The 132,463-nt window shown below is 42.1% G+C and overlaps 1 protein-coding gene and 1 non-coding gene across 3 annotated transcripts; both read left to right on the forward strand.

The window, feature by feature from the left end:
• Window positions 1–24,864: 24,864 nt before the first annotated feature.
• On the forward strand, window positions 24,865–119,651 carry IARS1 (isoleucyl-tRNA synthetase 1). 2 transcript variants are annotated; one of them, XM_059480044.1, is made up of 35 exons: window positions 24,865–24,934; window positions 26,632–26,721; window positions 29,379–29,498; window positions 29,937–30,093; window positions 30,539–30,658; window positions 33,380–33,462; window positions 41,293–41,410; window positions 43,912–44,059; window positions 45,216–45,303; window positions 49,220–49,280; window positions 50,958–51,053; window positions 55,653–55,775; window positions 57,199–57,290; window positions 61,517–61,615; window positions 71,678–71,804; window positions 76,529–76,602; window positions 77,594–77,788; window positions 82,205–82,291; window positions 82,979–83,062; window positions 86,434–86,581; window positions 89,308–89,428; window positions 93,113–93,204; window positions 93,936–94,013; window positions 94,391–94,512; window positions 97,115–97,217; window positions 97,344–97,427; window positions 101,319–101,493; window positions 102,985–103,088; window positions 103,371–103,466; window positions 103,955–104,131; window positions 107,605–107,716; window positions 108,642–108,767; window positions 114,025–114,168; window positions 115,033–115,185; window positions 119,059–119,651. In XM_059480044.1, the coding sequence occupies exons 3-35, from the start codon at window positions 29,380–29,382 to the stop codon at window positions 119,139–119,141; spliced, it is 3,789 nt and encodes a 1,262-aa protein (XP_059336027.1). In that variant the 5' UTR covers window positions 24,865–24,934; window positions 26,632–26,721; window position 29,379; the 3' UTR covers window positions 119,142–119,651. The 2 variants fall into 2 exon arrangements, with proteins under 2 accessions (XP_059336027.1, XP_059336028.1); XM_059480045.1 differs by lacking the exons at window positions 114,025–114,168; window positions 115,033–115,185; window positions 119,059–119,651 and adding an exon at window positions 109,006–109,153.
• LOC132078384 (small nucleolar RNA SNORA84) lies at window positions 27,259–27,390 on the forward strand. The gene has a single exon (XR_009419261.1). It is a non-coding gene; the product is annotated as a small nucleolar RNA SNORA84 (small nucleolar RNA).
• Window positions 119,652–132,463: the final 12,812 nt, after the last annotated feature.

Here is a 132,463-nt window from a genome sequence, read left to right on the forward strand (position 1 = left end):
GGTGCAAGTCTGATTTTAGAACACTGGATACAAAATAGAGAATCTGCCCCACTCCAGGAGGTAGGGGGAGGACAACATAAAGGGATTATATAATTACAAATAAACACTAGGCATGCTAATAAAACCTAGAGAGAACACACTACAACAGAGAGCTGTTTATCTCAATAGCATTTCCTATTGCTTAATCTAGAAAATAATTAGTAGGATTATCTGACCCATCCTCTGCAATCTGAAGTCCCTGATTTCTATCTTATTCTTCTGCTGGTTAGTTAAAAAAAAATATTATCAGAAAGTGAAAATTGTCCTGTAGGAAAAGCAGAGGTGCCAGCCTTGACCCCTTAGAAGATAGCGTCAGTTTTGTAATTTTGTTCATTTATCACAAGTACTGTAACTATTTCATATCAGGCCTCCCCCCATTTAAGTTTTGGTAAGAGTTTATTTTATAAACAGGAGCCTGAATCAATTTACTGCTCATCCTGCCATCCCAGACCAGGGTGACAAGCCACAAATAACAGCTCCAGTGACTGCCCCAAAAATGTGCCAATACTGGAAATGAGCAGATCTTTTGCATGAGCAGGTTGCCAGCCTTCTTATTGGAGAAGCAATCAGAATCAAGGGGTTGTTCCAGCTGCTTATTTCACAAATAAATGGACAAGATGTTGATCCACTGAACCTTATGACTGCTGGCATTGAAATTAAGAGGCATTGACACTCAGAATACACACAGAATATTTACAATATCACCTCTTACAGTGACAGCCACAAACACAGTCCTAGTCTATTTCACAGTCCAACTTCTCTCCTGCAGCATGCGAAAAAGCTTTAAAACGTCCCAGACAGCCTTCAGGGATGTGCTCATTACCCACTTACTCCAGAGCTTCCAAGGATTCTATACCAGTTGTTCTGGAGCCCAGCAAACAGCCATCATTGCCCTGCAATCCTTTCTGGAGCCAGGTTTCAGACAGAAAATACAGCAGCTGTTGAAATGCTGACTTTTGTGCTGCTGATAAAAGGGAAGATTGCAAAACTAAACACCTAACAGTTGCTAGTGGCATCTCATTTCAGCTGCATTATCAGCTAATTATGGAATCTTCATTTTTATCTCTTTTTTGCATTGCCCTCTCTGACTTTTTCCTTTGGCTGCATATAAATGGCAGAAAGTCAGCTGAAGACTTATTGATGCTGTGATGGTTTGATTCCCTGCCTTCATCTGATTGTCTGGGAGTGGAATCTGATCTGTAGAGTTTGCTTTGCTCTCATATCATCTGTAGTTCTAGGAATATAAAGTTTGGTAATACTTGGATTGCCAGAAATTTTATGGCCTTGAAGTGTTTTAAAATTTAATGTGTAAATCACCTGTTTTAATGGTGGTTACTGAAGTATGGGACAATGGAAGTTTGATTAATATGTTGTTATTAGTATGTATTTTAATTAGCAAATAGCTGGACAAAATACAAACCAGTCAGTTCTCTCCTTTAGCTCTAGAGAAGATGGTTGGAAGGGACCTCTGGAAGGCATCAAGTCCAACCCCCAATATTTTTAAACTCTGTGGAGCACATTCATTCCTGATGGATAATTACAACAAACCTTGAAAAATGAGGGAGAATATATGCTTGCAAACTCTATCAGGCTAATTCATTGTTACTTTTCAATTATTCTTACAGTTTTTAGTTAAAATTCAACTTTTAAAAATTTTTGAGTGCAGAGGTATTTGAACAGATCACATCCCCACGAGTGAACGAATGTAGAGCCCCAAAGAAATGCACAAATACAAACACTTTAATCTACTGTAGTTCTTAATTTATGGCCCAGCACTTTCCAGCAACAGGCTGAGTATTTCCCTTTTGTAACAGCCTCAAATTAACATTTTATGCTTCTTTTCTTTAATAAATACAAATCCAACCCTGCAAATTGGGCTGATGGAGTCAGTGGTTGCTATGGAAATGTTCATTTGGTACATAAAGCTGGAATTGGATGTTTGTTTCCCCCTGACTTGCAGCTTCCCCTAATCCTGTCCCCATTGGGAACAGCTGCCTTTTGCATCCAGAGGGATGATGTGAGTGTCCTGCTGTGGGCACAGTGAGCCAGAGCAGCTTTGTGACTTAAATTGGGGATCTGAGCTAACTTGGTGAGTCTGAGGGATGAGACAGGGCTCTTCTGCTGCCTCTGAGGTGCAGCTGGCAGGGCCTGGGCCAGAGGCAGGTGGCAAGTTCAAGTGGTTAATGTTGTTTTCTAATTCAGCTTCACTCTATACAAGATTTAGATCCACTTGTTCAGTGGTTTTAGGACAAGGGCTATTCTTACATCTTGTATTACAGCAGATTTATCAGCAGACTATGCTAAAGCTTGTTTTATAGCAGTGCTACTACATTTTACCCATGCTTGTTTTAACCACTGATTGTCCTCTGTTCTTCAGAGGAGATGGGGTAAGACAGGACATATTTTGGGGTTGGAGAAGAACTGCACTTTTGGGAGCATGCATGTTTTCATTTTGATGATTGGGACAGCAGGAGCTCCAATTCAGGATATATCTGAGTGTTTCCTATGGTTTTATCCCAGCACAAATTGCTGGTCTCTTTCCTGGTCATCAGATGAATGAGTTTTCTTCTTTTTCCTTTAAGGAAGAAGAACTGTATTGAATTGCAGTTTTCAGGTTGAAGTTTTACAGCACAAGGGAAGATCCTTGCCTCTTCTGCCTCAGTAGTGAATGAGGCAAGCCCAGGTACTTATTTATTCACTGACTACATGTCCAGTGCATGTACGGGGGAGACAACATTTTCTAAAATTAGAGATATGTCTTTGGAAAAAGAAAATCAGCTGATATAATTAGAAAAACACACCAATGTCTTCTTATATCCACCTCCCTCAGCCCTTCCACTCTTAAACAAAATCAGTATACTTTAGCCTGGAGAAGAGAAGCCTCAGGGTGATTGAACTGTGACCTTTCAGTACCTGAAGGGAGCCTACAAGAAAGGAGAGACTTTTTACAAGAGCCTAGAGGTACAGAATAGGGGGAAGTGGCTTCAAACTGAGAGAGAGGAGGTTTAGATTAGATATTAGAAAAAAATTCTTCCTTGTGAGGGTGGTAAGGCCCTGACACAGGGTGCCCAGAGAAGCTGGGAGTGGGAGCACTCCATCCCTGGGAGTGTTCAAAGCCAGGCTGGACAGGGCTTGGAGCAACCTGGGATAGTGGAAGGGGTCCCTGCCCATGGCAGGGGGTGGCACTGGATGGTATTTAAGGTCCTTCCCAACCCAGCCCCTTCTGTGGTTCTGTATTACTTAAAAGTTAAGTAATAGGTGAGATCAAATCCAATTTGAGCTCATTTTATTTAGATGTACTCCAGTCAGACTGGTGTACAGTATTTATTTAGATGTACACCAGTCAGAGTATCTCAGGCACATAGATGAGGCTGCCAGGAAAGGTGCAGGTTTTAATACAGTATACAGGTGTTTGCCATAAGCCTTCTAATTTAAAATTTCCAGCTGAGTTTGAATTTTGTCATTCCTGCTGAAATGTGTTGGGAGGATTGTGTGCTGATGTGGGTGGAGGGAAGAGGTTCAAGAGGGGGTTTGTGTTCTGGGGGAAGGCTGAAGTTGGCATGTAGGGCACCAGCCTGTGCTCTGCACTGCACTGGAAACCTGCTGTGTTCCAAACATGAGGAATGGGAAGGAAAAATGTGGTTGCAGAAGTTAAAAGGTGTGCAAAGGAACTCTGCAGAGAAGCTCTCTTGGTGTCCTGAACACCAGGGATCAGATTAGGTGTGGGGGAAGGAAGTGTCTACACCCGGATTTAGGAACTAAGGTTGCATCTTTGTGAAGACAGACCAAAGGACATTCTGAACCATCTGACCCACCACCATATTTTCACTGCCATCTGGTTGTAAGGATCCTGATCCTTCTCCTATCACAGTTTTCTCCTGCTTCAGAACTAGTGAGATAAAAACCCAAGGCTTTCTTTTTGTGATTGTGAGTACAATCTGCTGCATCTCTATTCAATATTTAACATATATTGTTTACTAATGTCAAATCCATGCCAAACCTACTGTGGAGTGGTTATCTTTGTACAACTCCAAATAAGCAGGAATGCCAAGTCATGGGAGGCACTTCATTGCTGAACAATTAAACAGGAGTTTTATATTAACTGGGATGTGTCTTTTGGAAAGAAGTCAGAGTCATCTTTATCTTGTGAGGCTCTTTGGTTAATTGGCATGATTTTGTATTAATTGCTGTCTTAATTAACACAGCTGGAAGTTCTTGCATTGAATAGAATTGATAACATTGATAATGTTTGAAAAACCTAGAGCTAATCCACACTGAAATAATTTTACAGTCCTAGAGAATGAAAAGTCTAATTCTGTTTTGTAACACTCAATAATCCTGTTTATAGTCTGAAAAAGTAATGTGTGTCATGTAGCCTTGAAGGCTGGTGCTTACCAGCTGTTGCTCCTTCTGAGTATTAGAATTGGGTTCCAAGTCAGCAGCTCATTAAAATACCCCCAAACCAGCTCTCTCCAAGCTGATGACTTCCAACTGGAAACTTAAATAAGTCTGTGATAAGGGAGAGCCAATGCAGACATTGTGAGCAGAGCCTGTCATGTGCCCTGAGGTGTTTGTTTTAGAAGTGCATAATCACGAGAACTGTCAAAATCCACTGGAGTTAAAACACTTGTTCTACTTTTACCTTGCTGAAATGGCAGACCTCCCTGATAAGAACATTTAGATACCAAATCCATGGTTATAACTGAATTGCAGCCACCACCTGGCCCCCTGACACACTCTGTGCAACTCTGGCTGTCCTAAACACATCCCTAAATTTGAGATTGTCATTTCCTAAAAGCTAATTCTGCCTCCTGAAACACTCTGTGTAACTCTGGCTGTCCTAAACACATCCCTAAATATGAGATTGCCATCTCCTAAAAGCTAATTCTGCCTGTAGTGCTGAGTGCTTACCTGCTGGCATGTCCTTCATGCCCTGAAAAGCAATTTTCAGTGTAAATCACTGGCCATAAACCAAAGCAATCAGGCTGCTGTGCACACACTGCAAAGCACAGAAACACTGACGTGCAATTACTGAGGATGTCCTTCTACGTTATTTGTGATTGTTTAAAAAGGTGCCAGTCTGAAGTAGCTTGAAGTTGGAGGTGGGAAGGGTCTGGGTAGGAAAACTTGGCATGGGAAGTGTCCTGTCAGCACAGGAATGGAGCAGTCAGGGAACAGTGACATGGGCCACGTGGGCACTTGCAGAGAGTTTGTCCTTTTGCACAATTAAATTATTTTTCCTGCTGGAAAAATTCCATTTTTCTGTGGGTCTCCTTTAGTGGATTTTGGCCCCATTTGCTGAGACAGGACTGACAGTGGCTCCTCCAAAGAATTGGGTGAATGAGTCCCCAGTTGGGGACAGAGTCCACTCTCCATCCCCACTGGAATGGAAGCCAGGAAAACAAAATGCACCAGGACCTTTTGTTGTCATCCCCAGCTCTGTGTGTGGGTGATGGATAATGTAGCAGAGTGCTGAACTCTTACTCCTTAAGCCTTTTAAGATTTAAGTAGTATCATTTGTATAGTAAAGTTGTAGTAAAGCTCTTTGCCATGTCGCTCTCCAAAGAAATACAATTTTTTATTCACTGGTAGTCTAATATCTTTTACCAGCTCTGAAGAATAGAAAAAAATATTTGGAATATACTTCTAAAAATCATGGGAAACTACAGGGGAAAAAATTAAGAGGTCTAAGGAGCTTTGAGAGGCTTTTCCTTCAGAGAACTCCAGGATTTTCTGTATTGGGGGGAGGTTATGAGGCTGTTTTATCCTAATGTTAACATATTAGGTTACAGGAATCTTTCCACTTAATTGAACAAACACAGGAGAGTATTTACGTAACTGAAGATCTGCAACTGCCAGCAGAATTAATTAGGAGAGGAATAATTAAGCAAATAGTAGTGTCCAAATGGTCCCAATAGAAAAATGTATTGCAATCCCAATAGAAATCTCATTAATGCCGTTGTTTCTGATGAGCTGTGCCTTTTGCAGTACCACAAAGGGAGGCAAATGTGGAAGGATCTCAGTGGGGTGCCAGCTTGGGTACGAGGCAGAAACAATATCAAGGTTTTAAACTGTCTGGTCTCGTTATTGTCACTTAGTCATGGCTGCAGCTCCACTGTCTGCTCAAAAGCCCCCTGTGAGTGAATGAGCCGCTTCAGGGTGAAACAGGTACAGAAAAGAACATTTCAGGTTATTGTTGCTTCATGCATGAGAAACAAGCTGTCTCTTATGCTGAGCAGATAATCCAGGAAAAAATGAGACAAGTGGAGCTTGTTTCAAGTACTTCTGCTTGAGTGTTTCAGTTTACTGCTTCAAAGAATGGAAAAGTTAATGAGCACATTATCTTAGACTTTCCACTGTAATGTCACTCATGCAGAGGAATTAAAGAAAGGTTAATTACTGTGATGTCATATTTATAGTGGCTGTTCTAGGAGGCAGGTTCCTGCTCTGCAATAGCAAGGTCTGTGCCATGATCACCGAGGGAAAATATCTTAGAAATAGTTATCCAGCAGGGAACTTGTGTTTTCCCTATTTCCCCCTTCTTTTGTCACCTGAGAATCTTTTTTAGCTCTGTCACAAATTACTGCATTGTAATTCTGAGTGCATTTTTCAGACTTGTTTCATAGGTGCGTTGGAATGGACTAAAAAGTGAGAATAGCTTTAATCCAAACCTATTAAAAAAAAAGCCTTTCACAAATAATCATTCAGAGATCCCAGCTTGGAACAAGTGTTACTTCCTCAGAAATAACCTCTTCCATTCCTTACAGCTGGGGCTGGGGAGGCTAAGGGAGATGTTTAAGGGTCACAAATACCATCTGAGGCAACACTGGCAATGTAAATTGTCACAAAACTCCAGTTTCTAACCTAAGCTGGAATTCTGGCTTTTGTTACTGTGCCAGGGAGCTATAGGTCCCTCCTGAATTGATCTATTAACAGGGTTTTGTTAACATTTTGATCAAACTACTAACAGCTGAGCAAATTAATTTGATTTTTAGTGATGGGTAAATTAATCCACATCAAAATGTTTTAGGCTGGAAAAGTAGTGCTTCTCTTTGTCCCAGTGAAAGTTTGCAGTAACAGTTGTGTACATTTTGTATTTATCTGTTCCCCTTCTCCTGTTAGCTGTAGTTGCTGATGGTTTTCATTAATTTGGTTTCTTATTATGGCAGCAGCTCTGAATAAATATCAGTTAGGCCAGCCTCTTATTTATGTGTGTGTCCTTAGAATGTGACTATAAAATATTCATTAATTCTGGATTCCTGGGGCTGTGTTCAGACATGCACATCTCCTCCTTAGTGAAGAGAGAGAGACACTCAGGGGATATTTTTATGACTTTTACTGTAGACCCAATGTTTGAACACAGGGTGCAGAGATGGAAACAACTGACTCTCAGTCTCTGAGTACTCCATACTTTGCTGTCCAGTCCAGAACACCTGGAAACATGGGATTCTGATTTTTTACAATACACTGAATTTGATGCCACTTGTTACCTAATCACTTGTAGCATTAATGACAAAATCTTTCTTATGCTGCTTTCTGAGCACAACCCTTTTGTCCTGCAGCCCTGAATTTCCAATATTTTTAAACTCTCTGGAGCACATTCATTCCTGATGGATAATTACAACAAACCTTGAAAAATGAGGGAGAATATACGCTTGCAAACTTGATCAGGTTAATTCATTGTTACTTTTGAATTATTCTTACAGGTTTGAGTTAAAATTCAACTTTCTAAAATTGTTGAGTGCAGAGGTATTGGAACAGATCACGTGCACAGAAGTGAATTTGCAGGAGGGTGAGCAGAGGAGCTGTGTGGGGCAGGAGCAGCAGGCTGGTGCCTCTGGCAGGAGCTGGCAGTGCCCACCCTGGAGCAGGAGTGCCACACGTGCAGCCCTTCCCTGCAGGAACACCCTCACCTGCGTCAGGGACAGGTGTGCAGCAGCTCTGGTGCCTGTAAAAATGCCATACAAATACCAGCTGCTGTGCAAACACTGCAGCCTGAGAAGGGCTGCTGCTCTCTGTAAGTGTTCCTGAACAAAACCCTTCTGGGGGGGAAGTGGCAGAGGCCAGGACTTCAGAACTGGAGAGATTCCCTGGCATGAGGCATCTCTTCACAGCCAGCACAGAACTGGACAATCCTAGAATGGCCTGGGTTGGAGGGGACCTTAAAGCTCATCTCATTCCCACCCTCCTGCCATGGCAGCGACCCCTTCCACCATCCCAGGTGCTCCCAGCCCTGTCCAGCCTGGCCTTGGGCACTGCCAGGGATCCAGGGCAGCCACAGCAGCTCTGAGCAACCTATGCCAGGGCCTTACTCCCAAACTGGGAGAATTTTTTCCCAATATCTTAACTAAACTTACCTTCTGTCAGTCTGAAAACATTCCCCCTTGCTCTGTCTCTCCAGGCCCCTGTAAAAAGTTTATTTCCATCTTTCTTGTGGGCTTCTTGTAGGTACTGGAAGGTCAAAATAGACTTTCTGTGCACCTAAGGCAGATCTGGATTACTGAACCCTCTAGAGCTATTGGAATCCTGGAAAACTGGAGAAATAGAAAATAAACCTTAAGTCAGAGAAACAAGCAGAAAACTCTTCTTTTTTTGTGCTTTTTTTTTCTTTCACTAGAAAGGAAATGGTTCCTGAAGCTTTTAAACATTTGCTCTGCCTAAATTTTAACCCTTTTTTTCCATGCCATTTTTTTCTGATACACAAAAGTATTTTTTCAAAGTAGAATCCAGGCTAATGCAAGGAGAGGAACTGTAGATTATTGAATAATGGGGCAGTCAAAATAATGGCCACAATGTGAGAAATAAACAGGCAATAGAAAGTTAGTGCTGGGGAGCATTTCTCAGTACCTCAGGAAGGTTAAAGAGCTCAGGTCTCAGTAAGTGTGACTTTCCTCTGTTGTGTCTCAGCTGATGAGCATCCTCCTTCTGGCCCTACTGAGTCTATGTCCCGCCTTCCCTTTTTCACCACTAAATCAGAGGCAAAACATCAGGTTCAGGTTGTTTAGCCATTTGTATTGTAAACCTCTCATGCATTGGCTTTCATGTCCTCACAAAATAACAGAAGGGAAAAAAAAGAAAAAGAAACCAAAACCAAAAGAACAACCCAGTGCAGAGGCTAATGACTGAAAAATCAAAAAGAGTAAAAGGAATGAAGATGTGAGAGTGAAAAACACAGAGTTACTGAGGGAGGAGAGGGTGAGGGCAGGAGTTCAAAGGGTAACGCTGCTCAGCAGGAACAGGAGTTATTTCTAGAAAAAACACCCTCAAACATTAACAGATCTGGTCACACCGGTGTGAGGGCACAGGCAGCGAGGCAGGAGGTGAAATGGGGTATGGCACTGAGCTCTGCTGCATTCTGTGTGTGAGACAGGAATCCCTATGGATTTCAGTTCCCCTGGAGCAGCCAGAGCAGCCTTTGCTACCCCTGGAGCTGCCCTGACCCATATCAAGGCTCCTGACCCCACATCTGCAGCTGAGCTTCACTGGGGTCACATCTGCAGGGGTTAAGTGGCTGCACTTGACCTCAGAGGTGTTTTCCAACCTCGGTGGTTCCACAAATCCGCAATGGCCCCTCTGCAAAGGCCCTTTGGCACCTGTTGGACTCTTCCAAAACTTGTGCTCCCTCTGTGTCCCACAGAATGCCATCCTGGGAGCTTTGGCAAGGTGGGGGACTCTGTGCAGGCTCCCCAGCCCCTCTTACAGCACAGACAATCCCCTCACAATTTACACAACTCAAATAAATTAGTGATCGAAGCCTTAATGGCTTGAAAATGTTCCTCTGCCTGGGGCAGTGAGGATTGCTGGGGGGCTCACTGTGTCCCCTGGCCATGGAAATGAAGGGTGCTGGATACTAAAGAGGGGTGCTGGCAGCTAAAGAGGGGTGCTGGCTCCTAAAGAGGGGTGCTGGACCCACCCTGGGGCTGCTGAGGGCACCCTGAGGCAGCCAGGCTCGGGCAGGAAGCTTCACCATAGCCTGGATTTACTGCTCATTCAAAGTCACTGAAAGCCAAGCTCCTCCTTCTGATCAGAAGCCAACTTTTTTTTTTTTTTTTTTTTTTTTTTTTTTTTTTTTTTTTTTTTTTTTTTTCTCTGTGAGCTTAACTGTTTCTTGCTCGTGCTTAGCTAGATTTTAAAGCTGTATTTTAATGGAAGTTAAAGCACTGTGGATATTTTTCCCCTTTTCCCAGCAGGTCTGGAGGATGTGCTCAGCATGGAGGGCACAGAGCTGCAGCTCCTGGGGGAGCAGATCCCCCTTCCCATCCTCAGCTCGGTCTGTGCCATCTCAGTTCAGTGTCTAAAAACTTTCCAAAACAACATCCAGGGCTCAGGGAACACCAGCCCAGCACACAGAAAGCAGGTCAGCTCTCAGGAGCGTGGGCAGGCCCCATGCAAGCCGCCTTCTAAAATGAGAGGTTGTGTTTGTGAAAAACACCAATCAATTGATTTTAAAATTTTAAAAGTTTAATAGTAATAAAATGGTTATAAAATAGTAATACAATTAGAGTAATAATAATTTGGACAATTTGGATTAGGACAATATGAGACAATAGAGAGAAAGAGTTACAGACAGCCTGGGTACATTTTTCTGAGCGAAAAAGGACACACACGTTTACAGAGGATTAACCCTTAAAAGCAGTAACCTGTTGCATATTCATACACCTCATACATGATGCATAAATTCCATTCAAACACAGGATTCTGTCTGGTCATTGTCAACTTCTTCCTCTGAATCCTAACAGCGCCTTCGAGGCGGGAAGAAGTTCATTTCTTCTGATAATGGGGCAATAAATTCTTTTTCTCTGAAAGATTCAGGTGCCCTGTGGCTGCTATCTCGCTTCGAGTCCTTTCTTTAAAAAAAAATATCCTACATAGCATCGTTTCTATTTTAACATTTTTTTTATAACCCAAAACTATATTTAACACACTACCTAAGAAAATTAATACATTAATTTTAAAGCATTACTTTCTAACACAACACATATAATATTCAGAGGAATCATAATCAAGCAAGAAACTCATTTGTACAAGGATTTTGGTTTAAAAAAGTTTCTCAGAAAAGCTGAAAGTGCTTAAATGTAAACCTCTAACTTTTTTCCTTTCCTGCTATACTACTGCACAATTCAGCTCTTATTTTTGTTAGTTCTTGTATTTCCTGAATGTGAGAGCAATACAAAATATGTTGAAGTAGAACATGAGGGCTTGGGAATGTAATGAAAGTATGGATTTATTTCTAAAAATAGAAAAAGACTGTCTAGCAGAAGTTTTTTTCTAACTTTTTCCCTTTCTTGCTATACTATTGCACAAGTAAACTTTTTGTTAGTTTTTATATTTCTTGAATGCAGGACAATCCAAAATATGTTGAAGTAGAACCTGAGGGGTTGGGAATGTAATGAAAGTATGGATATATTTCTAAAAAGAGGAAAAAAGTCTAGCAGAAGTTAGTTGTATATTCTTTGACCAAGTAGAGCTCTGCAGTGGAGTTTGTTCCACCCCAGAGGATTTCAGATGGCTCTGCAGAGCTGCAGGAGCACAGGGCTCTGTCCTGACAAGTGCAGACACAGCTCCTGCTGCTCTGCCTGGCTCTGGCAGAGCTGAACCAGCTCCAGAGTGCTGCTGTGAGGCTGCCCTGGCACCAGTGCAGACCTGCCTTGCATGAGGTTGTGCTGCAGGACTGCTGAAGCTTTCCTGGCCCAAGGAACTGAGGGAAAATGGGTGATACTGAAGCAGCTTTAGAATAGTTCCATATTTTTGGTACTTGTTAAATGTTTCTTGTGTTTCCTCTATGAAATATCAGGTGGCTTAAATCCTAAAACAGCAGAACAGAGTGAAGGCTTAAATTTAGACTAATTCAGAGAAAGCAGTGTACACACAGAGCCCAGGAAGAGAGGTGGGACAGATTGCATCAGGGATGAGCCCCATTTGTGATGACAGATCCATAAACGAATGGGAACATTTAGCATAACAATGTGCATGTTGGGGGGATGTGAGGGGACAAATGGTAGGAAGCAGATGTGTGCAGACAGCAGCTGGAAGGAGCCCTGCTCTCACCAGTGATGTTTCCAGCTTAAACTTGGCTGCCTTGTGATTGTTTTTGGTCCTCACATCCAAGCAGTGGGAAGGGGAAGCTGTTTCTTGTTCTGATGATCAGTCTCTCTTACAGTCCCACTGAGAGAAGGGTTTAGTGTGTAGGAACTGTAAGGAGGGCAAGACAAGGAGAGATCTGAAGGAAAGGGGAGAAATGGGGACTTTAAGAAGAGAAGGGAAAGGAGAAGGCTGGAGCAGGAGGATGCTCAAGCAAATGGAGTAATGTGAACACAAGAAGTAATTTCCAGAAATCAGAGACGTGAGGAATTCCTTCTGATCACTATGAGAAGGCTTGCTTCAGCTTTCTAAGGCTGGATTTGTACCCCTGCAATGGCACACATTTGGGCAGCTATCCCTCAAGAGAGCCCTGAAAATGGGGTAATTTACTTCTAAGCTTCCTCTTCAAGTGTACCCCAAAATAATCAATAATCAAGTGTACCCCCCAATAATCAATGAGTAAAATCAGTACTAAAAGGAAATCTTCTAATTTTGTTAGTGTCCAACTCAGGGTTTTTTTGTAATTAATAGGATTTTGATTGATATGCTGAATTCTGGCCTATAAGGGGATCAGAACACAACAACACTTGCATTGTGTGAATGGCAAAGGTAGAATAAATATCTGGCTTTACTGTTCCAAGCCTTTTAGGACCAACTTTCCTCATGCAAGTGTTAGCAAAGAAATAATCCATGCATGCTTATGGATTCTTTCATGCTTGCATGACTTTAATGATAATTAAATAGTATGTCTGAGATCCAAAGGCAAACCAGAGTCAAGTGTGCCTGACTCATTTCTCCTCTCTGAACAAAAATGGGAAATATCAAACCTCTGTGTGAGGCTGTCTGATGTTCTGGTAGCTTTACCCTGCTCTCTCATGTAAATGTTCTTAGGTGGATATCTGATACTTGCTGGATTTTGTAGTAATTGGTTACAGAAGGGAGAAAAGTGTGTTCTCTTGTGCCCAGAGAGAATTTCTTGATGGTGTGAAATGTGCAACTGGGCTTTTCTTATCTGCAAAATGGATTGAAGCAGTTCTGGAAGTATGATTTGTCTTTTCTCATAACGTGTCAATGAAATAGTGATGCAGGAAAACTGATGTCAGCAGCATAAAATAATCTCTTTTAATCCAACATTTCCTTGGTATTTGTGAGACCCACTCTGAATGTTTCTTTACTCCTGTGTGTGGTGTCCCTGTGCTCATGCAACTGCTCTGGTACTCAGTGATGGTGTAGATGGATCAGGACTAAGTAATGGAATAATCCATGGAAAAAGCAGGTTTCAGTAGCGATGGCACCTTCCTGTGTGTGCTCTAAAGCTGAACACTGGAAGTACTTTACCACAAGCTACAGGATAATAACACTTGTGCAGATGTTTTGAAATGTGTATTATTATTTTTCTTTCCTAGCTTTGTCTCTTAGGGATCATGCTGCTGTCTTTTCATGTAGGGGCCTGAATATATGTATTAGGTATGGAATCCCCCGGACAGCCGAGAGCTGTGGCAGCCGGAGAGCTGGGACAGTGGAAGATAGGACAGCCGAGAGCTGTGGCAGCCGGAGAGCTGGGACAGTGGAAGATAGGACAGCTGAGAGCTGTGGCAGCCTGGGAGCTGGGACAGATATGGATATTGTAACTGTGTAATTGAGAAATTGTTAAAAGAAAAGGGGGGAAATGTAGGGGCCTGAATATATGTATTGTTATAAAGGAGTCCTTGTGAATATATATATGTAGTGAGAGTCCTATGTATTAGATAGGTGGGTCCTGTTGCTCTGGATGAGCTACAGCTGTGGGATCCTTGGTTGGGTAGCAGCTGTAGCTCATGAAGGGCTCTGGGATAAAAGGGGGTTGGGTCGAGAGCCCAGGAGGAGCCCCTATGGAAGCCATGAGGAACTGTGCTGCAGAGAGGAGCCCCTATGGAAGCCATGAGGAACTGTGCTGCAGAGAGGAGCTGCATAATAGGACCAGCAAGAAGGTATGGACTTTAAGATGGGACTCCAAAAATATGAAATACAATAAGATAACAACAACATTTTCATCCGTCCCTTATAATAATTTATGGAGCCAAGTGTAGAGATCTCAAAGGTAGGACACATCAGTCATTTTTCTGTACAGGGAAATACACAGCCTGGTGCTGCATTAAAGAATGCAGCATGAGCCCAACCTGTGCATCAAAGGACCCACAAAAGAAAGCCCCAGATTTTCCTCCCAGTTAAAGCTTCTCCTCTCTGTCAGTTTTCAGACGGTCATCAGAGAGGGATGAACTGGTGATGCAGAAACATTTGTGATAAAAACATTGAAAATAATTCAGCCAACAACCAGGCACGAGCCTGCTGGAAAGCTGCCCCAATCCAAGGGGTGGATTTTAGCTGCAACTCTGCTCAGCATTTCTTCCAGCAGCTGAGCTTGGGGTGATGTGACTCCAGGACTGCAGTGTGACAAGGAATTGTTGCCCTCCCTTCCCCATTCCCCCTCTGGCTTCTCAAATCATAAATGGGTTTTCTCTCTGTACTGGGTATTGATAAGGAGTACCTGAGAGCTGTAATCTGATTTTCCTTCCTGTTTTGTTTTTTTTTCAATTTGGAAGCAAGTACTTTTTGCTTGTTTACAAACTGCTGGGTCCAGTTTTATGCTGTTAAGTAGAAGATGGTAAATCCAACTGAGCACCTACATTCAGTTAACCACAAGAAGTTTTCCACCTGGCAAGCATGCAACATTTGAAATATTCCTTCCTTCCCAATACTGAACAAAAATTCTCTCTATTTAGAATTGCATTTAATTGTATTTTCTTGGATACAATTTTAAAAAACGGAAACATTTATTTATTGTAATTGATCCATAGATCAATTAAAACTAGGTAGGTAAAACTAATTTAACAACCAAGTAACTTTTGGTTGGAATGAGGTGATCTCAGTTATAAAATATGACCTTCCTAGGAGCAAGACATTTTCAGGTACAAGTCACCTCTACTTTTACAAGCCAAAACACAAAGATTGCATTTGTAGATAATGAATGTTTAGATAGCATCAGTGACTCAGAGAGAAACTGATTAGAGAGGCTGCAAGAGGAGATGCAACAATTCTGTGTGGATCCCAGTGTGAGGAAGAGATGATTATTGCAGAAACCTTCAGGTCAGAGAAGAGACAACCTGGAATGCAGGAGAGGTTATAAAACCCTCAGTGAGATGAGATAAAGACTGGCTGTTCAGCAGATCTAATACAAGAGCTCTGGAGGCATTGCACAAGCCTGATGGAGTCAGTGTGTGGGGGAATCCAGGGTGAACTTGGTGTGAAAAACACCAATCACTTGTTTGTTGTTTTTTTTTTTTTAATTTCAAAAGTTTAATAGTAATAAAATGGTTATAAAAATAGTAATACAAATAGATTAATGATAATTTGGACAATTTGGATTAGGACAATATGAGACAATAGAGAGAAAGAGGTACAGACATCTGGGTACCTTTTTCTGGGCAAAATAAGCCTGGAAAAGGACACCTTTTAACAAAGGATTAACCCTTAAAAACAACAGGCTGTTGCATATTCATACACCTCATACATGACGTATAAATTCCATTCAAACACAGGATTTTGTCTGGTCATTGTCAGCTTCTTCCTCTGAATCTTAACAGTGCCTTCAAGGCAGGAAGAAGTTAATTTCTTCTGATAATGGAGCAATAAATTCTTTTTCTCTGAAAGATTTAGGTGTCCTGCGGCTGCTGTCTTGCTGCGAGTCCTTTCGTTAAAAAAATATCCTACATAGCATCGTTTCTATTTTAACATTTTTTTATAACCCAAAACTATATTTACCACACTACTTAAGAGAATTAATACAGCATCACTTTCTAACACAACACATATAATACTCACTCTAATATTTGCAAAAATCCAATCATAAAATATGCATTTTTTCACATTGGGGAGCTTGTTCCCAAAGGACCTCAAAGTCTCCTTGCTTTGAGGGAGTGAGGTGTTAGAGGAAATAGAAATGTGCTGAGGACACAGCTGATGGGGAGCATGGTTTGGTTGGTTTTGCTGTGCAGAAAGACTGCTGGGCATTTGACCTGCAGTAAACACAGTGAGACTTCAAGTAGGTGCCACATAGCTGGGGAGTGCTCATCCATCTCCCTGCTGCCCTGACAGATTCCATGGGCAAGGGTGGGCACTGCAGGGTGACAGGGATGGTTTCACTGTGCTGGCAGGGGAACAGCAGAACCTTTCACTGACCTGGGAAATGAGCTCAGCTGACAGCCCTGCTCCATGCAGAGCCGTGCTGAGGATCCTGTGGCAGCAAGCTGTGCAAACACAGGAGGCAGAGGATGTTCTCTGTGGGGCACACCTGGCTGGAGATGGCCCGAGGCGGGGAGCAGGCCTGGGGCTGGAGCAGCACAGTGTGCCTGCAGGATTCCTGCTTTGGGGCTGGTAAGGACAGCAACTGCATGACAGGGTTCACTTGTGGAGGGAAAAGGAGTGGAGCACCATAACTGGGAAATGCTGGCCTGGACAAGTGTCTGTGGTAGCAGCCAGGAGGAAACTCTGCTGTGCCCTGCTCCTGGCAGCAGCAGCAGCACTGCTGCCCTGACTCACTGGTCAGTGTCACAGACATGTTTTATGAAAATCCTTTCCTTAGGGTTTTTTCTCCTGAGAAGCTGAGGGGCCTCAGGAACAAAATGTAAACAATGATTATCTGCTGCTGTGGAATGCAACAGGTGCATCTGTGATTGGTCTCATGTGGCTGTTTCAAATTAATGGCCAATCACAGTCAGCTGGCTTGGACAGAGAGCAGAGCCACAAACCTTTGTTATCATTCTTTCCTATTCTATTCTTGGCTAGCCTTCTGATGAAATCCTTTCTTCTATTCTTTTAGTATAGTTTTAATATAATATATATCAAAATATAATAAATCAAGCCTTCTGAAACATTGAGTCAGATCCTCATCTCTTCCCTCATCCTGGGACCCCTGTGAACACCACCACAGGTGAGGGTCTGGCACACTTCTTACCCCTGACTTAACCCTTGCAAGAACCCTGGAAACAACAAAATGAGCCCATTTCCTTGATGGAAGGAAATCCACATTTCCTTTATGGAAGGAAATCCACATTTCCTTGATGTTCTGGGGCCTTGGACACTTAGTGAAGCAAAGATCAGTGGCTCAGTGTCCAGCTGGGTGGGCTCTGGGGATGTTGGTGGGGCAGAGCTCCTGTAGCACTTCCCTCCTTCAGTCTCCTCACCCTGCCTGGAGTGCTCAGGCTCTTTTTTTTCTTGGCAGAAGTTGCTGGTTATATTGAAAGGAACTATTCTGGAGCCTGGAATTTTAATTATTTTGAATCAACTTTTGATTAAATTGTTGCTATTAAATAAAGGATTAATCATCTGGAAAAGACCTTTAACTGGCTGGGAATAACAGCCAGTTATTATAAATGAATGGGGTGTTTATTTATTTCAGTTTCAATCTGCTACTGTTACACTTTGGGTTTCTTTTCCTGAAGAAACACGGGGAGGAGTGGCACATAAATTAAAATTTTTTCCTGAACTCCTTTCCTTATACTGAATTGCATAAAACATTTGATCTTTCTTCACTATGAAATTTCAGGATAAAGGGATCAGTTAGAACATCGGCTGGACTTGATGATCTTATAGGTCTCTTCCAGTCTTGAACTTCTGTGATTCTGTGATTCTGTGATTAAAGATAATATGAAATGCAAAAGTGTTTGTTGAAGAGGAGATAGAAGCTTCTTTTCATGTGATACTTTATTTTCTTGTTTCCAAACTAAAAATGGCCTGTTGTGGCTGGCTGTGATGTAGCAGCACTACAGCCAGGAGGGGTCATGAGCTGCACCCAGTTTGATTGAAGTTTTTATTTTTGTTTTTTCTGCATGGTGAAAAAGGGTATCCCCACCCAGCTAAAATAAATTGCACCTAATGTGAATTTTATTAGCCATTAATTTTTGCCTTGAAAAGAATACAAGAGCTAAGAAAAAATAACCAGAGACATTTGAATGTAATTGGAACATATAACAGCAAAATGGTCACTGCTTTTACAGCAAACAGTTCAAAAATTATTTTTATTACCCCATGTTGAATTGAACATCCTCAGATCCATGACAAATGCACAGTTGGAAATGAGGGGTGACAGGCTGATCATTTTCTTCCACTCATGGTTACTTTTCCTCCAGGAATGTGGCTGAAAACCTTTCAGAGCTGTGTAGCATTACTGTTCCTCAGCAAAAATCAGCATTTCTGCCATGCTGGAGGCTTCAAACAGCCCCACAAACTGCTACTGCACCTGCTCAGCAGTGTGATGAAATGGCAATAATGAATAATAAATGCTGCTGCCTCCTTCAGAACATTACCAAACCCTTCTTTTCTCCAGGAACGTTTACAAAATCCTAAGTCATCCTGTGCCCAGAGTGGCCATAAAAATCCCTTACACAGGTTACAACAGAACCCTTTGCGTTGGAACAAAGGCTTTAATTTTTCTTCTGTTTGCCTTGGACTTCCCAGTCGTTTGTATTTATTTATACGTGACTTCCAGCTGGACCCCTAACAAAAATTCACCAAAGTAAAGACTTGATATATAAGGTTCTGGTCATCACATTTGCTTAAATGTGTAAAGCTCACCTGTATGAGAAGTGTGTCTATAACGGGGAAACCTAGGAATTTATAAAACTTGTTTTTGTAAGGTTTGAGTTGAGCAAGTTTGTTGGCCACTGGGTTGATGGGTGATCTTCTGGACCAACAGCTTTTGGTTTCTTTTCCCAGCCTTGATGTTGAGGAACTTGGTTATATTTTGAATTTCAGCTTTGTTAAGTATTTTCAAATCTAGTAGGAAGGTGTTGTGTCTGCAGCTATTGCAAGGCAGACACTTTCCAAACATTCAGGAAATTCCTAATTCAAGTGAGAAGGGAAGGAAACAGGAAAAAAAAAAAAGACAGTTAAGCCAGATCTGAGTAACACAAGTAACACACCAGGGAAAGGTCTGTAAGAGAATTACCTTTGGGAGGGGAGCAAGGCTGGTGCCTGGAGGAACTTCCAGGGTTTCAACAGGAATGGATCATTAAAGGAAAGTCTCTGTCTGGGGGAGAAAACCTTCCCCAGTGGAAAATCTCTGTAATTCTGTCAGGCTCTGTGTGACCTGTAATTATGGCCCTGTGCTCTTTTATTAATTTACACTCCTACTTTGCTTTGCTTGTGTCCAAGCACATCCATATTATGATGCAAATTCAGCAGCAGCATGAAGGCCAAGCTCCAAGTAAGTGTTCCTAAGGGAGTTTTTGTCATACTTGTTCAAATCACGAGTCAGGAAAAAAAAAAGGAAACATGCATTCAAGCCATTAATTTAACATGTTAGTGCAGATCTGGATTCATTAATAAAATACAAACTTGCTGATGACCAAACCAGTGCAAACTTAGGTTTATTTACCCGTGTGAGAGGTTTATTTCTCCCTGTGCCCCTCCTGGAAGTTCCCATGGAGTGAAATTCCCAGAATAAGCATGGCTGTAATGCAACCCTGCATCAAACAAACTGAAGTTTGTGTGTATAGACCACTTGGCTAATTCCAAAGAAAATAAACACGATGTTGGTCTTAATGTGTTCAGCAGCTTTGTTTCTTAAGAAGAATGAAGAAAATTGTGTCTTTGGACATTTCTTTCCATGGGATTACAACTGAGGTACAGCGAATTTTGAATATTTTGTCTTAAAATAGTTTCTTTTGGAAGGATAACAGTTAACTCGTGTCTATGTAATTGCAAGAAACATCCCACAGAAGCCCAGAATGGTTTGGGTTGGAAGGGTCCCTAAAAATCATCCAGTTCCAACCCCCTGCCATGACACCTTTATCTGCAAATTCATCTCCCATTTGTCCTCCTGGCACACTCTGATTTCAGCGTGTCTGCACTGGGGGAAAGCACAAGGTCCTGACAGGGAGCCGAGGGAGGCACCATGAGAAATTATGGCCCCGCATCTCCTGTTTCAGACCTGTTAAAACAATGTCCCTCTCTTCTCCCCTGGCAACAAGTGCCAGGAACGTTCCAGCTACCTGCTGGAATTTTTAACCGTTTCTAGTGGAATTGATGCCTCCTCTTTCCCTTCTCAGGGAACTGGTCAGTTTCATTTTGATCAGATCTGCTCCCTGCACGGTACTTAAACTTAACCCTGACTGCCTCTGGCTCAGTTGTTTCAGCTGGTGGCCCTTTAAACCTCTTTCCAGACATTTGTTGGTAAAATGTCTGTAGTTGGTAAAATAGAAAGAAACCTGCTGTCAGGAGCACGGGCAGCCGTGGAAGCTTCGGCCAAAGTGCCCCCAGCGAGGGAGGGTCAATAAAGACCTGCAGGGCCGGTCAGTGGCTTTGGTGTTTCCCTTCCCGCTGTGCTCGCACCGAGCCGAGCCGAGCCGAGCCGGGCCGGGCAGGGCTGCCGAGTTTCGAGCTGTTGTCTCTCTGTGCTGCCGCTCCCCCCGTGTCCGTGTGTCAAGGGCCGCTTCCTCGGCCGCCCTCCGCGGTCATTAAACGACTTTGCCGTCGTAAACCACAATCGGGGCGAGTGCCAGGGAGGCGTGAAACTTTTCCGCCGTGACTTTGGCCGTCACCGCCCCCGGGCCCGGTCCCTGCCCGTCCCTCCCTCCCTCCCTGCCGGTCTCTGCACTGCCCCCGACGGCGGCTCCGGCTGTCCCCGCTCTCCCCCAAAACCCAAAAAGCGCGATCCGCTTTGATGTCGCCTTCAGAAAAGTTCACTTTATTTACAAGGGGGGCTCCCCCCTGTTTACACGCGCCCATTTGTAAAATTAGCCGACCCCCCTGACAAAAACGCAAAGGAATGGCTGAGAAATAAATAAACCTCTCCCCCCCCTCCGAGGCGGAAAGGCTCCAAGCCAGCGGGGCTCTGCTCCCCCCAGGCCAGGGGCTCAGGCGATCCTGCTGCAGAACTCGTCGAAGTCCCTCTCCATGAAGAGCTCGCTCTCGATCACATCGTCCTCCGAGGGGAAGTACTGCTGGCTCTCCTCCTGCGGGGAGCCCGCGGCCGCATCGGCCCCGGCCCGGGCGGGCGGGGAGCGGGCGGCGGCTCCGGGATCCCCCGCGCACTCCATCAGCGCCCCGCGGGCGTTCTCCAGCACCCCCAGGTACGAGTCCATGTCCAGCGGGTCCATCTCGCAGTCCGACCCGCCGCTCTCGGTGCCCACCGAGTCCGAGCGCAGGTGCATGAGCTGGTACTTCTCCCGCATCAGGAACTGGTTGGTGTTGCGGGGCGCCCGCATGCCCGGCGCCCGCCGGCCCAGCACATTGACGGGCCGCAGGGAGAGCAGCACCCGCGGCCGCGCCGGGCGGTGGCAGCGGCGGAAGGCGCGGCAGTGCTGCTGCTGCAGCTGCTGGTAGTGCTGGAAGTGGCTGTGCGTGCGGCTGCCCAGCAGCTTCCGCGCCCCACCGGGGACCCTGCCGCGCCGCCCGGGCGGCCAACGGGAGCGGCTGCCGCCCCGCCGGGGCTCGCCGCCCTTCAGCGGTGTCGGGGAGGCGCCCCCCGGCACCCCCTCGCCGCGGGCGGGCTCCCAGGGCGGGCACACGATGAACTCCGCGCGTCGCAACATCGCGGCCCCCCGGCCTCTCACATGCTCCGAGCCGCCGGGACGCCCCCGCCGCGCTGCTCCTGCGCCGTCGTCTCTCCGGCGCGTCCTCAGCTTCTCTCCGGGCTGAGCGGCCGCTTCCCAAGAGCCCTGCGGGGGCCTCTGCGGACGCCTCTACCTTTTCACGATCCGCTCTGTTTTTTTCTTGAGCGGAGCCCGTTGGCAGCGCATAGCCTGGCTGAACGGCTGCGGGCTGCGGGGCAGCTTGACGGGTTCCAAGCCGCCTCTTCGGAGATGGTCTCGCCTACTCCCCGGCCGGGCGCTGCCGGGCTGTCAGCGCTGCGCCGGGCACGGCGGGCCGGGGCAGGGCCCGGGAGCGAAGCGAGCGAGGTGAGGGGAAGGCGCCGAGGCTCAGGGACCGCACAGGGAGCGCGCGCACCGCCCGCCGCCCCGCGCCCACTGCCGACGCGCTCCCGCGCAGCCCCTAGTTATCACCTCCGGCGCAGTCCAACGGCCGCCGCGCCGCGGGGGGAGCCGGGGCGGCACAGCCGCTCCTCAGCTGGCCTGTCCCCGCCAAACTTGGCTCTCCGCGCCCGGGGAGTGCGAGGGCTCCGCGGCACCGCAGCCCGCACGCTCGTATCTCCCGTGTTATCCCGGGTTATCCCGGGATCTCTTCCCCCTTGGGCGCGCTTTGGCTTGGCCCAGAGCTGCGGGCGCATTTTGTTCATCTCCTATTCACGAAGGCCGTTTACGCTCAGCTCGCCGCGCAAGCACCGTTGCCCGCCCGTTTCTTGCAGCAGCGCTACGCAAACCGCGTACGGCGCCCGGCCCTTGCAGTGGCGCCACGCAAACCGCTACGCAAACCGCGTACGACGCCTGTACCTAGCAGCGGCGCTACGCCAACCGCTACGCAAACAGCGTATGCCGCCCGTGAGGGGCTCTGGGGTGGGGGGATGGCGGTGAAATGGCCGCGGGAGCAGCGGGGAGGGAGAAGGGGCAGCCTGAGGCCGGCAACGGGCGCTAGAGAAGCCGCGGCCCTCAGTGCCAGTGCCCGCGGCCGCCTTTCCTCTGCAGCTCCAGGCTGCGGCCGGCGCCACCGCTGGGCAGCGGTGACCTTCCCGCGGGTCCCACAAAATGGTGCCCGCACCTTCCCCCTCAGCCGCTTCACGCCAGGGGGGTCCCCTCCTGAGGCTTCACTTTTTGTTTTTTTTTTTTTTTTTTTCTTCCCTTTAACCTCTCCGGCTGAATCGGTGCTTTTTCATCAGTCTAGAGTGAAAAACAAGAGCAGAGACATTCATTTTTGTAATTTGGGGAATGTCCCAGTTACTTGTGCTGGGCCTTGGTCCCTCTACCACAAATTTCCCCTGATTTTCCAATCTGTTTTGGGTGGCGTTTTTCTGCCCTGCATGTAACTAATCTGACTGTGACTTCCCCGTTCCCCCCCTCCCCACTCCTTCCCAATCTGTTCATGGAAAACAAGCTCAGTGTTGCCCAAAGGCTCCCAAGTAAAAGCTGTGCATGAACAAGGGCAGCAACTCCCATGCGGGTAACATTTTATTACAATTTAACAGTGAAGGGCAAAGAAGTACCAAATAAACTGAGGGAGACAAGGTAAAAGTCTGGATTTGAGCTAAACATGGAATGAACCTTGCCCAAACCAAATTGCCCACGTTTGTCTGTTTCACTGCATTACAGTATGTATTTCTAATTCAGTGTTTGTTTCAAATTCCATTCAGGAATTATATGGTGTTCCATTTAAACTCAGCTGGTGTTATCACCTGTGTGTTTTACAAACTAAAGGCCAAAATAGAAGGGCTTGGCACTGGAGCAAGCAGCAGCTGTCTAAAATGTGCAGCCTCTGAGGATGTTTATAAAGAAATCCACATCATGGGGTAGAATCCACATCTCCAGTTGTCACAGGCTTTTTCATAGATGTATTAGGCAGCAGTGTGGCTTGAATAAACTTCTGCCACTCCAAACTTCTCTCCTGGATACAGAACATGCCAGAACTCTGTGTTTGTACAGGGGACTCTGCCCTGGCAACCACATGCAGCCAGTCTCTCCTGTCTGGCTGGTCAGCCCAGCTCAGTCTGGCCTCAGTTCCCATTTTCTCTTCTGTTTCTCTCATTTTGGTGCAGATTGAGTCTGCATTTCTTTTAGCTGCTCTAGAAGGATGTAGGAAATTGTGTGTAGAAAGGAGCCTTGTGCTACTTTGTGCAGGAGAGAATTCCAGTTAATGTGCCTCCCTTCACATCTGGATTATCTCTAATCCACACACTGACACTGCCCTGCACAGACCACTGAATTCATCCTGCACCCAGTCCTGCAAATCAAAACATAAAGCTTTTATTGAAACCTTTATTGGTACCTACATCTCTATAAGTAAATAAATTTTTTGAGCAATTTGAAATCATTACAGCTGAACTATTTGTGCCATTATTGACCTGGCCTTCATTCCCCAGGCTCTGTTCTGGGCAGGGTTCAGGTGTGCAGGCTGGGAAATCTCCTTCCCTCACCTTCCTGCCTCACTTCTATTTTTCCCTTTCCAGAGCCTTTTCACAGCTGATTTCAGCACTGGAAAAGTGGAGGAAATGTTTTTTTGATGTATCATGAAACGTTTTGTAATTTCTCAGTGGTTGCCAGCCAGCAATAATATTTTTTCAAACCGTTTTCTTTGACATGGGAGAACCCATCTACAAGTTTGGTTTTAAAAATTTATTTATTTATTTATTTATTTAGCAGCAAAGGAGGGACTTCTGTTGTAGCTACAGCCTTAAGAATTGATATTTTGAGGTATTTAAGAGAATCCCTTTAACGGAGGTAAGGTCGAGCTCCCAAGAGGGATTCAGTGGAGGCCCTTGGTATCCAGTTACTGGGGGAAGCCCAGCGTCCTGCTCTCGGTGGGTCAGAGCCGGGCGGGGTTCTCAGGACGCCCAGCACAGCTCCTGCCCGGGTTTGGGCTCGGCTGCCCTGCGACGGACCGAGCTCCTTTCACCCCCGTGCCGTGAGGGGAACTGCCGGCCCCGCCCCTGCCCCGCCCGACCCCTTCCCCAAGCCCCGCCCCTCCTCGCCCCGCCCAATCAGGATTTCCCGAGCTGCCTCGCGCCGCCGTGACGCGCCGCCCCGAGTGAGCTCACACCCAATGGGTGGCCGCCTTACAAAGCGCCGTTGTGCGGCCACACAGAGCCGCGCGCCGATTGGCCGTGGCCCTGGAGGCGCTTCCGGCCATGCTGCGCCGGGCGCGATTGCATCATGGCGGGACGGAGGTGAGCGGGGGGGGCCCGGCCGGAGCCTCGGTCCCTCACGGCCCGGCCGGGCTGAGCTCCGTGCGGCCGGTCCGACACACCAGAGCGGGCCGGCTCCAGCGCCGTGCCGGGGAGCGGCTCCTTCAGGGTGTCCCGGGAGGCGGCGGCTCCCGGGCCGGCAGTGCCGGTGCTGTCACGGCGGGAGCGGCTGCGGCCGGGCTTGCGGCTCCCTGCGGCCTTGGGCGTTGTTAGCTCGTGTGTTCTGAGTGTACAGCGTCCCGTTCATGTGCGTGATTTACTGCCTGGGTGCTGTGCGGATTTATTGCTTTTTCGGCAATTTAGGGATTACTTAGAGGAGGTGCTTATTAAAGGGTAGCCTGGTGCCTTATTGCAGGGCTTCATGCTTAGCAAGGCTTGGGTTCATCAGTTATTTGTATTGCAGGGCTTCATGCTTAGCAAGGCTTGAGTTCATTAGTTATTTGTATTGCAGGGCTTCATGCTTAGCAAGTCTTGGTTTCCTTAGTTATTTGTACAAAGAACTTACAGTCCCTTACAATGTGTAATACCTTAAGCATTCCCTTCAATATCCTTTTAACTGGGGGGTTGATGAATGCACCCTTTTTATTGCTGCAGCTGCAGTGATTTTGATATCTCCAGCAAACTTTGGCTTCCACACCCTTTCTGAGGCTTTAATTCGGTTTGGTGGTGACACCTTTAGAAAGCAGCTGTCAGGTGATAGAATTAATTTGTCACATGAAAGCAGTGTTCAGTAACTCAGCTGATGCTGGTTTCTGAGTTTTTATTAAAAAGATGTAGTTCAAAGTTATTTCAAGATAACCTAGATTTCCTTTGTTCCCAATGATGTTACATTTTTAATCAATGTAGCAGGATGACAACAAACATTTCCTAAGCCAGCACAAGATACAGTGTAAAACTGGGCTCTTGCATAGCATGAAATGTTTGTATCTAAGGACAGCATTAATTGATGAGTGTGCTTATTGTTTTAGCAATGTTTTAATTGGCCTCTCAATGTTAAAGCAAATCCTTGCAGGGGGACAGCTGGGCTGGTGTTGCAGTTTTATTCCCTGGATAAGACACAAGGTTTTCAGAAGTAATGTTTGTTCTGTAGTTCAGTGTTCTGTTCCCATCCTTCCTTCCTTTTGTTTTAAACTTTGCTGTTTGCACCCCTTCTTGAAATGGAGAATTTTGATGATCAGGTGAATGGTTTAGACTGATGTTACTCCAGAACAGGACCTGAAAAGACAGAAATGGGTGCTAGATGTGGAAAATATGGAAAATGGAGCATTGTTTGACTTTGGAGAAAGCAGCTGTATGTGGAGAAAGGAAGCTCCTTGTCTTTGGAGGGAGCTTTGGTCTCTTTTATAGAATAGTTTGTGGGAGAAGGTGACTGGAACAAGAATAAGAGACTGATCATAAACCCCTGGAAATCAGAAACCTTTTGTTCACCTTTAGTTCATCCTGTGTTTTTATATTTATCATTTCTCAGGTGACAAAATGATTAATATAATGAAATCCACTTTGTTTTAATCACATATGTGATGTATGGGAAGTACAGCAATATTTCTCAGATGTGGGTTCACTTTATTCATAGTGGTGTTTTAACTGAATTTTTATTGTTTCTTAAAAAATTAATATTTAAAAAAAGTTAATGGGAACTTGCTTTTATGGTTTTAATGCATGTTTTTTTTTGCTTGTAGATAAGAAGCCCAGCTTAAGTCTCTGACTGCTGTAGCACAATCTCCAAATTTTGACACCTTTGCTAGTGAATGTTGTTATCCTCTAAAAAAGTGAGTGTACTTAATAAAAAGTTAGTTAATGGTGCATTGTCTTAAACTTTAACACTTCTTGTCTGCTTCATGTGTTTTCTGATCTCTGTAGATGTGGTGTTGTATGAAAGTGGGGTTTACTAGATGTGTTTGTATAATTTTTGTAATATGGTTTGTGATGTTTTTGCTCACACTGTGTTCAAAGTAATGAAGTTATTCTCCATTATTTTGTGATTGAAAATAACTAGATTGCTTATAACAAGCTTTTTTTTTCTGTGCTGTAGGGGTATTCATACCTCTGTCTATAGAATGATTGTTGTACTTTGGCTTTTTTTCTCAGCTGAGCTTGAGCCATGGCAAGATTTTCAATGTGCTTTTTGCCTTTTAAGTCAGTCTGTTTAAAATTCTGTTTAAAATTCTAAATCTCCATAAAATTCTGGTTTGTATTTTGTAAAATATAACGGGGAGTGATGGTTGCGCATTAATTCCCAGCAGTATTTCCCCCCCCCGCTCCTGATGCAGTGAAGTGCTGCTGTTGCTGAGGGTGTGGTGGTTTGTGCCCTGTGGTTGCTGGACACTGCTGTGCCTGTGCAGTGCTTCAGTTGGAGAATGGGCCCACAGTGACCCTGGGGCAACGCAGGGAGGCTGTGAGCCCTGAGCAGCCTCCTCAGCCCTGCCCCAGGCACACCCCGAACCAGCCTGCCTCTGCTTCCTCACAGCTGGCCAGGCTCCAGACACTTTGTAGCTACACTGATTTGGGAGTTACGCTGATTTATACTGAGCTGGGGCTGAGCAGAACATGCAGATCCCTGAGCTGAGTTTGTATTTGAGCTGCCCCAGACAAAGGGAGGAATGGTGAATCTGACTCCCATGTTCTCAGAAGGCTCATTTATTGTTTTATGTTACTATATTATATTAAAGAATGCTAAACTATACTAAAGAGTACAGAAAGGATACTTACAGAATGCTAAAAAGATAATAATGAAAACTTGTGACTCTCTCCAGAGTCCTGACACAGCTTGGCCCTGACTGGCCAGAGAGTGAAAACAACTCCCAGCAGAATCCAATGGAACAATCACCTGTGGGCAAACAATCTCCAAACACATTCCAGACTAGCAAAACACAGGAGAAGCAAATGAGATAAGGATTGTTTCCCTTTTCTCTGAGGCTTCTCAGCTTCCCAGGAGAAAAATCCTGGGCAAAGGGATTTTTTGAAAAAATGTGACATGGAGCTGAGTAGAACATGCAGATCCTTAAACCTCAGGTCAGCTGGCTTGTGGGAGATAAAAGCTTTAAGGCTGAATTATTTTATCAGTTCCATTGTCTCTGTGATCAAGTCACAGTCTAATCAGTGCTCTGAGGCAGAATGGTGAAAACTCCAGGTTGTGTAGAGTAACTCACTGTGCTCAGGCTGGTTGTTACCTTTCAAAATACATCCAGGCCATGTCCACATGTTCCTTGTCAGCCTCTGATTTCCCTTCCAAATGCTGTGTTGCCTGTGCTCCAGGTCGTGGGATTCTCAATTATAATAATGTGATAAAGGATAATTTGGGTTTGTTAGTGGAGAGAATGATTTGTCATGAATACAAAAGTGATGGAGTTGGTCTGTAGCACATTTTTTCATAGGGGTTGAAGCCTTGAGCTGGCAGTTTTTGTGGTGTTCTGGGTTCTGTTTAAGGAAATGTTTTGGAGCTCCAGCTGTATCTGGAAGAATTGTCTTCATGCATTTGCCTTTGCTGCTTTATGGTCAGTATTTATAAATCTGAGTAAATCCCAAAACTCAGGCCTTGTGCTGTTACTTGTAATTCTCTAATGCTGAGTGCAACTCAAGCTGTAGTAGCTACTTCTGGTGTAAATGTGCTCAGGAGCAGCAGCACTGAAGTGAGAGGTGGAAGAACCCTTTTATCCTTTAGCATCATCTGTTACAACCTTCATAACCAATTTTCTCCTTATAGGGAGCTGCTGTCTTAAAACAGAGCTTTGTTTAGTTCTTGCTGTGGCATTTTATTGACCCCTTTCTATCTCATAGCAGCTCTGGAACCAGGCAACTGCTGTGTGTTCCTAATAGTGTTGAGAATTCCTCTTCCCTGTGTTGCTTGTACACAAGTGGCCTGTACAAGTTTTTATGTACTTATAAAACTCATGTTCATCTTTGCAGTTTTTCAGCTGTGCTCTCTGCAGTCTGGCTGCTTTTATGGGCATCTGAGATTGCTGGCACAGCCTGATGGAAAATGCTCCTTTAAACATCTAAAAAGTTTGTGAATAGATGAACAAGGAAAAGTTGCTCTTTCTTCAGTAGTTGAAAGTGAAACTCTGATAAAAACTGGTGCTGAAGGGTCAGTTTGAACTCAGAGGCTTTTCCTGAAGAAAACCCCTGTAACCAAAACATAATTTTCCCTTTGACTGTTTTCTCTGGGAAACAGAAATAAAAACATGATAAAAAAGGGAACAATCCTAGTTGAATGAATGGAGAATCCTTTTCCTGTTCCAAAACTTTGGTGTGAGTCAGTCAAAATTAGGCTTTTTTTAGAATTGAGTGCTTGCTTCCATGCCTGCAATGAATCAGGCTCTTCGGATTGGTGATGTGGGTTTGAAAGATAAAAGCTGTATTTGTAGAGTTATTTTTTCTCACTTCTGTTCAATGTGTCTTTTTCTCTTATCGATCTTTGTTGGGAAAGAATGGTTCAACAAGTCCCAGAAAACATAAACTTTCCAAACGAGGAAGAGAAGATCTTGACACTCTGGAAAAATCTAAATTGTTTCAAGGAATGCCTGAAGCAATCAAAGAACAGACCTAGGTAAGAATTGTTAAAAGCTGCAGCAATTGTGTGTGGCAGTGCAGGGCTGGCTTGGCTGTGGTTACTCTTTGTTTTTCCTTGATTCTGTAAACAGCAGCTGCTCCCTTTGCCAGCAGCAAGCCTGGCTCTTTCTGCTGTCGCTTTATATTTCACTTGGTGAAGATCAGTGTTCAAACCCTTGTAATGAACCTGTAATTTCCTGCCTTGTGGGTTGGTAAGAGAAATGGGGAGGGAAGCAAGGAGCTCTTCCCACTGTGCTGGGTGTGCCATGGAACAGGCTGGGATGTTCCCTGCAGTGCCACTGCCAGCACCTGATGATGGAGGAGGAAGGAATGGACATTTTCCAAGTGAAACACAAGTAGTGCAAGCATGGAGTCACCTGTCACTGACCTGCTGCTCAGTTTTTGCAGTTTTTATGAGGAATGTTTTGTGTTGTAGGTTCAACTTCTACGACGGCCCCCCGTTTGCCACGGGGCTCCCCCACTATGGCCACATTCTTGCAGGAACCATCAAAGACATTGTGACCAGATTTGCTCATCAGAGTGGTTTCCATGTTGAGAGGAGGTTTGGCTGGGATTGCCATGGCTTGCCTGTGGTATGTGTCAGGAATTTACTGCAGATACTTCTGTAGGTTCTTCTCTCCCTGTTGTTCCCTGCTTATCACTCATATTTCTGTTGCTTTTATGCCTGACATTGTTGCTAAAAGAGAAATGGAAGTTCCTTGTCCAGTGTGTTTCTCTGGCTTTTGTGTGTGGTGAGTTCAGGAGCTTCCTTCTGGTCATTGCTATGAACCTGTATTTATTTGGCTCATATTTCAGAAAGTGGTGTTTTGTTTATTTTTCTAAAGAAACTAAAGAAACAGTCACACCAGAGTGAGCCTGTGAAATCCCTGCCTAGTTCAGGTGCAGCTCCCATGAAATCCCAAAAGGTTAAAGGAGGCCCCTGAGCCTCATTAGAATGCACAGGACACAGAGTATCCAGGAGACTCCTGAAGGCTTTTGCTAACAGGCTGTTTTGTTTGGCTGTTTTCCATGCTCCAGGAATATGAGATTGACAAGACTTTGGGCATTAAAGGGCCAGAGGATGTGGCAAAGATGGGCATTGAAGCTTACAACAAAGAGTGCAGAGGGATTGTCATGAGATATGCCAAGGAGTGGGAGGTGAGTGCAGGCTCAGTCCATGTACTGCTGAGCATTTCTAAATGTGTTTGTGCAGAAGTGTTTCAGGTGGGGGGAACTTCATCATTTTCTGTGATTGTGTGCATAAATCTCATGCCTTTAAGCTCCTGTGTTTCTCCCCTGTGATCCTGAAAGGGAACAAAAAGAGGCCCTTTGTGGCTTGGAACAGACACTGCTGTGCTGTCAGGAGAAGGTTACTGGCAGGTTACCTGGAGCTGAAAGTGTCTGATGAGCTACACTGAACAAATAACAGATATGTTGAGCATTGTCTCTTTCTTTGTGTCTTCTCTTGTATAGAAAATTGAAAGATCTGTCTGGTTTTCTAATGGAGCCATTAAAGAAAATTACCATTACCCTCACTGCTTTTCTGCTCCTCCTTCCCCACAGTCTTTTCACTGCCAGAGTGCAGGGCGGCAGCTTGTGTTTTTGGAATAACAGAAATTCTCACATCTGATTTTGTCACCAGAGGTGTGGGTAAACCCTCAGTCTTCCCAGAGAATATTGGTGTCAGTTTTTCATCCCAGGAATACAGGGAGAGTGTTGGTGTCTCCAAGTTTGAAGAATGGTAGTTCTCTAAAAAGATTTCCAATAAAGCTTCATCTTAACCATAATTTTTTTTCCTAGGCAGAACAGTCCTAATTAGTTTAATTTTTTCCTCCTGCAAAGGCTCTTCTACTACATCCCACTCCTCTGCATGTTTCTAGTCCTGCTGTATTTCTTTTCAAGGAAATAGGAGTTTCTTACTTGAGTATCACTTGCCTCTTGCCCTTGGGAGCATGAAGACACCAGAGGTGCCTTGGGTAGAGTAACTGTGGTCTAAACCTCAGTGAGGGGCTGGATGAAAAGCAGACAGTTTGTTTTTTTCAAATTACACTCTGAAATGTTGTATTTCAAACCCATCATTGATAATTCTTTATTGCTTTTAGAAATAAAAACAGCAAGATTCATTCTGGTTTGTTGTGGTGGTTTAACCCCAGCTGGCAGCCAAGTACCAAAGAGTGGAGATAAGAACAGTTTAATTGAAACAAAATAAAATATTAGAATGATAATAATAATTATAAAAGAGGACAGAGGGAGGAATAAAAGCCAGGAAAACCGAGTGATGGCCAGCCCAGTGATTCACAGCTCCTGGCCAAGTCCCCCCAGTTCTCTGCTGGGCATGATGTCCTGTGCTGTGGAATGTCCCTTTGGCCAGCTGGGATCAGCTGTCCTGGCTTTTCTTTGTCCTGGCTCTTCTCCCACCCAGCTCCTTGTGCAGCTCCTGGCTGGCACAGCCTGGGAAACTGAGAACTCCTTGTTTGGGACAAGCAAGACTCAGCAGCACCTAAGCCAGCAGTGGGTTAACAACATTATTCCCATCCTAAATCCAGAACACAGCACTGGACAGCTATGAAGAAGAAAGTTAATTTTGTCCCAGCCACACCTGGAACATTTGTGGTTCATTTTCCATACCTTTTAACTTGCTGTGCTTCAGCAGCTGGTGTTTTTGCAGTGCTGGTTAGTGCAAGCACTTGATCTTTTGGGTGGTGAATGGATTTTTTTTTTGTTTTGTTCATAAACTTGTGTGTATGTGTATTTTAGATGATAAATAAAAATAACGAAATTTGTTTAAACTGAAATATTTTGGAATAGTGCTGTGAGAGGAATTACCAGCATTCCTGTTGGATCATTTGTTTTCTGCCTGGAGTGGTTAGCAAATATTTGAGCCTTTATGAAAAAATAGTAAAGGTTCCTTGGCTGTGTGAGATCTCACAATGCTGTGACCAGACATACTGCTCCAACTCTGTGAATCCTTGTGCTAATCAATCCTAGGCTGTGGATCTTATAGAGGAATGTCAGAGTGGCTTAAAGGTCAGGATGGAAACTGATCCATGTCAGAGCTCAGGTGTGGTATGAAAATGCAGAGCTGAGGGAGTGAATGTTTTGTGTTCCCTCGGCTGGTCTGCCATTCGGTGTGGGCTCTGTTAGCAGAGTCAGGACAGCTGTCCCTGCCTTGGCTCTCTGCAGTGCTGGGGGGTTTGGGTGGCTGTGAAATCCCACTTGTCCCAGTGAATCCCACAGCTGGCTCATTCCTCATCAGTGTCTGAGTGTGACCATGGCCTGTCCTGAGCCAGGGGTGGCACCTGTCACTGCTGGGGCTCTGGCAGCCCTCTCATGGCTCTGGGCAGGCACAGAAGGCAGCTGGCCCTGGAAGGGTTTGAGAACTTGTCATGTATCAATTTCTCTCAGCATTGCTTTGTCTTCAAGTTACATCATGTTTGGATGGAGCTGAAAGCTGAGAGAGTTCTGGGTTTTCACTGTCTCTGCAACAAGTAGTCTTAAAAATAGAAGTGTGACCACTGTCATGAAAAGCAATTTTCAGGCATTTGAACCTTGGCTGAACCTTGAGGGGATCCACCATTTCTGTCTGATGGATGGTCCAATGATCTACTGTTCTTGCTGTGTTGAACACATTTACCTGATGTGTGACCTTGGTTCTAAATAACCATGCTCATGGTTTCATTCCTTCCTTACTTCTGCCTGTATGAGTACATTGTTTGGAACTATTATCAGGCTAAAATACTTTGTAGATGTATTTCATTGAGATGGGACAACACTGCACTTAAAATCCAGCTGATTTTTATTTTACAGAATAAATATTTGTAATGTATCCTGCTGATGCATTATTAAGATGCCTTTCAATCTGTTTTTGTGTCTTAACAGTTCAGTGTTACCAGATTAGGACGCTGGATTGACTTTGAAAATGACTATAAAACTCTTTACCCTGAGTTCATGGAGTCTGTGTGGTAAGTGAACACTCACTGCTTTGGGGATTTGAAATGTGAGAAAGGCTTCACTCATTGCAAACATGTATTGGTCCATCTGTCACTGGAACTGCTCAGAAAATGCCAAATGCATTTTCTAAAACATCAGGCAGAGGAATTAAAGTGATGTGAAATCTCTTGATGTCCAAGTGATGGAATGAATTTTCCCATTTTTTCCTTCTCCAGGATAGCAGGGCTTTGCAAAATAAAGTGCACCAACACTGCCCTGAAATCTTACTGCTCCATGCCAGCTTCAAAGCACTTCTGAAGATCTATTAATATGGTCCTTGGTTGGTTTAGGAAATTACATTCTAGCTCTGCATTCTTGATGTTCTTCACACTGTCAGCTGTAAATGGCAAACTGTCCAAGCTCAGTTTAGCTCCAAACCTCTCCTTCAAGCCTGATTTTAGAGGCTGTGAATCTGCTGTTATCTTTTTCTTGGCAGCACAGTTTGACAACTGCCGTGGACTCCTGGTGCAGAGCTTAATAAAATTTGGGTATTTTGGCAATGTGTTCAGGTTCTGTTGGGATTTCAGAAGACAAGAAAACCTTCCAGGTTAAGGATGAGCAGGTTGGTTTAACACAGTGAAGAAATGGCAGCTGTGAATCCTTTGGGTGATAGAATCACAAGGTGAATTCAACATCCATTGAAAAGCAAATTATGTGCATAATGAAGTATTGAATATTTGGTAATGTTAGCATTATTAATCAGCTTTAATTGTGTAGTTTCATAAAGTGCTGCCACTGGATTGACAGAGCTTTTAGATGTCCCTGCAGAGACATCTAAAAGAAGCCACTGCAGAGACTGAGGTGCCAGTGAGATTTCAGTGAGCAGTGGAGAGATGGTGGGAAGGCAGCAGATGTTTAACTCACTCAGCTGAAGAAACCCTGCATAATTATAAAGCCAAAACTGACAAGAAACCTTCATTTTGTAAATTATAGAAATACTTAGTGGCACCTCAAATCCTGTTTAACGGGCAGCTTAAAAACCAAACCTGCCTTGAGCTAGTTGCAGGGTCTCTCTCAGCAGCCCGAGCCTTTTTTTGGTGACTTTTTTATCCCACCACCTCTTCAAAAGGCAATTTCTGGTCTTTGACCTGTGTTACAGAGATCACCTCCTCTAATGCCTGATTTGATACAAACTCTACATTATATTGGATCTGAAAACTCAGTGAGATTTCAGGAAGCATGTAGGCAGACAGCCTCTTAATTTTGTACTTTTTTTGCTTCCTGATACTGTTAAGTTTCTGTTAAATCCTGTAATGAAACATTTTCTGTTTTAAAAATTGGGGTTTTTTTGGGAAGTCTCCTAGGACTCTCACAGGGCTGAAGCAGAAGATGCTTAAAGAGAGCTCTGTCACTGCACTTAGAGTGGTGCTTTTGGCAGGGTAATGCCCCATTTCCTAAAAATTAAACAAATTAAATGGTTAGCCAGGCAATCATCAGACCCACAAGGTGTTACTGAAGTTACTTTGCACGTCCCTCAGGAGTGTTAATTTGAGCTGTAGGTTCTAGAATGCTTCTCTCACAATTGATTCAATTTTTTCTGTGCTCCTTTTGAAATCCCTGAAAGTTTTAAATTTAGTGTCCAGCTATGTACAATGGAGAAACTGTAGCTTAATTTCTGCATTGGCTGCCCTGGAGACCATGTTGGCCTGTCCAGTGGTTTGACCTTGCTGTTGTTCTGTCTGTGGGAGTACAATGATGATTTTAGGTCCAGAAAAAATAACCTGGTTATGAAAATGGGAGTGGGCTTAGCATCTGTAGGTTTTGTGGTTAAGATATGGTGAGGAGTTTCTCTTTAGTCATATAATCAGCTCAACCAGTCTGTTTAGGTTGTTTTTTTTCTAGTCTGTAGCTTTTCCTGCAACTCTGGAATTTCTTTGTGACATGTGGTGTTTTCTTCCTTGTTTCTGTTGAGTTCAGGGAGAAAATCTAATACTGGTAATAAATGTTGTTTTCAGTGGTGGCTGATTTGATCCAAATCCTTTAGATTTGGAGTATTTAGGACTCAGACACCAAATACATCTGTTGTATGGTATCACTACAAAACAATCTTAATAAGCTCAGAATGTTGGAGAGCATTTCTTTATCTTTATAATTGGTCTGGTGGAAATGACTACTTTGTTGGCATTTTGATGCTGTCATATGATGACTGACTAAACTGAATTTTTAGCCTGCTAAATTTTGACTTAAAACAAAACATTCACTGGTAGAATTGTGGTATCCTGGCAGAATTTTTCAGGGGAGGATTGAAGGTTGGTGTCAGTGAGAGGTGATACTGCACTGGTTTTGCATGTTAAGATCCAATCAGCTCTGCACATACTGAATAACTTAAATAGAATTAGAACTTAAAAGCTCTGTACAACTTGTCCTGCAGCCAGCTGGATCTCAATTAAGAAGTGCCCTTCACTGGAACAGTGCAGTGAGTGATGTTCTTGAGCTGGCATGGCACAAACATGGAATATCTTCTTGCCTTTTCTTCATACAGCCACAAGGCACATCCAGTGAAATGGAGAGGAGTTTGGGAGCTTAAACTTCTCACTGAGGTGGTCTGAAAGAAACCTTTGGGAGTTGGAATAACTGTAAATGATTGTCCTCAGTTCTGGGTGTGGGTTCACCCCTGGGAAAAGCAACCCAGGTGGGATGAGGGGATGTTCTGCATCCCCAGGTGATGTCAGGGCTTTTCCTCTCCTCCTGCTCCTCTGAAGGGTGGCTCGAGCAGATTCCTGTCACCATCTAGTGCCCAAACGAGCAACTGCGGGCTGAGCTGGTAGAGACAGCCCTTGGTGACAGAGCTGTGGGAGGAGCTGCCCCGGAGAGCTGGGCTCACACCCTGAGACAGGCCCAGCACCCAGCACTAAACCAGAATGATGTCAGAGCAACAGATCTCTGAATAGAAATTCTCCCAGTAGATTTCTAGAAATAGATTTCTCCTAATAGAAATCCCTGTTGTATTGTGTATTCCATGACTAACGATTCTCTAGAGAGATACTGGTGATAAGAAGTGTGGTTTGCCCACTTTTCCATGAGTTATCTGTATTTTTTCCCCTCATTCTTGTGTTTCTTTTGTGCATTAAGTTCTCTAGTCTCCTTGTTGTTACCTTCTCACCATTCCAGTCTTGTTGTATCTCCTTACCTGTATTTTGGAGGAGGAAAACTGCAGCCCTATGGCTGACCTTTGGGATAAGTCTAGCATCAGTTTTAGATATTCAGATTTACTGTTATGCAGGTATTTTGCATTTCTGGCTTCACCCAGAATCTCTCAACAAACACACACCTCTGAAGGTTACAGCTTGGAGGGTAGACCTGGAACAGGATGATCTCTGTATGCCAGGATTTTAAAGCTTTCAGTGCTAGTTTAACACAGAATTTAACAACTTCTGTACTCAACAATTCCTAGGCCTTGGAACAAAGAAATACTTTTCATGCCTTTCTTCAGGAGCTGTCTTTCCAAGCTGCTATTCTAAAGATAGGTTGTGTTTGTTATTGGAATTCATGTTCCACTTAGGCTTATGATTTTTCTGATTCACATCCAGTGTTTTTTGAGTACTTCTTTTTTTTTTTTTTGTCCCTAAGCATCCGTTTGTGCATGTTGCTTTACTTTTAATTTCCTCTTGTTTTTCAAGTCTTGTCCATGAGTTGTAGGAAAACCTTTTCCTCAGGATTTCTGCTTCCCATGGTGCTGTTAGGATGCAGTGTTTGCTGAATTTAAAATGACAGGCTTCTTACATAGTGTGGTGTTTGTGCCTGGATTTGTTTGGTGGGTCTACAGAGGTTATAAAATTGTGCTTTTATCTTGGTGTGAACTGATGTGAGGTCACACAGCAATAATTTTGTCCATTTACCTGAAGTACCATGGATATGTTGAAATCATAGACCTCTGGATCCTGCTGTCCTAATGGCTACAGAGCTCTTTACAGAGGAAAAAAGGGGGGAAAGCACTTTATGTGTTTGAAAATAAATCTCAGTTATGAGGTAGTTTTGTGGAAAGATTGGAGTTCTCAAACCCTTAGAAAACCCTCAGATACTGATCATTGCAGACAGAGCCCCTTGATCCCTCAAAGGAATGGCATGAAGGGCTTGGGGAGCTCCAAGATCAAACCTTCTCTTTGACGTGAGCTGGATGGAGGTGTCTGAGAAGTGCAGCTTGCTTTTGGGTATGAGGGGTGCTGGATGTGGGATGCCAGGGCTGTTTGCAGTGCTGCATTGACTGATTCAGTATTTTTTAGAAGCAAAACTTCCATTTGCAGGAGTTTGGTTGTATCCATGTGCTGTTTGTGTGCTGTGTGTGTGACTTGGTTGAACAAATTCTGCAGGAAGGTTCTGGATTTTTGGGAGTTCTGGGGAGAGCAAGGCTTTGTTATTGACTGGGCTTGACCCCCATGACACTTCAGGAACAACAAACTCTTACCACTTTGGAAGTTAAACACTCCTTGCACCTTTAGGGACCAGATTCTCTTTGAACAAGAAGCTGAAATATGCATCTTGAATTGTGCCTTTTCCCAAACTGCATTTTTCTTCAGTAAAAGTCTGAGTGCTGCTCCCACAGCCAAGAGGATGCAACTAAATTTATTTATGTGTGAGGAGAAATGTAGCAGAATTAGAGGAACAGGATTTAATTTCTCATTTCTGTGAATAAATGCTTTGTTTGTTACTAGAAAGGAGCTCTGTGGTTTTCTTAGATTATTATTTTTTTTTCAGAAGGCACTGCATTTTCAATTTTGGCTTACAAACCTGGGTCCCTTTGTTGCAAAGTGTCAACATTTTTCAAACATAAGGGTTAAACCTTATGTATTTTCACTATGTTTTGTGAGGTAATTGCCTAAAATATTGTGATGATTTTAATCAAAGTATGATCTCTACCTGTCAGTGACTCTTACTGTCAGGACCATCTCATCTTTGGCAGGTGGGCTCTGCTGCAGGGAGCTCTTTGGGAATCAGCTCTGCTGGTCACACACCAGCAGCTTTTTGTTAAGGAAACCATTTTAGGTGCTTTTTAAGATAACAAAAGAATTTGTGTAGTGGTAATGAGGGCTATAACATCAAACAGCAGACTTGACTCAACTAGAATTCTGTTTGTTCTGCTGGAATGGTTGTATGAGGGGACAGATTGTGACAAACTCCAAAGAGGGCAGGAGGGATGGAGGAGCTCAGGGCAGGGATGAAGCTCAGGGCAGGTGTAGCCATGATACTTTCTGAAAAATCCTTTCCTTAGGATTTTTTCTCCTGAGAAGCTGAGAGGCCTCAGGAACAAAGTGTAAACAATGATTATCTGCTGCTGTGGAATGCAACAGGTGCATCTGTGATTGGTCTCATGTGGTTGTTCCTAATTAATGGCCAATCACAGTCAGCTGGCTCAGGCTGTCTGAGACACAAGCTTTTGTTATCATTCTTCTTTTTCTATTCTTAGCCAGCCTTCTTATGAAATCCTTTCTTTTATTCTTCTAGTATAGTTTTAATATGTATCATAAAATAATAAATCAAGCCTTCTGAAATATGGAGTCAAATCCTTATCTCTTCCCTCATCCTAAGACCCCTGTGAACATGGTCACAGGCAGGGATGGTGGACCTAGGACAGGGCTGTGCTCAGGGCAGGGATTCCCTCAGAGCCCACCCCTGCTCGGAGGGCACAGCTGGAGCCTGGGCTGTGCAGTGGGGTGGGATTGCCACAGGAGGGAGATGCTGGCCTGCATTGGGAGCTTGGCAGCTCCACTAGTGCTCACCTTTGCTGAGCAGCTCCCTGAGTTTACAGTTATATTTACAGCTGAATTAAATATTCAGTGTTTCTCTGGGTAGTTTTTGTGTGCTGTAGGCAGTGTTCTATAGAAAGGCAAGTGGAGCCTTTTTCTATAGGTGTTTCAGTTACTGTTTTTGAAAGGCAAATAGAACACCTTCAGTAGGAATGCTGTCACTTGTCACAGGCTGCATTAATTATGCTCTGAGGGGGTAAGCATGCATTTAAAGTTACTTTAACTCCCACAAAAACTTGTGCAGTTAGCCAGCTCAAATTTATATGCTGAAAGCTGGTGAAACTATATTCAGGGATCATTTTTATAAAAGACTGATCTGGATTTATACAAGTCTAAGTTGATAAATTTAAAATCTCCACCTTAAAATAGTCACTCACTGCTGTGTTTCAGATTTAGGTTGGGGGTCAGGCAGCCACATCTTGCTGTTGGTGACATTTCTTGTTTGAACAAGGTTTCTTTGGAGCTGTGTGTAAGGTAGGGGCACCTTTGTAGGAGTGCACAGCTCTGAGAGACTCCTGGCTTTGGCTCCTCTGTGGCAGAACTTGATGCTGCTGAAGGTCTCAGAGGCTTTTTCCATCTCAGACTTTGGATTATATAAATTTTCTGATGTTAATGACCACTCATAGCAGAGTTTTTGACTTCTATTGGAGGTCCATGGATGAATTTGTTTGGACTGCACATCTTTTCTGTGTTACATTCACTATTTTCTCCAGCTGCCTAATCTGCAGTGTAATAATTATTCTGATTAAAGCATCACAGGAATTCCATGTCAGCAAGCCAGGGCATGTCTCTTGGTATTCTTATTTTGGGCCACAGATAAAATCAGTGCAATAGTCTACTTGTGGTTTTTGTTGAAGATGATAATTTCAAGCACAGAAGACAAGACACTGACTGAAGCACAGGTCCAGATTCTCAAGCACAAAATGACAGCCTGCAGAAAGAAGTGCTGCTTGCCAGGACTGGGTTGGTTGCTTAGCAATGAGCTATTTATCTGCAAAGGGACCCAGAAAAGGGATCAGGATGGTTTGAAAACATAGTTTGAATAAAGGAGCTCTTAAAGTCAGCAGAGTTTAACAGTTTTGCTGTGAAATTCCAAACGAGGAGGCTCTGCAGCAGCTCTGATTTGTGAGTTGAAGCTGGCAGGATTATTTAAGGCTTGGCCTCTCCTGCCTTACAGCCTGCAGGCTGTGCCACTGAGTGTGCAAGTCAGCAGGATGGGAGAAGCTGATAAATGCTGATGATCCTTGAGGAAACCCTGGGCATTCAGGGTTTCTCCATCACATGGACACCTTGAGTTGTGTGAAGAGTTTCTCTGCCAGCTTCCATTCACCTTGAACACTGACTCACTTTGTCACTTGCAATATTAATATTGCTGTCTTGATTATTTCAAGAAAACATAAGGCTCCAGCTATGCTCCAGGCTGAACTGATGATTTCCTAAGCAGAGTTAGACCTTGGTGTGAGACTGATGTCTTGGTGAGGATCTGAGTTCAAAGTAGAACATTAAATTGCAGCACTGAGTTCATGGTTAACTGTGGTCTCCTGTGGAAATGCTCTCAGATGAGCAGGATTTACTTGAGATGACTCTGATTTGTGTCTGTGTCTCTGCTGCAGCTCTGGTTGCTGCAGCAGAAAATTAAGATCATGTGAGAAGTGAGCAGCCATGTCACTACAGCTCTTCTATAAGTTATGACTGATTTCAGCCTTGTTAAATGTTCAAATTTCAGGTGATCTTTGTATTCAGGAAATATGAGAAGGGATTTACATGGAACACAAATCCATATTGCTGGTTAATCCTTGTGCTGTGCACCACTGCATGGAATACCAAGCTGCTAGTACCATCCAAAGCCAAAATCTGCCAGAAATGCAGTTGTTGTATCAATTATCTCTCTGCCTTTTGACTTGCAAATATTGTCTTTAGTTTATGGTGTTTTTTTTTTTTTTTTAAGTGTCATTCAGAAAGAAACTCCAGCTAGAGCAGAAATTGTAAAATAAATGTTACAGTTTATTTACTAAATGTGAAACACCAAGTCATTCCTTGTTCCTTGTGTACTTCCAGGTGGGTTTTCAAGCAGCTCTATGACAAAGGCCTGGTGTATAGAGGGGTTAAGGTCATGCCTTTTTCTACTGCATGCAACACCCCCCTGTCCAACTTTGAGTCCCATCAGAACTACAAGGTAAGTTGCAATCAGATTTCTCTATTTTCTTCTGTAAAGCTTTTGTTCTTTTCACTTGGTGGTTCCTAAACATGTCATTACACTCCAAATTGGTGGTAAAATCTAGGTAAATTGGTTATTTTTAGTCATATTTTGATGTATTTGATTGGATCAGTTGATCTTAGACTTTTTCCTTGGTTACTACTTACAGATGTTTAAAGTACCCACTTTTTTTGTTGTGGCAAACTCCTCCCTCTCTGTGCTCTCAAGGCTTTGTTGCAGTGGTGGATTTTCAGAGCAGAGCTGCATTGTCCCTGTCTGTGCACATCTGAAGAGGATCTTTGGCAGGGTTTGAATCTTCTGTGAGGAAATTTGTAAGGAATGTCAAAGACTCTGTAGCTGTAGGATAATGGTTCTTCTAAAAATCATTAATTTACATTGGGAAACACCAGAAAATGTTCTACCCAATATAATGCAGGATTTACTGTGGTTTATAAAATGTTCCTTTAAAAATGAGTGACATGATGAAGCAAGTGCAGCTTCTCACTTGCAACAAACTCATGTTCATGTATGTGAAGGCAGAACTTGTGTCCCAATTTTCCAAATTCCACGTTAGTTTGTAGACAGAGGTTTTGTATCCCCTCCAATCCTGACCCAGGCCTCCACATCCTCACCTTGTAAATCTTCCACTTGCATTGTGAGAGCAGAGAGCTAGCACAGATTGTACATCTGGTCTCTATATCTTGCCTAAAAAAGGCCAGTTTTCTGGCCAAAAATAGTGGTTTTAAAACAAATGTTTAAATAGACTTGGAGTACAATGCAGCCCACAGATACCAGAGAGATACCAGAGCTTTCAGTGTTGCTGGAGGGCATTTGTACTGAAGAAAAAATGGTTTGTGATTTATGAAAGAGAGATTTGCAAAGAGATCTTGATATTTGTGACTGACAACTGAAATAATTACTTTTCTTGCTCTTATTGGCTGACATTTCATACAGGCTCAGATAAATGAGATTTCTTTAGGAAAAAGACCTTTTTGAAAGTTTGTATGTGTATCTATGTTCTCTTTTTCCATAATAAAGCTTGAAGCTCTTTTCTCTTCTTGAGTCTTAATGAAATATTTAGATGCTGTTTCTTACTCTAGAACCAGAGGTGTGTGTGGGTGGGATGCTGCTCTGCCACTCTATGCACAAATTACCTTTCTCATCTGCCAGAAGTGATGTTTGGAAGTTGTGGGTCTGTGAGCTGGCAGGATGTATTGTTGGTGAGCACAGTCATTCCTGGGTGTGAGGCAGCTGTTGCCTTTCTCTCAGTGGAAAGCAGCCTTTGGCTGCTGTTTATTGATCCTCTGAGAGCTGGGACACAGATCAGGAGCACAAAAAGCACCTTCAGAGCCAGAGCTGGGTGTCCAAGGCACACTGGAGTTGTCAATGCCAGCAGCTGCTACTGCGTTAAACTGAGGAAATGGTGTCTGCAGGTGAAATTCTAACAGCTAAAACCCTACACAACACATTACCTGCCAGCCTGGAGGGTATTTTTATACTTTCCCAGTTGTTTTTATCTCCTTGGTGAGATCAGTGAGGAGCCTGCAGTGCTGCCTCACCAGAACCGAGGGCTCCATCTCTGCCTGGTACTGAGCCTGGGCCATGGCTTATGTAATATTTATGTTTTACTGTTGACTGCACCAGATGTTCACAGCAAATTCCCTCTGGAGCAGCCCTCAGCTCAGACAGAAATAGCTGCCTGTCCCATGATGCCAGTGAGTGTTCCATGATGCTGAATGGAGAGCAGAGCCCTGGCCACAGCACCAATTTAGGGCTGAGGGTCGCTGTGCATGGCACCCTCTGAGCTGGCATGTGGGATTCCAAAGGGAAAATTTCACATTTACAGGCCTAGACTTGTTTTCTACAAGCAGCTTTTCATCATATGTGAAATGTGAAGTGACTGAATAAGGTTGTAGTTGGCTGAAAGAAAAATTTCTTTTCAGGGGATTTTTAGGATTCATTTAAAGGTGAAGTTTTATAGTGTAGCTGACAAAGGTCTCCTTCCCTGAGGTTTTTTACTCTTAAATATTGACATACCCTTGTTTTTTAAATACCCCAAATGTTTTCCCCCCTTGTTAACAACAGCTTCTTAATTAGAGATGAATCATTTTATGTGATGGCTGTTCTTCCTAATCCCTGGCTGCAGAAGAAAATGTGGAAAAGGCTTTTTTTAGCAGTATCTAAGTATTTCTCAGTATCTGAGAAACTCCTCATTTTCCTGACCCTTGAGATTGGTTCTGAACTTTGAAAATGGGGTTATGAGAGGTGCCTATAGGAACTGCACTCGTCTTTCTTTGGTGTTTTGGCAGCAAATCTCCCAAATCTCCCTGCTAATGGGGGATTTTAACCCTGTGGCCTGGTTGGACTGGCAGGCTGCGCTGGTGTAATGAGGAGCTCAGTGATTGCTTTATTCTGACTTTAATGTTCCCACTTCACCTTTTCCATCCCAGATGAACATGGCATGTTAAATTGTGTTTCAGGATGTTCAGGATCCCTCAGTGACTGTGAGTTTCCCTCTGGAGGAAGATCCAAGTGTTTCTCTTGTTGCCTGGACCACGACTCCCTGGACCTTGCCCAGCAACCTGGCCCTGTGTGTTAACCCAGAACTGCAGTATGTAAAACTCAGAGGCAAGTGTGGAACACCTCTTCCTTCAGGGCCTGTGGACATGTATTTATGTTTTGTATTTTAGTCTGGTTTATGTGAAATCTACAGAACTTTCTGGGGTTGAACCAGTGATAGTGTGAAGGATGAGATCCACTTTGGATGTGGCTGATGATTTGCAGCTGCTCTGCTCTTGTTATTTAACATGAATTGAGAGGACTCTTCCTTACAAAATGCAGATAGATGAAATAAAGAATAATAAATAAAGGTGTGTGTGTTTGTAGTCTTTAATTATACCTTCATCTACAAACACATCTCCCCCTTTTTTTATAAAGTAAAATAGTGAGTAGGAATTTCCAGTTTCAACATAACCTCATGAATCTGTTGTGTGTTAAACATGAGGTTGTGCAGGCCTTTGCAGTGAACTCCACCTGTTTGGGTTTTCTTTCTTTGAAGAGAACTAAGTATGTTTCAGTTTTCAAAAGTTTTAACATAAATTTGGTCATCTTAAAAAGAATACTGGGTATTTTCAGAAATAATAACCTCATTTCCCTGAGGCCCTGAGCTGGGTTTGGATGTCTCTGGCTCACTGCTGTGGGACAGTGACCCTAAGTTAGCAGCCTGAATAAAATTTGTCATTGAAGTTAGGAAATCAGGCTGGTTTGGGATAGAAAATGAGTTTTCTTCATAACATTTCACTCAAATTTGATGTTAACTTTCTTTGTTGGTATATACTTATTTTATAAAGAAATGCAAGCATGTAATTGAAATAGCAAATCTCAGGAAGGCTGCATGAAGTGCAATCATTACCTCACAACTTAATAATATTGATTTTATGCAGTCATTGTCCATTTTCCAGTTTCAGTTACAATTTACTGAAACTTCTCAATTGCTTTTTTACTTGACTCAGCAATAATAGACAAGCTATTTCTGCCTCTGCAACAACAAAACACACTGAAAATCAGTGGCCTGGGTTTTATCCTGTGGTTTCTGTTTAAACTTAGCCTTTGGAAAGTGTTCCTTAACTGGCTGAGTGGAGAAAAAGTAGCTGGAAAGTAGTAAAGGATTATTTGGGCAGTTTTATTGTTACAATATCTTGCATACATTGAAAGGTTTCATAATGGTGCAAATGAGGGGATTAAACTGAGATTTGTGAAACTCCTGTTTTATTTTATATTCTAGATAAAGCCACAGGGAAGATTTACATTTTGATGGAGTCCAGGCTGGTGGCACTGTACAAATCTGACAGTGAATATCAGATACTTGACAGGCAAGTACATAAATTATTATACTTGCTAGCTTTCAGTGTTTTTCTAAATGTTAAGAAGATGGATTTCCCTGCATCTGTGTTTATATTTCAAAAATCTATAAAAGGAATTGAAATTTGCTGGAACAGATTGGTCTTGTACGTGAAGCTACAAATAGAAAAAAAGTTTCATTGGGTCCCTGTATTGTAGTGGGGAATAAAGGTTCCATAGTCCACCCTTCTCCTTTGTGTTTAGATAAAGGTAAAAGTTTGAGAAAATGCTGGAGGTGTGGTCCAGGTGCCTTCTTCCTTCTTCTACACATGATGTAAAGATTTAAAGGGAAATGGGCAAAGCAATCCCATTGGTTTTAGCAAATAAATATTACTTCTCTAATTAGTGGCAGCCATTGCTTTCTGTAGGCTGCTTACTCATCTTGATTAGGTGGAAAAAGAGGAATTATTTGAGAAGTCAGGCTGGGCAGGGGGTGTAGATATTAAATTCTGTAGCTCTTTAGACAAAATGTCTGCCTTGGCTTCTCTTAAACATTTTGTATAAACCAGCAGCCTGTTGAAGAGGTCAAATACAACAAATATTTGTTTGTTCACTTTATTCAAACAAACAAACAAACCAGGAAACCCTATAAAACCCCACATAACCACAATAAAAAAATAAAGACTAGAAATGGTTTTGAGAATAACACCCTTCTTCACTGGCATCAGTTATTTCTATTTTAGTCTTTTTATCAAGCATTTGAAAGCTGTAAATTGAAAAAGTAGAGGATATTTCAGCTAAGCAGTTACATGTAATCATTAAATTAGGGAAATGCAGAGCTGGAATGTTTAAGATGTTTCCTGTTCTGATGGTTCATACTGTGACAGTTGAATAATTTTAGATTTCTGCATTGATTTCTGCCCTTCCCCCCTCTCTGAGAATGCTCTTAATCTGTCACTTGGTCTGTACCAATTTAAGCTGGTGTTCAGTTTCTGAGGATGATGTTCAGTGCTCTCATTCTTCAGACTTGGCTGAACTTGTGATCTCTGGAGTTTTTCCCTCCCCTCTGAGTCATCAGTGGAATCACTGAACAGTGTCAGGCTGGTCGTGCCAGGCCCCACTGGGGATTTTCTGTTGGTCTGATACTGAATTAACAGCAACTTTCTCTTGAAGTGCTGGGGTATCCTCCAGTTCCATATCTCTGTGTGTTGGAATGATAAAGTGTCAAAGCTCTCACTAACATTGAGACCTAAATTTGATCTGATTGCTTGCTGTCTAAGCTGGCAATTCTGCCCCAAAAATTTTGGCTTTGTGTGGCTTGTTCTTGACAAATCCACATTTTATATTCTTTAGCACTTCTCTTACTAGAAACTGTCCATCACTTGAAGTTGAATCAGGTTGTTAGATCTGTCTCAGTGGTTTTTAGGTCCATCAGTGCTTCAGTTCTCTTGGGAAATACAGATACTCTGTTCCTTTTTGGTCTTTTGAAACCTGTTCAGAGTGTCTAAAAACTTCTATCAAAACCATTTTATGTTCTTAAGTATTTTCAAATACATTAGCTTTAGGCTTAAAAAAGAAGCAAGGTAGCTCATAGATTAAATTTGTTGATCTCTTGTCTTTTGTTTCCAAACTCTTCTTTTAATGCAATACTGCACATTTAACTTCAGTGTGACTGCAGTCATTCTGTATCAGGAGTGCACAGAACATTTTGGCCTTCTTTTGATGTGGTGTCTTCATCAGAAATTGGAAGATCCTGCTCTTTAAGGCAATCATGAACATTTCAGGTGTTGTATTTATGTCCCTAACACCACCACTCACCCTCTCCAATCTCTGATTATTTTTAAACTTATTTTTTTTAACCTCTGCCAATCTATAAGGCTGCTAGCAAATCTCTTTGCAGGACAGTATATTTTAATTCTTTTTGTATTAGTGCTATGGTCTGTTCTCAAGCTGATTTCTTTTCTGGTTTTGGTCATGCTCCAGTTTTTCTGTTATGTAAAAATTAATTTTCCCAAATGTGAGACAGTTAAAAGGTAGCTGGTAGTTGAATGGTTCTGTGAAAGATTTAGATCTACAAGTATCTAAATTCATGGAAATGAAATTTACCACTTCTTCTTTTAACGTTTTCTTCCTTCAGCTCACTTTTAAATTCTCAAGAAGTCAGGCCCTTGAGGGAGAAATTGATAGAACAAAATCTGTAGCAGGATCAGGCTGAGGTCAGGAATGGTCTGATGAAAATGTTCAGTGTCTGAAGTCCCCTGAACTGGCTGCTTTGCCCTCATGAGTGTGTCTGGATGTATAAACCCAATTTTGGCCATTCAGTGGATTCCTGTTTTATTTAGCAGAGGTGGGATGTGATTGTTGAGCATTTCTCTCCCCTTGTGTTAGATTTCAGTCCTTTGGCATATTAAACATTTAATTTCTTCACACTGTTTTCCCTGGTTGTCTCTTTCTGGATTCTAAAGAATCCAAACCAGAGATTTCTGATCTCCTGAGAGTGAAGGATTGCTGAAGTGATTTTAAAGAAACCTTACTGCTACACCTTAGGTCACAAGAAGGCACCGTTGTATAAATTTTCAACCTGAAGTCCAGGACTTTGAGAAACAAAGCACTTCAGATCCCAAAATGAAAATCAGGAATATGATCCACAACCTTTACCTTTGTCTGACTTGTGTTAAAAAAATATAACTACTTTTTTTTTTTTTTAAGCCAGTTTTGGTGCTTCACATTCTGTATCTGTGTGGCTGAGCACTGGGATGCTTCTCTCTCATCTGATCCTGATTAAGCACCTCAAGCATTCCTAAAGCTGTTTGTAATGTAAAAACATATAAACCATCTGCAAAGCTGAGGTTTAAAATAGAAATCTCCCCTATTCCTAGAGGATATATTGTGTGTGCTGAGCTGGTATGGAGGGGCTTGACAGCTGGCCTGCAAGCAAAGCTGAGTTAATAGAAGAAATTAATAGAAGAATTAACAATTGATGACTTTCAAGTGTATCTATAGCAAGGAAGAAGACAAAGCATGGAAACCAATTAGAAAAGATACATGAATATTTTTGTAAGCTAGACTACTTTCCTTTCCCTGTGTGGGCTTGTTTTCTTGACCTGCTGCAGGTCCTCCCTGTGCAGGGAAACAGCTTTGGAAAGTCCCCCACTTTGAAAGAGTCAAGTGTTTTATGGTTTGGCCATTGTTTGGAAGTTGTAGATCAAGGCCAGAGCAGAGAGAGACCACAGCTGGGACACAGTCAGAGAGCCAGCCCATCTCTTAGATTAAGTTATGTTTTAAGTGGATTTTCCCCCTGAAGTTGGACAATTTAAGCACTTCCAGGGGAGTTCTGAGCTGCAAATCCCAACCTAAGCCCTGCCTTTGTCAGCTGCTGTCAGGGGCTGAGGGAGCCAGGCTCCATCTCTGCTCCTGTGCCTTGTTTGGCTCAGCTGCTCCCCAGGCAGCCCTGCCTGTGTGGGGTCATTCCCTGAGATCCCTCTGGAGAGTTTGGATGCCCAGTTTGGAATAAGGAATGAGATACCTGAGCTTCACAGGCTGCAATACCTTGTGTCACAATCTCCTGTACATAAAACTTCAGGATCATTATTTATTGCTCTTGGACATGCTGAGCTTTAGGGCTTTGTTGCTATGATTATTGTGTTTGATCCAGAAGATTCTTGCCCAGCTTTACCATAAAGAGCTTGTCATTAATGCTTAATTCCTTTATTAATTTACACTGATTGTTTGATTGAAGCCCGTCAGGTACAAGTTGTTGACTGGTAGGGTAGCAGAGATGCATAAAAGACATTGGTTTTTCTCCAGTTTACCACAGAGGTGGGAAGTAAATTTAAGGAAATTATTTTCTTCTTCTGAAATCAAATTCTGTCAGGGAGGTGAAGAAGCAAATAGAAAAAACAGTTTTTAAAGTTGTTAATTTATGTTCTTGTAAATCCTTCTCCTCAGGTTTCCTGGTATTGTTCTTAAAGGCAAGAAATACAAACCACTCTTTGAATATTTTATTCAGGTAAGATGAACCAGTTTGGTGTTTGATACAGGATATAAAGACAAAAATAAAACCCATTCTGAGTATTCCTTGTTCATATTATAAAAAGATCTTGGGTTCTAATAACAAACTCCAGATTGTATTAAATAGTGAAAGTTTGAAAAACAGTGTTGACTTTTTTCTCTAATTTTTTCCTTTAAGTTTTAAATATACTCAGAGTAAACACTGGTTGATAAATAGAAGTTTGATTTCAGATTGAAGAGAAACTTCAATACATATTAACCAGTACATATTAACAAATATTCTCTCCTTTTCTCATCTGGTGAGTGTTGTCTTCCTCCTAAGCCCAGCTTTGTCTTCACAAGGGAATTACTTGGATAACAGCCACAGACATGTCATTGTCATTTCCCACTGAAAATTTAAAATCCTTTGCTACAACCCTACTGATGTATCAGATTTATCTGGATGCAGCTTTTCAGCTGCATTAAGTCTGGCATCATAGATGATAAAAGAATATCTAGAAACAGGAGAGTTCCTAGAGAATTTTTCTAATTTTTAAAAAAAAATCTGATTAAAAGGTGATTAAAATCTGATGAAGAGGTGCAGCACTGCTGGCCAGGCAGCTGGGAACTGCTGTGAGGGATTTGGCCATTTGAGACATTTCCTGTTCTGAAAGATGTGCAGGAGTCAGCAAAGGTGGGAAAACCTCTGCAGGGAGCAATCTCTGATCATTCTAGAGGAAAGTCAAACACAGCTGAATGTGGAATATTGGACTGTGCATCTGAGGGTTGGAATGGATAAATTTTGTGAGTCCTGCTGTAGTTGTAAGGAGCAGATGGGGGCATCTACAATTTTTATTTAGAATGGAGATCTTATCTCAAAATAGCTCCCTTCAGAACAAGCCAAACTTAATATTTTGTAACATATTTGGTTCAGCTGTGACTGCAGTATTTATTTTACTATTTTTGTTTTAGGGAATAGTAAATAACCCTTTATTTTTCATTATCTTTATACTGAACACACTGAAAATTCTCATATCTTTTCTTAGCATTTTTTTTCCTGGATTTTCTCTTCTCTCTGTTTTTAGTTGGTATTTACCATGCTCTTATTCTCTGGAGGAAATAAGGAAAATGTGTGACTATAAAATCAAAATTTTATTTAATTCAGAGGTATAGGGGACATACAAAAATGCAGGGAAACTTTTGTACCTTTCTTGGTTTCCCCACATTCAGGAGTGTATTGATTTGCAGTCTGTTAAGCACAGAACTGTGTGAAGATCTGTGGCTTGAGGAGTAATTGACTTGGAGGCCTTCTGGAGAGGTGTGAGATTTAATCACACTTGACACTCTTTAAATGAAGTACACAGGTGTCTGGGCTATGGGAAGTCATTAAGTCATGGCAGGGATGTCACATTTTACTGTGTCACTGATTTTTGATGCACTTCTTTCCTCTTTTGTGTGGCTTGTGGCTCTGCCAGGTTCTGAGCTACTCTGTTTTGCTGTATGTGTGTTAATGAATATCAAAATAGAAAAATAAAAATATTAAAAATGAATAAATATAATATATAATATATGATATGACATGATATATGACATGATATATGATATATATTATATATCTATAAATTATATTTATAATAAATAATCAATGAGTAAATAGATAGTAAATAATATATAAAATGATATTTTTGTGTTACAGTGCAAAGAAAATGGTGCTTTTACTGTGGTGGTGGATGGTTATGTGAAGGAGGAGGAAGGCACAGGGGTTGTCCATCAGGCTCCCTATTTTGGTGCTGTAAGTATCAAGTACACTGTAGTGTATCTGTGATGTGAATTTTAGCCAGCACACATTGCTTGGTTTTCCAGCTCCTGGGGACTCTCTCAGGGTGAGTGATGTTCAACAATCTTCCCATTTGCTGCTTAAAAGTGTAAGAATATCATGTAGCTTTGTATTCTCATGGGCTCTTCCACTTAGTGCCTGTGCTAGGCTGGAGATTTTTGTGTCCCCCTCTGGAGTTTGTGTTGTGTGAGCTGAACTCACCACTGGATCTTTTGGGGGTGTCACTGAGCTCAGCTTTTCTCAGTCTGAAGCTGGAGCTTTGGGAAGGGCTGGTCTGTGGCATTGGTAGTGAAAACTGGCTTTGCTAAGTGATGATTTTGGTTGGGAACAGCAGTTCTGCTCAGTGTTTCAATGTCATTACTCACTGGGCTTTTAGAGAATGAGAAAATGCTTTCACTGCTTTTGTCCTGAGACTTTATCCCTTGGTGTGAAAGGATTTTGTTGCACTCCATTCTTTTTTTTTTTTCCTGTCTTTATTGTCCCTTCTCTCAGTCTGTTCTTTTTTCAGGCTAAGAGGAATAATTTGTCATGGATTTAATAATTTCAGTTTTTAGACACTTGAATTAAATGCACTGTTTTAGGCTCATTGTCCTTTCTGTAGAGTGTCCTGTCTTCAGCCATTATCCAAAGATGCCCTCAAAAAACTTGCAGTGCCTAGCAATTAGCAATCCCTGGACCACGAGCTCTGTCATAATTTCCAGAGAAACTTGGCATTAGCAACAGGCCTCTTTGTATTCATGTGAAATAGCCCATCCTCTTCCATCCTTTTGGCCCTGCATATTGCTGAAGGGAACATCCATTGTGGTGGTGTTTCCCTTGTCAGGGTGATGGTTGATATGAAAAGATGTTCCAGCTTAATATAGCTCTAAATAAAGCAAATTAGAGTGGGTTGTGTTAGCAGTTAATGAAGGAAATGGTGGTGGCTGGTCAGTGTCCTCAGGAGGGCAAATCCTGTCCCACTTCTGCTCCTCAGACTCTCCCCTGCAGCTGAATCCTGGGTGTTCCAGAGGGTGGGAGTTGATTTAGAGTCAGAAGCTCTTGCTGTGGGAGATGGAGGGGAAGGAGCTCTGGAAGAAGCTTTCCCTGGACAGGAAAGAATCACAAAATCCCTAAGAGTGGATTGTGTATTTGCACAGTCCAGTTAAATTTATTGGAAACAGCTTGTTGGAAACCTTGACTGGCCTCTTAGAGCAAAGATTATCTGCCCTCTATTATTTGATTTTTTTAATAAGTTCACTGAGTTTTGTAAACACAGAGGAAAAAATATTTTACTCTCTCTCTCCTCTGGGAAATCAGCAATTACTTGTAAAACATTTTTTAATGAAAAAAACCTGAGAGTAACAGTTAAATGCTTCACAAAGAAAAGAATACATAAAACATTGTGTGAGGAAAAAGTGCACAGACATCACAAACAAAACCTTGCAGTCATAGCTAAGGAGAGGTTTGATAATTTTGGTGCCTGAGTCAATGGGCTGTGCTGCCTTCACAAGGAAAGTGCACAGTGTGTGTTGCACTTAAAGCTGCTGCCTTCTTTTTGGGGTGCATGTAATTCAGTTTTGACAGCCCCTGGATTATTTCTGTTCAGAAAAGCTCCCAGAGGTGCTGGTGTAAGCTCAGGATTTCATTATTACACAGCAGGCTCTGTGCAGAATCCTGCTGGTATTGCTTGTTGGCCTTCAGACAGGCTTTGCTGAAGGGAGATGGTTCATGGTAGCAGGCAGGGTTCTGTTCCTGCTTAATTGGCTCCTCTGCACCTTCCTGTTGAGGTGAAGGTGAATAAAAAAGGAATAACTGCACCAGGATGGTCAGAGGTGAGGAAACAAAGCACAGTCCTTCACAGCAAGCCTTGAGTCTTGTCTCTGTCCCTTCCCATCAATATAAGTGAGTCCCTTTGATAAATAAATTTGGAAAGACAGGGTTTTATTTACTTATTCATTTAAAATCCTACTTATCCTAAAATCCTACATGATACATATTCTGTATTGCTGATAGCTCAGCAGTGCATCCTTCTCCAAAAAAATAGAAAGTAAAAATTCACTTCCATTTAGTTCCAGGTGTTGTTTCATTGTCTTGTGTGATGCCTTTGCCAAATGCAAGCTGCCACACCATATCAGAGCACTCTGTTATTTCAGTTCAAAAGACATCAAAATTAAAGCTCACAGAACAAGACAAACCTGTATTAAAAATGCTGTAAACTCATTGTACCTCCAGATTAACATGACACTGAAATTCAGCTGCTCAGGTATTTCATCATATGTAGATGTACGTGCAGTCAAAAGCTTTAGTAACACTTGAATTTGCATACAAGTTTTTAATTTGCAATACTGCTAGTGCCTGCTCAGGCTGTGACACACAACTTTCATAGATCTGTTACTGATGCACTTTTTTTTCAGTGCCTGACACTTTTGGCAAAAGTGATGTTTGTTTTTGCTAAGAGGTGCTGAAGGTGAACATTTGACTTCGTGTTCCTGTTATTTTGTTAAAATTTCACATAAAAAGCTTTTGATTTCTCACAAATGAGCTGTACTTATTAATTTTGTATATTACAACTTCTGTGTGTTATCTTTGGAGGGATTTTGGGGTGCAGGAGTGAGCACTATCTTGGAATAGTGCAGGAGTAACTCCTGTCCTGGAAAAACCTGATGTTGATCTTGGCTTTTATGTGAGCAGTAGTGTTGTGTGCCAGAAACTGTCCTCACTGTTGGAGAGGCTCTTCTGGGTCACAAGGGCAGGGGCAATAATTAGGGGATGCTTTCTGCAGCTGCTGGACAGGTGTCCTGGTTTAGGGCAAATTTGGGAGAGAATCTCCAAAGGGGGCCCCTCCAGATAGCAAACCCAACTGGTTTGGGAGGGATTCCTCAGAGAGAAGTGGAAAGAACCTGTTTATTTAACAGGCACAGCACCCCAAGCACACTGAATGAACAATACCAGGTGACACCACTCTGAAAAAGATGACAAATTTAGAAAGTCTCTCTTGGGAGTGGTTGCTCTGTTATCAGTCCCTCTGGTGCTGGGGCAGCTGCTGCAGCCACAAGGTGCAAATTCTCGGTGTTTCCCAGGTTCAGACTGGAGCAGGTTTGAGTAGGTCCAAAAAAGGAAAGGAGAAACAATCCAGGAAGAAATTTGGACTGTTTAGGTAAACTAGCTAATGAGCAGAAGCAAGAGGAAGCAGAAGCAAAGTGAAAAGGAAAGCAAAAAGCAAAAGCAGCACCATGTATTGTCCTGTCTGTATGTCTTTCTGATAAGAAACCAAACCAAAACTTTCACTCTTCAGAGCCAGTCTTGAAGGCACAGAACATGATATCCACCATAAACAGAACACAGGAATGGGAATATAAGCATCATAACATGACCCTAGGACAACAGGGCTGTGCTCTGCTGGGAGTGCTGGGGCTGCAGGGATTTGTTGTTTCTGTGTGTAAAACTTTGGATTTGTTGTTTCTATGTGTAAGGGTTTGGTCCATGAAGCGGCCACATTCCCCATCTGTAGATGGATTTCATCCTTGTAAAACACAGCAGGTCTGGCTTAGGAGAATGGGAGCCTCAGGGGTAGTGGGGAGAGCTGGAGGGGCTGGGTGAGGCCACAAAGGACATGGGAGCCCTGCCCTGGCACCCCAGAGCTGGCTCACCTGGGTTGGTCAGGGCCAGGGAAGGAGAGCTCAGGGAGCTGTGGAGCCCTGCATGTGAAACGTGCTTTTACACCCTGTCCTTGGGCAGCCTCAGAGGGTGCTGTAGGTGCAGCTCCTGTGAAACAGCTGCTGTGTATCCTGGGTAAGATACAGATTTACTGTCACTTCAGCCTGGAAGCTAAAATCTAAACTTTTCTATCCCCCTACTGATTTTGTTTTAATCTTTTCTCCGATACCATTGTTGTTCGGTCATGTTCAGGAAAGTCTGAAGCAACCCTTTTTTTTTTTTTTTTTTTTTTTCCCTTACTGCTACAGGAAATTAAAAATTTAAATGGAGACTGGCCAGGAAAAAAAACTATGATGTTGTCCATATGTGGTTCTTGGTCAGTAGCATTGCCTATGGGCCAAAAATTATTGAGAAATACAGGTTTAAAGGTTTTGGATCGTTAAGACATTCAGAAAATGGGATTGCTTACGTGAAATGCCAGAATTAGATTGATTAAAACAACCTGCTTTCTGAACCATGCCCTGTTGGCTGGAGAGCTGGGCAGATCCAGGCTCAGGATGGAGTGATGGATTCCTTTGCCATGCAAGGGTTGCCTGAAGCTGTTCACTCCATGAGTTTGTGTGTGCTCAGACACATAAAATACATGTGTGTATATGCACTGATGTGCAGAGAAACACATCCACATATCCCCTGTACTAGGGCACAGCCTGAAGAAATCATAATTTTCTGCATGAATAAAACTACAATCCTGTACAAAAGGACTTTTTCATAAGCACTTGGGATTAGTGAAGCCTGAGTATTTTGCTATTCTTGTCCAGTCATCACATTTTCTGTTGAATATTTCATTTCTGTTTCGAGGGATGGATATCTTAGCCAGTATTTTGTATTCTTACAGCTTGCTGCTTGTCTCTTTTGCAGGATGATTACAGAGTCTGCATGGATTTTAATATCATTCAGAAGGACTCTGTGCCTGTGTGTCCTGTGGATGCATCAGGCTGCTTCACAGCAGAAGTGACTGACTTTGCTGGGCAGTATGTGAAGGTCAGTGGGCCTGAAATACTTAATTCAAGACATTTTATATATAGTAAGAGCTTTCTTTTCTTTCCCTGTGTGGGCTTGTTTTCAATGTGTGACTGGTATCTGGATAAATTAAAATTTGTTTTAACATCTGTTTAATTTGTTTATTAAGCAGCTGAGAAAAAAGTTGAAATGCAAGTGATGTTGTGGTGAGAGGGCAGAGGAGGATCCTGTTTGCAGACTCTCACTCACTCTGAGCTTTCTCCTGACACACGTGTCATGTCCAGAGTCTCCAGGCACATCTGCAGGGCCTCCCTCACCTCTGGATGACTCTGGATTTCCAGGTGCCATCACTAAGTTTCTCCCAGCCAGTTAATGTAATGTGACTCCCTAGAAAAGAGAAATTCCATCATTTCCCCACTTGTGGGCTGTGCTGCAGTGGGAATTTACTTGCAGCAGATGCAGGAGAATCCCTGGAAAAGGAACCCCCAGGAACTCCACATTGCTGCAGATACAAATCCCGAGCAGGGAGTGCCTCTTAAATTCCATGTCCTGAGAAAACAAATTGCTTTTAGCCCTGCTGCTCCAGTTTGATAGCAAAGCAAGTTCTGGAAACAAATGCCATGCAAGATTTTACAGTCTTTTCCAATTAAGTTGAGGATTCAATCAGCTGTCTTTCCTTCCTGCTTTATGCATTAAGGCAAACAAGAGGACACTGGAGGCTCCATGTTTAGCTTCTTGCTGGTAAAAATCTGAATGCAAGGCTCTTGGAAAATTATCTTATGATACTGAATTTTTCACTCGTGGATATTTTTTTTCCTTAATGTCATATTGACACTTGTATGTTCAGTAGATTGTCTTGAATTATCAATACATGAAATTGATGGAATTATCAATTATCAAATTTCCAGCTTAGCATGAAATCCCAGTTAGTTAGGGAGGTACTGTGAAATATGCTTCAAATTCTGAAAATCAGTCATTTTAGAGGAATGTGGTATCAGAAAGTTTAAATATTAGGTAAAAAGCACTGTGTGATTTCCTGCCACAAAATTAGAAGACTCAGTCATTAGGATATTAAACAATGGGGTTTCTGGCTTGTATTGATGCTTCAGAAAATCTGAATTTTACACACAGTTGTGAGTATATGGAAAGAGAGTTAAGGGTATAAAAAGACTGATGCTTTAATTTATAAATTTTAATTTATCCATATAGCAGAGACACATTGAAGACACTGTAAATAAATAGGGTTTGGAGAGCAAATAACTTTGCAAATTTAGTGTTTTACAGTGCCCCTGCAGGAAATGTATAAACTTGATAGCAACTTTTTGTGTGTGTGTGTGTAAATGCTGGGTTATGCATAGATTTTTTATAAAATAATTTGAATATCTGAGACAAACCCTGTGGCAGCTTAGAGCAGTGTGCATTCCAAGGCCAATGTGTGTTTCAGGATGCAGATAAGCACATCATCAAATGGCTGAAGGAGAAGGGCCGGCTCATCCACAGCTCCACCTTCCAGCACAGCTACCCCTTCTGCTGGAGGTAAGCTCACCCCTGCACCTGCCTTCAGCACAGCTTCCTAACACAAAGATTCTTCAGCTTTCTCCCATATTTTCCCCTCTTTTACTAAATTTTCCTGCCAAAACTAAAAGTAACACAAACCGAGGTTATTAATTCAGGCGAGCTCCAGTTTTGGTTTAGTCATCAAGAAATTTTTCTTTTTTTTTTGCCATAAAACTGATGAATTTAGGTGTAGTGCTGAAATTTAGTTTCTATTTATGGTTTTAAATGTGTGTTTTGTAGTTTGTGTTGCTCATTTCTCAATGTAGAACTCCAAACCAACCACCTCTTGTAAAAAAGGTTATTTTTTAAGCAGCTGAGTGATGGGAAAGGATTTTTTTGATACCCTTTGAATTGTATCCAAATAAGCATATCACAGAAGGTCTTTAGATGTTGGTGTTAAAGCTTTGTATGTTTTGAATAAAATGGCTAAAATATAGCTCTTTTGAACCTTGTAGAATGACTTATTTCTTTGAAAGAAGCCCAGTTGCTAAAAATGTGGAAACATCTCCCTAGGTGGAGGTCTCTGGGTGAAGTCTCCATGTGGAATTCTCCATGGGCCTTCAGTATCAGTGAACAAACAAGTTTTGGTTCTGAGGAATACAGGGCTAGACAGATTTAATCTAGAAATGAAGCTTGTTTTTATTAGTGTCCTCCCTGGTTTGAAATTTCCATGGTTGCTGTTGTAAAAAATCACCAAACAATATCAAATTAAAAGAAAAAGAACCGTCAGTAACCTTTTAGTAGAGTATTAAATTCTTATTATGAGGAAAGACAGACTTAAATTAAAATATCTAATTTAATTACATGAAATGGCTTGAAGATTTTAAGTCTTATCTGATGTATACAGCACCTGTACTGAAATAGCTGTGATAAAAGCTCATCTCTCTGTCTGGCTCTGACTCTGCCAGGTGAAGTGTTCTAGCAGGGTACATTTATCTTTAATTTATAGCAAAAATAACCTTTGCTTGCTCTTGAGCAGCAGGATTGGTTTGTTTCTAGCAGCTGCCTGGAGGAAGAAGGGAAATTGCTCTTCAAGTGTTACGTCCTTGATGATTTGGGACAGCTTTTGAAAAATGGCAGGCCCAAAATCAAGCAAGGCTTGTGTTTTTCTTGTGCAGCAACTCAAATATCCAGTCATGGCCTTCTGAGAGAAAAGCAGGGATGCAGAAGTGCTGATTCTGTAGAAGATCCTTAATCCTGCCACTCTGTTGACATTTTTGTTGATGGATGATAAGTTGCAGGCAGCACCTAGCAGCAAATTATCCGGTGGGAAGAACCGAACAATGGATTCTACTTGAAAAGCTCATTTCACTGCCATCACAAATCAAACCATAATTGGAATATGCTAAAAGTAGAAGAGTAGTTCTTAACTTTGAACATAGTTATAAGTTATATTGATTAATGGAAGAAAACTTTGCAATCAGATTCTTCTTAATGTACTCCTGCTTTTCCCTGAAACCAAGCAGTTGTTGAATCCTTGGGATGTTGAGAAATTTGCCTTCTCTTTTCACATATCATGAAATCAGGATCCTTCTCTGTTAAGTAACTTTCTGTCAACTAAACTTTAAAGTATGAAAAACACAACAGCTTGGTAAGGACAGAGTAGATAATTTTCAGTTAGAATTTGTCTTTATTAGAACTGGTGAAAATGGAAGACATTGGTCAGAACTGGAGATCTTGGGAGTCTTGAGATCTTGGGTGTCCCTCACAGCTCCTGCTGCCATTCCTTTGGGAACAGTGTTGGGAAGCTCCTCCACTGGCAGATGTGGAGCTTTGACTTTTCCAAACCAGTAAGGCAAAGCCAAGAAGCATCTTTATAGCCTGGGCTCAATTATTGATCATTTCGTTCCTAAATGACAAGAAAATGGAATAGGATCACAATTAATGTGATTTGATTCTTGTGATGTGTTTCCAAAGGATCTGTCTGTAAGGGGAACAAGACTTTGTTCAGTTGGGACAGAGAGGAATGGTAAGGCAGGAACTTTGTGAGCATTAGACTTTGATTTAAGGTCTGTCTGGGTGTTTTTCCCCTTGTGTTGATGGAAAACAAACCCAGCAGTGAGTATTTCTCATTTGATAGCAATGAGTATTTCTCATTTGATTCTACAGTAAAATCCACTTGGATCTGGATTCCTCAACCTCCTCACCAGTCATGAGGGGTATAAACATGGGAGGTGTCACTGCTTGGGCAGATATTACTGTTTTGTTCTCTGCAGTCTCCTGCTGAGGCACTGCTTGGTAGTACCAGAAGAAAAATATTCAGGAAAACTTTGTCCTCTCCCATTTATTGTTGTTGTAGGAGGAGCAGAGCCCTGGGGGTTCTTGGAGTGGTTATCAGGTGTTATAACCTCTGTATTGGGTGGGAAATGTTCCCCTGCTGGGCCTTTGGTACAGATCTCTCAGCCAGCCCCACCTGGTGCTCTCCTCACCATTGTCCCAACCTTCCTTTTCCAACATGTGAAGATCATGTGAGAAATTTAAATATAAATTTTTAATATCAATATTTTATTCTCCTTGTTTGCACTTACTCAAGATCTTGTGATCATCATTCTTCAGCATATCTGGAACAAGATACTCAGTGAAATCAAAACACCTTGTAGCTTGGGGAATGTTTTCTTTTTTACTGTGTGAGCAGTGAACTCAACTGTTCCCATTTTTAAAATTAAATTAAATTTGTAGCAAACCATCAGCAGGTTTGCCTTTAATAGCTAGGACACAACTACATTATTGTTACTTTGAGCTTTCACCACTTCCTTTAAGGTTATAGGTAGTTTAACACTTAAGCACATGGAAACATACAGCTATAGTTAAAATGGAAAGTCCTTTGAAGTGTAGTGTTAAAAGAAACAATGTGTTTTTTATTGTTGGGCTTTGTGCACTGTGAGTTCAGCTTTTAAGGTCTGAACAACCTTTGCTGTGGGTTTTCTTTCTTTTGTGGGCCAGGCAGGTGCACCTTTAGCAAGTGCTGCCACAGTAGCAGCTTGAATTTACATCATAACCAGCAGTAGTTGGTGGATTTCAAATGTGTTATTGCTGTGGGTATAAGTAAAATGAATTAAACTTTGGCTGTTTGTAGTGCTCACTGCACATGGGAGATAACAGGAGTTTCTCAGGTGAACTTTTGTGTATTGCCAAGTTCTGAACCAAACTGACTCAAACAAAAGTAATATTTTTCAGAAACATTTTGTAGAGTGGAATGATGCTAAAGGAGAATGAGGTTCTTGTCTCAGTGTTGTTTTCTCCTCTGTACCCACAGATCCTATCCCCTAGGGCTCTTCTCCCTCCTCAAAATGGAATAATGGGATGGATGGGAAGGGTTAGAAATGTCTGAGCCCTGCTAGTGACCTGTGCCCACTGCTGGATCCCAGGATCCTTCAGAAGGATGTGCTGCCTGAACAGTTATTCAAGACCTTAGGCAGTTATTGTGGAACTGATAAATCAGAGACTGGGTTGGGACACTGCAGTCAGATGCTTGGAGATACTGATTTTCCCAAGCAATTTAGGAAATTGCTCAATCTGTGCTCTGGCCAATTGTGTTTCCATTTCTAAGCAATCCCAAGTTGTGAAACTGCTCTCTTCCCATAAGAATTTTCTTTTATTGCTTATTGAAGTAAGGAATATGTTAAGATATATTTGAAACTTCTTTTATTTGCTTATCTGGATTTCTTGCTTACCCTCTCCTCCTGGAATAGAACTTTCTTCTGGTTAACCCTAGGTGCTGTTACTTTATGATTTGGGATTATTATTTAGTAGTAAAAGCACAGCATAATGTTCCCTGACTTTTCAAGCTCATGTACACATAAAAAGTGATGCAGAATGAGCTCATGTGGAAGACTGAAACATGACTCATTTTAATAGTGGCTGAAGTTCATCATGTTGTACTATGTAGGAGCACAAATTTCAAATTCAAGTATCGTTTGAACACTCTCATGATTGCTCTTGCTATACAAATCCCTTGAATTACTGGGTTTGAAGGCTGTAAAATATTTTTTCAGGACTGGATTTCAAAATAGTAGCTCACATAAGTGTAACAGTTTATGTAATTTAACAAACCAAACAAACCCCAACCTTTAACTGTGATAATATTTCAGCAGCACCCTGTGAAAAGGAGACTGTCATGTGCAAAAATAAATATTAAAGAGCACTTTATAAATAATGTAGCATTTAAAAATGTGTTTGTTTCTTTTATTCCCTTCCCTGCACAGGTCAGATACCCCGCTGATCTACAAAGCTGTGCCCAGCTGGTTTGTCAGGGTGGAGCACATGGTGGAGAAGCTGCTGGAGAACAATGCCCAGTGCTACTGGTAATGTGTCCTGCAGAAATCTGATTTATTCCTTTCCCTGGAGCTGGGGGTTGTGTGTGCTGGAGCTCTCCAAAGCCATTCCCCTGTTCCCATGCTCACTCTGCTTCATATTTCCACTCCTTTTCAGCCAGTGCTGCTGGGACCAGTTCTAAACAGAGTTTTATCTCAGTTCTATCAAGAATGAATATTCCCTAGTCATTTACAGAGAAATACACTACAGGGTCATTAAAAGTGCCCTCCAATCATGGTATGCAAACCTAAACAATTCAGCATGAGAGAAACTGCAGAGGAGAATCATCCTGCAGAAGCAGAGATGTGCTTCCCAAAAGGTTCCACCTGAGGCAGTAATAGAGGCAGCTTAGGGCTGTGTATATATTGTTCCAAATTAAACCAATTTTTAGACAAGTTGTGGTTTTTTCATCTAGTTATTACAGATAAGGTTGATTACTTCATCATAGGTGCATTTGAAGAAAAATCCACACCCACTCTCCCCCTGAACAGCCACAAAAAGCTCAACCCAGCTGCCTTAATTGTTGTAGGTAAACTCAGCTACAGTTTTAAAGAAAAAAATTCTATTAATGGCAAAAATGAAATCTTGACATGTATATAGGGAGTGTGAAAAATACTCCCTATATTGTGTGAGATTTGTGTAGAAAACAGCAGATGAGCTTTAGATAAGAACTTAAATGCACTATTAATTACAGTAAAAGGGGACTTGGTGCTGATGGCCTTTTAGGGAGTCAGTCCTGGGTTTGTGGTGTGTTAGTAACAAAAGGACCTTATCTTCTGCACTTTTAAAAGCTGCATTTTTATTTCCCTTCCTGTCATCCATCACTTGTGCCTGGGAGGCTGAGACCTCCCAGTGAGCGAGGAAAACTTGGAGATTCCAACCTCATTCAGTCTTTTCTTCTGAGGGCTGCAGGGAGAGTTGGGATTTCACCCCTCTCCCACCTCTTTTGCCTCTTGGAAAGAAGGTGACTCAACCTTCAGTGAGCAATTACAGCTTGTGCTGCCTTTTTTTCATGGACTGTAGCTGGCAATTAAATTCTCCATGAGCAGCTTTTGCATAAGTGCTGACGTGGTGCAGGCAGTGTAAATCCTGGGATGTGAGGGAGAAGTCAGTGATCCAGAATGGAGCCTGCCCAAAAATGCTGCAGCACAAGCCCAGTCTGCCTGTGTCAGGAGAGTTTAGAGATTAGGGAGTGCTGTTTTCTGTTTTCCACAGCAGAACATACTGTGATCCTCCTTTGGGGCAAAAATAAGCTGGAGAGGGGGTGAAAGTGTTTGTTCTTAGCTTTAATTAGCTTCCTCAAGATGCTTTCACTGTTGGGATGACAGTAGACCTGCATACTTAATTTTCACATGAACAGAAGAAAAAATGTAATGATCCTGTTAAGAAGGGCTTGAATGGATGGGTTTTGCTTTTCCAGAAGCAGAGCTTCAGGAAGGAGCTGCTGAGTGACCTCCATTCATCCAGGAGACACTAATTAGTGAGAATTACTGCTCAGTTTGAGCCTCATGCACATATTTGGGATTTCAGTGGTGCTTTTGTAAGTGCTGATAGGGGGGATATCAGTGGAAGCAAATGTTGGAGCTGCTGTTGCAGAGGTTGAGTGAGAAGAGCAGACAATGCCATCATTTGGCAATTTCCAAAATGCCTGGAATTACAGCAACCATTTGTCCTTTAGGCAGTTCCTGAATCTGAACACAATTCCATCATCGAACATGAAACTGGTTCCTCAGGACTCCTCTTAAAACCATGTGGTCTTAAAGATTTTGGGAAGCTTTTTGTTGGGAATGTAGCTACAAGTAGAGATGTATGATCACAGAATTATTAATAAATAATATGTATTTCCAGTATGTGAATTCACAGTAATTTGAATACTGGGTAATCTGGAAGTTGGCTTTTAAAATCCAGCTTTTGTAAAGAATAAGGGAGTGTTTTTGAGGTTTTCTTCATGTGTTCTCCATTGATGCCAGTTTTGTTTGGGCTTGTAGCTTCTGAAGTTGGCATTGAGACTGCTGGCCTTCTGCAGTATTCATTTATTTAAATTTTGGGAACTCCTTCCTTCCCCAAACCTACTTTTTCTGCTTTTGAAGAGACTTGATCTCTGAAAGTGTCACAGGAATAATATGTAGCTTTTAAAAAATTTATTTTTGGACTCTCTGGGGCTTCAGCTTGTCCTGAAAATGAGAAAATTTGGGATAAATGCTTTTCCGACTATATTAACCTTTACAAAATGGGTTTGACTGCATTGCTTTTTTTATTCCTCCAAATGACTGATAGGTATATTGTCCCTTAAGAATAGCTGCCCTCTTGATAGATATCCTTTCTGATGAAATAGATTAAACATACTTGGACAAACTTTGCAACCTGATTGCATTTCTAATTAGTTTTTTAGTGAATTACCCAACTTATAAGGCCACAGTCATTCAAAATTTATTAAAACCAGTGAGTCTATTTTCATTTTTCAAAATGAATTTAACTATCACTTCCAATAATGGCTGCATGAGTAATGTGCCAGCATTTTTGTAAAACCAGAAGCCAAGAAACCCTCTCTGCTCTGTTGCATCCTTATTTCAGTCAGACTGGGAATTAACTTGTGCTGGATGTTGATGAAAATGCACAATTGGAACAGTATTTAGGGGGCTGTGCTTTAGCCTTTAATTGAAGTTCCCTTACTGAATGTTCTTTACTGTGTAACTGAGATCTTATTTAAAGAAAATTTAAATTAAAAAGATTCTCTTCTGTTTGGCATTCAGGCACCCAGTGCTGCTGTATTTGAGATGAGGAGGGGCAGGTTTGGCTGCTGTAAAATCCAGATTTGTCAGATCTTGGCTTTCTATTCTCTTGATAAGGAGAGTTGGATGCAGCACCAAGGTGCTGTCTGGATTTCAGCCTTGAATGTTGTCACCATCATTTTCTCAAATGGTTTGTTGAAAGAGCATTTTTTATGTACCCACAGACTAAACCAGGCCATGTTAGATTATAATTACAATATAGGACTAATTCCTGTCATCAGTGTTCAAAGTTGGTGTAAATTTTCAATTTACAAGTTACTGAAAGCAATAAATCTGTACAACTTCTAATGAGAATTCCAAACTGTTGTAGCTCATCCTTCTGGCACTGGATGTTTTATTTCCATTCTTGCAGACTGATAGAAAAGATTCTGTTTAAATTTTCACTTTGAACTCTTTTTTTCTTTCTTTTAAACCTCCCTCACTTAAAGTTCTCCTTCAGTAACTCCTGAAACATTGACCTGTAGCTGTTGCCAAGTTTCTGATGTTAAAGACATTGTGCAGTTCTGACATTGTTTGCATAAGATGTGCAGCACTTGCAGGAGTGGAAAAATGAGCATCAGTGGAAGGAAAGCAGTGATGGGAGACAGTCAGGGACTTCAAAGCAGCCAAACCTTTTGTTCTGGCATCTTCTCACCACTGAAGAACTCAGGTGCTGTAATAAAGAGCTTGATGTATGGTTGAAGGTATTATTTTCCTGACTTCCATCACTTAAGCTGTTAGTTCTTGCTGGAAATGCCACCCACAGCACATTTCTGTAGTGAAATTAAAATGAGAGTTTTGCACTCACTCCCTGCAGCTCCAGCCCAGGTGTCATCAAGCACATCAAGCTTTGGAGAGGCTTTTCACCCTGGTCATTTTAATCTTTGAGCACAAAACAGTGTCCCAGCTGTGGAAAGGTGAGATGTGATCAGGAATGATGCCTGTTTGTGTGCTGTGCAGGGATGGGCTGTGGAGCCACAATAGAAAGCAAATGTTTATTTTACTGAACTTGTCATTTTTGCTCACGTGGGAATCTGAGTCTGTAGCAGGGCAACAGAATTTTAAGTCATAACAGGATTGTAGAGCAGTGGAAGAAAATCAGTGAGTCCTTTTTCCTTCTTTTGCTGCTTATTTTTGTTTTATAGAAAGTCTCAGGACATTTTTTTCTTAGTTTGTTAATAGTAATACATTTCATCTGAACAGTTTGAAATGTATGCTGTGTGTATATTTTTTCTTTTTTTTTTTTTTTAATTTTCTTTAGTATCACCATGCAGTTGTAGCTCTTCTTTTTGAGTCATCAGTCACACTTTTCTTACTGGGGAATTGTGACTACAAATGAGATCCTCCCTCTAGTAGCAATTGTGATGTGTACAGCAACGAGGAGTCACTAGATGGCAACATTTCCCGAGGAAAAATCCAAATTACTGCCATTGCCTACAGCAGGAGGTGGAAAAAATTGCTGCAGGGTTAGCCTTGTGTTTGTCTGATTTAGAGAGGGTTTTATTACTGTCTGTTATCAGACATGGCTGAGGATTAGAAGTGAATTTGGAGGCTTGTTCACTGGATTTTGATGGCTACTGTTCTGCTGTGCCTCAGTTTTGCTGTTTGCTCTCTGAGGCTCTTGTGCAGGGCTTGCTGCTGATGCCATGAATGCAGAGGCACCTCTCCAGCCCCACTGAAGGGCCACAAGGAAAAGCTGCTGAAATAAACCCCCCAAATGCCAGTTCACAGAGCAACTCCAGCACTATTTCCTTGGGCATCTGATAAATCTGTGACATGAGCAGTGTGTAGAATATCTGCCCCTGTCACAGGAATGCAAATGCATTGATAGATGTGCATTGAGATGGATCCTGGGTGCTGATGCCCTACAAAATACTTTGTGCCAGCAAATGTTAGAACATTCCCAAGGGAACTCCGTGGCTTGTGGCTGCAGGGGTTGTTGATGAGATAAGGAGTGTATCACAGTGAGCAGGTGCCTGGCTGTGGGTGTCAGGGGTGTGTGTGTGTGCCAGCCTTGGAGGTCACGGCTGCGTCCGGAGCTGTGCCGCTGACGGGGCTGCAGCAGCATTGCAGGCACACCAAACGTGGGGGTTGCCATGGGAACCAGGAGAAAGGAGCCAAGAGAAACATTGGGAGATGAAAATGATGGAAAGCACAGCTCAGCTAGCCCCTGTGAGCTGCACCATGAGCAGGGTTTGTGGGCTTGCACCACTGCAGCTCTCCTGGGCTGAGGAGCAGAGCTGCTGCAGTGGAAATTCTGCCTGGCACACACTGACCTTTCCTCCCTCCCCCCATGTTTAATTAGGTCCATGATATAGATTGGTGCTAATTAAAGTGTCAAAAGGCCATGAATTTTATCTCTTTGAATTAAAAACCATTAAAAATCAATTTGAGGGCATGCTGAAGGAGGCTTGTTATTAGAGTAAATTAACATAATGGAATTTAAGCCTTTGTCTTCTAAGGGTTGGTTAATGTTTAAAAAGACAGCCAAATTCTACACCTAAAATAAACCCCCCAGTTGGTATGCTAGGAATTTAAATAAATCTGTACATATTTAGTTAGATGACATAGAATAACTTCTTCATCACCTTTGAGTTTGCTGATACAAGTCAGCTATCTGCTGCTAAAAACTTTCTCTTTTCCAGGCTTACAACTGATTCCTGATTTCAGGTGGCACTTAAAAAGCTACCAGCTTGCCAAAGAAGGACAGACCTGGGACCATCCTCTCAGAACCAAAGCTGTATTAGAGTTCTTAATCTGGTATTAGGTCCCCTAATTCCCACTGCTTAAGGTAGTATTTTGTTTATCAACTTTACAGTCTTAACTCCTTTAATTAGCAATTATGAAGTAAATCTTACCCAATACATAAAGGTGCTGTGGTTTTGCAGAGAATATCATGACAATGAAGAGTGAGAAAGGATTAGTCTATCTTTATGTAATATCTGAAACAGCTTTTCATGTTGAGCTGATGCTAAAACACGAGGCTTGTGCAGGGGCAGTGTTTTATTTTGGCAGTGCTGTTTGTGTTTACAGAACAGAGGGATGGTGCTGCTTTCAGGCAGTTCCTGCATCCTGTGACTGGGGCATGGAGAGGCAGCTCAGAGCACACCTGAGCTCTCAGATGGAATAAGGAGCTCAGTTCAGTATTTGCAGTTGTGTTATGAGCACAAGAAATACACCTCAGAATATATCTACAGAAAAGGAGCAGATGTCTGCATCCTTTTAATAAGTTTCCTTCTGGATAATATGATAATTTAGAATATTTTTTTATTTGCATCCTGTACATTTTTCCTCTGGAGACAAGAGTCAGAAAGCAAATTTCTATATTTAATTGATGCTGTTCCTTGCATTTTATTGATGCTGAGAGCCCACTGGCTCAGCCTGTGGTAACTCACTGTCAGCAGACTCAGTTCTGCTCTGGGATTGAGGGTGGTCAATATTTGCTGTTTTCAAACCCATGCCCACATTGCTTGTGTGACTTGGGTGCTGAGTGGTGCATAGGCTGAGAAGGCAAAGAAGATGGTTCCTGTTGTAATAAGTTAATAAATGCTGTTAAAAGGCTGGGTTTTGCTTTGCTCTTCATGGGTTTTTTTGGCTTGTCAAATGGAATTTTTATTTTAGACACGAAGAAAATGAGTAGCTACCAAGAAAGGATGTGGGAGTTGACTGTGCAGAGGACTTAGCAATGCATGAATTAAGCAAAACCCCACATCTGCTTCAAAAACAGGAACAAACAGTCAAAAATGGACACGGAAATTTGCAGCAAATGAATAATTTTCATTATCTCTAACTTATATGATAGAGTTTTGATGGTGGGAAAGTAAGATAGACATGAGCATTCAAACAGGTTGGAACTGATGTACTTTGATTCAGAATCTTTTTAATGTATGATTTGGCAAAACAGTATTTATTCCTTTGTGTTGTGGAGTTCAGTTCCCTGAACTTTCCAGCTGCTGCAGTGTCTGCATGCTGAAGTTTATTTAGTGCCCTGTCCTGGGTGCCAAGAGGAGAAATTGCAATTGTCCCACACTGTTCCACAGCCATGAATCAAGAGCTCCCTGACCTGCTGAGGCAGCAGTCTCCTTAACCTTGCTAAATGTCACAGAAAGAAGTATGAAATCCTATCTGTGTACTTTTGCAGAGAAATTTGAAGGTCAAACAAATTGTAGGCCAGTTGGGAAATAAAAAAAAAAAAAAAAAACAACCCAAAAAACCCATTTCTCACAGCTCAGTTTGAGGAGCTGCAGCACCATGGCTTTGGGAGAGATGGGGCTGTTTTGATTTTTCACTTGCAGCCTCATGGAGCAGTTGGGTGCTGGGGTTTGATCCTCTCTGAGGTGTGAAGGTGTCCAGTGCCAGTCCAGGGCTCTGAACAGGCACAACTGGGCACAGCCAAGCTCAGGGGTCACCAGCAGGAACCTGAGCTTTGTCTGTCAGCCTGAAGGGGTTTGTGATGGATGTGGGGTTAAACATGAAAAATGTGTGCATTGCTATATGGGAGAGGGCTTTTCATTTATCCTCCAGCTGCTTTGTGTAGATGGAAGAGTAAAAAATGCTCCCTCAACTAATACATGCCTGTTGCAGGATGGTGTCTTTATGAAAATTTAACAGGAGAAATATACCAAGAAAATATCTAAGAGTAGGATGAAAAGAAACTGAAAAACTCTATAAGAACACTAACCTGGAATTGGTTTAAATAAAGATCAGGTGTTTATAACAACATCATTGAGAATACTCTTTTTTCCAGCCTAATATTTAATATTTAAGTATTAGGGAAACATTTCAGTAGAAGGTGCCTCTGATTTTATTTTTTCCCCTGTGATATGTAGGTATGTGTTAAGCTGAGCTCTCTGGAGCTAAACCTAGTGAGAATAAGTAGAAGAAATGGGCTCCAGACTGGAAGGGCTGTGCCTGGCATGGCTGTTCCTGCTGCAGATCCCTTTTCCAGCCTGATCCCAGCTGGAGGCTGTGCCTGCCCTGGGCAGCACCCATGGGCAGCATCTCTGCACAGGCAAAACCCAACTGCTCTGAGTAACACTTGCTTTGAGTGATGGGCTCAGAATGGGTTAGGTACAGGCTCTTTCTGTTTGACTTGATGCCTGTGCCACTGTTATTCCTGCCTTGTACCTCTGAAGAGCCACAGATCATTGTTCCAAAATTGGTTGGTAGGAGATGAAGTGGTTTGTGTTTCACGTTCCACTGAAAACTGGCAGCAGGGTCAGACAATTTTACCAGAAGAGGTAAATTATATGCTTTCATAGCTCAGAGAGAGAGAGATCACACCACATACATTTTTGTGGTTAATGTCCACTTTTGGGATAAAATTAACTTTTCAGGCGTGTTTTGAGGAGGCAGAGTTGAAACTCTTAGCATTTTAATGTCATTGGGGGATTGTCTCAGCCTCTAGCTATGTTAAATGGGACTAATAATTTCAGCTAATCAGTGTCTAGCAACTTCTGAAAAATGGAAACTAGTTTAGGAGTGATGTAAAGAGAAGTTTTCCACATTAGTGGAACGTTGGGCAAATGCTAATGAACTTTGTACAGTTTCCACTTGTGTTTGGAGAGAGGGTCTCCTAAGGTCAGTGCAGAGAGTTAATAGTAATGAGTCCCACGCTGAACCAAATTGGGAAAGCCTGTATACATTCTACATTTCAAAGCAGGGCTGCACATGTCATGTGAAACATGACTCACTGAGTTTGTTTGAAATTGTTTTATATTAGATTTTTGTTGGAGAAGTGTTACAGGAGGCAACTCTGCGGCTGAAAGTAACTCCAGAAATAGCAAGGGAAGCTCTGGAACCCCAGGCTGATATTTAGTGAGGCTTTTAAGGGTACTTTTTATCCACTTGAGACAACACTGCCATCAAGGAGTCTTTAGATCTCCACATGGCATCATCATGGATAAAACTTTTAAAAGAGAGTGGCTTTTATTTTCATCAATAGTTTGCCTTTTTTTTTTTTTTTGTTCACACTTGTTTCATAAATCTCCTGCTATGGGCCAAATCCTACCTCAATGTGTCATATGAATCCATTCTTTCAATTTGTCCTCTAATGGAGCCTTTCATCTTTGTTACTCTTGGGACTGACCTGTGATTAAAAATCTTCTTTAAAAAGAAATACTTGACAAGAGGACCAAGAGCTTCAGAAAGAAAAGATGGAAGAGACCCTGTGTGCTTTGTAGCTTGGCTGCTCCCCCTTTGGAAACTGTGGCTCTCCTAATCCAGCTCAGACTTTGGAAAGGGCCTTTCTAGTTAGACTGGGAAAACAAACCCAGCAAAACCTGCCTTGGGTTGCTAAAATGTCAGTTCCAGAGCTGCTTTATTGTTGTGAGCTGCTCATTCACAGCTTCTGTGTGTCTGACACTGGCTTAAGGTTGCTCTTTCTGTGAGTTTAATTTCAATTTGGTCTTTTGAAATGCACCTTTAGGCATGAGGGGAGCATATTGTTGACTGTGAAATCCATTGCTTTCCTTCATCTGCATATAATCATTGGGTAAATAGTTAATTGTTTATATTGTGGGAGAAAATGGTTCTGATCAAGGCACCAGGCCACTTAGCACAACCAGGAACATTGGGTTCTGGCCTTAACCTTTGAGCTCCAAGACACTTTCATACAATGCAAATTTGTCTTTACCATCCCTCAGTGCCCATTAGTGCTCAAAATGAGGTTTTAGCAAGCCTTGATAGGGTTCTGTGGTTCGGGGCGTGTTTTGTTTCTTAATTGGGTAAGTCAAAGTGAGATGATAAATAGCTTGGAAAGGATTTTTTGTATGATCTATCAGCCTGATTAATGTTCGTGTACCTGGATGCCCACACATAATCCAAGGTGCCTTTTGATGCTGTTGCTCCAGGCTAAAAAGCTAATAATGGGAATTTCATTGAACCTCAAAATCTTTTTTCTATATGTAATTTAAGCAGCAGTGTTGTGATCACCCTTAGCCATAACCCTCCAGTGTTGGACTGTCCTGAGCACTTTGGCTGTCTTTCACCCCTAATGAATCTATTTTATGTTGCCGTGTTTTCCTGAGTTACTTTATGGTAAAATGAACCTGGTGTTTGTCACTTCTGCAGCTCACCTGAGGTCAGAAGAAGGCAATGTTGTGTTTTTTGGCAGCACCTCCTCAGGCCTTGCAGCAACCAGAGCTGTAACATGAACGTGCTCCAAGTCAATCAATGCTGAAATGAACTTCTTGGTGGATAAAATCAAATAGAACCAATTCTTACCAGCTTTCTCTGAAGTGGCAGTAGTGATACATGAATACTGTTGGTTTTTTGGCCCAGGGTTCCAGATTTTGTGCGGGAGAAGCGCTTTGGGAACTGGCTGAAGGACGCTCGTGACTGGGCCATCTCTCGGAACCGCTACTGGGGCACCCCCATCCCCCTGTGGGTCAGCGAGGATTTGGAGGAGGTGAGTGAGGAACATGAAAGCTTCCAGCTGGCAGAAACCCTGCCTGTACTTGTTGTTTGCCTGTTTTGCTCTGTCTTTGACTACTGCAGCCTGAAGTGCTGTTTACATGTTTGAACAGTAAATCTGTATAACCCATTTGTGTGTGTGTAATAGGTGATAGATCTGTGCATATTTATGGGTGCCTTGGTGTGCCTGTACAGGTATTCCCTGTTTTTGCTTGAGAACTGCAAGCAATTTTTCTTGGTTTTTACATTAAAATTAATCTTGTCTTTCCCAGAAGAATTTGCAGTGATGGCAAATCTAAAGGAAATAATAAATGCAGTGAGAAAATGGCAAGGAGGAGGTTTTTTTTTGTTTGTGGGTTTTGTTGTTTTTTTTTTTTTTTTTTTTTGGAACTCCTTTAAGTCTGCTTTTGATATTCTGGTGGTTGGTTAGTTCAAGCCAAATGAGTTGCTGAAGGCATAAAAGCCAGTCCACCACAGCAGAACAGCAAAGATACATATTTGTAGTGCCACAAATGTGAATGTAGCAGACTGTAAAAATATGAATCTAGTGGAATGATGAAAATGTATAATGGTAATGCTAGAAATGAGCTTTGTCAAGCTGTAAGGTACCCTGCATTGGTAGCAAGATGCAGAGGGCACAAGTGAACACTTAACAGAATTTTGATGGTTTTAAAATTCTTTCTGAAGGTAGAGTGGGTTTTGGGTTTTTTGTGGGGGTTTTTGTTGGTTTTTTTTTGCATTGGGTTAGTTCCACTAGACACACAAAGAAAAGCCTTCCTCATGCAAGAAGTAGAAAATGGTAATCAGTGTCAGGGTGTGCAGGGAAGGTAAACACTGATGGCACTACCCCAAGCCTTTATTTTTCTCTCTCTCAATTTGAAAAAGTTTTACTCTTCATTTTAGACCTGAAAGACCTCAAGTAGGAAAACCTCTGCTAGAGAAGTATTTTATGATCTTCAACTTGCCATTGCTTAGATGTGCACCATAAAGCATTTTTTATTTCCTCTTCAGTGGGAATCTTGGTAAGACAGGGAGATACTCCTGCAATTAGGATTTAAGTATCTAAGAAAGCCTTGGCATTTGGATTCTGCTTGTGCTGTGAGTGTGTTTGTAAATTACTGACAAACCCAGTGCTTCTGTCTCTCATATAACAGTTCCAGTTTAGTTTGAGGACTGACAATTTATACACACTTTTTTTCACATTCATCCAACATTGCTCAGTCCCTTGTTTGATATAATAATTTCTTTTAGGTAATAAAAAGGCTTTCAGTGTTGTGGCTGAGTGTTTCATTCTACAGCTGAAAAAAATTGTGTAAAGGTTTCATTATTTCCACTCCTTGCCTCTAATAATATTTCATTTTCTGTCCAGTCTCCCCATATCTGTATTCCTGTGTGTACTGATTTTTTTGCTTTTCTAGGTTTGATTTGTTAGTTTTTAATAACAAAATGATGTCTAACTTGGAAGATTGACCTTTCCTTTGAAACGAGCTGCAAATATTCCTCAGGGCTCAGTGTTCTGAATAATGATGGAAATACCAACAGGTCTATTATTTCTATCCATAGATGTTACACATTTCTGTTTGCTCCAGAGCCTGAATATTGTGCTTTAATAGCTGAGTACAGCTTCTGAACAGAGCTAAATTTCAAGTTAAGGGTTTTTTGAAAAGTATTTTATCTTTTTGTGTGTGTGAGATATGGCTTGAAAAACAAATAGGGCTGGAACTGATGTGGAACTTAGAGCCTGGGTGACATCTGCTCTCTCAGTAATGATATTCCCTCAGAATTCCTGACTCCAGTGTTACTGCAGCCTGGTGTGGGATTGCACAGCAGCCTCTTCATGTCTTGCTCTCAGAGGAACACTTTGTTGCATGCAATTATGCTTTGCATATTAAATCCTGGAGAAGTAATAACAATTCCTTATTTAATATACAGTAAGGTGAATTAATTGCTATTAAAGTGAATTTTATTACAGATCAATAACTGGTTTTGCACCGTTTTATTTTAGTTTTCTTTTAGTATAATTATCAGGTAGAGACACATAATGGAAGTTAAATTCTGAAGCTTGTGTTTATTGCCACATTTTTGCAGGCAGTTTATCATTTTAAGCTTTCAAATTCCAACCATTTCCCCAGTGGAGGAAAACATCTCATTTGGATTAGATAATAAAATTTTTTAATATAACACCCAAGTTGGTAAAGCAGATATGGGCTCACTTGATAGGCCTTGCATACAAATGATAGTGTTCAGTATTCAGTGATGTTGTGAAGGTTCCCTGATTATTTCCTGGCTTGTCACTCATGGTAACCCTGCCCCGGGCTGCGTGCCCTTAGTCTGGCCCAGCACAAGGAGAGGGCTCTGCCTCTGCTCTCCTGAGGGTGAGGGAACCTCTCCTGGTGCATTTCTGGGCCACTTCTGGCCCACTGTAGCAGTCATTTCTTCCCCTGTTGAATATTCATGAGAGATGCTTTGTGGAGATCTCTCTGATACACCCTGCAGGCTTCTTCCTTTCCGTGGGCACTCCTTCCTCCAGCTGTGGTCCTGGGCACAGCTGAAATGGCAAACCCACATAAACAAACATTTTTATCCAGCAGGGACTGCAGGGCTGTGCTACAGGAGCATTGAGGTCCATGGCTGCTGCTGGATGGATCTGTGCTCCTGTGGACATGGATAATCCTGGATCTGATGTTCATTTTGTTGGCAGGGGTTAACCTTGACCTGTGGGTTCTTGTTGGGTCCCATCTGCTGCAGCCTGAGCTGCTGCTGGATGTGGTGGAGCTGCTTCTGTAGCTGTTGTGAACCATAAAATGGAGGAGGAGCAAATGTCTGGTGGGTAGAGCAGAGGGCCCAGGCTGCTGGGGCAGCCATGGCTCCTGAAGGGATGGATCCGGAGCAGGATCCATCTAATTGAGGAATTTAATTGGGGAGCATCAGCCTGTGTGTGCTCCTTGCAGAAACGAGGGGGTGGGCCTAATGAGGGATGGAATTTGATTAGCATCTCTTTGCTGCTTTCTCCTCTTGCCTTTCAGTGTCTAATGAGCTCCCATTGGGACACAGGAGCTCCTTCCTTCTGCCTTGGACAGAGGCAGTCTGACTCAGTGGGGGAGATCTGTGTTACTCTGGGGGTTGGTGGATTTTTCATTTCTTCCATGAGTGATTTCTGGGTGCAGTTGTGCATCAATATTCAGAATTTTGCTTTGGCATTGAAGAACTTGTTCAAAAAGCACCAAATAATGAGCAGCTTTTCTCCCAGAGCTTAGTGTGAAAGTATTTTCAAATACATAGGTTAGTGAAGGTGAGGTTGTATCCAAGGGCATTTTTTTAGCCATTTCTCTATGAATACTTTTTCTTCCTCCAGCAGTGCTGAACTAAGCACCTGCTGCTGCTCACTTGAGACTCTGTGTTTACTTGTGGGGCCACATGAATGAAGAACAGATCTGGGTTTAAAATAGTTTGTTGATGAAGATGTATTTTCACCTGGAATCAATCCCCTGGAGTAGTTTGTGTGCATTCTGCAGCCTCTTGTACCTGGCTAGTAGAATCATTGTCCTGCCTCATTGCCTACAGAAAAAAAAGATAAGAATGAAAACATCACATTTCCAAAGTACTTTAACAATAGCAAATGGTGATTAGTAATGCAGATCAGCACTTGAATCAGATGGGGAAGATCATGTCTTAAAACCCAAATCAGACTGAGTTTCTGTCTTTTCTGTAATTCATGACAATTTTTTGGAATGAAATACACCAAAACCTTTCAGTTAGTCACAATTTCCATGTGTATACATATGCATATGTTTAAGACTTGCTCAAGGAATTGAGCAGTGCTCTGATTTTTTGTATCTTAAGAGCAACTTCCAAAGTTATTTCATGTGAAAAACGTCTGGCCTATTTACAGCTTCTTTATGGTGCTACATTTAACTCCTTCCCTGTCAGATCTATCAGACCCTGGGGTTTTTCTGTTGCTAGTCTAAATGGAAAAGATGGCATGTGGGACAGCATCTCCAGAATCCAGGCCTGTGCTGCAGCTTGTGGCTCCTGAGTCCTGGCAGATGAGAGAGGCCACAGCGTCTGGGAGGGCTCATTGCAGTAAAACATAAAGTAAAACCTTTGCTTTTCTGCTTTCTCATACAGTTTTTAGAATCATTGTTTCATGATGTCAGTGCAAATCTGATGTGGAAATCAGCATTTTTCCTAATAGCATGTTGGTGCACAAGAAAAGTCTTTCTTAGCAGCCCCTTTGGTAGCTGTGATGCTTTCTTTGCTTTAAATAAAAAGCCTTTTAACATGTACAGTTTTGTTTGCCTGGAATGGAACCCTTATGGATAGTGAGCTGCTTACTTTAGGGGAGGAACCTGGGGTCTGAAACTCCTGTTTGTGTAAAGTCAGTCATTGAATTTTCAGAGGTTTTTGGTTGTGTTTGGTTTGGAGAAGCCCCCCACATTTTTTGATAACCTGCCAAGATGCTGCTGCTTCCAAGTCTCCAGTTCCTGTGATGTGAATTGTATTCAATCAGGGCAGCGGTCTTTAACATCATTTGAGGAAGGAGAGCCTTGTACAAAATTTGTATTGGTTTTTTTTCAGCTCTGTAAACTGCTACAGGAGATAGTGCAAGTCTCCTGTCTGATATAAAAAAAAAAAAACCAAAAAAAAACCCCAAAACAACAAAAAACCAAACCTGCTGTGTACAAATAACTGGCTAAATTTCTGTAATTTCTCCTGCAGGTGGTTTGTGTTGGTTCAATGGCAGAACTGGAGGAGCTGACTGGAGTCAAAGTGACAGATCTGCATCGAGAAAGGTGGGTCACAGAGACTCTACTGGGTATTAGAAATAGATAAGCAGACATAAAAAAACCTTGATTTTTTTTTATGGGGAGAACAGAGGATATCTAAACTACAATAACATAACTATACATCACTAAAGCTTTTTTTAATATTCACACAATATTAATTGTGAGAGCCAATCATCTCATTATCTATCTATAAGACTAAATCTGCATGAAATTAAACCCTGGTGAAATGAGACATCAAGTGCACTTGTTTGGGTTCAGGGAAATCAAGTCAGCTTAGGACATCATTGCACGTTTTATTCTTCAGAGGATTTGTTGACGTGACCAAGAGCTATTTTCCTTTACTGATTCACTTTAAACTAAATGTTAGATCACTTCTGTTCAATAGACATAGGAACGAATATGTCTGAGGGAGAATATTATTTAATTCAGATCTTCTTTCTGATGGTGTTGAATTTGCAGGCAACCCTGACATGGGAAGAGATGAGAATCTTGACCCCATGTTTCAGAAGGCTGATTTATTATTTTATGATATATATTATATTGAAAGAAAATGATATATTAAAAGAAAATGATATATTAAAACTATACTAAAGAATAGAAGAAATTATTTCATCAGAAGGCTAGCAAGGAATGGAAAGGGATGATAATAAAATCTTGTGACTGACCAAAGAGTCTGAGACAGTTGGACTGTGATTGGCCATGAATTAAAAACGACGGCATGAGACCAATCACATATGCACATGTTGCATTCCACAGCAGCAGATAATTATTGTTTATATTTCATTTCTGAGGCCTTTCAGCTTCTCAGGAGAAAAAAATCCTAACAAAAGGATTTTTCATAAAATACATCCGTGACATGGCAGCAATGACAACCCAGAGATACATAGCACACCTGAAACAAAGATGACTGAGTCTTTCTGTTGTATTTCTGTTAAGGTTGAATAAACCATTTGAATTTTAAAGGGGGTTTTTAAAGGTGGGCGTGTCCCTTTTGCAGCATTGACGCGCTGCACATCCCGTCGCGCCGCGGGAAGGGCGCGCTGCGCCGCGTGCCCGAGGTGTTTGACTGCTGGTTCGAGAGCGGCAGCATGCCCTACGCGCAGGTGCACTACCCCTTCGAGAGCAGGAGGGAGCTCGAGGACGCCTTCCCTGCCGACTTCATCGCCGAGGGCATCGACCAGACGCGGGGATGGTAATTCCTGCCTTATTAGCTCTGGGGGCCTCGGGACTCTAGCTGGTCACAGTGACCCCAAGATGTGTTAGAAAGTCTCTTTTCCCAGCCTGGCGGTCAAAGGAGGAGTCAGAGCTCTTCGTTTCTTGGTCTCAAGGTTGTTTATTGTTTCTTATCTGTAGAATTCTTTCTCTGACCTGCTGAGGTCTGCTCAGCAAGACAGTCAGAGGCACACTGGCTACCCTCAGGGCAGTGTTATCTTTTTATACTAAAAACTATGTGTACAATATTTACAATAACTTCCCAATACCTATCACCTATTTAGACAGTGAGCTTCTACTCTCAACCAATCTAAAAGTGCCAACATCACAGCAGAAGATGGAGGCCAAGAAGAAGAAGGACTTGACACAGCCAGATTCTTCAGTCTTGCCCCCTGAACTCCCATTCTAAAAACCCCAAAAATCTATTTTTCACCCCATGATAAATTCACTATCATTCTACTTAAACTGTCATGGCTTCAATACTTCCATATCTTTGGGTAATGCTGTACAGATAACTTGACTGTTTCTGTACAGGTAAGTGTCTAATTAATTTTTTAAACTAAAACACAAGGTGGTCTAAAACTTGGTGATGAAAAAGTTGTTGTAGAAATACAGTATTAGCAAGAAAACTTCCCAGCTGTTATGGAAGACATCAGTAGGTAATAGGGCACATCTTAGGCCTGGTAAGCAAAAATCTCAGCAGCTGAATGATCACAGAACTTGAGTTATCTACTAGAGACAGAGCTGCAGTTGAGTTGGTTGAAATGGAAGTCAATGTGTTGAGGATTTCAAGCCAATGTATAGCCTGATAACTTTTACTCTAAGATTGAGTTTTGGGTTTATATGAGTGCAGAAAAAAACTAAATCAAACCTTATGTTGTAAAGATTGTATAGTTTACAAAAAAAGTCAAAGCTTTCAGCTGTAAACTACATCTGCTTCTTTCACTCTGGATAAATCCTTTTCAATCATCCATGAAAAATTTTGTCTGATTTTCTGTGGTTAATGTTCTCATACATACTTGTATGCCTGCATACAGCTTTAATTCTAGCATTGCAAAGTGTTTAGTCCATGTCTGAAGTTTGAGGTTGACTGTAAAAATTGACAGAGGAAGATGAATTTTTGTATTTTCTGGATTAGTGAATTTGACTCTGTCCAAGCAGAACTTTTCCATCCAGTAACTTGAGGTATTAGAGCTAAATAAATTCCTCTGCAATACAGTTGGCACTTCCCTTTGCCCACTCCTCTACCCCCCAACAAACCAAGCAACCAAAGCAGGCAGGATGCCAAATACAACTAAATTTCATGACTGTAGTGAAATGTCTTCATTTTTCAACCCCTTTATTGTGATGCAAAAAATGATCTAGTACCTCAGTAAACAATCAAATACTGTTGGGTAGCAAAAGGAGAATAACAAGTTAGTTTTCTCTCTTTATTCTTTTCATCTGGAAAAATTAGAAATAATTTATTTTTAATGGAGGAACTCAGGATGAAGATATTTGGTGTGAGCCCTCAGACTTGTGTGCCATAATCAGGGTGCAAGAGGAGCCTTTCCCTTTTCAGTCTGGGGCTTTTTGTTCTTAACATCAGTGTAAGAGTTCCTGGGACTCTTAGCCAGAGCCAGGTGTGTTTCACCTGTTTGTGGTGGGAAATCAAAACACCCTCCTCAATTCCTGCTGCTCCCACCTCCCCCAGGTTGCTAATGAGCTGGGGCTTTGCTACCAGCAAGTGTTGGGTGATTTGTAGTAGAGCACTTGTGATTTGTGAGAGACAGGAGGAATTAAGATGTGAGGTCTAAGAACAAGGAGCAGGGGTGAGTTCTGAAGTGCTGGGAGCACAGGATGATGTGATTTGTGTTTGGCACATCCTGTTAGAAGTGTGAAGATTGAGAATGGAGATTGGTTTTGTGTCAGGTCAGAATCTGCAGCTGCTGTGGAGTGAGGACTGGGAGGTGGGGAAAGGCTCAGGAGGTGCAGGTCTGGTGGCTTCTGGTTCACTCCACAGAAGAGGAGAAAAAAAATCAAGGGAGACAAGGGGAAAATTAATGTGAAGAAGGTGATTGTCCAGGAAAGTGATATTTTTGATGACTTTCTGCATGGATAGAGAACCAGCTGAATTATATTTGTTAAAGCCACGGGACAAAATCTCAGAGTAGTTGGGTTGCAAGACTGGCAGTCCAGGCAGAGTGGTAGGAAAGGCTCTGCCTCTGTACAGGGAAATGTAGCAAAGATTTATGGTTGTGGTCAGAATGTGGTGGCCCATAGGGAGTTCAATTCTGGAGGGTTTGGCATGAACCACAGGATCATGAATTTATCCACAGATGTTCAAGAAAAAAAAGGAGCAAAGTTTTTCTCCCTGTTTTCTCCTCGGTGGAAAGTAGAGCAAAGGAGTGAAATGCTGTCCCTGTTATGGCTTTTTTACTGTTGGTTGAGTGGCAGGTATTTATCTGCAAGGACATACCTAGGAACAATCTGAGATTTGGTGAATGGAAGGTGAAGCAGCAGAGAAATTGAGGAAGTTTTCAAGAAACAAGTGTGTCTGTTGACAACATATTTCAAAAATAGGTGCAGAAAGACACTGCTTTAAAATATTCAGAGTGAATGAGGTGAATTCTAAAAGCACAACCTGAGGAAGAATCTGAAGAGTTCCATCAGAATATGTGGATCACAGGTTTTCAGAGACAGTCTTGTAGCTGTCATCAGCTAAGGCACCTCATGCTGAGGCTCTTTGGGTTTGACAATTTGAACATAAAATTTGTGATGTATCCTTGGATGCATTTTTTCAGTGCCCACAGTCTGCCTGTACAACTTTTCTAACACAGAGAATTAGGAATTCCTGAAGAACATTGAAATCTCTCCTAGTTGGTTCTGCTTTGTGATTTTTACCTGCAAATTCAGGTGCTCTAATAGGAGAATTTGTGACCAGTTTGCAGAAAGTGCTGCGAGTTTGTCAATGAAGAACTTTTTAGTAAGTACAGAGGAAAAACTGCTGTGTTTGTAATGAACTTTCAGCCCTGTAGGCTTGAGGTGTCAGTCACCTGAGTAAATAGTCAGATATTTGTGTTTTGGGGTTTTTTTAAAAAAATCAATACAGGGATTTTGAATGCACATGTTTGTGTGCAGATGGAGGAGTATTGTTTAAAATTAATGAAATAAAGTGCAGTTTAATAAAGAGAATTTGTATCCTGCAGTCTGAGTTGAGGTGATTTTGAGAGTTTGGGGTCTGGATGAGATAAACATCAGAGTTGTCATGGAAGTCACTTAATAAATGCACACAGCAACCTCTGCAGAGGACCCTCAAGTGTCAGAATAATGCTTTTGCAATTACAGGCTGTTTTTTGATAAAAACAACTTTGGAACATACAGATGGATTTTTTTCCCCCCCATGAAGTGTTTCTCCCCTAAATCTTCATGCAAATACATAGTTCTGAGACATAACCTCCTGTGCCTTATTATAGCTTTTTTATAATCACCTTCTCTTTGAAGGTTGCTAAGCAGTTGTCAGTGTGATGCCTGTTTTGAACCAGGAAAGCTGTGGCCCACCCTCCAGTTACTTTCTTTAAAGTAATTACCAACAGTGCAGTTCCAGCAGCTCACACAGCCCTCCTTTGGTGAAGGCTCTGGCTCCTGAGTGTGAAATTATCACATCATCCTGCACTTCCACTTAATTTCCCAGATATAATCGTAGATCAGCCTGTGAACAATAGGTGCCTGTGCTTGCTCCAGCACTGATTTCCAGACTGTCCAAGTTTATGGAGTGATTATAAACACATGAAATAGAATGGGAAGGAACCACTGCTGCCCTTTGTTGGGGGAACATTCTCTTATTTCCTAGTGATGGCTGATTAAAGCAGACAGCCACAACCTCCTTCCAATCAAACCTTTGGCAGCATTGGAAGGAGGCTTCTCTCATTTTTGGTAACTTGTTTTTATACTTTTATACTATGTTCCATTGTTCCAGGCTGAAGAACACACAATTAACACACAAACACACACAAGTGTGCTGGTCCTGAGTGCTCTGTTTGATTCTGACTGATCATAGGTTTGCAATGAGCAAATAGGAAACTTGTTCAGGGGCAGAATTCCCTTTTTTCTGCTAAAGAGGGAAAATGCTGTAGTTTTCTTCCTCATGATCTTCCTAGTGCTTCATATTAGAATTTTTCTGCCTTCCTGAACTAGTAGATCCCAGCTGAGCAAACAGCATGATATGCTTCGGGTAGGAAGATCTACTTTCCATGAGCTCCTTTTCTTACTCTTTGCCACATAAATGTTCCCCAGACTTAAAATTTACCTTTGCCAGAAGAAAGGAGCATAATGACACATTTATTTTATAATGAAGACATGCAGGCTTTGGTTTGGTGTATTTATGAAGTCCCATTTGTGTTGTCTCTTGTTTCAGGTTCTACACTTTGCTGGTGCTGTCCACTGCTCTTTTTGGGAGGCCTCCTTTCAAGAATGTCATTGTCAACGGCCTTGTCCTTGCCAGGTTGGTGTCAATCAGCTGCTTCCTGAGCAGCTTTTTAGTCAAAAAATGTTTCAGATAAGACCTGCAAATTGTAAATGGAATGTGAAATGGGCTTTGGAGCTGTTAAGACTTGCCAGGGTGATATCTGTGCTGTAGGAGATAAGAGGCATCTGAGAGTGAGAGGCTCACACATCCCAGCATCTGCTGCACTGGGCTCTTCCCAGCAGGGCCAGTCCTGCCTGGAGAGAGAAAATGAATAGCAAGAACAGGAAAGAAATTGTACCTGTTATGCAGAGTAAAGGGGATGATAAATGTAGTTTTAGATGTAATTTAAAGTTAATTATATTTGTTTCCCTTTATTTTCCAATGAAAATTTTTAAAAAAATCAGTAGGGTGGAGGGATTGATTCAAAACAAGTGCATCTTTCCTCAGCTTGGGTAGGAAGGACAGATTTCCTGCTTAGATTTGTAACTTGGGAGCCTCCTGGGTGGGCTTTGGTATTTTCAGTTGTTTTTTAGGTTCAACAGTCCTACAGAAAGGATGTGCTAATATATAGATATTTATAATTATGTCTGTGCCACCAGGAATGTACTAGGCCAGAAAAACTGAGCAGGATTTGAAGGTCCATTTTTCTTTATCCATCAAAATAAGTGTTAAAAGTGTTAAAAAAGTTCTGAGAATTGATGCCTACATTCTGATGTTTTCTAGTGATGGCCAGAAGATGAGCAAAAGGAAGAAGAACTACCCTGATCCAATGCACATTGTGAACAGTTATGGAGCTGATGCACTCAGGTGGGGTATCTCTGCTGGATGTTCTGTGGGATGTGTTGGCTCCCTGCTCATGGCAGATCCATACCAAGAGGCTGCTTGGCTGGTTTGACAGTTAGCAGCAGGAAGAAAGTTCATTTTAGAAGCTTCTAGACCACTGTGACAGAAGTAGCTGCAGGAGTGGATGACTGCAAAGAACTGGCAATGGATGCAGTGCATGTGTCCCTCCCTAAAGGCCAGGGGATCTGCTTCTTCCAGCACTGATAGTCTGAGCTGAGCCACTGAAAATGGGAATAAAATATTTGATAACAACACTACAAGTCACTGTTAAGTCATTGGCTTAGAGGAGGTTCTATGCATGATGCACAAAACATTTGTTTCCTGTTTGCACTATACATTTTCTAGAGAGAAAGTGCTTTGTGCTTGTGGATGTAAGTACATCATTTGCACCTAATAGTAGTGGCACCACAAGAGCAGAAGTGGAGCAGCCTAATGTGTGTGGATAAATTATCCTGGTCAAACAGAGATTAAACACAGTTCATGTGCTCCTGTAATTTTAATGAACCACTTGAAGTGATTACAGAGTCACTTGGTGCACTGACTGCATGCATCAGGTGGTACCTTGAGGTAAAGCTACATAAAAGACATTTTAATTACTGCAGGAATGCACCACTTGGGCAGTTCTCTGGAGCCCTGTAATTCTTGTGTATACGAGAAACCCTTCAGCTCTCACACATTGTGTTTTACAGCTGCACACAGAACTGATGGGCTGAATGGGAGCTGAGTGTTTGTTTGGGGAAGGTGGTTGTTGCTTCTAGATAATTTAACAGAATCAATGTGAAGTTCTAATTGTTTCAAGCTTTAGCATGTTTACAATGAAGAGTTGAGTGGAATTCTTCCATTTAATCAAGGTTGCTCTTTACAAATCAACAAGGTGTGGTGGCAGGGTAGCACTGAGCTGGTAGCTGCAATAATAAGAGTGAAAAGGGTTGGAGTTACTCATACTGGAGATTTTTAAATCACAGGTGATGTTTCTGTTGAAAAAAAAAAACAACCCTGCCTTTTTTATAAACAAACCAAAAAAATCTCAAACACCAGAAGTTACACTTCCATTATTCATGTTTTTTTTTGAAATTTCTAAGAAGCTAATTCATTTTTCTGCCAGTGTACTCATTCTTTAATGTCACATTTATTTATACCTACACCCACACAGAGAGTAAAAAAGCATTGCAGCCTGGGCTCATTTCTGGAAGGAGCTCTGCAATTCAGTTCTCTGCCTTTTCTGAGGTGCTTGATGTTCTCTGTTTATAGCAAAAGCTACAACTGAGGTTTTTTCCTTGGCACTGTTTCCCTGCAGAGTTACTTCAGCTTTTGCAGTACACAAATATATATGTATATTCTAACTCCAGCTTTGAAGTATTCTCAGCAGTAGCTTGATAAATAGATCAGTGGAAAATATAGATATAAGTTGGTGAAATGAATATGGAATTGAGCAAACAGCAGAAATAACAGCACAGTAAATTTAACAACTCAACTTGAGGCTTTGTGAAATTTGAATCCTGAGTGAAATCTTTTAGAAAGGCCAAACCAGTTACATTTCAATATTGCTGAGACCTGGGCTGGTGACCTGTCCAAGCTGAGCTGTGTCAGAAGGAATTTGCTGGTCCTGGTATTTCCAGCCTTTGCTTTCCTCTGTGCTGGGTGAGGATTGCTGTTAGAAGGGAGCAGTTGCATCCTCCTCTCAACCTGGTCTTCAAATGCAGGAGCAATAATGCAACAAGCTGCTGGTTTGAGGGGTGAAGAGATAATTCACTTTTTTCTCATGCATTGTCAGCAAACTCAGTAACACTGGCTTGATCTGAGGAAGATTTTATTTCTGCCCAGTGGGTAACTGAATGGCTGTAACTAAACTGATGGAACTCTGGTTTTTCTGTGGACCTTATTTCTCTGTCCATACAATAAATGGATCTTTGAATTAGAGTAATTGAGGAAATTGCTCTTCTTGTAACATTTACATATTGTAAGGCAGGGTAGGGCTGCTTTATTAAAACAACAACCCTCCCCCAAAAAAACCAAAGCTACATCACCACCAAACTGTAGCACATAAATAATCGTGGTAGAAGGAAGGTGTGGTTTAAGGACAGACCTAAATTCCAGTTTCATTTAAGGACTTACTATTCATTGCCATTAATTGTTCTGTTCTTGTGTAAATTTATAATTTGAATTCAGGTATGAATTCACTTGGGTGATCTTTGGGGTCTGTTCCCACCCAAACCATTCTATGAATCTGTGTTAAAAAATGTAAAAAATGTTGTTGGTTTTTATTTTTCAATATTTTAAATTTTTTTTTTAATCCAGTACTGAAAAAGCCCATTTCTGTGCTGCATTACTGTCTGTTTATTCTGGCAGCTCTATTTTTATCTATTAGTTTTAATGCAAGAATCCCTCTCTCCTGAAGAATTTATGGTCTGGTATTCTTGAATGTGCTGTGTCAAACCCCATTAAGATTTTAAAGCCTCTTAAAGGAAGCGCCTGTAAAGTTATATTAGTTTAGAATCATGACTTTAAAAGTTTAAAAATGTGAGAAAATGGGTTAATAAATTTGGATTGAAAAATGCCATAATCTTTAAAACGAAAAAATGTTTGGTTTGGTTTTCATATTTGGAAAATTAAATGAAATGTGTCTAAATCAAGCTTGGGTTCACGTTTTTCTGACACCTGAGTAAGGCTTGGTTTCTCTTTGATTGAACTTGATAGATTCCAGTTTATTTCTGAAGACAGAATGTTTATTTGGGGAAGAAGGTGGGATTTTTTTTATTTTTTAACTGAGAGGCAGCAAAGAAGCTGAGGGACATTTCTGTCCCTTGTATCAGTAGTTGGTGTCACCTGGATCCTCTGCTTTGGTCCCTCAGAGCTGCCTTTGGATACAAGATTTGTATTGCAGGAGGTACAGCCTTTGTTCCCTTCTGGGGCTGTCCTTGAAAATGTTGATTTCTGGTCTTTTCCTTGGATCTGCCTGGTTTGTTTTGCTCCTTAGTTCTGCCAAAGTTTTTCATAATTGAGGAGGTGAATAGGATTGAATAGAAAGAAAGATACTAGTGGTTAAGGAATTCAAAATATTACCACAACAATCCTAAAGATGAGCCACACAACCTCTGCTTGTTTTACACTGTGATGGCACCTGAGCATGTGTTAGCACAGAGAGTGAAAAAGAAAATTTCAATTCAAATTCTGTGTGCAGCATCTTAGAAAAACTCCTGCAGCAGTTACTAGTAAATGGTTTTATGTTCAGTTTGTTACATGCCTACAGTACACCCATCTTTGGAGTTTTTCCTGTGAAACCCTATCAGTATTTGCAGATTTAAGCTTTGAACTATTGTGCTCTTATTTTGCAGGTTGTACCTGATCAATTCTCCCGTGGTAAGAGCAGAAAATCTGAGGTTTAAGGAGGAGGGGGTGAGGGATATCCTGAAGGATGTGTTCCTGCCCTGGTACAACGCCTATCGCTTCCTGGTGCAGAACGTGCAGGTCCTGCAGCACAAGGTACAGGGCAGGGCTCAGGGCAGGGGACTCTGGAGTCACCATGGCAGGGAAATTCTGGGCTCTGCTCCTTCAGGGCTCAGGGAATCACCATGGCAGGGAAATTCACATTGGGAGGGAGGTCTGGGCTCTGGAGGTCATCTGGTCTTTACTCCTTGATCTGAGTTAAATCAGACTGTTTATTATACTTGCTCCTAATCTGTTATTTGCTCATTGTACCACGCTTTATAAAGTTGTAACCACCTGCATCTTTGTATTCTTGACCAAGCTTATTAAATAGAAAGGGGGAGAGGAAAGTGAGGGACTGCCAAGACATGACAGCTCTCATTTCTCAGATCAGAGTGCTGTTGAGTCCCTTTTATTTCACATCTGTGGGATGCTGCTGCTGCATTCAGACTTGTGAAATAGGAGTTCCAGACCTGGTGTTTGTGGGGTCAGGGCACACTGAGCAATTACCTGCTGCTCCTCACCCCTGGGAACACCAGTTAAAGCTGCGTGTGCTTCAGGGGATCCTCCTGAGATGTCCCTGCTGAACATGGGTGGGTTCCCACTGATCCTGCCTTAGAGCTGCTGCTTTTTTCTTGCTGTTCCCTGTGTGGTGTGGCCAGCACAGCTCCTGTCCAGCAGCATCTGTCACTTGGGCTGCAGGTTCCTCTGCACTGAGAGCAGTGCTCAGCACCACACACACTGTGCAGAACTGCAAATCAGTCAGCAAAGTTATTTGCAGTAGTGGCTGCTGTGACAGTTTTTTGAGCTAACTCATTTACAGGAACTTTAATTATGAATCTGCATTAAAATGCTTAACTTGGGAATACTCAGTCCTGAATACATTAGCCACAGCAAGGAGATTGTCTTCTGTAATATGACAGTAATTTTTTAAAAAGTTATATTTAAATGCAACTTAGAAAAAAGATTCAGAAATGGAATGGAAAGAAAGGCAAATCACAAAAGCAATAATGCTTTAGACTTGTAGATTACATTTGAAGTCTGCTAAAAATGCTGGATGAGTGACAGGAGTTTCTACACTTTGAGTGTGGAAGCAAGATTAAAATTTCTTTCTTATAGTAATTTTTCATTAAAATTGAAGATTTGATGTGTATTTTGTACAGTTTCTATTGAAACCAATTTTAGTCTTTTAGCTGAAATTAATGACAGCAGGTTTAGTGCAGACTTTTATGGGAGAGTGGGAGCTGAATGAAGAGTCCAAACCTTGCACTTGCTGTGCCAGCCTGGGCACTGTGGAGCTGCCATTTGAATCAATAAAGGCAGCTCAAGTCACAAATCAGTACAGTAAACAGCTGACTTAAACTATTGGATTTATCTGTTTCAGCAACCTCTTTGGGGAAGAAAGTTTGCTGACTCCAGATCCTATTATTCAACAAGTCTTATTTTCAGGATCCCTAGACAGCATTCATCAGACAAATTTAGATGTTACCCCCAAAATACACCTGTTTATCCTGTGTGACCTTTGAATTGTCTAAAGTGACCTTTATAGCTTTTTGCTGTGATCCCATTAAGTCTTGCAGTCAGCTCAGTTGGGGATGGAAAACCCCAGTGGAAAATCCAGGTACTTGAGGAGATAGGTTTGGTAATTCAGTATTTTCAGGATTTTCTCTTTCTAAATAGTGAAATCCTTCCTATGCACCATATTAGGCAAAAGAATGTGCTATTGGATGTGATAATGCTTAAATTAGATTTCATTAGGTTTAAGCAACTTCATTGTGTTCTGCTTCCTGCAAGAGTGCAAGTAAAATCCCAGTGTCCTGGATCAGGTATAATAATGATTTAATGCTTACTGTGATTCCCCCTTTAATTGTAGTTGGTTAATGACTGCTGACCTCACACTGGGATTGTTCCTCTTCTGCATTTCTTTCCTATGAATCTTCTTCTTTGTACTGTGAAAGTGCATCTGTAGGATCTGGGTTTAATAATCCAGACAGATTTTTTCATCTGGACTCTGAGGGAAGGGAAAGTCTGAAGGCTTTTAAAACCAGCTATTAAATACTGTTTGTTAATAAAAAAAAAAAAAAAAACAAAAAAACAAAAAAACAAAAAAAACAAAAAAAAAAAAAAAACCAACAAAAAACCAAAACCTGTTTCCAACCTGTTGTAAGAATGTGGGAAGGAGTCAGACATGGTCCTGCTTGCAATGCCCTGCAGAACCAGCAAGGTGATGCCATTTCTCAGATGGCTGCAAACATCAGTGCTCTGGAAAGCAGCAGAAATGCCCTGTGTGCATGTTGGATGCTAAAATTTCCACCTGTTTTTTCAGGTTGCTTCATTCATCTGTTTTTCAGTGTGTTGAGATTGTCCCATGTTCTTAAAAAAGTAATGGTCTTGTTTCTAGGCCTGCTCTCCAAACAGAATCCATCTGCTCAGTGAATTCCTTAGAAATGCCTCAGACCCTCCTGGATGAAGGAGCTGTGTAAATTCCAGGATCCTGGCCTGTGTCTGGAGCCTGGGAAGGGTTTGGTGCTGCTTTTTATCTGCTTTAACAGCCCAAATCACCAGCCTCCTTTGCAGTTAAAGGTGCTGGAGAGGCAGCAGTGAGACACAGGTTTTGCACAGCTCCTCTTACATAGCTGTGTCTGGAATTTAATGTTTGCTGCTGGGAAACCAGTGGAACCCAGGGAAGATGCCAAAGTACTGCTAGCTGACAGGTAATTGGATACAGAGGTTTGATTATATACCCTGATGACTTGGAAATTTGCTTTGTGTTTTGATGATAGGATGAGGGAAGAGAATTCCTTTACAATGAGAACACAGTTAAGGAGAGCAATAACATCATGGATAAATGGATTCTTTCTTTCACCCAGTCCCTCATCCAGTTCTTCAAAGCTGAAATGGCAGGTATGCATTTTTGCTCAGGGGGTCTGGGGGTGTTTCATGTTGGTTTGCAGAACTTGTCTTTCCATACAGAGATTCCCAAATTCTGTGAGAGTCTTTGATAAAAGGAAGGAAATCTTTAACCAGCTGCAATAATCCATGGAATGCTTCTTTCATGGGTGTGAAGTCTGATTTTGCTATGCTTGTTCATGAGATTTCAAAAAATGATGAAGCTTTTTTTGTCACAGCTAATCCTGTGAGCTCAGGGATGGAGCTTGTTGCTGTAACAACGTCTGCAGTGCTTGGAGCAATTAATAATTTTATAATAGTCACTGAAAGACAGCACTGAAAAGGAAGCCAAATAGAATTTGGAGAAGCTGTAAAAAAAGGGATAAAATGGGCAGTGCTGAAGTCAGCTGAATAAAATAATTTTGATGGGTACATGAGCACTGGCAATAAATTCTTCCATGGTGTGGTTCCATGGAGAGGGTTTCTTTGGAATCATGCTGTGGGAATCTGTGCAGCAGAGTGGATGGCATTAGGATAGCTGTAAGAAGATACTGTGCAGGTTTTTTTCCTTTATGATGTTTTTTTCATCATCCCATACCTCTTGATGCTCACATTCCATTGGGACACTTAATTGCAAAGAGGAGATGCTGCAAGAACCCCCTGAAGTAGCTGAGAAACCTGCAGATGGGATTTGAAGAGGTTTTGGTGCATTTGAGGGCAGTGGAAGCCCAGCTATTGGAGAGAAGGTGGCTTTGGCCATTGTCACTCCTGTTCATGAATAAACAAATAACCCCCTCAATACCTGTGATCTTAAGTTGCCCCCAGAAGAATTTTTTAGCAGCCTTGGGCTTGGGAAGGAAGGTGTTAAGTGGGATAACAGGCAATAAGGAAATTTCTGATTGGCACATGTGAGTTCAGCAGGACACAGGACAGTCCTGCACTGCCCTGATCTCTTGTTGTCCCCCTGGCTGGTGTGATGGTCACTGTCACCAGGAGCAGAGCAGTTTATCTGACTGTGACAGGGGAACCAGCTCATTGGTACCTGCAGAATTCACTGAGCTCATCTAAGAACATTTCATTAAAGGAGGAAGGAATCCTCAAGCTACCCAGCCTAGCAATATGATAAAAGCTGGCTCTCATTGATGGAAATGTGGCTTCTTTTCCTGCAAGTTGTTGTCCTTGAAATTTGATGGTGGTTTGTGTTGAGCTTCAAGTGTTGCCAAGCAGAAATAAGCAGAGCCTATGCAAGTTTATGTGCTGCTTGTGAACAGGAAAATAACTCTGAGGGACAGCAGAAAATTCATTTGTGAGTTTTTGAACCTGGGATCTTGGATCAGTGCATAGTTTAAACAGAAATGTTTGTAGGAAGGTGAATATGGGGGTAGAAACCTGAATTACCTGCTCTGGATTTCTGAGAGGAAGATGAAGCTGAGAAAAAGAGATGTGTCAGTGGCCATCTTTATAAAATAAGATCCTTCCAAGGGGAGCAAAGAGTTTCTGCTGGAAAATGGCAATGCCAAGACTTCCAAGACAATAATGTTGGTAGGAAATACTGTTTTCTTGTGTTAGATGAAGATAACATCCTGTGCTCAGCAAATGAGTGGCAGTCTCATGTGGAAGGGATTAATAAACAGAATTTTTCAATTTATTTTTCTGCATAAACTGTGGATTCAGTCAGGCAGATTTTAATGAGATGAAGTGAATTTGTGTACTGTGACATGATACTCTAATCTCTTTTGCAAACCTATTTTGGGATTTATTTTTTTTTGAAAATATTTTCTACTTTGTATCACTTCAAGTAGGAAAAATGTTAGGGAGAGACAAGGAAAGATTACAATGGTGACTGATACTATCAAATGCTCAATAAATGAGATAAATAAAAATATAAATTCCTGTAGCTGGAGGTCATGGGGTGTAAGAACACACAGGTTTGAACCTGGCAGTGCTGAGGAGACCCCAGTGACCAGGGAAATGCTGCAGCTGGGCTCTGCCTCTTCCATTTCATCCAGTGTCTTAGAATGGAGCTGAATTTTACACCCAGTTCCTGCCTCTGGAGAAATGCTTCCATTAAGTCCAACTTGTGGTAATTCTGTCCCAGTTTCTGCTGGCACTTGGAGAGGTGGCAGCGTGGGGTCAGTGTGGGATTGACTCCCCTGCAGGGGCTGAGGGGCAGGGAAGGGGCTCAGCCTGTGCCCCCTCCAGCTCTGGGTGCTTGGGAGAGCCTGGAGAAACTCCAGGGAGGGGGAAAAGCTCTGCTGGTCCTGCCTGGGGAGGGCTCTGCCTCCCAGGAGTGTGTGCAGCTGGAGGAGAGGAGACCCAGCCCCATTCCCAATATTCCTGGAAAATGGCACAAGTTACATTGTGTTGAAACCTGATGTGTTTCAGGGGTGTTAAAATTCTGTATTAAAAATTAATAAGCTTTATTAAGCTTTTTCTACTAAAGTACCCAATACAAACACTTATTTTAGTAAAGCATCTTTTCTCCTGATGACTGAAATGAAAAGAAGTCTGTAGTGTCTCAATGTACATCCATGGCTTTTTCCTGACTCACAAAAAAGTAGATTTCACAATTTGGTCACAGCTGTTGAGAACAGAAATACATTTTTCCAGGCTAATACTGTATTTGTTGTTAAAGATACACTATCCCTGAAGGGTGGGATTTTTGATTGTTTAAAATTTTGTTTATAACAGTCCTCCTAACTGAATAATGCATAGCTAGAAGAAAGGTTAGGATTTTTTAGAAATACAGATTCCCCCATGAATAATGTCTTCCTCACCATGGTGTGAATCTTCTGGGCATTTCCTTTTTAGGTTTAAATCCCTATTCTTTGCCTTTAAAAACACTTCTGCTCTACAAAACACAGTGAAAAGTGTGGTGGAGCTTTTAAAGCCAAGATCCGTTTTACTCAGCAGCTGCTTGATTAATGAAACTGCCTCAGAATGGAGCTCCAGAAGCTCTTGGCTTTTAGGGAAGTTAAATAGAAGGTTTTGCTTAGAAAATTGAGTCCTGTGTAAGGTCTGTCCCCCTTATCCCCCAGTTTTCTCAGGAACAGCTGAAATTTGTTTCCCTGTTGCATAGTGATGTTGGGATGACCTTGGTGCTGGCAGATTTCCATGATTTAATTTACACAGAACTTGAAAATACAGCTCTGTTTATCTCTTACCTCATCAGCCTTGCTGCTACTTCACATTTTAGCTTACCCTGTTACTTAAATAATAGTGAAAAGGTGTAATTAATTCAGGGAGACTTGGTTGAAGTAGGTGTCTCATTTTAAATCAGCTGAGCAAAAGGAGGAAGCGCTGGCAGTAATTAAGAAAATTTTATTTTCTGGTTCTGCAATAATTTCTGTTCAACTTGCAGTGCCTTGGCTGTGTTTGCAGCATGTGCAAAGGGAGGATTTGCCCAATCCCCTGCCATTAATAGTCTCTTATCCACTATCCTCTTTACCAGTCAGAAAAAAGCATAAGGCTCCCATAATGTCTGTTTGTGTGGGATTAGGGAAGCAGTTTGGGAGGGGGGAAAATGTTTGTCTTGAGCATGAGAACAATGCTGTGCATATTCAAAATACAGCTGTAAAATGATCAATATTTAGTCACTTTTTGGAGCTTTCTGCTGTGTTTAACCCCAGGACTGTAGAGGATGATGTGGTTTCTAAGTGAGGAGCTTATTTGACCTGCAGGACCCATTTTCCCTTGCAGCTTACAGGCTGTACACGGTGGTGCCCCGGCTGGTGAAGTTTGTGGATGTTCTGACCAACTGGTACGTCAGAATGAACCGCAGGAGGCTCAAGGTAGGGATCAGTGCTGCACTCCTGCCCTGCTGCAGAGTCCTGGCAGCCCCTGGCAATGGCTTTCATGGCAGCTCCACATAAAATCTTGGCTTGAAATGCTGTCACTTTGTGCCTGAGAGTGGCACCAAAATGAACTGTTCTCTCTCCTCTGTGCTTTGTGGGAAGAACCACCAAAATGCCCAATAATTGTGTTGAACTTGTGTGGTGGTGTTCGCAGGGGTCCCAGAATGAGGGAAGAGATGAGAATCTTGACTCCATGTTTCAGAAGGCTGATTTATTATATTATGATATATATTATATTAAAAGAAAATGATATATTAAAACTATACTAAAAGAATAGAGAAAGGATTTCATCAGAAGGCCAGCTAGGAATGGAATGATAATAAAATCTTGTGACTGACCAGAGTCTGAGACAGCTGGACTGTGATTGGCCATTAATTAAAAACAACCACATGAGACCAATCACAGATGCACCTGCTGCATTCCACAGCAGCAGATAATTATTGTTTACATTTTGTTCCTGAGGTCTCTCAGCTTCTCAGGAGAAAAAATCCTGGCAAAAGGATTTTTCATAAAAGATGTCTGTGACAGACTTGCTCAGTGGAATGGACCTAAGTTAATACAGTTTGGAAAACAAGTGTATTGTAGTAAGACAGGAAACTTTGGAAGCCTATTGAAGTGCATTTCCTGATCCTAAAATGTCTATTTTTCTTGGTGAATTCTTCATTTAGGGCGAGCACGGGACTGAGGACTGCATTATGGCCTTGGAAACTTTGTTTAGTGTCTTATTCTCCATGTGCAGACTCATGGTAAGGGAATTATGCCCCACCCTCAATAACACTTTAAAGCAGTTTATACAAAAGCATCTTTATAGGACAGTTCATTTTCCATCTTACCTTTTCTTTATCTGCCCCATGGTAGTAAAAAGGCCTGTATCACCTTATTTATAAGGACACATCATAATTTCTTCCCTGATGCCCAAAAATAACATTTAAATATCAGGCAGGAGGTAAATAGGTAGTCTGAATTCCATTGTTTATTTCAGTCTGCATTTTGAATAACATCCCAGTTGCAGACACTGTGCAAGCATTGTTTTTGCTGAACTGCCCTTATGTAATTCATGGTATGACTGATTCATAATGTCCAAGCAATAAAGGCAAGCTGGTGATTGAATGCAACATTACAGGCACCATATACTCCATTTATCACTGAGCTGATGTACCAGAATCTGAAAACCCTCATTGATCCAGCCTCGGTCCAGGAGAAGAACACTGACAGCATTCACTACCTCATGCTCCCCCAAGTCAGGTAAGAGGCAGCTCCTAGGTGGCAAAATTGGGATTTGGTTGTTTGTTGGGGGATTTTTGTTAATTTTTGGGGTTTGTGGGTTTGTTGTTGGTTGTTTTTTTTTTTTAAATTTTGATTTCACAGAACAGTGCTTCCTCACTTTTGTGTTTAAAACTGCATAACAAGAAACCCAACTACTTTATTAATGTAAATATTCCTTTTTCTCTGAAAAACTTTGGGATGCTAGTGAATATGTTCTTTTCTATGAGCACAGAATGTTTATATTTTGATTAAGATCTGATCAATTTTAATCTCTTTGCTGTAGGAGAACATTTTCCTTGCAGTGCTCTTCACACTCCACCCTCAATTTTAGCTGAGAATTTTCCCTCCATATTTAGGCAGTAGATTTGTGTTAGCTTAAAGGACTGGAGATAGGAAGGAAAGTAATTAGGCGGAATGCATGTTCCCAATTCATAATATTTTCTTATGGTGGGCAGATATATCCTTTTTAACTCCTCAAAATGTGTGTTGGCTCAAAGCTGTAGTGCCTCACTGTGAAGGGCCCTGAAGGATCAGAGAGATCACTGCTATTGCAGTGGATTTAATTCCTGCAGCACTGTCTGCTCTGGGTATCTGAAAATAGGAGAAAAACCTTCCCTTCAGCATTGCAGCTCAGTATGAAAACCCTCAAGGACAGGGGACCTGACCTTGGTACTTGACAGTTTAAAAATTTAAGCCTTCTCTAATGGTGAGTCTTTTTATGGCTTGCTGCATGCTTTGAGGAGGGTGGATGGTCTTTGTGAGAGCTTTAATAGTGAGAGTTACTGCAACAGGGAGCTGGAGATTGGCATCAGGATGGTGCTGATTTTCTGTCCCCCCGGGCAAGTGCTGTGAAGAATGTATAATCAAGGAATGCCACCCTCATCAGGGAGCTGCCAGGATTGGTTTGGGCTCCTGTGGAAGGGAGTCAGGGAAGGATGGGGAGCTGTTTGCAGGGACTCAGTTCAGGCATGGGTGTAGCACGAGCATTTAAAAGTGGCTTAGTCACTCTTCACTGCAGTTAGTGCTGACTTGCTGCTGCAGTGTGCAAATGTGGGATATGTTTGAGGCTTGCACCACTTTTCTCTGTATTGCATTTTGTTTGGGTTTTTGTCTGTTACTAGTTTGTGGAATTTATTGGATCCCCTGTGTATCAGTTTGAAAAAGCCTTTTCAAATCCAGAATATTGTTGGAGTTTCACCTGGAGTTGCAAGGCACATCACTGCATTTACTTGGAAAGTTTTCTGATACAGCACAAGGACAATATTGTCAATTAATAGGAAGAGAGATTTTTGGATGCAGTTACAGAAAATACCACTTTACCAGTATGGGGAGTGCAGATAAAGCTGAAGGACTTGGGCTTGGCCACATTCACAGCTGAGCTTGACTCAACACCTGTGTTAAACCCCACTGAGGTCCTGCTTGGTTGCTCAGTGTCTGAGCAGATGGATTGCACTAAATTTTGTGGATTTGCATTCAGTCTTTGAAAAATACTCTCGTGTTGTGGCTCTGCAATCTTGTTCAGTGATATTGAAATAGTGTCACATAATCCTGTATGAAGCTTTCTGGGACAAAATATTCCATCTTGTAATTTCCACATTTCCAACTTGTTGGAGGATCATCCTCAGGGACTGGCTTTTGGAAGAACAAAAGCTTCAAAAGAGGTAGAAGCAACTCAAAGCTTTAATGCTGCAATGGGCGTATTTCAGTTGTAAGTTTTGCTTCAGCAGCTCTGTTTTTTCTGGCCAGTCCTTACTGGAGTTGTGGTTTTCATCCCAGTACTTCTGCTCCTTAGATTACAGCAAGTATCTGTGTTCATTTAATTTTATTCATATCTGTCTTTTTAACCAATACCTCTGCTCTTGCTTTGATACCTGAGTGGTTTTAAAGGAGATGCCCAATTAGTGCATCTACTCAACAAATCAGGAGAAACACATTTTCAGAACATTTCACTGCTTGTACATTTGAAACAAGATGTAAATGTCAATTGCCTCAAAAAAAAAAAAAAAAAAGGAAAAAAAGGCCAAAAAATTCAAGCCCAATCCTCTCTCCACCCCGCCCCCAAAAAAACCCCAAAAGGCAAAAAAACACCCAACCCTGCCTAGCCTCAACATGGAAGGGTGTTAAAAGAGCTCAGAAAGATGTTAAAACTCTAAAACATCAAGCTCAAATATCTGCAGTTTTTGGAAAAGAGGATAAATTGAGATCCAGTGAATTGTTGTTACAGGGAATTCATTGTGGCTATAAGTACCCTCTTTATAATATCTTTCTGCATCTTCTTATGATATTATTAATGTGAATTGTATTTTTTATTGGCTATTACTAGAACAGGTTGTATGAGTCAATCCTCTGCACCTTGTGAGAGGTGCTAACAAAAGATGTAAAAATAGCTCTGCTATTTGTTTTCAGCAAGTTATTTCCTCCTCATCTGTTCCACAAAGACAGAGGAAAAGCCTGATTGCCCCAACCAGGGCATAATTGAGTCTGTTGCAGGAAATGTCAGAGAAAGGGGTAAAATGTTTTGCATCTGCTCAAAGAGATGTGATGAAAATGCATCAATTATAATGTTTCCTTTCTAATCTAGGGAGGATCTCATCGACAAAAAAATTGAAAGTGCCGTTTCTTGTTTGCAGTCTGTGATTGAGCTGGGACGAGTGATCAGAGACAGAAAAACCATCCCAGTCAAGGTTAGAGCTCCTCACATCTCCTGTCAAACCTTGCGAATGTGTAGCAGCTTTGTAACTTTGGGATGAACCTGGGGAAACTGAATAGTTAAGTTTCTGTTTTTGGTTTTTTTTTGTTTTTTCCCCCAGTACCCTTTGAAAGAAGTGGTAGTTATCCACCAGGATCCAGAGGCTCTGGAGAACATCAGATCTTTAGAGAAGTATGTACTCGAGGTAAGAACATCATGTTTAAGGGGATTGGGTCTGTTGGTTTCCTGAACAACCTCCCTGTTGATCATATTAACAACTCCCAGGTGAAATGAATTTCCAGGAGAGCTGTAATGAAAGGGGTGGCAGTGGGTCATGTGCCAAAGGCATTCAGTGTTGAGAAATACTTAATCCTACAAACTGACCACTCTGGACTGAGAGGCTGCTAGAATCTGACCTGTTTGCATTCTTTAAAGCCATGAAATCCATCTTCAAGGGTCAGTGACACAAAATTCTTGTTCTGTTTCCACTGAGCACTAGCACTACAGGATCTGAGGGGTTTTCTCTTGTGCAAATGGTGTGGCCATTTCTGTGCCTTTTCATTATCCTGTGCCTGTTCTTGGCAGCTTAAGGATCCTTTCTTCCCTTCACTGTAGCAGCACATCTGCTCATGTGCCTAAAATATGCCATTCTGTTGTGGTTGAGGTTGCCATTGTCAAGGGCAGCTGCTTTACCTTGACAAAGAGAACAAAAATGTGCATCTTCCCAAAGAGGATCAGCTCACCTCACTTGGCTTGGTGAGGGCAGCCATGTCAGTCAGGGAATTCAGGAGATGAAGCACAGGAGGGACTCTGAAACTTGTGTTACATATAACTCCATCAACATGAGCTTTCCCCAAGCCTAAATACACATCTATGAAAATCTCTGAAAATTCTGCTGGGGGAATGAGCACTGGCTCAGGAAGTCACAGCTCAGTGCACAGGACCTCTACATCAGTGCTGTATGCAGCTTGCTTTTAGTTACTGTGGGAGTTAAATGCCCAAGAATTACTAACTAGAGGAATTTTAAATTAAAAAATAGTAATTGATTTGCAAGGGGCACTGTAAAGCTTTTCTGACATGTTAACTTATTGATTATTGCTCTTAGACTTGGCAGTTATGATCCCTTGCTTCAGTATTGCTGTTATTATTAATTACAATAATTTCAATATCCAAATCTCTTCAACAGCAGAATTCTGTGAAATTCAGGCTAATGTCTGTCCCATTTTTTGGATCTGAAAAATGGATTTTAAATTCTAGATAATCCAGTTTTATGAGACATGAGGTTTGCTTCCTCAAATTACTTCCAAAAGAGTGGTTGCTAGAATTTTTGTCAGCTTCTACAGCTAATGAAAGGTAACAAAAGAAGCTAACAATTTTTAAATTATTACATAATTGGATTGTACATTAGTATGTTTTGATTAGCATTCGTTTCCTCCTGCAGACAAAAGTGTCTCTTCTGGAGAGATGAGTTAAAACAAACTCAGATGCCTTTGTGGAAGCACAAACACAAAGTGCTGTCTATTGTCCTGGTTTTATTATGTGTCTTAAAATTCAACAAGCTGCTGCTGGAGCTTAGAGTGTGTTTTATTGTACTGCATGGCAATCAATCCTGTTGTTTACTGGATGGTGCAGAGCTAAAGAGGTCAGTGATTACAGGCAGGCTGGGCAGCATTGCTTGGGCTGCATTTGCAGCTTTGTTCATCAACCTCCTGCCTATTCAGAGCTTTAGAACCTTCAGTGATTGCCAGGAGTAAATTTGCAGATGCCAGAGGTAATGGGTAAGGAGAATTACACCATTTAATTTCGTGTAGCTGCTGACAAAAGAGTGGGGAAAATATACTTGTCAATTCTTCAGAAATTTCATTCATTGCTTTTGCAGAAAGAGCTGTAGTCTTTGATCTGCAGTGCTCCTCTCTCATCTTCAGAACACAGCAATCATTTAAATAAATTGATTTTAATATTAGAACTTGCCAGATTGTAGGGTTGTCATGCAAAAATAGCCAAGCTGATGAAATGAAATAAACCCAGAAGGCTTTTAGCAACTGGACACAGTTGCATTTTATTCATTTCTATTTGAGGCCTTTTACAAGCCTGGGTCAGGACTTTTCTTCCCAGCTGCTTCCAGGGAAAGGTTTTCTCTGTGTAAATTTGACTCTGCACAGTCAGAATCTTGTTTCCATCCAGCCTTTGCATTCCCTCCAACCCCCAGCCCTGTGCAGAGCTGCTGTAAAACAGAAAATTGACTTCTCCATCAAACCCAGGGAGTGAGCCTGTGACAGGGCTGAATTATCTGACAGGAGCTGTGGCTGGAGGGCCCAGCAGTTTTTCATTTCTTACACTATGACATAATGAGTACTTATTTTCCTTTTTAGGCTGCCTGCTTAGAGAGCCCAGCTGAAGCACAGCATTTCTGATATTTCTGTCTCTGTTCTGAGGACTGGCCATAGCTGGGGCACATGGCACCAGCTGAAGGCTCTTACATGTTCAGGCATTCCGTGTTCAGCTCTTCAGCTGGTCATGGGAAGGGCTGGTTGCCTCACTATGTCCCCATGAGACTTGAAAGATGTGTTAAGGAGCTAATTTTGAGTAATTAGGAAGATAAAATTAAGAATTATTTTAAGTCAAAGCTCTGAGACTGGTGTAAACAGACCTAAGATACAGATTTGCCTGTTTTTCTAAGACTCATTCTGGGTTTTTAAATGGATAATATGTGGAAAGAATAATTTCCTAATCTAATTAGTACAGAAAACTTGTCCTGATGGAGTTGGCTTCTCTGATTTATCTAATCAGGCCCAAAGTAATTTTTCAATTTGTGCTATTTTTTGGATTATTATTTCTTTTCCCCCACGAGGTTGTCATTTACAACTCGTGGGCTCATTTCCAGCAGCACCCCATTGAAACTGAATTTCTGAAGTGCATAATTTTCATTAGATTTCCTAAAAGATTTATTAAATAAAATTAGATTCAGTTGTGTTCTTGGCTCCTCATGTCAGTAGGACTTCCTAGGGAATTAGGCTGCAGCTCAGAGGTTGTATTTAAACGTTATTTCTCAATCCAAATGTTTGGCTACTTGCTAGTCCTGTCATGCTGATGCTGCCATTTACTTCTGCTTCCTAAATGCCTTGCTTGTTTGCCAAGTGCACCTGGGGATGCTGTAGGATGGTGATGGGAGCTCTCACCACCATCCAGTGGGCATTAAACACCAAATGCTCCAAGTGCTGGGCAGCCTGGCAGGCAGGACCTGCTGGATTGCAGTGAAATGTTTGTGCAGGTCTGTGCCTCATGTTTTCCAACCCCAGCCATATTATCTCCAAAGAGTTCCAGCCTTGGTCTTTCCTCATGTGAAAACAACTTTGTCCTCTCAATCAGTTGTGTAAAACTTCCCACAGCACCACCATGTTCCCTTCAGATATGGGAACAAAATCTGCATGTGCAGCTCAGAAAAATGGGCACACACCTTCCTGCAGTGTCTGGGGCCCCTCCTAAAGTTCATGCAGGTTTTATAAAGCTGTTTTGGCTGCAGGAGCTTTTCTGAGCAGGGTGGTTTTCTGTGCAGTGAGGAGCTGGAACAAACAGGTAAGGAGGACACAAAATGAGGCCATTTTGTACAACCTCAACCATAAAATGGTTGGTAATGATTTCCTGGCTCTGTGTGTTCTGAAAGGACACAAATTCTGTTCCAACAGAATTTCCTCTCCTGAGCTCTGCCAGGCCACTGCACACAGAGGGAATGGGTTCAGCTCTTGGGCAGCTGTGAGGGGGTAATCAAGAGGGCTGCTGAGTTTCTAAACATAGTAAGGCTGAGATGAGGTGGGTTCGGTGGAAGGCTAGGCCTAGGCTGCTTAGGGCGAAGGCTGGGTAGAAGCTTAGGTGGAGGTAGGACATAAAGAAAGTTAAAGGGGCTGATTAGAGGCGGGAGCTGCCTGTTAATAGCCACACACCCTGGAGGCTGAGGGTGGGGACGGGCTCTGCTGCTGAAGGTGGGCTCAGGGTTGGGTTTGTTTGCTCTCCCAGTTATTCTGTCCATAGAGATAGCCCTGTACAAACCTCTCACGTTGACATCAGGAGCTGATCTGTGTGCTGTGTGTCCCTGCAGGAGCTGAACGTGCGGGCACTGACACTCTCTGCGGACAAGGCCCGGTATGGCGTGCGGCTGAGGGCCGAGCCCGAGCACACCGTGCTGGGCCGCCGCCTCAAGGGCGCCTTCAAGCCCGTCATGGCTGCCATCAAGGAGCTCAGCAGCGAGCAGCTGGAGAGGTTCCAGGAGACAGGTCTGTAGTGGGACAGAGCCCTCAGGGGTGGCAGGGTGTCCTTCTGTAGGCTTGCAGAATCATGGAATAATGAGGCTGGAAGAGACCTCTAAGATCATCGAATCCAGCCTGTGCCCTAACACCTCAACTATACTGTAGCACCAAGAACCATGTCCAGTCTTTTTTTAAACACATCCAGAGATGGTGATTCTACCACCTCCCTGGGAAGAGCATTCCAGTACTTTGTTATTCTTTTGGTGAAAAACTTTTTCTTAATATCCAACGTATACCTTCCCTGATGCAGCTTGAGACTGTGTCCTCTGGCTCTGTCAGACACCGACCCCCACCTGCCTTCAACCTCCCTTCAGGGAGTTGTAGAGAGCAATAAGCTCACCTCAAAGCCTCCTCCAGGCTCAACACCCCCAGCTCCTTCAAATGTTCCTCACAGGGTTTGTGTTCCCAGCCCCTCTCCAGCCTCATTGTCCCCTCTGGATGTGCTCAGTGTCCCAAGGTCCTTCCCGAACTGAGGCACCAGAGCTGGGCACAGCACTCAGGGTGTGCCCTCAGCAGTGCCCAGTGCAGGGGCAGAACGGTCTCCCTGCTCCTGCTGGCCTCACCATTCCTGATCCAGGCCAGGATGCCCTTGGCTTAAGGGAGCTTAAGGCCTGCTTCCCTCTTGTTATCCCTCTTCACCTGTTATGAGGAGGAAATTTGTGTTTATTATTTCCATGTTTTTTTGGTTTTTTTTTTTTTTGCAAAAAAAAAGTTTAGAAATGATTGTGGACACTGATTTTAAACTGTTCTTCTGTGAATTGTTCCTTCCTGTCAGAGGAGGTTTAGGGTTGATAATAGGAAAAAGTTCTTCCCCAGAGGTGTCGAGCACTGGGCAGATTCTTCAGGGAATGGTCACAGCTCTGAGGCTGCCAGAGCTCCAGGAGAGTTTGGACAGGGTGGAATTGTTGGGATGTCTGTGCAGAATTTGGACCCCGTGATTCCTTGGGTCCCTTCCATCTCAGGATGTTCTCTGATTTTAAGTGCTTCTGTAAAGCCCAGATGAAGCAGAGAACAAGCTTTCTGTGAGATTGAATCAGATTGGAACTGAGTTTTTGTGCAGTAGCTTTTATTCCAAAAGCATTCCTTTGATTCCAGAGTTACAAGTGGGTGTGAATTTTGCAGCTATATCTGTTTAGCAAACTGCTTAAATGGAAGTTTGGAGTTGGTGGGGTATACAGGTTATTTTTAAGTTTTATTCCATTCAGATGGTTCCACACAAACAGTTGCTGAAGTGCCTGTGTTTTAGTGGGCTCTGCTGCCTGGAGAAGTGCTTCTGTGAAAAATGGAAATGTGGGATAATTCACTGCTGCTTACTAGTGCTTAACTGCTGTCTGACTGCATTGCAAATATATACATGGCACATGTTTGAAGGCTGATGCTTGGTTAAAGCTTTCTGAATTTAAAATTGGGGGTTTTACTTGGATGGTAAGAGCTGCTCTCCATCTGCCAACCCTGCAGGCAGCATTGTTGTGGAAGGACACGAGCTCCATGGGGAGGATCTGCGTCTCATGTATCAGATGACAGAGGGATCTGCCCAGTTCGAGGCACACTCCGATGCTCAGGTATGTTATTGGTTATTTCCTCTCTCTCTTTTTTTGATTGAGGGAAGAGTTCCTCAGGAAGCAGTAGGAAAATGGGGAGGTAAAAGCTGGCTTGGGTTTGTTAGTTCAGGTAGCACAGCACATTCCAGGGGTGTGTGAATCCTGGAGCTGTTCGACATTCTCTCCACCGTCATATTTTGTACGTGAGGAGCTCTCTAAAGGCATCCTGAGCTCCTGACAATATTACTCCCACCTTGTGTCCAGTTTGTCACCTGTTCATCAATGTTTTGTGCCTTTGCTCAGGTTTTGGTGCTGCTGGATGTGACCCCAGACCAGTCCATGGTGGATGAAGGCGTGGCCCGGGAGGTGATCAACCGCATCCAGAAGCTTCGCAAGAAGGTGAGCACTCAGTGGGGTGGGACAAGGCACTGCCATTCCCTTTCCAGCAGTCTGGGCAGTATGCACAGACTGCATTTTTAATTAAACATGGAGCCCTGTATCATTTACTCCTCATGTATGGCTTTCTGATTGGATTCCCTTACAAGAGCTCTAAAGGATGTGTAGAGAAATAAAACTTGAGGATTTATTTCTGTATAAAATATAACCAGGAAGGATTGTGGCTATGAAAACTCTCCCATGTGTTACTGCATTTAAATTCAGTTCTGTTCATAATTTATTTTCACTATAATGAATATTAATATACTTAATCTTGCCTAAACTCCCATCTTTTAAGATTCTTTATGTTTTTGTACAAGGATTGTTTTCTTCCAAGTCTTTTGTGGAAGCTTTTAACAACTGCTTGATAATTTATTTTTTTTTAACTTGACAAGTATTGCTGTCTTGGTGTGTGGTTTTTCTGTCAGTAATGGTGTCTGTGTGTCCTGCAGAGGAACCTGGTGCCCACAGATGAGATCACAGTGTACTACAGGGCCCTGCCAGAGGGGGAATACCTGGACACTGTCATCCAGCAGCACGCTGAGTTCATTTTTGCCACAATAAAGGCAGACCTGAAGCCTTACCCGGTGCCTACCTCAAGGGAAGTTCTCATCCAGGAAACAACACAAGTAAGGAGGAAAAGCACTGCTTGCATAGTTCATCTTATTTGCTTTTAACCCAACAAGCTGCTCCAATTAAAGAGTAATGGTGTCAATATTTGTTTGTGGGATAGAGCAGATATTGTTTTCTATTTATGACTTTTTGTATTAGTCTTTCTTGGTTTATCAAAGAAAGGAGTTGGTTTCTGTATGCGTGGTGATTTTGAGAATGAAGCTGCTTGGATACCAGAGTAAATAACTAAGGCAGTTGTTTGTCTGAACTTAATACACAGTTATTTGTATTTGGATTAGTGTGTTGTTTGAACAGCCAAAATGTTGTTGCTCTGATTTTCTTAGATTAATAGTCTTTTGTACTAGAACTACTCCTTTGAGGCTGAATTTGGCTTAAGACCAACTTGTTTAATATTTAAGGATGTTTTTTCCTCTGCCCTGTGTTGCTGAAGTTGTCTGTTGTAAAAGTGTAGTTTCATATTTCAAATCAGCAGCAATTTCTGTTGTTTTCTTTGATTGCTGCTTCTGACATACTTGATGATAGTTTTGCCATGGTTTTACTGAAACTTACTCTATTCAAAAGACATTCCTAGCAGAACTGTGAATGAGCTATTCTTCACTATAAATGTCCTGCTGGACCACAAAGATTAATTCACACAAGAGTGTAGGATCCATCAGGCTTGAGATTTGATTTACAGGATGACTGGGAAGGCAGGGAATAGCTGAAAGGAAAGGGCACATTTCATCCATCTTAATAGTGTGTGTAAAGGAAATGTTTTATAGTTATTAATGGCACTTCTGAAGTTGTACAGATTTGAAACAAAGCCCTGTTTGGCCTTTTTCAAAACTATCAGTTTCATCTAGTGACAGACAGGGGGTAAACACTAAGTAAATACTGTGGTTGAGAAATCACTGAAAATCTTTTAAGTTTCTTCTAAGTGCTTATTTGATACTTCTGATGGACAGCATCAAATCTGAATTGGACAACATCAAATCTGAATTGGAATGTAAAAGCTGGAAATACAGTGCTGGGAATCACCTGTGTGATTGCCTGCCTCAAATCCCCTGAACCTGAGCTTTAGTGCTGGTCACTGTTGCTTTCCATGAAAACTTTAATGCCTGTGCAAGTATGGCTCCCCCCCACTTATTTTGCTCTTACTGAAATCTAATTTAGTATATTTTAATGAAGAAAACCATTGTGGAAAGATGAGTGTACTGGTTTAGTCATAAACACTGCTCTGTGTGTAGAGAAGAAATCCTCCCCTGCCAGCAGGCACCTGACCTGGTTTTTATGGCTAGAACTGATGGCTGTCATCTAAATGTCAGCAAAAACCAGGCAGTCCTTTCAGTTGTGGAGATGAGGAGCTAGTGTGTGACCCTGGGAGAGGTTTTGGGTCAGGCCATGCATTTGCACAAATGTTGAATTTCAGACAGAGAAAATCTACAGAAATCTTCACTAAATGGCAATGTTCTGGCAGCCAGGTCGGTGGGGTGTTGATAGCTCAGTTCAGAGAAGTGCAGTTGTCTCATTGTGGGCATCCAGCTGAGTGGGCCTCCTGCCACCCTGAAACCTTGGAGGGAGAGGGTTTCACACAAAACCATGAGCAGCGAATTGGGCTTGATGTTCTCTCTGGAGGAGAGAAGGCTCCAGGGAGAGCTCAGAGCCCTTCCAGTGCCTAAAGGGGCTCCAGGAGAGCTGGAGAGGGACTGGGGACAAGGGATGGAGGGACAGGACACAGGGAATGGCTCCCACTGCCAGAGGGCAGGGCTGGATGGGATTTTGGGAAAGGATTGTTCCCTGGGAAGGTGAGGAGGTCCTGACACAGGTTCCCAGAGCAGCTGTGGCTGCCCCTGCATCCCTGGCAGTGCCCAAGCCCAGGCTGGATGGGGTTTGGAGCACCCTGGGACAGTGGGAGGTGTCCCTGCCCATGGCAGGAAGAGTGAAATGAGATGGTCACCAAGGTAAAGCACCTTCCAACCAAGCCACCCTAGGATCCTACACAATGCTGCCAGTCCTGAGGGGGTACAGTCTGTGTGTGGGACATGGAGGCACAGAAGAACAGAAGCAATGCACTTGTTCACTGTTATTTATTTTAAGGAGTCTCAGTTACAGGATCACAGAATGGGTTTGGTTTGGGAGGGACCTTGAAGATTATGTAGTTCCAGCCCTACCATGGACAGGGACAGTAACCCCAGGGAACTCCTTGTGGAGGAGCTCTGTGCCTGCTGCAGCCTTTGCTGTGCCTCTGAACTGTTTGTCACACACTCAGACTTCAGAGTGGATGTTGCAGAGAGAACCAGATGACTGAGATTGCAGTGCCACTGTCAAGTGCTCCTTGGGAGTTGGTGTTCTGGGCCTGCAGAGGTGGATTGCTTAGGGCAGGTGCTTGACTCTGCTCTGCTGCAGCTCCTTTGTCACATCCAGAGCAGTGACATGAGAAAGCCCTTCCTGAGAAATCCTTCATAGGAGTGTGTAAGTTAAGCCAGCTGTGGCAGGATCATTGCATCAAATTTCTGGAAGTTACTCAGAGGAGTAACAGGAATCTGCTTGCTGTTGAATATATGTGAGAATTGGAACAAAAATGAAATGCACTCTGTTCTTTTTATATTTATTGTGATTACATTAAAGTCATTACTTCTGGGAAATTATCCTGGATCAATTTTTGCTACAAGGCTTTAATTCTGAGCTCCTTTCCCAAAGACTTGCTCCAAGCCACAACAACAAAAAAACCAAAGCAGTTTCTCAGAAACTATTGGGGCAGAAAAGTAGGTACTTGAAAAATGAATTTAGAGTTGTTGGTAGAATGGATAAACACAGAATGGCATTTGTTGCTGCATAAGTGTTTTTCCCTACTTTGTAATAGGACTAGAGCAAAGAATGACACTTCCAAATTTGTCTGTCACCCTTTGGACTGTATCTCTTGCCAAAGACCATCTCCAAATTTACAAAACAAAATGGCTTAAATGGTCTTTTTGTACCAGTTATTCATATGAGTGATTTCTGGATCTTTTTTGCAAGATCCGTGTTGGATTCAGGTCTGACAGGGTCACTGGTGCCTCCTGGGGAGACACTCAAAGGCTGGTGGTACCAAGGCAGTGTGACCCAGGGGGTTCTCAGTGCTCCCCCAGGGAGAGTGGGGGCTTCTCCAGGCAGTGACTGAGAGCAGGGCCCTGGTCAGTAACCTGAATTTCTCTGGAAGAGTGTTCCTCTCAGGCAGATTTGCTTTGGGATTGTATTTTGGGAGGGTGTCCTCACTGCTCATCACTTGTGAAAATCAGGCTGTTTGTTCCCTCCTTTCCTGACATGTGGTACAGGCAGATTGATGTCTGAAGCACTGTCACTGAAGGCAGATGTAGGAAAAATCCCTGCTTTATGATAAATCACATTTAGTATAAAGCAATATCTTAGTGTTGTTTATTGAAGGAAAACATTTTGCTGTGTTTGTTTAATAAGCAGTATTGAAATAATGCCAATCTCTGTCTTTCCCCAGCTGAAGGGATCAGAGCTGGAAATCACCCTGGTCAGAGGGGGGGTGTGCCAGCCTGCTGGCCCAGCCTGTGCCTATGTCAACCTCAAAGTTTGTGTCAATGGGACAGAGCAAGGTAGGAATGAACATCCCCAGCTTGCTTTGGCAGGGCTGCTGGGAGGGAGAGTTTGGAAATGGAGTGGTGAAGGCTGGAGCCTGAATTCATTTGAAAGGTGGTGCAGGTGAAATAATTCTTGAAAATAAGTTTATTCAAAGCAAAACCACAGCTGTCCATGATTCCTTCTGAGGGAAACTCTCCTGGGTGCACAGGAGTTGTCACTCCTGCTGCAGGGAGAGTTTGTGTGTCAGTATCTGTGTGGGGTCTGCACTCTCTGGGTTTGGGCTGTGCTTGAGGATTTGTAATCCCTGCTGCAGCTCTGTGCAGGAGGTGAGGCCTGGATGTGGGGAACATTGAAAAGCTCAGATATGAATTCCAGAGATGAAAATCATACTTTAAACCAGATAATGGCCTGACTGTATCTTGGGCAGTGGACATGGGTGCAGTGATGTTGTTACAAGGGTGAGTTAGATATTAAGAAGGGAGAAAACTAAATGCACTTGGGGAGGTTTTTTTCTTGCATGTACTGCCAATTTATGTATGGAAATAATTGTTCCTTGTTGGACATGGTCACAGAGCTGCTCCCTGAGTGAGAAGGAATCCAGCTGGGAAAGCTGGTGACCATCTCAGAGGGCACAGTCTCAGCTTTTAACCAATATATTACCTATAATATTAAATTATAGGCTGGGTTGTACCTTAGTAACACACAAATGGGACTGCCTTGTTAATAAAGGCAAATAGAACTTCTGCACCATAAATCTGAAGTACACATCAGTTTGTTTCTCTGTTTTCTTTCCCCTTTCCCACTAAAAAAAATCTGGAAAGATGCAGTGTTGTCAGTTTTAAATTGGCTTAGAAACTCACTGGAAGTAATCATTAGAAAATCATTAGAACTTGGATATTGCTTCCAAACTCCATTTTAATGTCGTAATTTTGGTTTTAGATGGTGTGTTGCTGCTGGAAAATCCAAAAGGAGATAATACCTTGAACTTCACTGGACTTGTAGATGCTGTCTCCTGCATTTTTGGTCTTAAAAATTCCAAACTGACAGTTTTTAATGGAAACACAGGTAAATGGAGTATGACAAGGAAAATTGAAAGTCTTTCTTGCACCAGCTAGGAGTAATTTACTGTACAATTATTTACTGTGTAATTTATATCTATCTAGCTAGCTATATCAAATTGACAAGAAAATGGGTATTCCATTTTATAGTCCTTAGCTTATGAGACTGTGTTTATAGTCACATCAACATGTTTCCAAAAGCTGCTGCTGAATGGTGCTCATCTGTTATCTTGCTTCCATTGCAGTTCTCATCAGGACAAAATGTGATTTATTTCAGTGTTTGCACTGGGCCCAGGCTGTGCTGGATCTCCATGGCGAGCTGCCATCAGCCTTTCCCTGCTTTCCCTAATGCCTCAGTAGGCAGGGTGAGAACCTAAGCTGAATGCAAACTGTGATCTGTAGAAGAAAAATGTTGCCTTTCCACCCTAGAGAACCTTGAGGAGCTCTACATTTCTTCTTTTTTTAGAAAAACCTATTGAATAATCTTTGCAGCTTGAACTTTAAGGCAAAAGAATGTAAAAAACAACCCCAGAAAACTGTAAAAATGATAATTGGATGGCTACAAAACCTTTTATTAGTGTTTTAATGGGAATATTACTGAGGCACATCTGAGGGGGAGGTGCTTGAGTTGGCTGATTTGAGGTGCCCCCAGGGCTGCTGAGGATCACCAGTTCATGTCCACCAGTGACATCCATAAAGAAATAGTTTATGTGTCACTGCTGCCATCTCAGTCCTTAGTTTCCTTCTTGTCCTCTCCTGAGAATATTTCTAGGAGGATTTTGGGGGTTTCCCATCTGGTGTCATCCATTAACTCCCTGTGATAAATCTTTCAAGTTGTGCTCAGCTCAGCTGAACACAGTCCTCAGTCCTGTCATACAAAAGGATTAATCTTTGCTTTCAGTCAGAGGGGATTTAGGGGAAATCCTTCAGTATCTTCCTCAAGTTCCAGTTGTGTTTTGGAGAAGGAAATGGTTTTCCTTGAAATCCTTTTCCAAGTAGGAGGGATGACAGTGTGGTCTGTGCCTGCAGAGGGGAGTCTGTACCTGTATTGTTCAATGTCATTACAGATAGTAAGAGATGACTTTCAAAAGGCCCAGAAAAGTTGGGAAACTCCCATCTCATTAAGTTTAGAAGTAATTTGACTCCATATTTGGGGTTTTTCTGCCATTTATGGGACAAAAATATGCAGCACAAATCCATTAATGCTGAAATCCCAAAAGGAAGTGGTGGAAAAAGTTGAAACCTTCCCTCTTCTTCTGCTGTAGTAACAAAGGCCCTTTTCCTTTTCCTCCTTTTCCTTTTCCTCCTTTTCCTTTTCCTCCTTTTCCTTTTCCTCCTTTCCTTTTCCTCCTTTCCTTTTCCTCCTTTCCTTTTCCTCCTTTCCTTTTCCTCCTTTCCTTTTCCTCCTTTCCTTTTCCTCCTTTCCTTTTCCTCCTTTCCTTTTCCTCCTTTCCTTTTCCTCCTTTCCTTTTTCTCCTTTCCTTTTTCTCCTTTCCTTTTTCTCCTCTCCTTTTTCTCCTCTCCTTTTTCTCCTTTCCTTTTCCTCCTCTCCTTTTTCTCCTTTCCTTTTTCTCCTTTCCTTCTCCTCCTCTCCTTTTTCTCCTTTCCTTCTCCTCCTCTCCTTTTTCTCCTTTCCTTCTCCTCCTTTCCTTCTCCTCCTTTCCTTCTCCTCCTTTCCTTCTCCTCCTTTCCTTCTCTCCTTGTCACTTCTGCTCCTTAGGAATCATTTCTTGCCATGCTGATTTTCACCTTTCAGTGTCAGTGGTCTGAGCAGAGCAGGGTATTTTCCCTGCCCACTTATTCACCATATGAAAATTCCCTTGGAAAGATCAGATCATCAAATTGGCATTTGTGGCAGTGTGTCACATCTCAAACAAGCATTGGTCAGCAGATGTGGCTCCATGGGGAGTCCCAGCTCAAGGCATGTGCCAGGAAAACATCCTGAAAGGTGTCAGAGGACAGAACAGAATCCCAGTGTTTGCTTTGGATACAATCCATCTGCTCTGGTGTGGGTAACCTCAGGTGAGGTCTCATGGTGACTCCAGGGCTTGGAATCAGCTGCTGTGTCCCAGAGGAATTGCAGAGAAAGGTTGTGCACTCCAGACAAGTAATTTCTGAATTGTTCCCACGTGTGTTAATAAAATTGGGACCCAGCAAAACCAAATTTCTGGCTCCTCATTCCCTTCCTCTGGTTTCTAGGGCTGTCCATTGTACTTGCAGTAATTTATGATCTTGTTCTCTAATTGTAATGAGGGTTTCCTTACGGTTGTACTGTGGCACAGGATCAGGCAGTTCTTCTCAGATGGGTCATGTCCCTGCTTTTCAGTGCAGCATTGGAATAATGGGATGAACATTTCCTCCCCAATAGTGTGTCAAGGTATTTTGAGGAACTGCACCCCCCAAACAAGGCTCTGGGACTTGTACTGACCTTCAGAAAATAGAATTTGTCTCTTTCTACATAAAAAAAAAAATAAAATTCAAAGGGAAGAAGCTGGGCTCAAGTCAGATGCTAAAAAAAGTTGCCTGTGACTTTTTTTCCTCTAAACTGCTGAAAACTCTCTAAGCTTCTTGTTTGGGAAGCTTGTAGACTTGCACTCAGCTTTCATGCAAGTAGCCCTTAATGAAAAAGATTTATTTAAAACACTTTCAATATGTTTATGGGAAGAAATGCATCTGTAGGGCTTAAAAAAAAAGAGAGGGGCAAAGAAGGTGGGGTAAAAATCTCCTACAAGCTTTTGATCCATGCCTTATTCCATCTTTATAATTTTCGGATGGCTGATTTTTTTAATCTTCAATTTTTAAAAGGCTGTGAGGCTGTAAGGTACTTTAGGGCAGAGCATTAGCACTTAAACCCCACTGCAGAGAGAACTGACTTTTAAAGTGATTTTGATGAGCACTTGTAATACCTGCTTGCCTTCAAGTCTATTGATATCCAGGAAGAAATGATCCATTTTTTCTTGCTCTTGTGAGTGGGCTCTGTGAACAGACTCCTCTGTCAGCCTGAGCTCTTCCCTGGCAAATGTCAGTGCTCCTGGAATGCCAAATGCTCATTTGTTAATTGGGCAAACCCCCATCACTGCAGCTCTGCCTCCCTGCCCTGCATGGATCCCCAGGGGTGCTGCCAGCTGGGGAATGGCAAACTGGGAGTTGCTGGGGCCAGGTGTTCCCACTCTGTCACCCCCTGTGCTCTCTCTTCTGTGGCCTGAAATGGTGCTGGTTTGGGAAAAACCTGCCCCTGCCTCTCTTCCTTTGGATGGAACCTTGGTAATTCCTCTCCACTTGTTGATTCAGTTGTTTTCTTGCTTTCAAAAGCAAATCCCCTTCCTGTGCTTGAGACAGGCCGGAACAGTGCTTGACTTTTGGTTTCTTTTTTCTTTAAACTGTTAAATTTAAATTTGTATATATTTATATACAAATATATAAAAGTTGATGTTTAAAATACACATTTTAGAATCTTAGGTGCAGCCTGAGGTCTTTTTGCCTCCTTGAGCAATCTTGTAAACACTCCCAGTGCATCTCACTCTGTTCTGTGGCACTTGACAGAATTTTGAGAACTTGTGATTGCTGTTCATCTTTTTGTGGGGTTAGGAACTTTTTTTGGGAGCTGGGTGGTTGGTTTAGAGGCTTTTTATTTATAAGTTTATAAACCTACAAAAAGTATACATTTATAAATTATTTCCCTTGAGATTTTCAAATGACCTATATAAAATGAGCTTTGTACAGCTTAGGCTGCCTGACATGTGGATAAGGCTGCTGTGGAATGAAAACCTGTTGGCTGGAGCTGACAGGTGTGCCTGTTCCATATGTACAGGAACACACAGTTCTGACAAGAAATTAAATGCATCAGCTGTCCCTGGGTTTGATGATTTGATTTCTGGAGCTCTTTGCAGCACAGAGTTATGTTATTCCTGTGTATTTTAATATCATGCCCATCAGTGGCTCTGACCTCAAGGCTCAGGCAGTGCTGCAGGATTCATTTTTGTCACAGAAACCTCATCAGCTTCTCCTCCCAGATCTTCCAGGGATTGCTTCTGATGTCCTTGGAGATGGGGCTGCTGGTTTGGGTCTGGCTTTCCCCCATTCTCTCCATCTGCCTTCCTGGAGTCATGTGCTGGATCATGAGCTGTGCTGGCATTGCACACAGATACTCCTATAGGGGGCTTTATTCACGAGCCATGACTTGAAATGTTTTGGTTTGTTTTTTCTGGAGTTTAATATATTTAATATCAATATATAATTTCTTATTATTGTATTAATTAATTTGTTATTAATATGATAATAATTTACTATATTTAATATTTGTTCTTAATAAATAGCCTGATGTTGCATAGTAACACATTGCCAGTGCTGCTTTGGCCAGGGAAGTCTGGGTGCAAGCAAAGATAACAGCTTTTCATATAATGAGATAGGAATAGAAAATAAAAAATTTGTCTTTTTCTACATTAGAAAAAGGTAAAATTCATATCCTGATGTTGCATAGTGACACATTCCCAGTGCTGCTTTGGCCATACAGATACTCCTGTAGGGGGCATTATTCATGAGCCATGACTTGAAATTTTTTTGTTTGTTTTTTTATGGAGTTTAATATATTTAATATCAATATATAATTTATTATTAATGTATTAATTAATTTGTTATTAATATGATAATTTACTATATTTAATATTTATTATTAATAAATAGCCTGTTGTTGCATAGTAACGCATTCCCGGTGCTGCTTTGTCCAGGGAAGTCTGGGTGCAATCAAAGATCACAGCTTTTCATATAATGAGATAGGAATAGAAAATAAAAAATAAAATTTGTCCTTTGCTACATTAAAAAAAATAAAATTCAAAGGGAGGAAGCTGGGCTCAAGTCAGATGGTAAAAAAGTTTTCTGTGACTTTATTTTCCTCTAGACTGCTGAAAACTCTCTTAAGCTTCTTGTTTGGGAAACTTGTAGACTTGCACTCAGTTTTCGTACAAGTAGCCCATAATGGCTGCTGAATGGTTGGCTTGGGTGAATAATTTCTTGCTTGTTTGAAGTTAGCTACCTATTTTTATTGCATAAATCACTATATGCATAAGAAATGTTATATAGGAGCTAATTTCCACAGCAAACCAAGCACTCTCTTTGTGTTATTATGAAACCCAAATATTCCTGCACAAATCCCATTTTTCCAGCAGAGAAGCTCTTTCTGGAGGACAGGATGGTGCAAGAGGAGACAGTGGGGCAGGAGTGAGAAGCTCCTGGGCTGGCCTGACTGGTGTCCCTTTGTGTTGCAGAGCTGCTGAAGCACACAGACCTGCTGGGGCTCAGTGGGAGGACTCTGCACGTGACAGCAGGGTCAGCCCCTGGCCTGCCCAGCTCCCCCAGTGCCCTGCTCTGCCAGTACATCAACCTGCAGCTCATCAATGCCAAGCCACAAGGTATGGGGGCTGCTGGGCTGCTCCTCACAGCAGCTTCTGCTGCTCAGCTGCAGCTTTCCATTGCTGCATGGAGATTTTGGTTATTTTTTTTCCTAGTGTGTACTTTCTGATAAAAACAATCTTCCCTCTTCTCCTGAGAGCAAAAGGAGTGCCAGTTTGAGATAAGGGGCAGCAGTTGAACATGAGCCCCTGGGCATTGTTTCCCTGTTTCTGACCATCAGCTCACCTGTGCAGTTTATTGTAAAAGGCTGAGCGTAAAACAGACCAAGTTTGAACACTGGAAACAGCCTGTGAAGCAGCTCTTAGTGCTATCTAAAAGCCAAGTGAATTGTGTTATTCATCTGGTCTGGAGTATAAATATATGTGTGTGTAATTCTGTTTCCCACCTGCCATTCTGGCACTTTGAGAGCTCACATGGGAGCAGCTGAGTTGTTTCAGTAACTTGCTCTTAGCCTGTGCCCTGGTATGAGCCCTTTCTGACACTACTGAGAGCTTGCAGGAGCCAAAAATGTGGTTTTTTTACAAGGGATTTGATCATCAGTACATGCTTGGTGAGCTTCTGCACGTAGTGGTTTCTATGTCCTGTTGAAATGTTTCATGTTTCCCAAACTCTGTGTCATCCTGTTGGCCCATGTAAAGAAGTTTTCTTCTGTTGGTCAAGCTGTCAGTCATCACTTACATTTCTGGCTCTGTAATTAATGAACTTAAGAGAATATCTGTAGGTTGGTATTGCTAATTTGTCTCTCAGTACCATGAAGAAATAGAGGTAAAATGGAAGAAGAAATCCTAAATTTCAATTTACTCAGATAAATGAAGTAATTTGATTTCTCACCAATAGTGACTCAGCTGTTTTATCTTGTCCAGAATGCCAGAAAGGAACAGTGGGAACTCTGCTAATGGAAAACCCTGTTGGTCAGAATGGATTAACCTACAAAGCTCTTCTGCATGAGACAGCAAAAGTTTTTGGGCTCAGAAGCAGGAGGCTAAAGCTGTTCCTGGATGACGCACTAACTCATGGTAAGCACAAACTTCTGGTTTGCCGTCTGAGGATCCTTGGAATTTATTGTTGAGGAGCAGCTCATGTAACCTGAGATCCAGTTTAATTACTAAATCCATGCTGTTCACACACTGGTTTGTAATTTTGCCCAGTAATTCAATATTAGCATAACAGAATCCTTTAAGCAAACATCCAGATGTAGAAGCTCTAAGCTGTAATGCATTCCCCTCATGAAATGGCCAAGGCAAGGCGTTGTGAAAGTTTTTTCCTCCTGCAGTAAAGGTCAGTCAGCAGTGCCCTGCTGAGTGATGAACAGGGAATCTCCTCCTGGAACTGAGTCTACAGCAGGAATATTTTAAGAATCTGTTCAAACTTTTAGCATTCATATTGCTGCATTGTCTTGGAGGATTGGAGTGGGTGGAAAAGAGTGGATCTCTGTTAGAGGAGTGAGGTAGGACACAGCCATTTGGGATACCTGGGAAGCAGGAAGGTCTGAAATGCTAAAGAGCCCCCCAAACCCACTGACAGATGGGAAACAAAAATCTCTGATTCATGAGGAAGGTGTGACTGAAGCTTCTGTGGTGCTAAAAAATTGGACCAGGGTGATTTGGGACTTCATTTGACAAAGAAAATGGATTGCAAACTACATGGTAAAAACCCAAACAACTCCAAACAGGGATTCTTGGAGAATTCAGCTGAGTGGAATGATGCTGAGGTTTCTGTCTGCAGTGTGTCACAGTGATGTGGTTTACAGGCTGTTTGGGAGGGATCCATGACAGTTACTGGCTTATCACTCATTACCTGTCCAGAAGTTGGACATCCTGCTCAAACTGCCCCTTTCAGGGTGGCTGAGCTTCCTCAGGAGGTGCTGTCAGTGGGGAGGGCAGGAGGGGGCAGCTCTGGTGCAGCTGCTGAGAGCTGGGGTCACTCAGCTGCCCATGAGGATTTAGGTGGGATATATTGAAATCTGAGCAAGGAGTGGTCGTGGGAAGGGGGTTTCTTGGTTTGGTTTTTTTTTTAGCTTTTACTTCATATGACCTTAAGTGTATTTATTTAAAAGCCATTTTTGTAATTCAAATGGATCTCAGATGTTGATGAAACTTTCTAGTGATAGTTTAAGCAAATGCCAAAAATAATGTGCTGAGTGGTGTTAACAGAGAACTGGAGCCTGGAGTGTTTCAGCACAAGGGGTAAAAACCAAGAAGATGAACCACACTTGGTTTGCATAAACTGAAAGGTATTTTTGTGTGCAGCCTTGCCCACCTGGGGACTCAGGGATTCAGGCACTCAGAAACAAGGGATGTTAGGCACAGTTCCTCTTTGGTTCAGCCCCAGATGATTCTGTTCAGACACTGAAATAACCACTGTAGGAAACTGCAGAGCTTTGAAAGAGGCAAGGAGCTGACAGGACAGGAAAATGTACAGACTGGCAAAACAGCTTTTAAGGCTCAGTTGAAGTGAGGAATTTTAAAATGCCTTCACCTGAAAGGGAAATGGGTTAAATCACTGTAACATTTGTAGCATGGATTCTCTAGAACTCTTTAAACTTTAACTAAAGTGTATGAAGTGACAATTCACAGTGATGTGAAAGATCAGATTTGATAACTCCTCCAAGGCCAAAACAACAGATTTGGTCTCTTTTAAAACTCAGAACACAGAGAGCTTGGTCCCAGAGGTTTATTTGTGCAGCTAATGCCTTGTAGCCACACTTCTGGTATCTCAGATTTAATTCTCAGCATTCAGCTCCTTGAATAACATTTTTTAAGTTTAAACACTGGCATAGCTGTGTTTTATCTTCACATCTCTTTGTATGACAAATGAGGGCTGCATATAAAACACTTTGATGCCTCTAGAAAACATTAGGTCAATTAGTGTTTATCTGTATTGTTGCAGCTTTGTAATCTCCCATTCATCTTCTGATCAATCTGTTCAAGGTCTTACCTTCAGAACAGCAAAGTTCAGTCTCTTGAGTAGGTTTTGTGTGCTTTATTCTAAAAATAAAAATGTATTTGCTGTTAACAGTTTGAAGTGTTTGATGAAAATAACCCAGGAATTGGAAGGTTGGTGCCTGTTCAATAAAAAGGAAAAACAATCACTTGGTGGAAAATGAATTATTGGTTTTGAAGAGTTATTTTTATAAATGTTGTCATCCAGGCAGTTGGGCATCTGCTGTCTATTGCACAGAAACTCAGCAGCTTTTCAGAAACAAACGTGCTTTTCACTCCCCTTTGTAATGTTGGAAAACATTCCAAAAAGAAATGTTCAGGTGGTGAGTGTTGCTTATTCCTGAGCTGGAGAGACAGAGGCTCCAGGTACCTGATGGTTCCATACTGGGGATGGTGGGGACACTCCAGGTGCTCCCTGCAGCCCTTCCCTGGAGCCATTGGCACAGAAAGGAAGGTGTCCCTACACTCTGTTGATAAATCAAATTTCCAGTTCTTAAAACTAATTGTTGTGATAAATACTGTAGGAAATAGGTTCATGTAAGTTCCTCATTTTTCAGGATCTTATAAATAAATATGTAATTAGAGACTTGGAGAGCCAAGTTCACAATTGGTTTGGCTGCTTCTGCAGACCAGACTCTTTCACATCCTGGTGGAACACATTCCTGGGAAGGAAGGTTAGTGAAGGAATACAGCCCTGATTGCTGTATTGGTTTATAGCTCTGTGGATGCATATTCAGCTGCTTAAAGGGTGGTATTACAATGGAAGAGAACTCCTGAAAAGCACTGTGACCCATGAGGACTTCTCAGTTCTCTCATTGACAGATGGCTTTTAATATCAGTGCAGATTCTGTGTGTTTAGGCTAAAAATGAAACATTTTTCAAAGCAGGATGGGGCAGGACACTGCAGAAGGGTTCCTCCTGAAAACCCCCGGCCAGTCTGGGTGTTATTAATGTGTCCTTTGTGCTAAGACTGGTGGCAGACCTTTATAATATCTTGTGTTTGCTGGGTTGTCTGCAGGGTTCTGGGGTGAGAGTGACGCCGTGACCCCAGTCCTTGTTAATCTGGGTTTCACCAGTGTTCTCTGCTTACACCTGCCAAGTTTCTTATCTCTCTGAGCTTTCTCAGTGCAGAGGCCTCAGGGTGTTTGATACTGGGCTGACTTTTGTTCCAAGGCTGTAGCTCCCAGTATTCCAAACACTCTGCTCTCAGTGGGGCAGCTGATGGCTGCTGGAAGCAAAGTCAGCAAGCACCAGGCTGCTTGGGAAAAAAATTCACATTTCACAAGGTAATGGTGAAAGATTTCCAGCTCCTGCAAGTTTGCAGGTGACTTTCCCTAGACACAAGTGGGATTACTCAGTGTTTGTGTTTCTTGAGTAATTACAACCCCTGAGTCAGCCTGTTGGAAGCGTGCTCTGTCCTTCAGAGGTTTGTTGGGATTTTATCCTGTCCCTGTTCCAAACTCTGGGCATGCAGCTGTGAGAAGACTTAGGGAATTGTCCTGTATGGTCAGAAAGTCTTCAGGCATACTCAACAAGATTCCAGCAGTAGTTCTTCAGCAGGTACTGGTACAATCATTACTTTACATATAAACTGTGTATGAGGGGCTGTTCATATTGACTTCATATCATGGTGTTAGAGTTTTCTGAATTAGGTGCTGCTCTGTCAGGATGTGAAGGTGAGAGCTGTGGGCTGATGTAGACTTCCAAAAATTTCTACTTTGGAACATAAAACAGGCTCTCCTGCTCTTGCAGGGACACTGGTGACATGTGGTGACCCTTCCTTTCATGCCCTGGGCTTTAAGAGGAAGGAATTTTGAGCTGAGCAGTTTCTGTCCCAGTCCCACAGCAAAAATGTCTGAATAAAGCAAATTTTTTTTTAAAGTTCATAGTTCTCATGGTAAGAAAGAACACTAACTCTGTTGTTTCTCTCTTCCTTCCTTCTTTCAGAGATCACAAAAGATGTTTCTATGAAGAACCTGAACATGAAGACCCTCTATGTTCATGTCATACCCACCACAGCTGAATGTTGAGAATTCCAGATTTATGACCATGTAGACTTTTTTCCACAAAAAATGAAGTCAAAGGAAGTTATTATGCTTTTAGATGAACATCCAAGTTGTGTATGGTACTTTTAACATCTCTAGTGGCACACAGGATGTTTTCTACCAGTGCATGTCTAATATGCTGCTCTTTGGTTTCAAATACAGTGTATTTTCATTTTGTTATCTCAATATGCTGTAAAAGCTGTTCAGAAACCTTAGATATCTATGCAGTAATTTGCCTGAGAGAAATGGGACTTGTACCTCAGTGATGCTGTTCTCTGCCTGTCCTTTGTGCAGAGGGCATCTTTTCTAAACCATGGCTTACCTACAAGGCTCTCTGATGTATTCCCACCCTCCCACAACAGCTTTGTGACTTATTTAAGGGTTATCTGGATTTGTTCATTCATACTCGCTGGGTTTTCATCAAGTGTGTGGCTGTTGATTTCAAATACCCTCTAATTTCAACACTTGGAACAATAAATTTGCTTCATCTCCTGGCTTTTGCTTCCCTGACTTCAGAGTATTTTGCTTCCTCAGGATTTCTGAAGAAGAGACATTTTAGAGTTCCCTATGGATCAGGAGCAGCCAGAGCCACCTGAGATGTGACAGTGCTGAGCACCAGTGGCTGTTTGCATTGTGCTGCTGACAGGTTTGGGGGCTTGTTTTGATGCAGAAGCAGTTTCAGACTGAAAACAGTTGGGGTTTTAGTTTTTGTAGCTTGTCAGTGTTTCAATGTTCACTCGTGTACCTGCTGGAAGGAAGGGGAAGGCAGAGCCCCCCTTTGGCAGTGCTGGGGTGTTTCTGCCTGGTTCAGCTGGAGCTTTGAGCACACCTGGGGGGTTCTGCACCTCCCTGGGGCAGGCAGAGTGAGCCCTGGCTGTGCTGGGAGCAGCAGGACACACACTGCAAACAGTGGAGCAGCAGCCTGGCAGAGCAGAGGCTTCTGAGCACCTTTTTCCATTGCTCTGTGAGTTTCATCTTTACACTAGGAGCAAAACCCAGAGCTGGTTCATGATAACTCTGTGTTAGTTGGAATAACTATAAATAGCTGTTCTGTGTAACTCCTGTGCACTGGTGGACTGGACCAAAATTGTAAAGACTCTTTGAAGTGAACCAACTTCCTGGCACTCAGCTTACAGAAAATTATTTTATCAGTATTAAAAATGGCTGTGCCTCCTGAATCACTGGCCTGTTCAGGTTCCTGTTCAGGTTAATGAATACTGGACATTGCCCTCTACTTTTACCTGGAAGTCAACTGGGTTGTAGTGACACAGGGACATGGAAATTCAATTTGTATTGGTTTGTGAGGTTTCTTTGTCACATCAAAGATGTCCAGGTTTCATCTGTGAAAGCAAGATTGCTGTTCCTAAAGGAACTTTGTTTTATTGCTGATGGAGAATAAAGGCAGATGGTAGATGATTGCAACCTAATCTCATTCTTAATGACCCAGTCTAAGGTGACAACACTTGGATTTTTAGAGACTTATTTGGGATTTAGCGTTTTGTCCTGTTTCATCTCACTCTCCTTTATTCACTGCACACACTTCACCATGTCACTCTTCCTTTTTCTCCTTTTTTTTTTTTGTGTATGTGTGGTTGGTTTTGTTTGTCTTGTTTTTGTTTGTTTGTTTAACTTGGTCTACTTTCTCTCCACATCAGCACAGTCCTTATGGGTTGTGATGACAGAAACCCAGGTGTGCTCCAGCCTGCTCACATCACAAGGATGGAAATGCCCATGGATGCTCTTTCTGTGTGGTAGGATCAGTAGAAACTAGCAGAAAGGAAAATTCAATATACTTAGGACATGTAATGGAAGAACAAGACCAGAGCTGATCAGAGGACACTGCTGGAAATGCTTCTGGGTCCATTAACTTTGCATCAACATTTACATCAACATAAGTAGCATGGAATTAAAAAAAATAATTTTTAATTCTGGAGGCAGAATTAGGGTTTAATTTTCCTTTCAGGTGCCACTGTTGGATGGCTGTGATCTCTTACCTGCACAGCCATGGACGTTAGGAACAGGCTGCGACCCATTTGGTCTTGTGCTATCTCTATCTTCCTTCTCCATTTTTAGTATTTCTTTTTTTATTTTGGATAATATCTAATCATTGCATGAGAGAATTTATCTCTTGGGATCTTGAAGGGGGGGGGGAATGTTTTCTGGTAATTTTTTTATTGAGGTTTCTTAATGCACTTCTATAACATTATCTAGGTTGGGCTAATAATAGTCTCTTGGCTTGATGTGATAGTCTTCAGGATTTATGTACCTCAATTAGCTTCCCTCTTAAATAGCTTGTTACACAAATGAGGTCCCAGACCACTGCTGCATAGAGGAGCCATGAGCAGGGCACTCCAGAGCTGTGTCACAGCATTTGCTGTCCCTGGAGGACTTTGGAGCCTTGAATCCTGGTGTTGCTGCCTCTCACCTGGTGGCATTCCAGCTCTCCTTCTGCCTGGAATGTGTGCAGCCTGCAGGAGCTGGGCTGCTGGGGAGCAGGAGGTACTGACACAACCCAGATCCATTGTTGTATCCAAAAATCCCAGTGCTGCAGCTCTGCAAAATGGGAACATCCCCCAAAACACGTGCACAGAGTTGTGTCCCTGCCCATTGAATCTCTGGGAGCTGCTTTGAGCTCCAAGAGGTTTGTTCTGCCCCAGTTCCACCAGGCTGGGATTCTGTTGTCATCCTTGGCAAGGGCAGGGCCTGGCACTGAGCAAGCCTGAGGGCAGGAAATCCTCAGGCTTGGCTGAGCTGAACCAGCAAATTCTGTGACAGGAGGGCAGCAGCACTGCTCGTGTCAATGCAGTCCCTGTCACCCATCAGGAGCCATCACTGAGTGTGGCCAGGCTGGTCCAGCCCAGAGTCACCCCCCTGCCTCCCCAGAGTGGGTGCAGCACTCACAGCTGCATTTCTGCCCTCCCCAGGGTGGGTGCAGCACTCAGAGCTGCATTTCTGCCCTGCTCAAGGTGGGTACAGCACTCAGAGCTGCATTTCTGCCCTCCCCAGAGTGGGTGCAGCACTCAGAGCTGCATTTCTGCCCTGCTCAAGGTGGGTACAGCACTCAGAGCTGCATTTCTGCCCTGCCCAGGGTGGATACAGCACTCACAGCTGCATTTCTGCCCTGCTCAAGGTGGATACAGCACTCAGAGCTGCATTTCTGCCCTCCCCAGGGTGGGTGCAGCACTCACAGCTGCATTTCTGCCCTGCCCAGGTGACTGTAGGTGTCCTTCTGCAGGTAACTTCCAGAGAGAAGAATGGTTTCAAGGAGAGAAAAGATAAACAGGTTTCTGTTCCTCTCCACTCAATCCTGCAATGAGTTGAGTGGCAGCAGATCAACCTTTCAGCCCTTTTGCAGCTCAGAATCTTTCTGATTTCTGCCAGCAGCAGTGGAGTTCAGTGTCCTCATCATTACTGGTTAAGCACAGGGCAATTATTCAGTCTGTTAAATAATTTCTTGCTCTTTATGTGATTTCTTACAAGCTGGACTCTTAACACTGATTAAACAGATTGAAAATACACTGTCTGCAGCTGCATTACAAAAAGTGGCCCGCAAAAGAGCCTCAGATAATTTCCTTTCACATCTTTTTTCCACAGCACCATCCACACACAGGAGAAGCTTTGCAGGGGGAACACAACTTTGCTGAGTTAATTTTGCTCTTGCTGTGCTGTGAGTGGTGGGCAGCTGGGGTTGGAGGGAGGGACTGTCATCAATTATCTAATGTTTTCCCCAGTTAAAATGTTTATGTAACAAATATAATTATAGCTTTTATGTAATTGAGGGGGGGAAAATGTTCCTATTTCAGTATGTCTGGATATTTCAGTTAATTTCCAGTCTGTGTCTGTACAAAGTTTTAATTAGGGGGTCACAAAGCTCCTCAGAAGACTTCTGAAGTTCCTTGTAGATGGAATTAAAACTGTTCCTAAAGATATTTAATTTTCAAGACTTTCTTGGGAATTCTGTAAACACTGTCCTAATTCTGCAATTTGTTCTAGTTGTCTTTAGTGTTCAAACCAGTGAAAACAGCTGAAACCTTGCAGACAAGCAAAATGTAGCCTGGCAGTTAATATTTGCTGTGTTTGATCAGGTGTGACAGCTGGGCAGCTGTGCAGGGGGTGCTGCCATGGGATATCCTTTGTGCTCTGCCTGAAGGGGACAAACATCCTTCTGTTTGCAAGGCAGCAGCTTTGCAGAGGTGAAGACTATCAAAATATAGACCTAGGACTTGTGTTCTGTGATTAATGTGCTGGCAACCCCCAAAATCATGGGATCTTTGGGACTGCATTTCTTCTGGCTGTGTGTGCCTGGCAGGGAAGTGGGAGGAGATGAGGCAACGTGGAAAAATTGAGATCTTAGACTGCAAATCTTGCTGGTGATACAATCTAAACAAGGATGAAGGATCTTGAATATTCCTGAAGGCAGTGTTTGTGAGACGAAAAAGAGAAGTTGCTCACTGTGTCAGCTGAATGAGCCAAAAGCCAAGCTCAGGCTCTTGGAAAGCAAGAGCTTTACAGCAAAGGGAGCTGCCACGGATTAGTAATTAAACAAGGACCAGTAATTCCATCTTCTTGCCAAAGAACACAAGTACCAAAAAAAAGCAAGTGCTGTGCTGCATAAACATGATTGTCTGTGAGATGGTGAAGTAATCTTTCCACTCAGTTGCTGATAAGGCTCCTCCTGCATCCCTGTGTCCAATTTTGGGAGCCCTGCCGTGAGGAGGATGTTGACAATTTGGAGGGAGGCCCGTGAGGAGAATCAGGAATAAGGTCTGGCAAAGATGGCTTGGGAAGGATTGCAAGAGTTGGCATGTTGATTCTGCAGCGGGGAAGTCTGAGGGTGAGATGTGAGGAGTCTTCCAGTAAATAAATACTAATTGCAAAGAGAATAGTAATGAACAAGTTTTCAAGAGGCTTGCAGTGAAATGGGATGGGAATTTAGGCCACACATGAGGGGAAGCTGCCTAAGAATTAATCCTAGGATGGGTGGCCTGAGAAACTGACAGGGTTTTTCTGACTCACTTTTAAAATTTATTTTGTCACTTAAGGAAATGATAGATTTGCAAAAAATATTCCTGACAAATTTCAGCCTGATATTAGTCTCACCCATAAAAATTAGTGAGTACAAGGAAAGAATCTGGTTGTTAGTTCTAAATGTGGTTTTGTTTGGATATCTACAATAATGTGTTGATCACATTGATATCTGAACTCCTCTGTGCACCCTGTGGCATCCTCATCACCCTAGTGGATGTACAAGCCAGATGCAAAAATGGATTTTGCTGGCAATATTTGGGTACCTTCAGGATTCTGCCATTCACTTGGTGTTAAACACCATGCAACTTAGACCAGCTCTGTAAGAGGAGTCAAAGTAACAGAAATAAAGCACAGAAAGGGGATTAAAACCCCAGAACAGCACAGATTATATTTATTTCTGTGTGTGATGACTGCTTGCCCCAAAGGGCAGTGGAGGGGACAAACCCAAACTGAAGCATTCACCTTATGCTGCAAATCCCTGGATGATCCTGTTAGTTTGTGGATTTGGCAGGAGCTTACTCCTGATCTTAATTCTGCAAATTAATTAGAAAAGTGTCCCAGGTTTCCCCTTTTTAATGGTCTTTGTAAAAAATGCCTTTCCCTGCTGCTTTGCCCTCGTCTCAGGGACATAAACTCACAGTTCAATACTAACAGAGGAGATGAGCTGGTAAACAGCCACAGGTGTTTCTATTTCCACCACCTAAAATTAAATTAAGGAGTAATTGAGTATTTCTTTGAGGAAGAAAGTCCCAAAGCAGCTGTGTAGTGTGTGTGCCACAGCCATGGCTGTAAGCACTGGTGCCATGGTACCAGCACATCCCTATTGACTTGCTCCAGCTCTATTGATGGGCAGCACTTGGATTCTTTTCTCACCTCTCTTTGCTGCTCCACTGCCTGATTTTTACAATGCAGAGTTCTGAATCTCAGTTCTACAGAATGCCTTGAACCTCTTCCCCTCCATGGCTCTGCAAACCTGTGCCTTTGCTTTGATGCCTTTTTGGGACGACCTAAATTCAGAGGCCAGCCAGAATTAAGGGAATAAAAAGCAGTTCTATTCATTGAAGGGCCTGCAGGTACACTTAGGGCAGATGAAGCCCCCCAGGGGCTACACCCAAAAATGGACAATGTTTCACAGGTTTTTATACTTTTATAAGTTTGGTTCATTTGCATACTGGGGGTTAATCTGCCAATCCCAGCTCCAGGTAATGAAGTCATTGAGCCCAAGTTTGCTCCCCCCAAGTCCCTTTTGTTCCCATCTCTGGGCCCTGAGGCAGTGAGGTGTCCTTGATTGCCAGGCCTGGAGAGGAATTGTTGTGTCTGCCCAAAATGGGAAAGCTGCAGCTGGCACTGGCTGTGGGGTTTGGAGTTACACACTAAAGAGCTGCAGGAGTACAAATAAATGAAAAATAGACAAGCTAAAATGCTAAGGCATCAGCTTTTAGCACTTGTGTATATTAGCCAAAAACACTGGCTATTTCAGGCTGTACATATTCCAAAGAGATGCCTTCCTTCCCCTGAGGAAAACAGCAAAGAACCAGGAACATCCATCATTTTAAAAATGGAAAAACATACAAAGAGATACTGCAAATAGAGACTTAATGGTCTGTTTCCAAATCCCATTTTGCTGTCGGTACCATCACACAGAAGACACAAACTGGGAAGAGCAAGAGCAGTCTCAGAAAACAGAGCTGCACAAAATTCTGAAATATTTTGTTTGACTTGGATTATTGTGTGAAACTCTGCTTTCAGCTGCTCTCTTGGTGGATGCACAGGCATGTCTTGGGTAGATGTGATAGATGTGCTAACCTGGGGCTGCACAGCACAGCCCTGAGCATCCCACAGCGTTGTTTCCCTGCTCCCTGTTTCTCTGGCTGCACCTGGGAATGTTCTTTGAGCTGCTTTTGGCACACTGGATTTTCATTCCTGCCTTTCCATTCCAATTTCTTGTGTGTGGACTCCAGGGATGCTCACTCAAAGCTTCATTTGCCAAGCAGGACTTGTCTGTGCTGACACAGAGAGGCACAAACGTTGCCACTTGTTTTTTTTTTTCTCCCCACCATCAGGGACACACTTGAACTTCTTAAGGCTGGTACTTATTTTCCTTTGCTGTTTTCCAGAAAGGCATGCTGCAGCTGAGAGTTCAATAATGTGTATTTAGATTTTTAAACATTGAAGTGTCTCCTTGAAGACCAGGCTCTTGGTTTGTCCCAAGGCAATTCCCACTCTCAGATTTCTTTTGTGATGTGCAGAGGAAAAGTTGATAAACTCATTAATTACATCATAAACAGTGAACTCATTGAGGGGGAAAATATCCAAACCCAGGATTTCTCTTTAAATACACTGATTATTTTGTAGGTTTGCATTTTTAGAAGTGAGCACAAGAGCTTGAAGCCTGCGAGACTTGTCCTGTTTTTCCTTAGCTCAGTAGCAGAGTGCAGGCTCTGGCTGCTGGATCCTCCCAGAGCTGCCATTCAGAGCCTGGATCCAAATTAATCTTTGTTAGATGATGTAAAAACGGCAACAGAGAAACTGACCCAGGAGTCAGTGGCAGCAGGTTAATTCTTGAATAATTTCCATCACAATAGGAGAGGGAAGGGAAAAGGAGTGAAGTGGTGGCAAAGTGAGAGATTTTCATGCAAGTGTATATAATAAAGAGAAAGGGAAGATAAGGGCACCAAACACAGAGTGCATGGAGTCTCTTCCTTGCAAGGTTGTCTCCTTAAGCTCTTTTTTTAAGGTATTAAGAGTTGCAAGAGGCCAAAGTAATTTATATGGGGCAATAATTTCAAACAGGTTTTATACACCTTTGTAATAACATGCCTAAAGTATTGCCAGTTTAAAGCCTTCCCTTGCATGGAATAATCACTTTGAAAAAATGTATTATTCCCCAGCAGTAAAAGCATGGAAAAGCTGCAGTGTGTTATATTAATTCAGACATGACAAGAATAGAGAGCATGATACAAAGAAGTGCATTTGGAGGAATAATTTTTTATAACTGTTGGTCAGACCTACATAAGTTAACCAGGAGTTTACCCTTTGGGAATCAGGAGCTCTGTAATAATGCAACACAACACAGTAACGTGTACAAACAAAGAGACTGTGCAGGTGAGGAGACATTAAGTCAAGGAAAATTAATAGTTCCACAAATTAAAAATATTTTAAAATTAAGGATTAAAGGTGAAGGACTTGAGAGCTGTGGTTACTGGTACATGTGTACTTGTCTGAGTGTCATGGATGGTTTTCTGTTCCATAGTCTGTTTTCCCCAATATAAGAATGGTATTAAAAATCACTTCTCACAGCTTACCTGTAATTACCATTTTGGGAGAAAACCATCTAACATCCTTCATCTTTTAATTGTTTGCATCAATTTGTAAGGAAAACTTAAACCTGACCTGCTTCTGTCAGCTGAGGGTGAACCATTGTCCAGGAGTTCTTAGCAGAACTCAGTTACTGAAGTAACTTTTAAATATTTAATCAAATATTTTGTATTAAATATATTATATTAAATTTTAAAATGTTATTAAATTTTATATTATTTTATATTAATTATTCTATATTGAATATTAAATATTCATACAATATATTTATTTTCTTTTATTAGTTTATACTTTTTAATATTTTATTTAACTTTTTTTCAGGTATTGCTAAAGGAGAATGTGATTTTTTTAAACTCCTTAAACTATTGTCTCTTTCACAAATGGATGAACAGAAACAACTCTTACCATGGTGTTCCTTGTGGGCATGGAGAGTTGGTTCATGCTGTGTCAGATCATGCACTGTCACGTTCTCCATTGCTACACAAGGACAGGGAACGAAGAATGAATAAAACATTCTCTGTGTGGTGCTGGGATGGGCATTTATTCTGTCCTTGGTATCTTTATTCACTTACTTTTTGCTTTGCCCTGTTAAAGTGAGATGTAACCAATGGTGGAAAGGCAAAGTGAGCTGGAGAAGCCTCAGGTTTGTGTGCAAAGGTGCAGAGGGTTGGGGTTTTCCTTCCCCTTTTTCACCTCCTTCTGTCCTGTCCCTGCCCTTTACTCAACTATAAAATGCTGCAATATTTCACAGTCATTATGCCAAAAATTGCTATCTGGAAACCTTTGTTTGTCTTTGCTCTTCCCTGTGCAGACCAGGATTTATTGTTGGCTGAGCATCTGAACACAGGAGCCCCACTTTGCCATGAGCAAGGAGAGATTACTTGTCTTTGCACACTTCAAACTTGAGTCATGTCCTATAAATACACTGCTCATAACAAGGATTTAGGCATGAAACAGTCTGTACTAGTGCTTTAAGAAGCAATTTTGTGTTTTTCATACACTTGAAATCCATGCCAGGCTAATCTTGGAGTGCCTGTTCCAGCTTAGCAAGGTCACATCAGTGCTTTGTGCAATCACACATGTGAGTTGTATGTAACTTTTTATTAACTCCTCAGTGTGCTAAAAACCATGAATAATTCATTTCCCTGCTGTTTTTATCTAACCCTATGATAAATGAAGAGGAGAGGGGGGAAAAGATGAGAGACTGGTGAAGCTTTGTCATGTATGCCTGGCACTGAGGAACAACCAGCCCTGCCAGCTCACAGACCCCAGTAAGTTACATAATTAAAGGAATATTAATCTGTACTAAGCACATCTACCTCAACACCCCCTTAGAACTGCAATAATTACTGCTTTAGCAGAGACTCTGATTAATATATGTCAGTGCAGCCCATTAAAAGTAAGTAACGTGTATGTAGTCTGAGAGAATTTCTAAGGAGTAGATGAAGATTTTCTGGGTTTTTTTTTGTGTTGGTTTGGGGGTTTTTCCTTTTTTGTTTTTAAATTTTTCATTTTTTTCATTTTCTTTGTTGGTTGTGGGGTTTTTTTTTTTTTTTTTTTTTTTTTTTGTCTTTGGGGGTTTTTTTGCTGGGCTATGGAAGGTGGTTGTTTTCTGATGTAGGTTTACTCCTGTGAAATAAAGCAACCTTTTAAAAAATATTGTATCTTCATACCCAGGTTTGCTTTCTTTGATCTGAAATAACTGAGTACACCTTAAGCCTGTCCTCTGTGCATAAAGGCAGGTTACAGGAAGGGTGTAACCTCTGGGCAGGTGCTGCTCTGCCCTCTGTGAGTTGATTTGCTGCCTCATCTAAACCTTGAACATTTGCCTCAGTGCAGAAATTCCTGGATTTTCCCTACTGAAGCTCCCCTAACGCTGACTCAAACGTGTATTTTCAATTTTGCCAATTGTTGGAGACTAAATACAGACACAACTAATGAGCATTGGTTTAACCAAGAAATAAACCAGAGACAGGAGAGAACTGAAAGAGGAAACAGAGATAAACTTAATTTGCAGGACCAAGGCCTGGCTGCCTCCTTCCTGTGGGAACGGCACAGTCCATCTTTGGGACCTCCCTCTGTGCAAAGAGCTCAGAAAGGAAAAAGGCTGGAGAAAGCAGAGCTGCTGGGGGGAAAGTGATGGTGCTTATCCCAGGCAAAAACAAACGATGGAGCTGCAAAGGGGAGGATTTCTGAAGGGATTTCTGAAAGAGCCAGGGAGATTTCAGTCTGAGCAGTCACCCCAGAGCTGTTCTGGTCAGTGCTCACACCCACCAGGAGCTTTTCAAGGGTTGTCCCAGCTTTTGTTTTCCAGCACACCCCAGCTCAGTCCTCTGCTGAACTCCAAGATTCCTGAGCAGAACTGGGACACTGCCTGTGAGCAGGAACGTTTGTCCTTCCACATTCAGGAGAGATGGGACATCAGGTTTATTTCTTTCATTTTAAATTCTCCTACTCAATCAAAAATGGTTTATTTTGGTAGAGAGTTTTAAATGGAAATATGATACATAAAAGTGATGTTTGCCTCATTAGGAAGTGTTTGTGAGTGAGGACAGGGTGTGCATCAGCCTGGGAGTGAGAGCAGCCCAGCAGGACAAGACCATTTGCACTGAAGCCTGAACCATTCCTAGATATATATAAAATAAATAAATGAACAAATAAATAGATAAATAAATATTAGATACTAATATATATTCTATATTATATATTATTATACTATATGAATATACATTATATATTATATGATCTATTAAATAGATATTATCTACAATAAACATAAACATAAATATATACATTTACACATATATAAAATATAAATTTATACACATACATACATATATACATATACACATACATATATATACATATACATATATATACATATATATATACACATATATAATCCCATTGTAAGAGAATAACACTTCTCCCAAGAACTTGTTTGTGCTGGGATTTCACTTACATATAGCAAAAAGTTTAAACCATTTCTAAGAGGTAATTGAATCTTAAAATTTCAGGGACTGGGGGAACATTTTTGTACAATGCACTGGCATTCTGTGTCAAACACTATTCCCAAGGTAATTTTGATCCAACTGTCAATGGGAAACACTAAAGATAAGGGAGGATTTTCAAGATCAATAACTGCAGAAATTCAGACCACTCCAGAAAAGCATTTTAAAATAAAATTGATCCCAGTGTTTATCCATGGTTAATTAAAAGTTGTGTAGAAAGTTATACTGAGAGAAAAACTGTCAGTGTATTGTTGACAAAGTTCAGGTTTAAAGCTTTAAATGACAATTTTAATATCTACAGGAATAAAAAAGAATCAGAATTTATTGGCTGAGAAAAAAAAAGCAAGTAGTTTTTAACTGGGAGTAGTTTTTTGTCTAAAAGCTCTAGATCAATATAAATCAATATGTTGCTGAAATGCTATAATTCGAAGGTTGAATGAAAAATAAGGGAAGGTTTGTAATTCCTCCATCTGTAATGTAATCCACATGCACACTTTTGCCTTTCTGCTGTTTGCACTCATCAGTGTAATTTATGCCCAGGATCATTAGACAGATATATGGATTTAATTATAAAACAATATCAGAGGTTAATTCTTAATTAATCCTTAAGTGCATAATTTAAGTGTGTAGGCACCTTAAATTCTCTCTGCAGATAATGGAGAGGTGGAAGGGGGGAGACTGAAGGAGATCTGGAATTGCCAGCTGGGTGTGCTTATTTCTGTTTTCATTGTTTTAGGTCTGTGAGCATACATAAATATCAACAATATAAATACAAATAATATAAATAAAAGCATAAATATAAATATAAACAATATAAATATAAATGTATCCCACTCTTTGCAGAACTGAAGGCTGCAGGTGAGGCCACACAAATTCAGATCTGTCCCTGCTGAGCCATGCAAGGCCTCTGTGCTGCTGTTTAAGGTGAGTTAAACCTCACCAGCCCCTGGGACAGCTCATCCCACCAGGGCTTGGGTAATTCTGGGGTTAATTTGGGAGTGCTGGGTGATTGTAGGGTTAATTTGGGGATGTTTTGTACCTGAGTCTGACCTGTTCATCTCACCTCAGGGCTGGCTGGCAGTGGCTGTGAGGAGATCCAAGGTGATTTTTTATAAAATGCAGTGAGAAATAAGCCCTGGGCTCATTAGCAGGAGGTTTGGCCAGAAGCTGGAGAAGTGAAAAAGCAGATTTCACTGGTGATAAATTGCAGAGCAGCCTAACAGCATTGTTAACTTCCTTCTGCAGTGCCGTGGCTCTTCTGAGTGCCTCCAAGGGCTTCCTGATGGTTTTTCCTGGTATCTATGGCTTGAAGGAATCACTAAAATGCATGCTGACAGATCTGCCTTGCCCTGGTGCTGGTGTTAATTAAGACTTGAAGTATGAAAGGTAAGGGGGCTTCCTAAAAAAAGAGCAGGATTGTAATTTCCAGCCTTCAGTCCAAAGGAGATGTTGTGAAATGTTGTAATTCTCCAAGCCAGTGAATTATTCTTCCTCAAACAGCAGCAAGTGAAATCTGGCATTTATGAAATTAATCTGAGACCACATCTAGGTTGGTTTGCCTTGCTAAATTCACTTTATTTGCAATATAAATTTTATGCTATTGATAAATATTTTAGGTATTTTTGTGTAGTATTTTTTCTGGGAACTTCTGCTGCTACCATTGGTGACGAAAAGTATTTAAATCAATTATTCTGCTCCCCCTTGGGAAGCTGCTGTAGAAAGCAAGGACTGACTTGTAAATTTATAGGAATGTTGAGACAAATTTGCCAATACTCAGCAGGTTTTCCAGCACTGACCTTTAGTTGCTGCTTTGTTTTCACTGCTTTGTTTTTTTTAAATTTGATTTTTCTCTTGCTTCTGAAATGCTCTATGCCCCATGTCCAAGGATTTAATGCTCTGCCACTTCCAGGATCCTTGGTACTTGCACTAATTTTGCAAACTGGTGCCTAT

This window comes from Ammospiza nelsoni, chromosome 11 (genome assembly GCF_027579445.1).
Source record: "Ammospiza nelsoni isolate bAmmNel1 chromosome 11, bAmmNel1.pri, whole genome shotgun sequence".
NCBI classification, from domain to species: domain Eukaryota; kingdom Metazoa; phylum Chordata; class Aves; order Passeriformes; family Passerellidae; genus Ammospiza; species Ammospiza nelsoni.

Coding starts and splice junctions, on each gene's coding strand:
- IARS1 (XM_059480044.1), top strand. CDS start 29,380: ATGGTTCAACAAGTCCCAGAAAACATAAACTTTCCAAACGAGGAAGAG. Junction 45,304..49,219: donor GAATATCAGATACTTGACAG/GCAAGTACATAA, acceptor CCTTCTCCTCAG/GTTTCCTGGTATTGTTCTTA. Junction 107,717..108,641: donor TGTCAATGGGACAGAGCAAG/GTAGGAATGAAC, acceptor TTTTGGTTTTAG/ATGGTGTGTTGCTGCTGGAA.